The 144,179-nt window shown below is 42.4% G+C and overlaps 6 protein-coding genes across 7 annotated transcripts; 2 read left to right on the top strand and 4 right to left on the bottom strand.

Annotated features, from left to right (window-relative positions):
- Nucleotides 1-31,378: 31,378 nt before the first annotated feature.
- tmem186 (transmembrane protein 186) lies at nt 31,379-33,099 on the bottom strand. The gene is made up of 2 exons (XM_079220084.1): nt 32,987-33,099; nt 31,379-32,340 (listed from the first exon to the last, which is right to left on the bottom strand). The coding sequence occupies exons 1-2, from the start codon at nt 32,987-32,989 to the stop codon at nt 31,681-31,683; spliced, it is 663 nt and encodes a 220-aa protein (XP_079076210.1). The 5' UTR covers nt 32,990-33,099; the 3' UTR covers nt 31,379-31,680.
- A 288-nt stretch (nt 33,100-33,387) lies between these two features.
- On the top strand, nt 33,388-38,801 carry gde1 (glycerophosphodiester phosphodiesterase 1; the record flags this gene model as incomplete). Its single annotated transcript, XM_079219088.1, has 6 exons — nt 33,388-33,657; nt 34,162-34,337; nt 35,580-35,685; nt 36,092-36,184; nt 36,831-37,042; nt 37,193-38,801. The coding sequence occupies 6 exons, from the start codon at nt 33,388-33,390 to the stop codon at nt 37,338-37,340; spliced, it is 1,005 nt and encodes a 334-aa protein (XP_079075214.1). The 3' UTR covers nt 37,341-38,801.
- A 1,898-nt stretch (nt 38,802-40,699) lies between these two features.
- mcrip2 (MAPK regulated corepressor interacting protein 2) lies at nt 40,700-45,864 on the top strand. 2 transcript variants are annotated; one of them, XM_079219150.1, is made up of 5 exons: nt 40,700-40,880; nt 41,044-41,107; nt 43,276-43,409; nt 44,366-44,464; nt 45,104-45,864. In XM_079219150.1, exons 1-5 carry the CDS (start codon nt 40,826-40,828, stop codon nt 45,172-45,174), a joined length of 423 nt encoding a protein of 140 aa, XP_079075276.1. In that variant the 5' UTR covers nt 40,700-40,825; the 3' UTR covers nt 45,175-45,864. The 2 variants fall into 2 exon arrangements, with proteins under 2 accessions (XP_079075276.1, XP_079075275.1); XM_079219149.1 differs by having other exon boundaries at nt 44,366-44,491.
- Nucleotides 45,865-45,953: 89 nt separating this feature from the next.
- slx4 (SLX4 structure-specific endonuclease subunit homolog) lies at nt 45,954-55,812 on the bottom strand (the record flags this gene model as incomplete). Its single annotated transcript, XM_079219208.1, has 13 exons — nt 45,954-46,314; nt 46,729-47,058; nt 47,255-47,354; nt 48,323-50,655; nt 50,915-51,084; nt 51,740-51,886; nt 52,183-52,367; nt 52,677-52,893; nt 53,008-53,303; nt 53,785-53,999; nt 54,294-54,512; nt 54,640-54,856; nt 55,389-55,812. The coding sequence occupies 13 exons, from the start codon at nt 55,810-55,812 to the stop codon at nt 45,954-45,956; spliced, it is 5,214 nt and encodes a 1,737-aa protein (XP_079075334.1).
- A 1,365-nt stretch (nt 55,813-57,177) lies between these two features.
- crebbpa (CREB binding lysine acetyltransferase a) lies at nt 57,178-102,406 on the bottom strand (the record flags this gene model as incomplete). The annotated part of the gene is made up of 30 exons (XM_079219096.1): nt 57,178-60,720; nt 61,011-61,292; nt 61,525-61,686; nt 61,984-62,157; nt 62,480-62,645; nt 62,801-62,914; nt 63,013-63,159; nt 64,048-64,198; nt 64,614-64,681; nt 64,775-64,852; nt 65,487-65,543; nt 66,026-66,106; nt 66,890-66,978; nt 67,366-67,605; nt 67,792-67,910; nt 68,471-68,642; nt 69,560-69,739; nt 70,032-70,352; nt 70,665-70,877; nt 71,551-71,672; nt 72,066-72,128; nt 72,678-72,849; nt 72,972-73,089; nt 73,206-73,343; nt 73,532-73,628; nt 74,211-74,459; nt 77,013-77,126; nt 79,570-79,810; nt 88,100-88,809; nt 102,319-102,406. 30 exons carry the CDS (start codon nt 102,404-102,406, stop codon nt 58,438-58,440), a joined length of 7,209 nt encoding a protein of 2,402 aa, XP_079075222.1. The 3' UTR covers nt 57,178-58,437.
- Nucleotides 102,407-107,682: 5,276 nt separating this feature from the next.
- On the bottom strand, nt 107,683-138,272 carry LOC306737382 (adenylate cyclase 9; the record flags this gene model as incomplete). Its single annotated transcript, XM_079219108.1, has 11 exons — nt 107,683-108,717; nt 108,955-109,234; nt 110,696-110,725; nt 111,357-111,499; nt 113,229-113,388; nt 115,087-115,304; nt 116,218-116,320; nt 116,996-117,270; nt 117,558-117,665; nt 118,253-118,452; nt 136,400-138,272. 11 exons carry the CDS (start codon nt 138,270-138,272, stop codon nt 107,683-107,685), a joined length of 4,425 nt encoding a protein of 1,474 aa, XP_079075234.1.
- Nucleotides 138,273-144,179: the final 5,907 nt, after the last annotated feature.

Raw genomic sequence — 144,179 nt, 5'->3', positions numbered from 1 at the left:
GTGAAAGCATGACTTTCTATTTCATTTATTGTTAGAAAAGGGGAGAAGAAGATTGTAATAATTCCTCATTTGTTCAACTCAGCAAAGGGACTTAATGTAAATGTATATCTTGACTATAGAGCAATTCAACTGCAGTGTTTTCATACCAACACCTGTCCTTAGTAGGAATGAAAAGCTAATAATCTGGGGAATGTCCAATGTGGCAAAAACATTTGTGATTAGTCTTTTTATATATATTTGAGCCACTTTATTATCAGATGTGTGATTTTTAAATGTAACTGTTTTATTTTTATATTGTGTATAATCTTACTAAATGCTTTTTAATGCAATTTACAGTAGGCGGTAGCTACTAAATGAAGGCTAGCCCATAAAATGTAACAAACAGTATTAAGCTTAATTTTTAAGATGTCATGCAATACACATGTAATGCTTTGTTACTGAACACTGAAATACCTTTTTTTAATCATTTTTTAAACAATGTTGATATAAAAAAAAACTGCCAATCAAATCAAATATCGTGCTCCTTGTTTGTTGTTGTTTCTCCGTAATTGCTTCCTTCTCAATGGTGACCTGAATCAATATGTTCAGGTCAACTCACAGTGATTGAAAACAAAAGGCGCTGTCATTGTGTTGTAACATGTGGCAGGAAACTATTCGGCCCACCGGTCACCCCCATTGAACACTCGATTCGATTTTTTTTATAGTTTTACTGAGGTTGATGTATGATGTGTCAATAGAGCCTCTGTGCCAAAACCGAGCAAAACGTTTGAGTTGAGATCCCAGCGACCAACATGTGCTTTCAATCTGGACACTCCCAGCACCCCACGGGCTTTCGCTTCACTTTCCCTCAACTGTTGCCATGCCGCAACAATTTTTCCTCTAAATCTTGATCTGAGTCCTGTTGTTTGTGGTCATTTCTATATTCTATGTTTTGTTTTGTTTTGTTTTGTTTTGTTTTATCACGGTCTGTTTGCTGAGTGCCTGATCACTCGTGATATCAATTTGTAGCGAACGGTGCAATAATCCTGCAAGCGTCAGTCATTTCCCATTAAACTAATAGAAGTTAATGGACACTCATTTTATATGATTACAATCATTTGTTTCAACTCGTTGCTGATTAAGTTAAAACATTCCAGTTATCAAACGCACTGATGTGTAATGATAATGACAATTAATTCAATTTTGTTAATTGTGTAAATTCATAACAAATCCGCCATCTATTTCCAAAATACTTTCAAGAGTTACATCTAAGAAGATTATGTTGTTACTTCGCTAAACTTAAACCTTTCTCTTAAAAAACGTGATAATTATTTCAATAAAAGGAACAAATCTATTACATTACATGTGGAAAAACGTGCCACACTGTTTCATTACTGATTCGTGTTCATGAGATTAAGTAAGCAGAGGTAATTAGTTTTAGTAATCAGACTTTAAGTGCTGTTATGTTTATTGCAGATACTATTTAGTGTGACTAAAAAGTGCCAGACATTGACATTGACTCTTTTATTATTGTGCAAATGGAGCATTTACAGAATTTCTTTCTGTGTATTGTTTGGACCAAATACAAATGCAGGTTCACATTGATCGCGTATGAATAAATCAAAATGGGTGCATGTCTTCTACTTTAGAGCCCGAGACAATGTGAATTATATTTCTTTTGAGGCAGCTTCTGACACACATTCTTCATATACGTGGAATGTATATCGCTCTGTATTGTCACTCTTTATAAACCAAGAGACGTTATTTTCACAGTGATACTCAAGCCCTTTTGAAATAAAATACCATGAAATAAAGCCAGTCACGTGTCTGTATTTTATATTTGAAACACAGTGTTTATTTGTCTAGTGAGAAGGACACCCTGGATATGCGGTCGACTTGTCAGGTTGTTATGGCGGTCCTCTTAGCGAACACATATCTGCTAACGCATCCAGCAGACATGGAGCAACATGAGCATCCATGTGGCGTTGAGTCTCTGCCAACCTTCGTGCAGTATTCACTTTTCTTTTAGCTTGAAGTTGTTCTTCCGACTCCGGAGATAGATGATGTTAGACTTTCTTTACCAGTAACCGGTTTATTTTGGCTCTTAATCCAGTACATTTTATTTAACCAGCCAAATATCACTTTCGGATAAGAACTCAGACACCTCAGGAAGAGCAACGGGAGGAATCACTGTCCCATGACAGACAGAAGTGAAATAAATATCATATGTACAGAGTAACCACCGTAATACAATTACAGTATAGACAATCCAAATGACAAAACATGTACATATAATGTGAACATATATGAAGAAAATTAATTCAGGATGTCAAGCATCTTCCTGGAGCTTGAGCCACACGACTTCCTCTCTGCATTACTTTTGACTGTAAGCTGTTTTGGGCTGTTGGTCAGAGCCACACAGTCTATGTGTGCTACTTAGTCTCCTAAACGTTATGTTTATATGATATTAATCTGCAACAACAAAGGGAAACAACTTTGTCTTACTTTTCATCAAAATAACGGCCAAACATTTCACATGACAGAGAGTCATTTGGTTTAATGGTTATACCTCAAATGTCACTTGATGCAGTTCTAAAGTGGAACATACTGAGGAGAAGAAATGTCTTTCTTTCCAGGACTGTCATGAGGAGTTACGTTCTCCTTTTGATGGTAATAAAAAGTGTCTGCGCCCCACCTCAGACAGGTGGGCTAAGTTGTACTACAGACTATGAAACCTTTCTTTCCGCGGAGAGAAATAAATTACACGAGACCAGACTTCCTGCTGTGGGTTCAAAGAAATAATCCAGCTCAAAAAGAGAGTCTTCACGAGGCCAAAACCGCACGCAAACAGTCGTGTATTGCGAAGGAACAACCACTTTAAGGCATGAAAAATAATTTAACAGTCCCTATCACTCCCAGGACATTTTAGAACTGAAGCCTACTGAGCTAATCTTTTCCCAGTGAAGGAACAAAGAGGAAAGGCACATGCAATGGCCATTAACCCTGTGTGATATTCTAACACCTGAGGTTTCAGAAGTATTCATTTGTGCTGGTTCATTACTCGCCCACAGCACCAGGGAGCCATGTCGCGTTTTAGAGCTGTCAGCTCTGATAAAGTGGAACTATGTGGAGCGGATTCATTTCATGGTACAGCTCTTACATCTGACCTGCGTGTGGATGTATACAAGGAACACGAGACATGGTTTTGGACGTGGACCAAGCAGTTTAGAGGGCAAGAGTTGCATGTTTGGTCCTTTTGGGCACATTCAGGAATGATTATGGGATTTCGATACCGTGCTTACTCAGCTGAGACCCAACTTTGATAGAGTTGGCTGACATATGTACAGAATGTTTATTTATGTGTATTTTTACGGACACATTGCTCTGATCCAGTGCAGCGGAGCAATTTAGATGTTTTTACAACGAGAGCGAGGCCTCAGGTCAATGTGTGAAATATTCTGAATAAAACTAGATAAAACATAACAAGGCAGTTGTGACCAATAAAATATGTCCAGTGGGATAATTAAGAGTCTGAATCAGACGTACGTTGTCCAATGGAGAACAATAAAAGCGCAGATTGATGAAGATACATATCAACATATGAAGCAGCAGAACTTGTTGACTTAAATGGTCCAGGACCTCACACAGAGTCTAAGGAGACAGCCAAGGATATATGATGAAGTGTGTGTAAGTGTACTGCCAGTACACAATTATCATACGACTCAGTACAATAGGTAAAACTGTGTGTGCTTTCAGTCCGCATATAAAGAACAAAAGGTGACGCTGGAACTTTTTGTCTGATCGGTAACACGATGCATCATTTTCAGTCATTCATCTTTTATTAAAATCAAATTGATGGTGTTGAACGTGTGTTTGACTTTTAAGCAAAGCACGTTCTTAAGGTTCATCATTGTATTAGAGTTATCAAAACCCAGTGTCATGAAGATGACTTTTACAAAACAAGGAAACAAACACTGAACCAAACAGCCAAGTGCTCTACTGGTTCCTTATTGTCACCAGTTGTCAATTCCTGCAACAAAGTTTGCAACTGAGTGACTTCAAACTTAACATTCTATGTTTGCAATTGTTGCTCCAGACTAACGTTGCACCTGCACTGAGCGCAATGTTCAACTAAACACCCAAAATACAAGACAAAGTCGTAAAATAGTGACGAAATGAAGACAATGCTGCTTCGCTCAGCACACAGCAGCCTTCAACTTAAATCAGCTGAGACAGAGAACATAACCAGGTTGGACAACAAATTGCCCGGCTGATTTGGTGACTTGGAGGTTGCGGGTAATCCGGTGTGATTTGAGGCTCTCAACCATACATCTTTGAACAACTTAATACCAGCCAGCTGAATGGAAGTTAATAGGAAACACGTTGGCTGAACATGTGGCTAAACCACACAGAGAAGTGTGTGTGTGTGTGTGTGTGTGTGTGTGTGTGTGTGTGTGTGTGTGTGTGTGTGTGTGTGTGTGTGTGTGTGTGTGTGTGTTTGTGAGGACCAATTGATTTTTAGACCTTCAGAATGAGGACATTTATAGAAAGGGGAGACATATCTTCAAAGACCTGTTTGAGAGTTCAAACTTGGTTTTAATGTTCAGGTAAAACTTATGTTTTTTTTAGGTTACGGTTTTTTAGGTTGGAGTCAGCAAGTGATAGTACATTTTAGGGTAAGGAGCTGTAGAATGCTTCATGTCAATGAGTATCCGCACAAATATAGGAGTACAAGGTTGTATATGTGTGTGTGTGTGTGTGTGTGTGTGTGTGTGTGTGTGTGTGTGTGTGTGTGTGTGTGTGTGTGTGTGTGTGTGTGTGCGTGTGTGTGTGTGTGTGTGTTCACAATCTGTCATTTCTTTGGTTTCCTGAAAAAAGTCACAGAATGAAAAGAAAGCCAGGGGAAGGAGATGCTAACATGATGTTTCCTGCTCAGGATATGTGAACATGGACCTGAGGCTGAGAGATCAAGTGAACACACACACACACACACACACACACACACACACACACACACACACACACACACACACACACACACACATTGAACGCTGAAGAAAGACCATATTTACTTTATGCTCTAAATTAAGCACAAATGAAGTTGTGACAGTCAAGATGTGGAAATGCAAATAATTAAAAGTGCTACCCAACAAGTTTACATGGAGAAACTAAAAACTGCAAAAAGAAAAACCCTATAGGACATTTAGGCTATTAAAAAATGTCTTTATGAGCCTCTGGTTGACACTATAAACAGGCCTGTGGCAATGCTTTGCTAGTCTCATTGTACTAAACCTTATCTCCCAATCAGGATCTGTCCCACCGCAGCTTAGCGAAAGGAGGAGAGAAGGGATGTTTTCTCAACAACATAAATAGATATTAGAGATAAATTAGGACCTTTTTACAATACCTCTAAGCAGCTTATTATACATAATTAAAACTATTAATGACAAGATTTGTTTTAATCAATTCATTATTTGAGTAAACCAGAAGTAGCGCAAATACGACCAAATACAATATTTCAAGCGACCAAAATGTTCTAATTAACTTTCATGAACTGAAAACACACTGAGAAACGCTTAAATTTGCAAGACTATTTTACTGTAAATGAATTCTTAATTATCCAATTATCTAATAATCAATCTGAGCATGAGACTGCAGTAAGAGCAATACTGTGCATTCAAAGAGAGTGTAGTTTCATGTCTTTCTGAGGCCTTTCCCAAACTAAAAGCACAACAGCAAAAGTATAAGGAATGGATTAAACTAAGTTTATCTTCTTCAACGTAAACTGCACTCATTAACATGCCCGTATAAATAGCATTCTTACTTACACTTGTAACAATCACTCCTAAATCCAAGGCGCACATGTTTAGATTGTTTTATGGGGTAACAGGTTATGTTAGGACAGACACATCCAGTGTGTGAGAGCCACATCAGCTGTGAATGCTCCGGGTGTTCACACAAGTCAGTGCTGGCAGTTAATACACACTGAAGTATATGAGACACGAAAGACTGCAGCATACCTGATTAACCTCACGCAGGAGTTGACCGCTCTGTAATTCCTTCAGCAACATGTGTTTTGGTCCCCCATATCTCTGACTGTGTGGTGACCCCTATACATACATACAAGCCCTGGTTATACACCCCCCACAGACATTCAGCTCCAGGCCTAAACATGCACACCATCAACAATCTGCTTCAACAAACACAGGCTCAAAAAGACGGACGAGGTCTGAGCTGCCTACAGTGATCACTCTTTTTCAATAAAAGAGGAGAGAGCCGTTGTCGAGGGGAATAAGGATAAAAGAGTTTGTATTTCCAACCATCACAGAAACCACATATCCCACAAGACACTTCTTCTCTATCAAACCGACAGCTGTTAGCGCAGATAGCTCTGGCGGGGGAGGGGTGGAATGTGTTCGGATCCATCATGGCCGAGCGTTCAATGTGTCCCTGGCCTTACAGTGGAGAAAGGGGTCATGGGTAACGCTATTGGAAACAGGTTCATGGCTGTTTCCAAACAAATGTATCCCTGATGTTTCACCGGGAGGCGAGGCGCTGCAAAAGTGGTAGAGAAAGGGAGATGAATATCATCATTTGTCAGCGATGAATCCCAATTGTTCCACAGCAGAGAAAAGAACGCAATACATCTTTGTTTATTCGCATTTTCTTTTCTTTTTAAAAGGCGGGGGGGATGTCATCATTCACGGCACATTTGGGAAGACGTCACGTACAAAGGGCTTGCAATGATCCCCATTTAATGAGTCATTCCACTGTGAAGCAGGACCAAGCGGATTGTGTCCTTGTTGCCTGGTTATCAGACTCCTCTGCTGGCATTTAACAGACGAGCATCATTAACTTGGTGGAGAGCAGACTTCCCAGCTAGTTCCTTTTGTAAGGAAGACTCTTCCTTCTGGACCGCTCTGACCACCCTGTAAAAGGTGGCGCACAATTTCACAATGTATTCAACATCAAAATCGTTTTGAGAATATGCATATATGTTTAATAAAGTTGCTAATATTGTATGTTTTTGCTACGTTTCATAATTGACAGCCTTAGTTACGAGTTGCTTAATATTTTACATCCAATAATGAGGTTGATGAATTATTAGAATTTAAACTACCCAACAGTATAGAAAATATTATATTTAGCTGTTGCCTTGACCACCAGCAAAAAAAAAGGAACTTGCACGATAATGCATCAGTAATAACAATCAAACAAAAGTAGAACTATAAGGTATATTCATTTAAAACTCACAGGGGGCATTTTTTTTGCAGCATGAGTACTTTTGATTACTGTTTAATTCAGGACTCGTAATTAAGTTTTTCTGTATTGCAGAATTGTTCTTTTTCCTGATAAAAATAACTGAATACCCAAACCCAGTGGTTCTCCACCTTTTTCCATTGATGTGTGAGTACCCCCTAACCAGCATACACCATTTGTGGTTGAAAAAATATGTAATACAAAACGCTGTGCCATCACTGTCTGATTTAATATGGAATACATAAAATGAAGTTTAGGAACTTACACTTATATTGTATTGAATATTTATAAAATAACAATTTTCAAAGGATTTTGGAATTTGCTAATTTTAAATATATTTTCCAAAACGTTTCACGTACCCTCTGGAGTGCCTTCACGTGCCCGTATTTGAGAACCACTGCTCTAGCCCAATGTTGCTTCAATAATTGCTTTTAATTAAATTGTTCGTCATTTCATTTTGTAAAAGAATAAAAAAGCTGACCTTATTGTCAACATAATAAGACTTTGTCTGCATTTGAAACAATATGTTTTCACATTAGATGATACTTTTTCTATGGATTAATGCCTGCCTGAGTATGAGACTGAAGTTTGAATATTAGAATAAACCTGTTATGACTTTTTACAGTGTAACTCCAGGCACGAGCAATTAAGGGCCGGCCCTTTAAAATCCACATCTCTCTGAAGTCTGATGAGCCACGAAAAGCCGAGTTCAGGCACATTTCTCTGAAGCACATCGTAATTCCGCTCCCCAGGTCTGAGACCACATCCATTACGGCCGCTGCTTTCGCTCAACTTCCTCATTGTTTACCATTATTCTCAGTGTATTATTGTTTTACTGGTCTACTGTGTCATCTGTTGAATCTTTTTCACACATCTGTAACACTTTCTGGTGACGAAGGAGACAGTGTGAATTTTCTCCACGGGGCTCGAGGAAGCCCTTCATCATAGAAGTGCTGTGGCAGAACCAACATAACAATGTCCATGCTACCATTTAACCTATGCAGCAGGATGGGAGAATAAAAAGTACGTTTTTAGTATTTACAAAAAGGTTTTCACACCATATTCAAACAAGTAAAACATCTTACTTACTTACCTAAACCTATAAACAACATTAAAAGCATTCTGAATTATCTGAATTCCTGCAAAGCCGGCATGTTGAACAAGGTAACGACAAGCCTGCTTCCTCTTAAGCAAGCAGTTCCTACGGCTTTGGTCCAAAGTAGAACACAAACAACCTCCCAACATGTTTTTTTTCTCAGTGTGGTTATTGGAGCAAGACATCAGATTATATTGGACTGGACTGGCTGACTCTCGAGAGGTTAAGTTTTTCTCATACCCTGCATGCAGTCCAGATCGTGAACTTTACTTTACATGTATAAAGGGCAAAGTGAAATCCTCGTATGTGTTTCATAAGTTTCTGTGTCATGTGACCTCATTTTGTAGGTGTGATGTAAAATGCAGTGCGTGAACAAATGAGCAAGACACAAACACCAAAGGCAGCGAGCAAATGTAAGCACATGTAACTAAACTCCCATTGGAGATAAAACACAGGCAACTGCCATCCAGGTACAACAGTTATTTAATCATGTGAAGCCAAAGCTTAACACATGTGATTCAGCATCGAGCACAGTGTTTTAGGCTCAGGACTTTGGCATTTTTGTCTGTTGCAGACACTATACAGAAATTCTCATGGTTCAGACAAGAGGAAGGGTCACACAGTGTATCTGCCAAGAATGTCGACGTATCTTGACCGTTTTTTCCTGTTTTCCATTATCAAATATAAAAGCACAACCAGTGTGTGTCTCCTCTGGTGTTAATCCAAGTTACAATCCAAGCAGGGTAGCGGTGACATCAAGTTTAGAGATGCAGGATGTTGCCTGTTCAAATCCCCAGACTGAAACGCTCTGACACGTCTCCATTCCCTCATCAACGGTATGCGTAACCCGCATATACAGCAGAGCTAGTCAGAGGCCAATGTGTGTGTCAAGGGCAGCTTCCAGACGTGAACATGATGGCGAAGGCATCACAAGAAGATTTACCTCAATGGATAAATTGAAGTAGGTCTTCACAAAATAATAATCAATTGTTTTACAGTTACAAAACGCTAAGGGAAAACCATGCACTCCATGGACATGGCACCGCAGGGTACATTTTAAAGATTGTATCTGGGTTTACTCCCCAGTGCAGTCTTTGTCTATAACTGTAGCCAAGAAGTCCATATTTGGGGAGGTGGATTGAACATGCAGCATCCACCTCAATCAAGTCAATTCAAATCCCTCAAAACATTTGAGTGCTAAGTCTGTTTTCTTTTTACAGCTATATGTTTTTCTAAACTCTCTGTGGCAGACACTGAAGTGCATTTGTACTGAGATGCGTTCACTTACTGTTTCAGTGACGCTTTCATGTGCTGATGTACATACACACCCTGTGCTTTATAAAAATGATGCGACTGCGAGAAAAAAAGGAAAATTAGGGGAACAAAAACGTTATTGTCACCTCTAAACTGAGTGCAGAGTTATTTGTGATTATTTGTTATAGATAGCATACACGTGTATGTCGGTCATGCGGCAACCTCTGGGTCGGAAAAGGGAAGCCAATGCTGAAGTGCCTTAACCTTATTACTATCATTATTATACTTTGATTTCATGTAGCGCTTTTCTGAATACTCAAAGACGCTTTACATAGGAATCCTTCACCCACTGATGAAAGGAGCTACCATGCAAGGTGCCACATCAGGACTATCTAATATTCATACACCGTAGGCGCAGCTACGGGAGCAATTTAGGGTTGAGTGTCTTCAAGGACACATTGACAGCATTGTCCTAAGTTATCCTTGTTTTCCTCTTACAACTTTCCTGATGTGTTTTTGCAGTTCATGAAAGTTAATGGAAACCTTTTTGGTCTCCTATGAATGTCTTGTACGTTGCTCCACAATCTCGTGTCACAAAAAAATCAAGATGGTGACAGCTAGAATGCTCAAGGCTTTAACATGGCACACCAATGGGTGACGTCACAGTGACGACGCCCACTTCTTAGAGAACGTCTATGATGTCATAGGCCTGTTAGCGGTAGCGGTGGCGGTAGCACTAGCGGTAGCACTAGCGTAGCCTCAGCAGCAGATGATGGGTAGGTCTGTAGTGTAGGAAAGCCAAACAGTGCTGCTATCTCATCTGCATTTCACTCCAAAAGAGGATGTCCATACACAGCCGCACAATGGTCTCTCGGGCTATAGGGTCCATCCATCGAGGGCTAAAACTCAGTCTTCGGCAACAATGTTGTCTTTTGGCTTTGCAGCAACAATGCAGATGCACCTCCTTACATGGCATTCAAGAAAAGCTATAGCTATAAATAAGAACATGTGTAACAACTGATGGTTTGACATCTTTATATTTTAGACATTAAACTGACAAAATGTGAAATACATTGACGTCGGGCCCCGTTGGTCCAAATCCTTCATTTTATTTGTTGCCACAAGGACACATTCAAAAATACGCATATACAGTACATAAACAATCACATATATGTAAGCAAGCATAAACTCACAAATACACAAAAGTCTCGTTTTACAATGTAAATTTGGGGTGCAGAGATCTATCAATTTGCAGCTAGTAGACAAATAACTCAAAGTGCTCGCTATGGGTGGGAAAGTACAATAAAACGCTGCAGTGGAAAACAGCTGATCCGTGACTACCTCCTGTGGAGAGACAGGTCACATGATTTGACAGCCAGAGAGGGAGGCCACGCCGGTCAAAGGTTGTGGAACTACCTTGGGTGGCATAGTTTAGCTTTCCCCCGCAAATTCCTCCCTCAGGGAGCCATGAGGAGCCTTTTAATAGATGTGAACCGTCCTGGACAAACGCTTGCTGATCTCAGTGCCCCGCTACGACTTCACATTTACACACTATTCCCCTGCTACACATCAGGGCACACTGGGAAAGAGCTGCATAGAGATGTTAATGATAAATGTATATATTTAGAGCGGTCGGCGGCCCAGCAGGGTTTTTGTAGGCACGCGCAGTCATGGGAGACTTTCAGTGCTTGTCCATGCTAATGTGCACAACATTTCAAAACTCAACTTGTATGTCAAAATGTTTCAAACTAATAGGAATACGCTGTCCTCCTGATTTTTTTTCTTTTGCTTTTCTGGTATTTAGTTCTTTCATTTACTGTTCACACAACCATCATAATGCCTCCATCATACCTGGATGGAAACCACACTTTTAAATTGTTTAGGTATTGATATTTGAGACAGGACCGCTGGAGGCAATCTGCTGAGAAACACTTCAATGAACAAAGAAGAAATCCTTTCCATTTTTTATTTAAAAGGGTTTGTAAAAAATGTCCTATTTAAATGAATAAATACATCATAGTTCCATGATCTCTAGAACGCCAAACATTTTCTGATCATCAGGACAACATTGCCGTTTAAAAAATACCTTATTTCTGACCCTACACAGTTATGGTTATGGTTTGTTCAGGATTAGGAACAAAGGCGACTTGGTTAGGTTAAGGAACGGTCATGGTTTGGTTTAAAATGAGTTTCTATGGTAAGAAAAACATTGTGGTTTGGGGTAAAATCACTATTTCATAAAATGAAGGTCTCCTGACCGTTAGAGGACCTTCGTCATCTCGGTTACAACAATAACCACTTGTTTAGGAACAATTGTAGTCATGGTTGAAAGAAACCAATGCTATTTGTCGGTCGGTAACAGGAAACAAATAACTCCTGTGTCTGTGTCTGACTTTTTGTTAAGCTTGTTGACCCATCCATCCAACAAAAATAGTCACCCAACTTCCTCCTTTACTTACAAGACAAGGAACATAATTCCTTTGTCCTTTTAACGCAAACACATGTTGTTTTTGGCATTAGCTTTGGAGAACAGTCCTGGGTTATGTTGACTTAAATGGAGGACCCATCTCTCTGCCTCTATCTCTCTAATTCTTCCAGTTCCTTAGAAGAAAGAAATCTGGTAAAGAATAACGATAACTAGTCTGAGTTATTCCAACATGCATCACCCACAAAATCAACTGCTCACACAAGGCTGCAAATGGAAATCTGCATGTATGCATTTAATATCTGGGGTATGCAATGTATGTCTGGTTTACCTTGTCATGTATGTGGATGCGTGTGTGTGTGTGTGTGTGTGTGTGTGTGTGTGTGTGTGTGTGTGTGTGTGTGTGTGTGTGTGTGACTGATTAACCTCTGATGTATTTTTAAAGTGCTTTCAACAAAAGAGTCTAACAACAAAGTACTTTTCAGAGAACACAGGACATAAACAACTATCAGACAATCTCTAACTTATTGAGGAGACTGCAGGCGGGGTAAGGTTGGTCTAAAGGGGATGTCAGGAGGCCACAGGAGGCCACTAAACCAGAATAAAGGATTCTGGTGCTTTCCCCAACCATTCAGTCCTTGCTCAGTCTTCACAAGATGGTCTGATAGCCACTTGTAAACAGCTGGTAGATCCATAATTCTCAACCTGGCTGCCACCAGGGCCAGACACAGACAGCAATAGTCGTAGCCCACTGCCGCCACACATAAAGCACTTTGATTAATGCAAGGGAGGACCAGATTAGGTTGGGAAAAGCAAATGAAGATGTAAATCTGAATGAAAAATTTTAATTTAGAGTCACAGCTGCCATCGTCACATAAACAGTGCGTCCTTTGTTGGAGAAATGTGGCGTTTTGAAGTCGATCGAGATGCTTCGGAGTCACGAGTGGTGAGCAAAGACAGAGATCTGGAAGTGAGTCAAATAAGTAATTTCTTCCTCGATGGGGCTGTTGTCCTCAGCTGATTTTAATCATTAATCTTTCGCTTCCGTGGAATTATTCTAGATATACTACACTGCACATACTTTTCAGATGTGTTGCCAGTGGTCGACTATGGGATCTGGGAAGCATCAGAGGCTGTTTGTACTGGCCAAAGGTGGAGCGGGTGTCCTGAGAGGATTCACAGGACGTCCCAGTCATTTTGGGATTATAATGGGCGGTATTTATCAGCAATTAAAAGGACTTTTTTTTTATTTAAATAGTCAATTTAACGTAAATGTGTAAATCTCATGTCAAACGTGACGCCTTACTGTACTTACTGTAGAAAAAGGCCATGGTTGAGATGACCGAGACCGCCACACCATGTTCCTGTTTGCCTCGTTTGTGCTTGAATATCGCTGCACCAATTCCTGTTTTGTGCCTTAAAGAAATAAATACAAAACATAAGCAGGAACATAACATCACATTCCGCCAATATCATTCATGCAGAGAGTGGGATGGGTCATGGAAAAGAAAACAATCAATTTGTGCTCTCGAATTTGAAATAAATTGGACATACAATTTAGAAATCCATGCTCTCAATGTACTATCATTATATATTTTGGCCAGTAAACTCCTTTGCTGCAGAACAAACAGTAAGCCGAAAGAAGAACATAGGGCTTTTCAAAGAGCCCAACTAAATTAACTATTAACTATTAACTAAATAACTGGTTGACTAAAGTGTTTTACTCTTATATTGTAAAATACATTTGAGGGATCTCAAAGATAGAGATAGAGATTTTACAGGCAAAGTATATCAATATATAAAGGTGATAAATTATGTTAAATATAGAGGGTGAATTAATAAAATGTGTGCAAATGAATTGTTCTGCATCACTGAACAGCCACAGAACTTCAAGCTGTTGTGCTTGTTTTGGCCCACACGTCTTCCCAGGCCAATTATGTCCTCTGGTGTCCCGATCCAAAGTGAGGAGTTTTCAGGCAGTCAGTGAGTAGAGATAGGGGGTGATGTGTCTGTGAATGCATGTATGCGTGCATGTCTGTGTTAAGCATATCCCTCCCAAAATGACAGGGCATTTAGCCATTTGGTGAGTGTGTGTGTGTCTCTGTCGACAGCTCTGTCAACACAGCATGACCGTTCACACCGCATTTTATCTGTTGACTGAGGAGGGAGCCATCACCTCGGAGCAGAAAACCCGGTGTTAAAAAGTCATTAGTCTTGATTAGCTATATTCGGAATTATTCATTTTAAAATGAGCAGAACCAAATGCTGCCATCTGGCCTGGCAACTGCTGGCGCACACGTCAAGAGAGCCTAAATCACAGAGCAAACATGCAGGCGGCCGGTATTCAAGCTGCAGTATGAATGGAGGCAAAATGCCTCTGGCTGTTTAGCAGCGCTGCAGTTTAACCATCAAAGATTTGGAAATTGTTTTGAAATTCTAATGAGCGACAAATGAAAACACAGGAAAAAGCAAGTTGGTGTACTATTTGCTCAATCTTTACCCACAGCACTCATGCCATGTCGCTCCGCCAAAGTAAGTATGCACCTTTGACACAAGCCTTTCAAATAAATAGTTTAAGAAGCCAATTCAAACCTACAAGACAAGCTAACTGATTGTATTATTACTAAATACAAGCGGATACATTTGTGAACATATTCCTTTGCTTTCTTTCTGTTATTACATGTTTGTGCAGTATCAAGTATACTGTGAGTATGAAGAGAGTTTTGGGATAATTGCTGAATAAACCTTGGCTGTGACATGATGTGATGAGTTTTCTCAGGCCGACTCTATGAGTGCAGAGCTGTTTCTGGACAGTCTGTTGCCCAAAGCGAGACATCCACTGGCGCCCCTGAAGGGGCTGATGTTTTCATTACAATATTTTAAGCCAATAATAACTTCATAATTTAAAATGTAACTTCAATCAGCTTCTTGTCTGACCCATGCCATCTTTATCACATAGTCTTTACATGCACACTAGTCTCTGTTATGCCCTCTCCTCGTTTTATCGTCAGTAAATCACATCATTATTTCATTTCATATTAAGATTATGATATGAAATATCATAAGGAACCTTGTTGGGTTAAGGTGCAGGTATTGTTGGTATGATTTAATATATATGTCTGTCCTTTATTGTCATGTGTTGCTGCAGTGTGGCTAAAGCCTTGACTGTTGTATCCGGCCTAATTCATTTCTGACACACTTTTAGCAGAATAACATAAGCCAGAAACCATACTCCAACCAAACAAAAGCCATATTTACGTCCCTCTTGCTCCCATTGCCGTTCTCTTTCTACAGCCACGTCCTTTGCTCTGTCCTGTGCACGAGTATGAACTGTTGCTCATTGGCTAGACTCGTGTTGTGTGACTCGGTCCACTTTGTTTGTTTCCCATTCACAGTGCCAGGGCTGTGCGTGAACATTTTCAGCACACACTCAAAACTGACAGTTAGTGGACCGTAAGGAGTTGATCGCTGAATTGTGTATTGGATTAGAGCCGCTGACTGCACCTTTACATTGAGGTGGTGGGGAACCCTTTGAAGGCAATTGGTTATTTGTTTCAACAAAATGCATGTGCAAAATAGTTTTGCATGTTTTGCAAGCCCATTCGTATTTGTTCGCATAAATGAGAATACAGACACTCCCTTTAAAGTGGAACTATGTAACTTTTAAAGAAAGGAACTAAACATTCTTCCTCTTTCAAATAAAGATTTGAATTCATGAGAAATACAACTTTTGATTACTCAGGAGTTTTGCTGCGACCGCCTTATATGGTCTGTTTGGTTTCTCTGCTGTTTCTGGGGTTTCTCTCTCCAGGGCTGCAGACCTGACTGAGTGTAATCAGCAGCACGGGCCACACGTGGGCACCATGCATAAAAAGTCAGAGCAGCAGCAGCCCTTTGTTGGCAGATCTGCGCTCTTCTCACCCCCAAACCGTTGTTGTGGCTTTTGGTTTCATTTCCTTGTTTTTACAGGACATGCAGCATCCACTCCCTGTACACGCTACTTATTTTACAGATTCCTTCCATTCATTTGTTTGACTTACTTTTTGGTTAGTAAATCACTTTATTTCTTGAGTGGGTCTGCATTTTTTGCAACAGTGCTGTGACAAGCTTATGTTAGCTGTATGCCAATGATAGCAAACTTACCCATTCTGCTACTGTTATGTTACATGTTTAGCATTCATCATTTTCGTATAGTTGCCAAAAGTATTGGCCACAATGGATGCTGTTCAGCATAAGTTACAAATCTCCTTTAAGGCCTCTAGAAACTTCAAATGAAGCTAATTCTATTTAAACTATATTTACTTAGCTGTGTAGAACCAAGTACAACAGCATGAAAGCATTAACGAGACTTTCTGAACGTGTGAGCTGTTATCTCTTTTTGTACAATTAATTGTGTCAGTACTTTGATTATAAGCAAAACAAGGGAATAATCTGTGCATTTTGATCAGAGCTTGGGAACCATGTGAGTCATCTTTGGCTCTTTAGATGATAGTGTAGTGCCGTAACGTCAGCGGCGAAAGGTACTGCAGTTATTGAGCTGCAGCCTATAAAGACCCACTGCCGACCACTATCTCCACTTAGTCTGCAGAGCCCTCTAACCACACTGCTGCACAGAGCACTAGAGCTCGTCGAAATTTCACCAACTTTGACATTCCGCGTCCTTGGGTCACCACGAACACATCAATCAAGTGTGAAGTGGATGAGATGAACGGTTCACGAGATGTGCGAAGAACATTTTATGTCCGTACATATCCACACATACAGACAGAGATTCATTGCTTTATAGTTTTATATTGTGCCTACATTTCAAATATCATTATTATCATACTGGGGAGCAACAGAATGTGCAAATTCACTTTAAGTCCGATGAAATCCAAAAGCTCAACGGATCTCATTTGGAAATTAAAATGTGTACCAAAACCTTTTGATTTACAGTGTAATGTACAATAAAACAACACGTGGCAATTATATGAACAATCTGGGGAAGTTTCATTGTGCACCTAAAACAAGTCTAAACTACCATGAGCGCCACCTTAACTTTCCTCTCCCTGATCTGAAAACAGTCGGGTTCACAAACACAGCCTTCCTACACATCCGCCTTTGTTCCCATGCGTCCCTCTGGAGTGCTGCACCCTGCTGTTAATGCAAAACCACTTTATTCACACAAAGGCGCAAATCCACCGACAGCAGATACATCATGTTCAAGTCCCTGTCAGCCCATTCTGGATACTGGAGGAGAGATCTCAAGACTAAAGAGGGTCAAGCTGTTACAAATTAAATCAGAGCGCAATTTCCAATTTTACGGGGAAGTGGTTCTGTTGATAGTGTGAACACATGCACTGCAGAAATGTATATTTGTCTTCATGTGTAATGGTGCATCATGCAAGTGATTCATCATTATACAATCCTGTCAGTTGTATTTGTGATTTCTCCTGATTGAGCTGACTGATGTAAGGTCACCTGAGGCTCAGAGTTGAAGGGTTTAAGACCTCAATAAAAAAAGAAAGTCCTGTTCACTGTCAGCTTCAAGAGGGACAGCAAAGGGCTGCATGGCCTGCCGACTCTTCATCCCATCAACCTCAGCTCTACTCTGTCTAGTGCTAACTTAAAACATGTAGCATGCTAAAACACTAAACTAAGAGTGAACATGGTCAACATTATATCTGGGAAACATCAGCATGTTAATAATTGTGAGCATGTTGGCATGCTGCATTTTTATTTGGCTCAAAGCACCGCTGTTCAGCCTCATAGAGCTGCTCGCATGGCGTTAGACTGTTACACCAATGTCCATGGGTGTGCTTGAAATCACAAACTAATGTTAGTATATACTGCATACTGCCTCCTAAAATAATGTATAAAGTATGTCATTGTTAGAACTGTTCACACCTAAACTATTTGCTAGCATATATCGCTCACCATATCAGTTGAAAAGGTGATGATACGTCAGCTTTGTGTTCACAGCTGCACGTCAAGAGGCCAAATTACATTAAAAAAATATTTGTATTGGCCAAAGTAATAAACGCAATACATGTTCTAAACCAGGATATTGCTCCACCAATTAACCAGCGGTGTTCAGTGTTTTACTAATTCTCTAAGTAGGTGGAATCCGTTATTAAAAGTAATAAAATCAATGTGATCATATCTATGTTTCTGATTAAAGTGATACAATAGTATTTGCCTTCCACTGGCCCTTTGCGCTCGGCACTTTGTCAGCCTGGGTGGACACTATCGTGTATGACGAGGGTTGTTTATATTTCACGAATGAGGATCATCAGAATCTGTTTATATTTGATGAGGAATGATACTCACAGTAATGTCCACTGAAACCAGAGGTCCTCAAAAAAGATGACATATTGGCGCTCGTGTCTGCTTTGAAATCAACAGCAGATCGCTAATGTCATAGTAAAAACAAGCCACTTAATCATCACTACAATCTATCACTTACACCTTGCCTCTGTTTGGACAAACTCATACCCCACGAACGGTGAAATAACAAGATTTTTTACGTAAGGCTCATGGAGTGTTTCCTTTCCTCATCAGGACCAGATGGCTTCAGCCATTAGTTAAGAACTTGATCTCGGCTGCAAAATGGTGGATTTCACAGTCAAAGCCAATGCCTTAAGCGCCATAGCTACCTGAAGTCGATGACAACGCAACAGAGATGCATTTTAACCCATGAATAATAGGGATCTATTAAAAATTCGAAAAGATATTTGTGCCCTGCAGTGTTTAGATTTTCTGTCTCAGTGAGCACCTTTTGGGATGATTCTCCCTGAAGCGACCTGACTTTGCAATCTAAACTGTTTATTTAGACACGCTGAATATACACATGAAAGGACAAGTGCCATTAGGTCAGGTGAAATGAGCCAAATGTGTGTTGAAGGCGTAAAAGAAAATATGAAACATGCTTTGGTAGAGGACCAAGAAAAAAGCCTTTCAGATAACATATGAAGCCAGCGGGCACTTGTCTAGGTCTAAGTAGCTCCGAGTCCAGTCGTCTGCTGCCAGCTGAGCAAATAACACCACAGGAGCAAAGCAGAGGGTCACAGGACAGAAAGTGAAGGAGATGTGGAGGGAGATAAAGGACATTTATACTCATTGTTTGCATTAGGAGAGATGTAAAAGATAGATGCATGCAGACGATGTGGCTATAACTCCTGCAGTGCAGTGATCATTTACAGAAACTCTCATTCAAACCACTGGAACCTGAACCCCAGCCACAAGACTACTGTGGGGATAATAAGGGATTCATTAATTAATTATTAAATGATGAGTGAAATTAGTGAGGCACTGGGGCATCGTCATGTTTTAACAGGCTTTTGCTGTGGAGTGTCCACATACGTTTGGCCATCAAGTGTTTGTGTATTGAAAACAAAGCGAATAGTTTAACAGCCTGACATAGACTTAGTTGATTAATATCAATATTCTAAATTGAATGTTATTGCTTTGATTAAAAACATAATTATTCAGTGAGACGAGTATTGTTTACAATCTTTAAGCTCTTGCAGTCTCTCATGGCAACATGTGCAATGTTCAACAGTTCCTCCGCAATTATTATAAGTACTCTTGATCAATACAACAAATCCAGCTGTTCCAGCGACACCTCCCGCTCCATGGCCACCCAGCTTGTCTGCTGTCATCTTGATACAGAGCAGAGATGGATTTTGCACAAATGGGCCCTTAACACAGTTTTCGGGATGATTTCTTTACTCGTGATAAATCGTACCACTGCACTGAATTTATTTTAAGAGGATGAGGAGAGCATCGAATGCATATGCCAGAACAAACATCGTGGTAATTTGACATATAAATTACCCCAATGTACGCCCTCTGTGAGGTGAGAAGAGCGTATAAACATGCCGCTCGGAATCCTGCACAGCTGCCAGGACACAGCAGCTCAGTGGAATCTGTATTTTTTGTAATGCTCAAAGCTAATGCTTTGCCCACATACAATTCATCACACATATACATGATGATAAAACCAGAAAATAATCCTGAGCAACATCGGTTCAGGCAGTAAATGTATAACTTTTACCTTCTTTCCACTGGTTAAACAATTAATCAGACACCTCCATCTGCACTACTTGCACTATTACCACCTTTCTGCATTAATATCCCAAATGCATTGTTCATATATATTATTCAATATATATGTATACTGTACATATTAGTTAAATGTTAATGCTGATGCTTAGTTTATGTGTTCTACTCGGTTGTCCTTCATGTCTTTTTTTTAATATATTTCTCTTGTTTATTTGTATATAATGTGTACACAGGTACGAAGAGAGCAGGGCAAAGTGTAACCAGAGTCAAATTCTATGTATGTGTACACACACATGGTCAATAAAGGTGATTCTGATTCTCATATTTTGTTTTCAGTCATCTACTGTTTTAGGATATTAGTTATTAACCCAAAAACAACACCAAAGTTAATGTAATGGACTCAAGCAGTTCAGAATAATGAGTTCAGAATAGAAGAGTACAGTAGAATAAAGTCGCCCGCTTCTAATCTCTTGTGCCAGACTGAGTCTGTTTACCTGCACAGTGTTTACGGGAAAACCTGGAATCCCCCTCTTGATCAACAAAAGGTGGACGTGTGTCTGTGTGTGTGTGTGTGTGTGTGTGTGTGTGTGTGTGTGTGTGTGTGTGTGTGTGTGTGCTCAGCAGCATCTCTGATTTGTTTAGGTGTGACAGTTCTGTTTGGAGCCTGGCCTGCTGCTCTCCCTCGGCTCCCCTCCCTCTGCCGGGCCGCATGTTCGGGGGAGAGAGAGCGAGAGAGCAGCCCTGACCTCCGGCACTCGATGCGGAAACAATGGCGACATGCCTCAGGGTGACAGCAGGAGACAGGAACAGGCACAAACACAGGAACTGTCCATTCTGCCACTGAGGCAGGCCTGCAAAGGCCTGAGAATCTGGAGGAGGAACTCTCTCTCTCTCTCTCTCTCTCTCTCTCTCTCTCTCTCTGACTGCAATGCTCTCTCTCCCTTTCTCGTTATGCCCTAATATGACAAAAAAGTGAGACACTTGATTGTATGCCGTTATTAGCCAGAGGTCCCAAAGGGGGAGGCTCCGAGCGCCACAGAGTCTTAGGGAATGAGACGGGGATATTTTAGGACACAATGATGGTCTCTTTCAACTCATAGGCACCTTGAACAAGAAGTCAGATGATCTTCAATACAGCATGATGTTCATTTAGTAAATGATGTTCCCATTAGGAGTAAAGCAGATCATAAAGCAGGTTATGTTTTAGGACGTGGCTACCTTGATTGATAGGTCGCTACCACAGCATTGCTCGGTCTGGGAGTTGTCTTGGTTTTCATCTCACAACTTTAACCCTTTCACAGAGTCACCTAAAAAAAAATCTAATTTAGCGTTCAGCTGGACTTGTCTCCACCATCTCATGTCCGTTCTGGTTGCAAAAAAACAAGATGGCTATGGCCAAAATGCCAACCTCGAGGCTTCAAGACTGTAGTTCATTGCATGTCCACTGAGGCTGATGGGAATGCCGTTAGTTTGGCCCAAACCAAAGCAGTCTAAACATTAAGGATGATGAACATTAGAAATACAGTAAAACAATTACAAGGCTTTTTATCAAGAGCTTTATGAAAGAAGGAAAAGACCAAACCTGACAGAAGGTGCCCTACACTCATACAGTGTGCACGTTTGTGTGTAAGTGGGTGTAGATAGAAATACCAGGAAATACTCTGGCAGTTCATGGCAGAAATAATGAATGGCAGGCTGCAGTGTATAGCTAAAGAAGGGTGTAGTCTGTGGGCCTGGAGTTTGGACCGAAACATTGAGATTGTATCCTTGAAAATACATCAGGTATTGTAAATCAACTCCATGGTTTTCTCTTGACCTGCACAGGGGAAAACCTTCAGCCCTAAAAAGTGAATAAGAGCAAAACCACAGATTCACTGTTTATTTGGATATGTTTATTGATTATTCATGTAATTTATAATAAGAAAATTGTAAACACTCAAATTATTATTTATATAAATATGTGTGTGTGTGTGTGTGTGTGTGTGTGTGTGTGTGTGTGTGTGTGTGTATTGGGGCTGTGTGGTATGAGCAACAATTCTAATCACGGTATTTTGTAAGATTCTGGCAGTTTCACGGTATATATTTTTTTAAACAAGTAAACACATTGATACCATTAACAGCATCAGTCAACTAGACAGCAGTACTGTCAGCATGCCTCCATAGCTACAACAACAGCAGGCAGCAACATTTACTTTTTACATTTTAATACCGGGAGCAGTGGAGCTACTTACCTGTCAGTGTAACTGGGCTCAGTCATGGTTCACTTGTTATAAAATTACAGCATCGAATTGCATGCTGGGTAGAGTTCGCGCACAAAAAAACAGGAAGAGAACAGCTGTTCGCCGCCCAACTTCCCAGCATTCAATTTTGAACCATAAGTGAACCAAGTTACACTGACAGCTAAGTAGCTCCACTGCGCTCTTGTTATTAAACTATAAAAAGTAATGTTGCCACCTGCTGTTCTTGTGAGTATGCACGGCTTGTTGACGGCACCGCTGTCTAGTTGACCGCCGTAGCATAACGTGTGTAACCACCGGTTGACAGTATATGAAAAATGTATACCATCTGAATCCGGTATACTGCACAGCCCTAGTGTATATGTGTGTATATATATATATATATATATATATATATATATATATATATATATATTTAAGTCCAGATAAAACCAGACTTGATTTGAAGATGATGAATGAAAAGGTTGTATGTTTGGGTAATTACCTGATCACTTTAACCACATGAACACACACCTACTTTAAATGATCTATAGCCAGTCTTGGCCTAATTCATCTCATGTGCAGCTTCATGAAGAGGGATTAAATACATACATTAATCATTGCTGATGTTACCTTGATGTTCTTTTTCCACAGGGCCACAGTTATTTGGGGGAGATGATGTTGAAAAATGAATGTGTACCGAGCTCATTTGTCAGAACAGTAATAAAAATGTGTCTGTGGTTTAGGTGTTGTCCCAAGAAAGTAATGATGTATTAATTTGTACATGAAGCATTTTATTATTCTGTTTGGTCCTGACTGCAATCAGCTGCGCTGTCTGGTTCAAAGTGTTGCTCTGAAAAAGCCAAAATTATTTTGAGGGATTATTTAAAATTTTCAAATCAATAGCGATCTTGTATAAATGTAGAGATGTACTAACTTCTAAGGCTTTGTATCTAATGCATTGCTCACATATACTTCCATATTTATCTTATTGTGTGGAGGTATGGGGTCAACCTATATAACCTTTATAAATTTAACAGTTTTGTTACAAAAACGAGCGATACGCATCATGAATAATGTTGGCTGAGCACACACATCCATGGTTTTTCAGCTCACATGTTATGAAATGTAATGATTTGGTTTATTATAAAATAATGCAGACAATGTACACAGCTAAAGCAAAGTCATTGCCAGACTGTGTTCAAAGGTTGTTTTCCACACATGCATGTACATATGATTTGAGAAATGTTTCTAAGTTTATTGTACGAAAAGCTAAAAAAGGGATTAAAAGAAGATGTATTTCTATTGTAAGAGTTCAATTATGGAACAATGCTGAAATGGATGTAAGAATGGTCAACTCATTTTTGGTTTTCAAAAGGATTATTTATAAAACAATTTTTGAGGGTTACAAGTGTGAATGAAATGTAGGTATATGGAAGATGTATGTGTGTGTATATATATATATATATATATATATATATATATATATATATATATATATATATATATGTGTGTATATTCATTATTTGTTCTTTATTTTAAATTAATTATCTGATTTAATTGATAATAATAATTTAGAATTTTAGTCTTTTAGTCTTTTAGTCTTTCTGATTTGTATATTATATAGAATAATATTGTATTGTATTGTAATGATTGACTGAATAAAACACACAAACAAACCAACAGTAAACAGTGAGTAAAATAATTGCTGCACTAAAACTTGACCCTTGACAAACTTGACACTAAAACTTGACCACAATGAACTCGGCAAAACCAATTGAGGGCTTTATTTTATTTTATTTTCAAACAATAAAGCAAAAAATCATAACAGAAAATTAATATCACAGCGCAGGAAGAGACAAAAGGCCAACTGGGCTTATTTGAAGCCTCCACCTATATAATATTTAAAATTTTACAAAATTACAAACATAAATTGAAATATGCATAAGGGCTTCACATGTATTGCAGTGAAGGTTCTGCTAGACACCATGACATCATGGCGATCACTTACGATGCCTATAACATGGATTCACCCCCCTTGGATGTTTCACCCTTAGTTTCACTCCCACATGTATTTAAACCACATGTAGTTATATGTGTCTTTGATCTTGTTTATTTATTGCTGTTTATTTTCTCTGATATTTAATGTCTATGGTTCATTTGCAACCAGTTATATACAACATGTATATTTGTTATATTGTATTTTTCTTAAAGGGGGATTTGATTTTCTATATATATATATATTATATGCTTAAAAAAATATATATATATATAAAAAAAAAAAAAAATGTAAAAATGTTTTTTTTTTCAAATTGCCCATTATTCCTGTACTTGTACCAAGTCCAGAGGCAATTTGAACGTTTTGAGGGGACCTTTTTTTCCCCTTTGTTTTGTCGTGGGAAACCTTAGAAACCCACCTAGCACAGGGAGCTGTCTCCACACACGATGCCCACACAACCCATGGTTTGAACGTGGTACTAATGTTTACCCATGGGCGGGCCAATAGAAGTTGATCAGTACGTTATATTAGAATGTGGAATGCAAAAATAAGACAAACTGGTTGCCATGGAGTTTTCAAATTTGCATTTTTTTATAAAATAAGTAATGTTTTGCTTTATTGTCTAAGACGATGTCTAAGAAGAAGCCCAGCAAGTATCCATTGAAACTGTCAACAACCTCATATGTTCTCATATGCTGACAAAATTGTGTTTACGGTGCCAGGAGGTAATGCCAGCATGTTCAATGTGACTTGCATTACACATGCAGTAACTGATTTTTTTTTTTTTTTTTTAATTTGTGGGGCAGTAGACATGATTTATGTGAGATATACACATAAATAAAATAATAACCAATTACAGATACTTCAGATTTAAGCTCCCCTAAAATATTCTGTATTTCATTCCCTGTCCTACAGTATAGCTCTTGCTTTAGTCTCACTAAATACATAAGGACACTCATAAACTGTACTTTACACAATGGAGCTGCTGATAATGGTACGATTGAGCTATAAACCTGCCAAACGTTGATGTACACCAAAACACTGACTTCCTGACTTGGTCATTGTGCTGCACTCAAGGCAAGTACTTGAAGCCTCGAGGGGCAGCGCTGTACAATAACTGACCAGATTACATCACTCAGCACTCAGAGGGCACATACCACCTCACCTCACACGCTCACCCTCCTGCTACCTCCCTCCCTCATCCAGTGATGTGGCATTGTTCAGTATTGATGAGACTGACCTTGAGGAAATCCCCTGCAGCTTTAAGCTGGAGACTGTCAGTCTGGCCAGTAATGCCAAGGTAAACACAGTTAATCAGCGAATAAGACACCTATCTGCTGTTCTCACCAACCGGCAATCAGGAATGTAAAAGCAGATTGGGAATGGCACTGGGAACATTGGGGCCATAATGTTGGGAGCAGAGCAGTCTGCCTCCCTCCATCCTGTGATTAGGCTGTCAAGGCCGGGGTCTAGTCGCGTTCCTCTTTTCAGCAGGAACCCCCCACTGAGGGAGCCATCGCTTTCAAAGAATTAAAATGTGCAGCGTGGCCCACAAGGCTTCTCTTTATAGGTCGGGTGTGAGAACCCTATTTTAGGGAGGGAAATAATACAACAAAGATGCAGTCCAATTGGGGGTAGTGCAGCCCAAATGGGTCAAATGTTGTACATGTTAAGCCAATAACTTCACTGTGAGGGTGTACATGCAACAGGTCGACTTTAGAGCCCTCAATTAACCTTTTTATGGATAAATGGAGCGTAAGCCCATCCAGTGTTACTTGGCCATGCTGATTCCAAATAGGGAAGACTGTCTTCTGCTATGTACACATTGTCCCTTTTCCGTAATCAATTTTTAAATGTCCCCCCAGTGCTGTCTAAAAACACAAACACAAAAATAGAACATTTTTGTCGTAAATTCCCTGGTGAAAGAATGCTGTGCTGTTAAAACCCAAAAGAAAAAAGACATTTTGGGTTCAGTTCAAAGGACGGAATATTTGGGCTCCGCGAATCAAACTAGAAGACATTTCACCCGAGAACACAATGGATGTTGTGGTGCAGATTAGCCATTGTCTATTGTCAGATTCTCCCTGCCTCACCCTGTGTTACCCCACAACACGTCTCCCTCCCCTATTACTGGAAAAAACATAGGGTGAACCAGCGAATCCCTAACTCTTTTTGTTTTCCAAAACATCCCAGCAGTGAGATCTTTGTCTGGCCTTGGCCTGCGTTGCCAGGGCGGTGAGACTCCACACTCCGTTAAAAAAATTTGATGAAAAAGAAGATGGCGTGAAGCGTGTCCAAGAACATGGCTTCCCAAAGTGGAGGGGCTTACAGAGCACATCTTCCAGAACTCCTCTTTCCTTTCCTTTAAAAGACAAAAATCCTTTCATCAGCTCCAAATAATTAGCTCTGCAGACGGTAGGGAAACAAATAAAGTAACAAAGTAACAACTTCTAACTTGCAAAATAAATTGATGAGCTCAATTGTCAGACATTTTTCTTTGTGGAGAATCAGAAATGAGCAGCACAGTAGTACAGTTAAACATATATTAATATACTGTACTACTGTATGTTTTTAGTTTTGGTATGGTTTACTGTATGGTCTTCACATGTTGGCACTGTTATATACAAATATATATATATATATATATATATATATATATATATATATATATATATATATATATATATATATATATATATATATATATATATGTCAATGCCCTAAATCCAACTGTCAAAGAACAAACTGTGTTTTTCATAGTCCAATGTGTGCGGATTGAATTAGTGCATTTGTGAGTTCAACTGTAAGACAGCTGTACTTATCCAAGCGCCCTCTAAAAAAGAAACTGCATGTATTTTGTGTTAGCGGGGATCAGTTGGATTTCCTGTCTTTTGTGGCTTTGAACCAAATGGAACTGTTTTCGCTCACTGAAACAGGATTTCCCATCAATAATATATAAGGGCTCTCATCAGACTTATGGTTTGCTCCATCTCCATGTGTTTTAGATTTCCTTGGAGTCACCGTGGATAACAGATAGAAAGCGGATCAGTGATTGCCGGGGGGTGAAACAAAAGCTATACGCTACAGTGCGGAGCTCAGCAGAGTAGCATCCGCATAACTAGAATTCTCTAGAGGCACACTGTTTTAGCATCATCATGTAACTGCTAAACGGCTCTATATTCATAATTCTGTTTAGTTTTGACAAATGCTTAGTATAAATATGCACTAATTAAACAAACTAAATGGTTGTCCCATGCTTTAACAGGTGTGTTTAAATGCACAAAGAATTGTAAGTGCGTGCCACCAGTAAAATCCCATCGCTTTGTACGAGTCAACCTGCAGAGCCGTCTCTGGCGTCACCCCATAGTTCAGCGATGTTTAATTGAAACAAACAGTACAAGTATGACTATTCACTTCCCTTGCCTCATTACTTCGTCTCATAGGTTCTCTCCATCCTGCCCTCCCATCCACCTGCACATTCTAACGAGGTGATCGCAGCGCTCACATACCAGACTGTGATCACATCGCATGCCTGCCCCATATGTCCACTTTCCTCTCTTTGTTAGCCCTCAGCCTCGCACACACATGGAGGCCCGGGCGGTTTCCTGCAGGCGAACGCAGGGAGGTGTGTTTCTAATTATAACTCTGATGCAGGGTTAAGCACACTCTCTGCAGGCCACCACAGTCACCAGGATTTATGATACCACGGTCCAGGCTCCCACCCCTGAAACCCACCAGAGACGCAAAGCTGTTCACTTTCCGCGGCTATAAATCAGAACAGTATGGTCGGTAGCTGCCAGTCAATCACAAACTAATAGCGCTGTATCCTGCAGGAGGTGAGAAAACAAAACTGCTCCTTGCACTCTTGTTAGATAAATGTGGCACTTTAATGTTCTTTATTCCTTTTTTCCAATATTAAACTTTATCTTTTGTGATTAATCTCACTTATTGGTGCTTTTGGACACTCCTGTTCATGCAAAGCCAAAGTCCTGCAGAGAAAAAGACAGTTAAATGATGACAGTTTCAATCAGCAGGTGCAGAGGCAATGTCACTCTGTAGCTTCGTCATAAATGATGCGAGCTGATCAGCTGTTAATTTCTGCGGTGAGCAGTTAACAATTGGAAATGTGCTTAAAAAGGTGGACTGTACTGTAAATTAAGTGCAGTTCCCTTTATGACAAAAATTGTTGAGACAAAAAATAAATATATTACTTGAGCCCAACCTGTGTGATAATTTAACACAATTGTCCAAACAACACTTGTCCTTGACATATTTGTTCATTAAAAATAAAAATCAGTACTTATTATCAAAAGATGGGAGGAAATATTTTGACAATGACAGGTCAATAATACAAGGACTGGAGTACAGTTTTGTATTATTGGTCAAGGTCAAACACCAGTAAAAGGTCAAAGAACAAAAACAAAATCAGGCCCACACTGTTCCACACTGATCCCAAATAATAGTCTTTACAAAAAAACATGGCGACCTAAAATCTGTTGCACGGCAAAAAGAATCCAACTTTTGATTATTACAAAAAAGAGGAAATCCTTCACAGACCGGAAGGTTTCCCTTTTGTGTAATAAAATATTGTGCCAAAAACAATCTGGAATGTGGTAAACAATATTTGGGAACAAACTGCTTTCATGGAAGATGTGTGATACCGGGATCCAGCATGGCTGGACAATTGATCATTGCAGTCTTGTAAACCCCAGGGAGTAATAGCCTAAGTTAAGCACTAGGGAGTGATACAAACATGATGGTATCCAGGTTGCACTGTGATAAATCCCTCTTTGGGAAAACACAAGCGGTCAGGCATACTTAAGAGTACACATCACTTCTATAAACACGGCATGTACCTTCCTATATATTGTTAATGACAAATGAGTCAGAGAAAAGCAGCCAAAATCTTCATAAACACAGGAAATTGTATTGAATATAAAAGCAGAATCACTCCAGCAGGGATGGAGTCGAGGTCAATGCAATATTGTTGATCATAGGAAGCTCGTCTCGGTTATTAACAATGACAAAAACAAACAGAGGTGGGTCTGTAGTTGGATGTTTTGGAGCAGGACAGCAACCAGTAAGTGGGGTTTTCCTTCAGTGGAGCAGGGCTCTCCAGGGCCCTTCAGGACATGAAAGAAGCCTTCTGGGCTGCCAGAACCCCTTTCAATGCACGGAGGTTTTGCTGAGGAAAAAACTCCAATCTAGGACCTTTGTTCTTTTGTTCATGTTCTCAAGTAATCTTTTGGGAGCCCATAGGTGGACTGAGGTAGTTCTTTATGTAGGGTGTGACGGCAACCACACAACAACATCCAGTTCAAGCCCTATCTGTCGGACATTTCAGTAGTAGATGTCTTGATTAAAAGAACACAGTTATGTAAACAGCCAAAAAAACAACCATTAAAAATGTGACATGTAAAGTGTAAACCACACAGTTGTCACCTGGTGCCGGATCAGGAAGTGTGTTTATGTTTTTGCATCCATGCCATCATGCAGAAGAGCGACGGAAAAACTATGCAGCGTTATAACTTTAAGTAGAGGAGAAATAGAGTAGGTAGTAGCTGGATAATAGTCACCAGTTAATTTAATAAAATGAGCCAACAGGCCCCTGCTGCCTCTGCATCGCTGACCTGGTTCACTGACACTGCTCAGCTGCTAAATACAATTTAATGAACATAGAGTGCTGCAGAAATTAGTTTTAAAAACCCGGATATGAGTTTCCATTTTTCCCCCTTGTGTTTATGAATGGGTTTTTGGTTAAATGCCTGAAATAAATCTGTGGCTATCACAAACAAAAGAGATTTTAACATAACTTTAACTTAATAATTTTGACTCTTTTACATGTCTTAAAAAGGTTGTTTGCTAACAAGTGGCTAAATGAGACTACAGAGGTTTGTGTACAGCCAACATTAGCTTTTTACTTCTGACGATTGCTTTTGTTTATTTGTGAAGATGATCTTAAATATGTGTTATGTATCATATATTTGTGTGTGCCACAGAGCTTTTTCTGCACTAATATACAATCCAATGAAATAATCCCATTAGCTCTGTGTTGGGGGAACCAGCGCGATGCTAACTTCTGGAGTTGGCCTACAAAAATACATCATCCCTGCAGCTCGGATTTTATACATTTTTTAGGAACATTATATGGAGAATAGTGACACCTGGCGTTCTAAACACTAGATGGAAGTAAGTGGTGGGGAAATAGAGCTCTATGCAGACCATTAAATGGAGGAACCCCTCAAACTAGATATTAGTAATATTAGAATGTTTGATTACTCTGTTTTTTGCCAGCATACTATGTCTGATGTTATTACAAATGTATATAACCAAAGCTTGAAACTGCAAGGGAGCATGACAAAAGACTGCGTACCTGTGGAATCACTTTATGCATGTCTTTTCTGTAAAAAGATTTGTATATTTTCCATCCAAGGTTAGCCATCTATATTACCTGCATTAGGCCACATTTACAAAGTTGCAAAGTCAGATATTTCAATAAAATCTAAATGACATTTAAGCCACTTTCGCATAAACTCCACATATTGTATGAAGACACAACACACATGTACTGTGAGTCACATACAGTACATGAATCTGGTCCCGTTTGTTTGTCTGTTTTCTACCAAGATTTCAATGACATTTGGTGGAAAGTCAAGCCGTGAACGAGGGCACAAGAGATGTTCGATGGGATAGCACCACCATGTGGACATTTATGAAACACATATTGGCTTATAACTCCTGAAATATGAGGTTGAAAATCTAACTTTTTATATTGGGTACCACTTTTTGTATGTATACATGTTTTGTGCATTACATGACACAAACAAATGTATGGAAGTATACATACCAGTGTGTATATCATTTGAAATCTTCTGTGATGGTATTACCAAATACCCCATTTTACATGTAGAGTAGATCAGTCACTATTCATATGCGACAGTCTTTAAATAAAATGTGCTTCGTTACTTCAAAAAGTAATTTGTAAAGGATTTTTTTGTGTTTTTGTGTCATTGTTTTAAGATGCAACACAAATATTTCTCTTTGTAAAACATTAAGACAAGCACACTTTTACCAATACTTTGTCTTTATTAAATGTATTTCTCCTTCGCACATGAATACCCTGGTTACAGACAAAAGTAATCTGAGTATTCATAAAACATTACTGCCAACACTGGTCAAATAGCAAATATTTCCAACCACAAGCATCATTAAATCATTAATTACTCATTAGAACATATTTCAGTCAAAGTTCATACCAGCAACAGTCTTCCACTGAATAATTTTATTTTTCACTGAGAACAGATCCCTCTCATTATTACAAGTTATACTGTATTTTGTACATAATTAGGATAATTATTTTTTGGACTTTGACCGTCCCAGTCTGTACAATTTGAACAAATTATCATTTTTAAGTTCCAAACACCTTCTCAAAAGCCTGTTGGTCCACCACGCGTCCATAATGAGTGGAGAAATACAGCGTCTGTGGACTGCTGTATCTCTTAAGTTTCACTATTGTCTCGTTTACGGAGTCGCCTGTGTCCCCGATGGTCATAACATCGGACACAGGCAGGTAGATATCACAGCGCCGGCCCCAGAAGTTGAGGTGGGACACTTTGAGAGTGTTCTGGGACGGGTCCAGGTACATCATCCCCACAACCCTCCTGAAGAAGTGACTGGCAGTGTACAGCATGACGCCAGCAAACAGCGTGATACCCGTTGTGTAGCTGACGAGAGAGAAGGGGACAACTCCCTGGAGGTAGAAGATGCACACTGGGGGCAAGATGACCACGGTGATTGCAGTTTGGAGCAGTTTCAGCCTGGACACGGCTCTGAGGAGCTTAATGTGTGGCATGGTGTAAATCATACTATACTTGTGTGTGGAAAAGTCAGAGTACCTGCCCAAGCCTGTGATTTTAGGTATAAGGGGTCCACGGAAGCTCTGCTGGATGGGTGCTTGACCTGGTGCACGAGGCTGCGCACCACAAGTTACCCGACCTGGAAGGAGACATGATCCTCTGGAACAGGACAGGATGTTTGACGTAAACCTGCGCAGCAGCACTGAACTGATCTGTAGAAACATAACAGGTGCATTAGATGCCAAACCAATTAGCACATTAATTGATCTGCAAACATTTTGCTAAATGCAATACATCAAATGACAAATATGAACTTTTGATGGTCTGCTGAATGACCTTTGACAGTAAACTGAACACCTTTGTTGATTGGACAAAACAATGTCAGCAAGAAAATATTCAGCAGATTACTTGACTGAAAATAAGCGTTAGTTAGAACCTCTGCACTTAGTTATACAAAAATATTATTAATAATAATGATGCGATGCTAAGCAACACACACACACGAGCGGTCACAACACAATGTAAACATTTTTTAACAGGGCTATTTGATTGCATTATATTACACAGGTGTTTCACTTCCGGGTTCAGTCCTCAAGGAGAAACGCAGCCAGTTGAATGAAAGTACGAACAAATTAACACGTGCAATCACTCACCCGTGTTGTTTAACTTTATTATTAGAAGTGAGGTAGACGGAACTACATAAACAGTGAACAGATACAATCTCCCAACTAAGCTGTCGTACATTAACTAAAGCACTGGTTAGCTCATGCGGCTAATAATTCAACTTTCATATTAGTTTCCTGCTCTCTTGCAAAACAGTGAAAGCAATATAGTACTCTGAGAGAGAAAGGGACTCACCATGACCGACGAGAGGCTTAATGCGAGAAGGAAAACGTAGAAACGCGATTCTTCTTTCTAGAAATTAGAGACAAACCAAACGCAAAGTGTTGGTTATCATGATGGGAACCCTGTGACCCGGATGTACTCGACAGACGTGTTTGTGTCTCGGTTGCCCCCTCACGGTAAATCGTAAATTTAAGAGTTGATGCATTTCATTCACAACCCTGTGAATGTCGCTTTAAATGTAATTCAGATTTCAGAAGAGACGCGTAACTCGAGTTGTCATATCCGCCGTCACGTGAAAACCGTTCCTGTTTCTGGCGCGTCGTTACCAACAGACCCGCTGCAGGTTTTCTCTCGGTCACTTTCTGTCCTTTGACACGCTTAAAGTCAGAAAGACACAACAAGGGGACACACCGATGTTGCAGCTCGGAGATGAGGTCGCCCTGTACTCGGTGGTCTTCGTGCTCGTCCTGCTGGGGACCCGCAGCCCGGTGTGGACCACCGTCCTCACTGCCTCGCTCTACCTCTTTCTGGCCATGTTCCGGTTCCCCCAGGTGCCACCCAGCCGGGCCCGGCAGGTGCTGCACCCGACCAAGGGCGTGGTGGGCTCCGGCAATGTGTCGGTGGTCGCTCACCGGTGCGGTGGGCACGACGCACCGGAGAACACCATTGTTGCCATCCGGGAGGTGAGACGAGGTTTGGGGGCTTTTTCTCCCCCCTTCAAATAATCTGGTCTCTCTCACTGTCTCTCTCTCTCTCTCTCTCTCTGTGTGTGTGTGTGTGTGTGTGTGTGTGTGTGTGTGTGTGTGTGTGTGTGTGTGTGTGTGTGTGTGTGTGTGTGTGTGTCAAGACAGACAGACAGACAGACAGACAGACATAGACAAAGAGTTAAAAAGTATGTTGTGTGTGTATCTGTTTAGTCAAAATGTGTTCCCAAGATTAACAGATGGGAGTAACATTTGTACTATGAGAAAATATCAGGATCAGGGATTTATCTTTCCATCAGGATATCATGTCCCTTTTAACCACTGGTAACTGACATTGCTAACATTATTTACAGCTGCACGAATGATCCACACTACCATTATTTGTATGCCATTAGTGTGAAGTATGCGACGGTGAGAAACATACCTGTATACACCTACAATACTTGGCTTCCAACCCTTTTGTATTCCTCTGTTCTTCTCTAGTCCAGTAAGAATGGGGCCACAGGCGTGGAGTTGGACCTGGAGTTCTCAGCAGACAGTGTCCCAATACTGATGCATGACAACACTGTGGACCGGACCACCAACGGGTCGGGACCACTGAGCCAGATGAGGCTGTCCGAGTTGGGTAAACTGGACGCAGCTGCTAAACATCGACTCCGGTAAGACAACAGAAAAAAATATAGCTTAGAATTCACACAACACGCATGCAGACAGATGGGCAGACATTCAACTTTTAATGGCATTTTTTGCAGCTAATGCTTTAGATTTGAGATCTTAACATTGCTGGTGTTTGCAGGCGGCAGGTACAGTTGTCATGTCATTTAAAGAAGGAGTATGCAATCTATTAATCCTTGTTTATAAAGCCAGTGGTGGTGTGAGAAATGCAAGCTAATTGGCACAATATTTTGGGGGACATAAGAGATTAAATGAATGGACAACAGGGAACGTATAGTCATGCATGTTTTTGAGGCTAGAGGAAGTTTGTTGTTTAATATTCTGGGCGTCATTATATTTGAGTGCTTTGTGACTATGTTTGGTTGCAACTTGCTGATGTAGCCTGCCTTTAGCAGCGTGTCAGAGTATTGTCCACTGATTCGCTTGTTTTAAATGTACTTTCTGCAGAAGAATAGACAGAATATATTGTTTATGTACAGCTGCCGGGGATGTTGAATTGATAATTTTACAGTCAAAACCGTATGAATGGTTACTTTAGGGCTCCAAGACAGTTGTAAGAAAACACTAAAAGGAAGTTGAAAGCACATTTAACAACCATCTATTATCAAAACAGAAACAAGAAAGGCATTCAGGACATGAGCCAAAGTAACGAAAACAAATTTTCCCAGATATGGTTTCTGTCGTTTTAGGTCATTATCACGCTGATTATTACGCTGATGTAAGTTCAAGCATTCATCTTTCTAATAAGTTTGGTCTTAATTAATTATTTGATGCTATAAAAAAGGGTTGAGATGTCATGATTTCCAACTGTGATTGACAGCTGCTCTGTCGCTCAGTAGCATTATGGCAGCAGGCCGAGGAATTAAATGAGAGGCGTAACTTAAACTTTCCATAAGCTCCACGAGTCTGTGTATGTATATAATTTGATTATAAATGTAGTTATAGAGATATTATGGTTAGTTGTTTCTTTCTTGGCAAATACCTACTGCTAACGTAGCAGCTGGCTCACGCTTACAAGCTGTGGCCATACTCGGCTTGTGATTGGCACGGCCAGATGTGGGGGCGGGACCTAAATAACGTGGCTCCAGCCCCCTGCCAGAGGCTCATGAACATTATCAGATGCATTTTATCATAAGCAAGTTCCAGAAAAGTTAAGTGTATTGTTTCCTTTGTAAACAGTACATTTGTTCAAAAAGCCCTGACACGTGTGTGTCCTTGGTCACCAGGGAAAAGTTTGCTGGAGAGAAGATCCCAACTCTGGAGGAGGCGGTGGAGGAATGCATCAAACTGCAGCTCACCATCTACTTTGATGTCAAAGGTCATCCAGATGAGGTGCAACAAACAAGAGTTTATTGTGTGCTCTCTGTCCTTCTCTGTGATTTAATTGATATGTACCTAGTCAGCATTTAATAGTGAAGAGAACATGAGTATTATGTTCCAAAGCTAGCTGTTATTCTGCTCTACTGTAGTACACAACGATCTTAACAAACTAAGCTGAAGTAAATATTTAATCAATGTGCTTTCCTTACTCAGCACATTTTAGGTGATAGAGGAATGCAGAGCTGCCTATGTTGTTGTCGTTTCAGGCAGTGAAATTCTTGAGGTCCACACTCATCGACACACACACACAGCTGCTAGTTACCACCAAGTGGTTGCACAGAAACACACACACAATGATCTGAAGCCTTTAAACAATTGACTGTCCTACAATAACCGTGTGCTTCTCTTCCCCTCATAGGCAGCTGCAGCCCTTAAAGAATTGTATAAAAAACACCCAGTCCTCTACAACACCAGCATTGTCTGCTCCTTTGAGCCAAAAGTCATCTACAGGGTAAGAGGGGTCTGGTTTGTACTGGACCTGAACAAAGTCACATTTGCAGTGTTTGACTGTCAAACAGCTGTGGAACAAAAAGGGGACGGTTAATACATTAGATTGTGAACATTTTGATAGGATTGGGTAAGCAGCCTGCACACATTGCTGCAAACATCACCAAATAAAAAGGGTTTGTTCTAATTACCTTCCTCCCATGTCGCATACCTAAGCACTTTGGCCATAAGCTAAATTCCCATGTTTTCTATGATTGAGTATGAAGCCTGACCACTGTGGGAAAATAAAGTTGCACCTCAGGTGGTGCAATTACAAATGACTTTGCAAGTTTGCCATATTTCCAAACATATAACTTTACCTGTTTTTGACTGAACAATGGCTTTGTTCAGTGGATTACCTGACCCATAGAAGTATAACTGACAACAAAAGTCAGGCATGCTAATTGAATGTAACAATACTAATTTGATTTCTGCTAATTGAAAAAGAGAGTAAAAAACAGAAAATACTGGCTTTTTTTAACATACTTGTGCTGATTCAATAAACTAAACTATTTGCATGTTCCTGTCATTAGTTGCATTGCTGTTGTATTTATCTCTTTGCTAACATTCACCATTACCTTATATCTCTTGCTCTGTTCACTCCGGTCCAGATGAGGCAGAGCGACCCAGAAGTGATCACAGCCTTGACCCACCGGCCATGGAGCCTGAGTCGGTTGGGAGATGGTACCCCGCGTTTCTCGTCGCTATGGAAACACCATTGGATGACGCTAATGGACATCATGTTGGACTGGGCGCACCATCACGTGCTGTGGAAGCTCTGTGGCATCTCAGCCTTCCTGATGCAGAAAAACTTTGTCTCCCCGTAAGTTTCGCCAGCTGAGGTCAACCGTCATATTCACGTCATATTCTGTCATCGCAACGAGAAGATTGACACTGAACTAAGAGTATGTATGTGATTATATATACATACATACATACATACATATAATGTGTTTCTGTGTTCTGTCTGCAGGGACTATATTCAGTACTGGGCCCAGAAGGGGGTGGAAGTGGTGGCCTGGACCATCAACACACAAGTGGAGAAAGATTACTACCAGGAGTTTCTGCAAGTCAGCTACATCACAGACAGCCTTGTGGAAGACTGTGAACCCCATTATTGAAAAGAAACATAAACCCAGAGCATGATGTGACAACAACTTATTCATTGAAAACAGATCAAGTACATATGAAAGGACATTTCACGATCGATTTGTCACCCATAATGTGGCATCAGGTAAGAGAACATATGCCACGCTCGGTCCCATCATGTCTATATTGTGAGTGTGTGTTTGTTTGAGGCAACCGGACTGACCAGACTGAGGGCCGTACTCGATAACAAGAGGCATGACATACATTTCTAGACGTCTTGGCAATAAGTATCGATAACTAACCTTAATCGAACGTTCGTTATTCACCAACTCAGGACTTTGCATTCGTGTCTGTCTTTCAAGACCTGAAGTATAGCGTCATACACCGTCTGTGCTTTTTAGTCCGTAACGGCCATTAATCTGGTGGAAACTACCTAGAAATGATTTTATCACTTATAAAACAAAAAAAATATTATTTAAGAATAATATAAATAATAGTGTAATATCTTTGACAAATATGCATATGGAACTGAAATGCAGAATATAACTAGATTGGCATAAGAATGAGTTTTTGACCTAACTTGTTCTTGTTCTTTAGGCTCTGAAAATAAGTTTCTAGTTTTTCTTTTCAGTGGACACACAAAGTACAGTCCACAGCAGGTTTTTATTGTACATTCACAATATAATACAGTGGTATTGTTATACATTTGATGATGTGACCTTTGTCAGAGAAGCATGATTTGGTTTCATTGTAGCAGACCCAGACTTCTGGACTGCACTGTATCTGTCGACAGTGACTCCAGGACCGTTTTCTTCTGTCAGATCCATCTCATCTGTCCACAAGATTATATACTCCTGTTTAGCTTCGTAATGAGATGGTAGATTTGTTCTTGAGTACTATTTAGTAACAGTGATGTATGCAGAAATACAGTAGGACATTGCAGAGGAACAGTAAGGGCTGAGCGGTGAAATGGGTAGGACTAAGGAGTGAATGAGTGGAGTTTACTCTGAGACGACAGCTGGCGGTGAATATGACAAACTGAGCTCTAATGTATAAAGCAGCAGCAGCCGCTCACATACAATGCAAAGATGTAGTACGTGAATCATGACAGTCAGGTACACTGTATGAAACAGGAAATAGGCCTTTCTTACAGCAGACATGTAACTGCAGGAGAAGCACAGGTGTAAGTAACACTGTCAATGTCTAGGTGTGTAAGTAAGTCAGGGCCCTATAATTGGAAAACCTAAAGGGAATGCAGTCATTATTAATATTAACCACAACTGTTTGACGAGCTAAATTTGCCATTCAAAGTGCTCTGAAATAAATGGATAAAAAAAAGCTTTGACCCAGCTATCAACCTCATCTGCGTTTCCATTTTGATATTTTCTTAATTTAATCTAAACCGATTTGACAATTTAAGATTGATCCAAAAAAAAATGTCATATGATTGAATATGTTTTTGGTCGGTAGAGTGGAAATACGTTTAAAATGCGGAGGACGCCAAATGGGTCCCTAGAGATCTGTCGTTTCAGCCATAAATGCTTTAAAGTCTTTGTACATGCTCTGGAAAAGAGCAGGAGGAGTGTAACGGCTGCTAAATGTATTCTCTGCCACATTACAAAGTGACCATAGTTTGGCCTCTGCTGTTGGTGCTAAGCCTGCAGTGTGGACTGTTGATGATTAGCCTCTTGGTCTGGAGTCTCAAGTGATTGACCCAGATAGTAGAGATGAATGAGTGGGAGATGGAGTGTTGAATATCAACCTGGATAAGCCTGTCTGAGCCGCTGCTTGTCTCGGCCGATCTTCAGTGACTAAACACAGACAGTCAGCTCAGTGTGGTGTCGCTCCGATGATCTTCACCTGAATGACGGAGGTTACCTGTGATTACTATTAGGTCTTAGATATATGCCAAATATATAAGATCTACAGCAAAGCTGCAAGGTAATGCAGCAATATATATGCCCGTATATGAACGCTACAGTGGATGGCCTAAAACTGGAGTTTGTTACACAAAGCATATCAGTCCTTAGAAATGTGTTAAATGGTACATTCGTCAGCCTCTCTTAGTTATTAATACATAACCTAAATCTGCAAACTGCTGCAAAGGGACAGCTTTATTACAGTTAGTCTATCATGTCTATAGGTGAAAGGTAATCGCTCCCTCTCGAGGGGCGTGCAGTGACGTCACTGAGGGGGTTGCCCCGCTCCGTAGCTGTCCGACCCTAAACAGACTAAAGATGAGCGGAAATGAAGAGACTAACTTCAAAGTAAAACCCACACAAATTAGGAACTTATCATCCACTTTAACATCTGAGTGAACTACTATTGTTTTACATGGTTCAATAATAACTGCACCTTTTTATAAAGCGGTACATTTGATGCAGTTTTACTGTAGACAATGGTCTCACTGCACGTTTACCCGAAACACAAACACTATGAGAAAATACTATATATTTTCACTTGTTAGTTGTATCTTGAGGTATCTAACTACACAGATAGCAGTGGTTTTATTTGTCTAGGTTTTGGAACACACTGTAATATTGTGAAGATGAAGGGAATTGTGTATCGATGCTAAAATCAATGGAATTTGTAAAAAAAATAAAATTCACAAGCCATGTCCTGTTCACTCTGGTTAACCTCATGTTTTTGTCAACTACTTTCTAGATAAATAAAACACAGTTTTCATAGAGAACAGTAAGCAATAACATGTATAACTGAAAGTCTCTCCCTCTCTTACTCGCTGTCCATTTTAAAGAAAACACCAAACAGGATGTCAAATAGCACATTAGTTAATCCCATGTTATTGATGATGTGTTGTATCACAACTTTTGAGTATTTTTAGCACGTCTATCAATACTGAGTATTAAAAGTCCTCTAAATAATGGACATATTGAATAAACTATTCATGTTATAAGTGGTGCTTGGTGATCTGATGCAGCATTTGTAATCAACTGGCATCGCAATATGATGAATATCGGTGGGGTTTTATTTTGAAAACCCTAGCCCGGATGTCACGTTCTTCATTCTGGCTGGCTTGACGCTGGCCGAACATTGGAGCTTTCCGTCCTGATGAAAATATCCAAAGTGTGCGTTGTCCTTGTGTTCCGTCAGAGAGCCGAGGTGTCGCCGTCTGTCCCGAGCAGAGTGTCCCGCGTGGAGCGTCCCTGTCCTCGCGCGTCAGGCGCCACAAGGTCCCGCCTCTGACGGACTGATCCCCCGGCGCGTGGAGCCGCGTTCTCCTTGGATGACCTACACGCAACCTCTCGTAGTAGTTGCAGACGTCGGTCCATTACAACTCAACACCTGCTGGTTCGGAGGTGCACCGCCATCGATACACAACAGCGGGCAACACGTCAAAGCGGGTCTCGTGCAGGCTGCAGGCCGACCGTGGAGCAGCTGACCCGGGGGGGGGGGGTCACATTTATTTTTACCATCGTTGGGAGTGGATCAATGCACTTACCTGACAATTCATAGGACAGACCGGTCTTTAAACACTACAGAATATCTCGGCGTTCACATGATGTACACAATCACCAGAGGTCCCAGCAAACTTGTTACACAACGGAGGACAGGTTAGTGAATGCATCTGATGCAATGTCACATCATCGCTTTTTTTCCTCATTAAAAAGGGAAGATTTGGGGCAATTGCAATGGTGCAGTGGGTTTTCATGCAACGCGTTTACATGTAAACTGTGCATGAGCGTAAATCAATAAACTCTGAATTTTGTCTCTCAGGTCAACAAATCGAGAGCAAGTTCAGCGACTTGAAACTCAAGCCGACGTCTTGGCTCTTATCCGAGTAAGTATTGGTCGCTACTCTCCGTTTAGGAACAGTGGGTTTAAACTTTTTTGTTGTTGCAAGTTCATTTATGCCGGTTGTTTGAGCCACTCGGGGCTCTAAATACTCAGCACGTGCTCCGTCGGTGCGATGATGTAACACATCGGTGACTCTGCAGCCGTGATCGGGACGCACACGTTCCCTGTGTAGCTCACTGTCTGAGCGGTCGGTCCGTCACCTTGGACCCCCATCTGTTGCTTAGTAAACAAGGAACGGGTCTTGAGCTTCCTTCAGGTGCTGCTCGGAAATACCAACATCACCCAAAGACACGCTCACTTGCTCATTACATGTATATGCATAACCAGTGCAGCATAGCAGCGCTACCTCCTCACTTACCCAAATGGGGTGGACTCAAACACACATGAGACACAAACACACATCAGACACATGTAATGCAATACAACTCAAACGCACCACAAACTATATCCTCAAGTTGAATCCGTGTCTCTCTGAAACATAACTTACATGAATGTGTGGGATGTTTTGCAGAGCGGTATTAGAATGTCTTTAGTTTTTCTGAGGTGTACCTAATAAACTGGTAACTGAGTGTTTCCGGTACAGTACTTCAGGTGAATTTGACAGCAGTAAAAGGGTCAACAGCGTTTTTTTTTAGCACGGCAAAGCAGCGCCGCTGTGCCTGTTTTCGGACAATTTTTATTTTATTTGAACGTTTCCTTAATTATCTCCAGAACCACATCGTTGTTTCACTTCATTTGAAGTTATACAGTTCCACAACCCTTGTGAGAAGATGCATATGGTGTAAAACATAATTAAAGTAACTGTTAAGTTTAAGTATTTACGTAAACTCCGCCGACTATACTGCTGCTCCGTCAGCTTGCCGCGGAGGCCGTAAGGTTTCACTAAATCCATGATAAATACCCTTTACAAAGTCGGATTTCCCTAACAAACACATCTCAGTAATCGTACAGGCTTGTGGGAGTCTAACAAAGTAATCAAAATCCTTACGAACTCAATATTAGTATCTGTAAAGTCACAAATCGGCCGGAGGTTTCTTTCTCTTCTTCTCTGTCTCACACATCCGCTTCCTGTGACTTACGTGTACCCCCCACATTTCTAGAAACACCTCACACAGCAAGAGGGAAGGCTTATGCACATTTTAATACCCAGCAGCCTCTGGTGAGACAATGTATTGTCATAAAACAAGTAACCGTTCTATTTTTGAACCGAACGACACGTTTTTTTTTTACTAAAACACCTTCCCAATATATCAAAGCTTGGTTTTACAGTGTTTTTTTTTTTTGCATATTCTGATTATTTAGGTCCTAAGCTTTCCAAAAAGGTGTCCTATTAGTATTTTGGATGTTGGCAAGGGCCTGAACCATGGAGTTTGTAAAAGCTCAGCTACTTTTCTTGGGGGAAATCTAGCATAGATCATGCTGGACATTAATAGTTATGATCAAAATGTTAAAAAAAAGTGTTGTTTTTTTTTGAAAATATACATTTTATTCACAAATAAATTCTGAAAAAATGATATAAAATAATACAAGTAATATAACTCATTTGGGGTTCATACGACTACTTGAATAAAATAAAGACGTAAAAAAAGAACCATATACGAGCCTCAGGTTTCAAAAGGTTAATACTTACAAGTACTACAATTTAGGTTGTGGGATCAATAAGAGTAAGAGCTTGTTTTCATACTTAATCTGTATCAATATTTAATATGTAGCTTGACAGGGGGAAACCTATTCTGGAAGAAGCAAAAGCAACTGATATTTTGTTTCAGCAGCAACACTCAATCTACCAGAATGCATTGCAACTATAAGACATCTTGAGAGTTGCATGTTGGAGTTGTTGATTGACATTACAGAAGAAAGTAATATTTGGTAATTTTAGCGTAAATCAAACAAAGTGCAAACTCTAATGTCTTGTATGACTTGTAATGTCTGCAAATAAATTTCTCTGAACTACTTCCTAATGAAGACATATTTTTCAAAGCTCTGATGTTTTTTGTCATTATTCTGTCCAAGCTCAATAATGAACCTGCTCAACTCCTCTGAGCAACCAGCATCACCTTTGTTCCCCCATCACTGTGAGATGGACCTCTTGTGTTTAGTTGTGGTGCATGCTGGTCCGATTCTTTAATTATCTCCGTCCGATCTCTGCAGCTGTCCGCCCCCAAAGATTGTGTTCAACCGTCTGAACGGGAAGCGCTACCACGGTGCAGCCACACAGAAGACCGCAAGCCCGGCCGAGGGATCCACTCCTGCACATGAAGAGAACGTCAGATTTGTGCATGAAGGTGAGATTTGTGTCTGGAGGTCAAACGCTGTGAGGGTTGAAAGTGGGACATGTCAGATAAACTCTTGCTTTCTTTCTTTTTCTTCTTACTCCTTAACCTCAACTTCCTGACTGAGCAGGTGTAAATGACTGACTTGTAGAGCTGAACCTGCATGAACCAGTTAACTGTTACACTTGGAGAGCAGCCACTACAGAACGCTCTGTGGTGACTTCACCTCCAGGAAAACCTCCGGCACAGTCTATTGAGTTGTTTTGAAGTAGAGAATGTGATGGGTCTCACTTTAATTTACTATGAATGGAGAACCTAATATGGAGAGAGCAGAAATCAGTACCAGCATCTTGTGAGAAGTGCCGTTGCACGTTAAGCCGAAGAGTAACATGTATAAATTAGCACCGGCCCATTTCAAGCGCTGCATCCACACACTTGTCTTAAGTTCTCCGGGCTGCACAAACTGTACGAATATATTGTGTTACTGAAAGTTTGTGCAAGGTGAGCTGAGGAGTCATCAATTAATAAAGCCAAAACCTTGACGCTTATCAGGTTGGACGCCGGGAAACCTTCACCTTTGGCAAACAAAACACAAAACATGGACCGGTTTAGTCTTTTTGTAACTATTGATGTGGACAGAGCTCTGCAGATGTAGTCTCAAAGTCAACCGCTGCTTTACTCATTTTTTTGCACTTCAGGGCTGAGTTGAGAAATGTAGACGGAAAAAAAGAAACGTTAAAGTGTAACTTCACCTCAATGTCTGAGCCCCAGTCCACCCACTGCAAAAAAAAAAAATTAACAAGGGGTCGATAAATGAACCACTTGTGTTGAAAGCCTTCGTGCAGCGTCGACAAACACAACAGCAGCTTGGAAAACAGCTCCATGGTATGGTGCACTGAATTTGACAAGTTTTCATTGAAGTTAATTCAGCATATATCTTGTGTGTGTGTGTGTGTGTTTGCTTGCAGCATGGCAGGAGGTGGAGCAGAAGCTGGGGGATGGGGAGTCAGCTGACACCCAAGGGCCCATTCAGTACACGGAGAAGACTGCCAGTGCTGCGATGAAGAGTAAGCACCTGCATCTCCTCCACTCTGGTTAGCGTACTATTCCCATTCATTCACCTGCTAAGTCTTCAAAGAATACGACAATGACGTTTCACCCTTAAATCTAAACTCTCTACCAAGTTTTATGGCATCAACATAACTTTGTGACCTCCTATGAACTTTAGACCAATAATCCTGCAGTGTTTTTATTGTTCGGATTATTAAAAAAAACAGAGGAATGTGTTTTTGGCTCAGTTTTAGCCTTAGTCAGAAGTTATCTATTTTAAGACTGCTTTAATTTTTAACTCTGTCTATGAGAACCTGTCTGTTCCAGATAAACCAGCTCTGACTGCTGATGGTAGCGTGTCTTGAGAGACACACACGCACGAGAAATAGGAATGACACATTTCTAGTGAAATATGTGCGGTGGATGAAAAAAATATTTTTTTTTTTAGATGTGTATATATACACAATCTTTTTGGACCAGGTGAGATACACTAAATAAATCAAAAGTAATAAGTTACTCAATAACTAAATACAGTATTGGTCGCACAGATCATTTCTTGTTTATTTCACTTTTACTTTGGTGTTCATGTGACAAAATGAATTAATCATAGAATATGAATTGTACTATAAATCGTTGTCCCGTCTGTTTCTTTGCAGACTTTGTGCCCATAGACCTGGAAGAGTGGTGGGCGCAGCGCTTCCTTGCCAACATTGCCAACATGTCCTGACTGAAGCGGGACGGGACGCATGACGTTGACGCTCCATTGTGAGGGCACCTCGAGGGTGAAGAGGAGCCGAGCAAGTCTCCAGGAGCTGTGGTGCAAAAGGGGCGTTCATAATTTGGAATCTGATTTGTTGCCCTTTGCTTCACGCTGCTGTAGAGAAAACTGAGTGCACAACAAAAACCAACCCCCTTAAACCACAGAGACCTGACAGAACTCTGACGGCCCCGACTTGAAGTCGTCTCTCCACATGGAGGACGTATCGGATACAAGTTGAGAACCTTCAAGTGTGCTGTGTATGTACGTCTTGGCTGATCTTCGGATATAAATCTATTGAAGATCAAAAGAAGTAAAATGTTTTTCAAAAATCTCTTGTGTGATGGAATTTGTAATTAATTAAGCCATATTCTACTGAGTTTTTCCATGAAACCTGACTTGATAGAAACATTTATTATTGTGATGGTATCTGGCTAGATTGTCTTTTTTGTACCATCACATACATACGATGATAGAGGATGCTTAGAATCCATTTCATACAATAAGCCATTTTAAATTTCCAAAATGGGTCCATAATGCAACGTTCAAAACTGAATACTTAAATTTCAAAATCTGTCCTGAAGAAACAGGTTTTAAACATGGTAAAACCTGAAGTGAACTCTTGAGGAATCAGCCTCGTGTCAACAACTACTTCCAATTCTGTCTCAAGTTATTTTCAGAGAAATGCTCAAACCTGCCACCTCTCACGGTTTCTACTTAAATGCTTCTTGCCGCTCTAAAGTTCTAAATCAGGGTCTTTTCCTGCCCACTCCCCTGTGACCCGCTGCCTTTGCCCTCCTGCCCGTCATCTTGACCCGCCGCCGGCCGGGGGCGGCGCCCGGCTTGGCTGTGGTGAAGGTGATGCACTGGGAGTCCAGGTAGTCCACCAGCTTGGCGGCGCCCAGACGGATCCCGGCCGCTTTGAGTCGCTCCTGCAGCTGGGACAAGACGAGCGGCTGGTACTGGAGGATCTGGCCGTACAGTTTGGAGTCGGACAGGATGAAGGAGCGCACCGCCCGGAGGAGATCCTGGAGGCGGTTTGCAGTCTGGGAGGCAGAGATGCCGCCATCGCTGTCTGAGTCGGAGGAGAGACACAGCTCTGGGTTGGACCTGCTGAAAGAGAAAGAATATAATACATGCCCATATTGTAGTTATGGAGGTTTTTTTATTTACTATATTTATGTGACAATACACCGTCTTCTGAACCTAATAAAAAAACAAGATGGGAGAAGTCTCGTCTTTCTCAATTAATCTTATAAATGTACCCTCCAAAAAAAGAGATTAGAAAGAAGAGAACCCCCTACCTACTAACAAGAGGAGAAGAGTTTTAACTTTATTCGAAATACAAAATATTCCGTAAACGATCAACGCTGCAAACTGGAACTAAAACGGTCAGAAAATTGTGTCCAAAATAAAGATTGAGCCCTCTGAAAATCTGTAAAGCAACAAAACGCATGTTGGAGGCCTGAAGTGTGCCGTTACTTAACACCCGAGGTGATGCGAACACTTGAATAGACATAAGACCTTTCAGATTCTTCACTGGCAGCAGTTGAAGAGGTGTTGGAGCCCTGTGAGGCCGCCAGCGGCTCTTCCTCCTCCTCCCTGTTGGGCTTCAGAGGGGACATGGCAGCGAGCGCTCTGGGCTCTTTAAACTTCACTCTCTGGGTGCAGGAGACCGGTCTGTTGCCAGGAACGTGTGAACCGGCGGTTGGGCGCTTCGTCTGAACTGTGCTGCTCGCCGAAGGGGCCGCTTCCTCCTCCTCTTCCTCAGAGCTGACCAGCTGGTGGGTGTACTGGTGGATCTCCTTCAGTTTGAGGATCATCTGGCGCTTCGGTAAAGGCCGAACACCAAACCTGCACAGAGAAGAAAGTAAGAAAGGACAGACAGACGGGCAGATGGACGGGGGGAGCAGAGCCAGACTAAGTTGACAGGGACACTGTGGGAGGTAATCGGCTCCTCAGTTAATTGGCTTGATAAGAAAAATAAACGTGTGGCCTTTGTTCACCCTTTCTTCAACGTCAGCGTCGGGCTGAGAGGAGACCTACTGACCTGTTGAGCTTGTTCTTGAGCTCCGGTGTGTCCATGTCGGAGTAGTGGGGCAGGGGGGTGATGGGCACCAAGGTGCGACGCCGTGTATTATGGGATGCTGCTGGTGAGACAGACAGGAAGAGAGAGTTGAAGAGTCTGGTTTCTGCACCAGAACCTAACACATCAAAGATAACTGAACGCATCAAATTCAAATGTTCCTGAGGTAAATACTGAACACATAACGCCTTCTTTTAAAAAAAAAAACTGAAATTAACTAACCTGCCTCTCACATATCTTTTACGGTGTTCAAGGCATAATGGTGTTTTTTGTCAATGTTTTTTATTGTTTTAGTCTACACAAAGTTCAGCATATTCTGAATCCGGAACAGCTGATAGAGAGAACCGGCATCTACTTTGATCTATTATCTAGAGTAATCTTTGAGGGAAAATGCAAAAAAATTCACTGGCTGTGACTTTTCAAACTTCTAAGGCTGAATTGAATAATTTGGGGCTATTGGATTGTTTATTGGGTAAAACAAGACATTTGAAGATGTCAACTCAGGCTTTGGGAAATGGTAATGAACTTACGCCCAGAAATAAACAATACATCAGAAACAGTTTTAACCAATACAAGAAAAGTACAATTTAAAGTTGTAGTAATTGTCGTGCAGGTTGATTTTCTAGAGTTGTTGGACAAAAAAATATTTATATATAAAAATAAAAAAATCTTATATTGCTTTGGATTGTTACGTTTCTCTCTTGATACACCGGTGCTTTGTTCAAGGCCAACATACAGTTTGTTTCTACATCTTGAGAACACAATAACTCAACAACACCACAAGGTGCTCTGGAGCAGACGATCTGACCTTTCAGCATGAATGTGCATCTGAATAGGAAATGAGACTCCATTTCAACAGCTACCGTTTTACTCTATAATGCTTTAATATGGAAGGCCTGTTGACGTTAATAAGTCTGCATGATTTGTGAAAAAAAAAAAAAAGAATACAACTCTTGTGAAGATGGAGGTTTCAGAAAACTTCAGATGTGCATTCTGGTAAATTACAAAAAGAGTGAGAATGAGACGACTTACCTGGTGTTTTGAGCTGAGCGGAAGGGTTCACCCTGTGAGAGAGAGGAGGAGCCTCCTCTTCTTCCTCCCAGCTGTCCCATATGTTGGAGTCCAGGAGGCTGTTGATGATCTCTGGAGTGGTATGGTTGTTGGGGTCAGGTGGTGAAGGGGTAAAGGAAAGGCCCGTATGAACTCCTCCACTGGTGGATGGTGGGGAGCTGTGGGCTTTGGCTGGAGGGGAGGCAGTCACACGGCTGTTCACTAAACGGACACTGTGACTGCCTGGGGAGGGTTGGTGGTCGGTAGAGGAGGACGACTTGGGCTGCTGGCTGGATGCTCCGCTGTCCTCCAGCCTCAGACTGAAGCAGCCCGGGTTTGCCTCTAAATCCACTGCGTCGAAACCCCACGAGTCACTGAAAGCCATCGGCGGCTCGTCCATGACCAAGAAGCTCTGCTGGAAACTGGATTCAGCAACATCTGCCTCTCCAGCTGCTTCTTCCTGCTCTCCTTCATCACCTGTGTCTTTATTTCCACCCCCTCGCTCTCCTTCTCCTTTGTCATCTCTTAATCCTCTGCCCTTGATCTCAGACCCTGTGTTGTCGTGACCGCTGGACTCAACAGAGCGATGACTTTGACGAGAGGATTCACTATGCCTCTGTGAACCCTGAAGACCTCTGTCGGAGGAAGACGAGGGATGTGAGGGGTCAGACAGGGGTGACAGATGAAAGCTCCCTAACTCAGTCTTCTCCGGGCTTTCAGACGGCGCCCTATCCTTTCCTAGACTTGTCCAACTCTTATCAAGGTCGCTGTGGAACGGGGAGGTGGCAAGACGAACGGGGCCCTTGTGCTCCGTGTGCAGGGGAGTGCTGCTGTACGGTTGGGGCTGGACGTGGAGAGGTGTATCCTGCTTAGAGGACGCCGAGCTTGAGAGCTGAGGTTGGCACGGGGGAAGTGCACACGCGCCTCGATCTTTACTCGCACCACGACTACCGGGTCTTTGAGAACTAAAGTTGAGGTCTAAGCTGGAGCTACACGTCTCATCCAGCTTTAACTTGGGAACACTGCCCTCCGTTGGGCCAACGTGGGCAGAGACTCTGACTGAACTGTTGGAGGTTTGCACTCTGTTGGTAAAAGGTAAAGCAGGGGAAGAGAAAACAGAGTGTGAGGAAGTGGCGTCTTTAGGGAACAGCTGCGTCCTGCACATGCTGCTTTTAGTCTGAGTGGAGCTGCTCGTGGTGCTTCCAACGGGCTGGACCGGTGTGGACGGGATCAGCCAGGACACTTCTGGAGAACAATCTGCTGGATCCTGCTCACACCAGAGACCTAGATTACTTTGAACTGACGCTGCAGGTGGATCATCAGGACTAAACTCTAAACTACTGGATCGTTTATTCTGCAGGGTGGGTTCATTCGGCTTCGGGACTGGCTGTGGTTTTAACTGAGTGTAGCTCTGCAGTTTCTGGACGGTGCAAGAGGGATGTGGCGAAGGACTGCGGGAACTAAGAACTACCTCCATCTCCTCGCTTGAGTCGGACAAAACGATGAGGTCACAAATACTACGAGGACCGTGACTTTCTCGCTTTAAAGCCAGATCCTCTGATCCCTTGTCTCCACCGCCACCCACCTGACCGGGAGACCGACCCGGGATAGGCAGGTTGGACGCATTTGGTGGAGGGCTGAGGGAAAGGTCGTCAACCACGCTCGCTGAGGACCGAAGCAAAGAGGGTTCAGATGAGGGTTTATGAGGGGACTGGTGTTGCTGGTATTGAGGGGTGTGCGTCGAAGCACGAGCAGAAGTGGAGGGTAAGGAGGAAGGGTCCGCTTCCTCGTAGACCCCCCAGGAGTCTGAGAAGAGGTGGCTGTAGCTGAGATCCAGGCCGGGGTCCGGCTCAAGTTGAGAGTTTGGCTTCAGTTGTTTTACGCCGAGGCCCGATGGACTCCTTTTGGGTTCCATCGGTTTGGTTAACACTTCTTCTCCGTCTTCTTCCTCGTCCACCTTCTCCTCCTCCGTGCTGTCTTTCTCCTCCTCCCTCTTTCTCTGCGTGGCGGCAAACTCGTAGATCTCCTCGAGCTCTTCCTCGTTCACGATCTCCTCGCGGATCTCTCGGTCCCCTGACGCAAGGTCATCGGCTTGATGATCTTCCAATTCTCTCTCTTCGTCCCGTCCCTCTGCATCTGGGCCCTCGCCGTCTTCATCCTCTCCGTCCCACATGGAGCGGAGCAGCTCCGCGAAGGCCTGGTGCGTTTGGTCGCTGACGTTCTCCTCCTGGTTCGTGTGGTCTTCCTCATCTCTCAGAGTCGCTGGGTCTTGTTGGTGACGCTCGCAAAGCGATTGTAGCTCCTGCAAGTCAAACCTTACACACAGAAAGAGAGAAGTCGTCACAACACTGTACTCTAAATGACAATGTAATTTTTAGGAATGTTTTAACAATTTTCATAAACATCTCTTGAACTACTAAGTAATACTTGAGCGGCCCACTGGATTTTTTACAGTTATCAATACATCTTGCTGCTCAACATAAAATACTACAAATCAGAACAAAAACCTGAAGGTCAACAAATCGGAAGAGAAAGGTGTGTATAAAGGTCCTGGCTCGTATCCTTCCCACTAACCGAGACGCCAGCTCCAGTACATGAGGCCGTAGCGATGCTGGGATGGAGCAGCGGGCCGTATAGAGATACTGCAGCAAGGCCAACACCGCCTGTCCCGGGACGTCATTCATCAACACTCTTTGGACTGCAGGCCCGCCTTCCTCCTGCACCCCGAAACCACTTTCATGTACCTGTGAGAGGAGAAAAGATGATTCTTTTATATCCTCTCTTTTTATTTTACAGGTTTATAATACAACACAAACAATAGACAGAAAACACTGACAGGGCAGGATACAACACATTAAAGCCCCCACACACAAAACTAGGGCCTGGTTCTGTGAGCTCGGCACTAAGCACCTGAGAGGCTACTCAACAGCAGGTAAGGTGCTCAGGTTCCCTCCATCGGGACCAGGCTCGGGCTACTGAGCTTGAAGCCATTTGAAAGCAGGTTTACAAATAAGACATTTATTGGACACAAGTTTACCACCAGCTGTAAATAATGGGTTCTTCCTCATGGGAAAAAGGCATGGATAAATCCCTGATTTTAAGATATTTATGTAATACTTAAACAATTTTGCACAAAAACAGGATTAAAGGGCTTTTGATGCGCTTAGAATATTTACGGTGATAAAAGACTGGAGCTAGGCAAAGAAGGAGAAAAGCTGTTTAAATGTAGAACTTGTAAAACGATTTTAGTCTTATTATGGCCATATTCTGTCCTCTTCCACTTATATCATATGTATCATTTAAAAGTAAACTATGAAAACAGATTTCTACAGAATGATGCAGTCCCTGCTCTTCTATTTGAAGGGTGTGTTTAGCAGCACACACAGTGATAAAGTTTACCATTTCTGCCAGCAGGGGGCATCGAGCATACAGCATGAAGGAATGAGCGAAGTAGACCTCCCCGCTGTCCACCTGGAGCTGCAGGTCACTGAGCTGAGGGTTGTTCACCAAGCTGCTCAGGTCTGATGCCAGTCTGGATAGCGCCACCTAGAGAGGAAACGCCAGCGGGAAACACTGGGGTCAGGGCACTGCAGACTTATGTAAAAAGACACACGGGACAAGACATACTACACTGCATGCATCATCTCAGTCTGGAAAATCTCCTCGTCACATAAAACACTTTACAAAAAGGACTGTAATGAAGAGACCTGCATCTCAAAAAGACAATAGATATTCTACAGAAATACAACTGATGAGATTAGGTCAGCTACAAATGATGAAGAAGATTAGAAGTCAGGATGCAGGCTGAAAATGTCAGAATGAGTGATTGCGGGCGGGCTCACCGATTGGGGGCTGCCTCGCTCATTTGCTCCCGGCTGAGCCATCCTTGCTCGGCAGCGAGCGTCCTCTGAATGCGTGTGTGTTGGTTCTGGTAGGAAGCTGCTCACACAGAGGTCAGCCGGCTCCTCGGACTCCTCCAGGACGAAGCCGCTCAGGCGAATGTTTGTGATCTGACTGGCACTCTTGTCTGTGGGAAAAAAGACAATCAGGACTTAAAATAAGTCACTACTTAACTATTTGGGCTGGCGAGTTGCAACAATGTGGCTGTACACTAGAATCCAACAATTACAGGAATGCATTATCAAGGTTGGTTGTTTTTCATTTTCATAAAGAACTACGCAGAATAACCAGACCCGAAAGGTTAAAAGTAATTTATTTTCACAGGCAAGTAATCATCTTATGACAAGTCCAACTGTTCTTCTGGTAACAGAAACACAAATATTCACCCCTTTTTAAATTGAACCCTGATAAATTCACTATTTTGCGAGTGTGTTACCTTTGTCAGGGCCTGAAGCAGCGCGACCACACTGGGTGAGGGTCACACCATCTTCAGCCAGCTCCATCAGGTCCATGAGGAGTGCCCGGCTGGAGGAAGACATCTGGGAGGGGGATGGCAGGATGGAGGCCCTGGTCTCTGGGCCAGGAGTTCCTTCACGGACCGGTTGGACAGAAGACTGAGGCTTGTTGGTGGTGCTGGAGGAGGAAGCATCAGTCTAGAAGAGGAGGAGAACCATATACAAAAAAAACACAAGCTCAACATTTAGTCTGATTTAAATTCCCCATTCAATTCAAAGAAAGTATGCAAACACGTCTTTGGCCTCTCTCACCGTTGCCGATTCCCACGGCGTGATGAACTCCCTGAGCTCGGGAGTATAGAAGTCAGACCGACCGGTGGAGGCTCCGTCCAGCATTGTGCTCTTCTGCCAGAGGACGGCAGCACCGCTCCAGCCGGGCAGACTGCTGGGGCAGCGGGTTGGGGTTGGCGGGGACGGGGCCCGGCTGCGCAAGAGGAGAGCAGAGACGCGCTCCTGCAGCCTCGCCAGAGCCGCCTCCGCATCCTGAACGAGCAGGAGCGGAGGAGGGCGAGGGACGGCGCCCTTTTTCCTCTTCCTACGCCCCTTACCTGCACCAGGAAGCGCAGAGGAGAGAGGGAGCTTATTAGAACAATGACGAGGCAGGCCACTGCACGGTTATCTCAAAGTATACAAAAACCCTGCGGCCAATCAAAATCAGCCTTCATTTGCTTTATGTATAGTTTTTTTTTTGTATAGTTAATACACCAATTTGTTGCGTTTTGAATCATTTGAAAATGAACAAATAAATGAAACCATGGTATCAGAGTTGATACGTGACGTATACAGAAACGATTTTGCTGATGAGACACTTTGTCCCAACTCATTGTCCTTTACCAATATTTGGACGTAAAGAACAAAAAGTAATTTACTCAAAACAAACCACACCTTCTGCCTATGTATAATACAATTGATAATATTTGAATTTATAACAATTAAAAAATGTAGCACAAAAGCAGCTGCATACCTGAGTTTGTGCTACACTGTGAGCTCTAACATTCTCTGCATACATTGGTGCTCCTGCCATTGTACCTGTGTCTGGCCTCCACAATGCTGACGTCATGGCAGCGTTTGTTTGGGGTTGCGTCTCTGACTCCCTGTTGCCCCGCTGCTCCAGCAGCGAGGAGGACAAAGCCAGGGCCACCATGGTCTCTTCATCCAGGGGCACAGTCTTCTTTCTGGGCTTCTTCCGCACCGGCAGGCCCGTCTTGGAAGTCCCTTTTCTTTTAGTGCCACTAGCCTGTGTGCTGAAGAGAAGAAAACAATGGACAAAGGCTAGAAAGTGGTTTGATTCAACTTTTTTAAAGTTAGCTGATTGGCAAGCAATGAACCACGATGAGCTCCATTTCAACGTTCTCTCTCTGTTAATCAGTCTCACTGAAATCATGCAACCGCAAGTCAAAAAGCTTGGACCATGTCTGGATCAACGTTATCAGCAACAATTTGAATATCTTAGAAATGCTTGTGGAGTAGGAACTGACAGTGAGCTCAGAGGTGTATCATTGTGGAACTTTGGTGTTGCTGTACAGAGGATGACTCACAGTGTGTGATCAGTGGGGACATCTCGGGTCTCCTCAGTCTGTCTCTGCAGAGCCTGCAGCAGCACCGCCGGAGCGACACCCATGTCTGAGGAGCAGCGCTTCAGGTGGGCCGAGCGACTCTTCTGGGATTTGAACCTCTTGCCACAGATGGGACAGTCGGGGACACCGGGAGGCGGCGGAGGAGGGGCTGGAGCGCGCCCCTCACCCTCATCCAAACACCTGTAAAGAGGGGTCACTCTCACTTTGTGTGTCCACATTGCTCGTCTACCGTCTATTCATTTCAACGTTGCATATCACTCCGGGTAAAAGCATCAGTCAAAAACGCTGACAGTGGAAAAGTCCAAACCTGTTGAGATGCTGCGTTCGCCCCTCGGGTGTCATATGTGACAGATCTCGTTGGCAGATCTGACAGAAGAAGAGGCCTCTGTCCTGCAGGTCCACTGTCTGGGCCTCCGCTGCCTCCCGGTCCAGCTCCTGCTGCAGCCGCTGGGCCAGAGCCTCGTCACTGTCCGGGGGCTCCGGGTGGAGACCTGAACCGTGAGGAGCATCTGGGCACAGCGGGGCTGCGACACACACAGATACAACTTACATTGTACTGAATATTAGAACATAATGATATAGTATTGTGACTTTAATGGATTCATACTATGATATAGACCCAGTTGTGTATTGTCTCAGCCATAAGAGCTTCAATAGTCTGAAATGATTACACTATTGTATTTGAATGATTTTGTATCTGCCTGGTACATCCAGATACATCCTAATGTCTCCGAGAAGCACTGATTGGCACCATCAAAGCCCTTCTAGATGAGCACCATGAGGTTGAATATGTTGAGATTCAGCCAGCTCTACTGTTTGACATCAAGATGAATACAAACATTAATTCCCACAAACTTGCCACGTCAACTGCAGTTTCATGTCCTACATCTGGGATCAATGTGCATTAAAAGGCAGACAAATATAAGCCGAAGAGGAACAAATTACGTACAACAAGGTGTGCCAAAGCCAGCTGTATCATCTCAAATCAGGGATGATGACGACTTTGGCAACAATGCTGCATACTAACAATCTGTGCCGACAATAGCATCATGTCACCTAGTCTTCGTGTCAGAGGAAGAAGAGGAGGAGGAGGACCGTCGCCCTCTTGGTTTGTCAGCGGACCCTCGTCTCTGCGCAGCATCCTCTGCGGCCCGGCTCTCTTGAACTGCTGCATTCTGTGGAGGACTTGGTCTCTCGCCTCCGAGCCTCTCGGTCCTGCTGCTGCTGACGGCACAGCGGACGCCTCGGCATCTCCTGCATCGCGTTCAGCCCCTCCAGGGACCAGAAGCTCGTCTGCACCAGTACGGACCGTCTGCGTCCCAGCAGCACGCGCAGGCCCGGGGTCTCCGTGTCCCCCTCTTCTGTGGTTTCTCCTCCTCTTGTCTCCGTCGCTTGGCGGTCTGGACTCATCCGGTTTCTTGCGGACTCGTTTCAGCAGCTTCGAGCAGAGATCTACAAAGTCCTGGTCCGAGTCATCCATGACGGCGCACGTAGTCTCACATTAGAAGGCCACGCCAGCACGGCCCCATCTGTACCGATACAGAGATGCAAAGAGAGCCGGTTTAAGTGAGAGACATTGGTGGACAAAGTTGTGCTCCCTGACCGACACGGGTCCCTTTTGACAGTAGCGTCTTAAATCTGCTCATGTCATTAACATTAAGTAACCATGGCTGCTCGTTTACCGCACAAGGAAACAGCGGTGGACTCATTCAAGGCAAGAGCACATCCAGACAGTTATATTTGGGACAGTTGACAAAGCAGAGCTGTCGTTAGCTCGCTGCTCGAGCCCGCACGTTTCTCCTCACCCAGGTTTGATGAATCCGCTCCTCGGCTTTAGTTTCCAGCCTCATCGCTGTTCATTCATCGGTCTGCCGCGAAGAAAAGCGACTGACTTACTTTTAAAACACAAGCATGCGTTATAGACCCATTATATTGCTGATAAAACAAGCAAAACATAGAGCCGGTGGGGTTTGTTTACATTTTAAAAGCGCTCATACTCAACCGCTTCATGTTGAACTTCTGGTCACGTGACGGTGAACGAACGAATGCGTGCCTTCTACGTCACGCGACTGCAACGCATCGGTATAGACCTACGGAAGCGTTTGAAGCATTTACAATCGCCTTTAGACTTTAGCACCGTTTTTTGTTATCTTGACACTTTACCTCCAGCCAAACAACTAAATGTACATTTAAGCATAATTATGAGTGACTTGTTTGTGATTTCAAGCACCTGTCACTTATATACGTATATATTTACTCAAGACTAATTCAAATAAATCAATAAAACTACTTTTATAGAAAGCTCTTGCGCTTCTGGTCCACTTAAAAAAAACCTTGCAAAGCAGATGACTTGAATTCGAGGTTGGGACTGAATCGTGCATTGATTAAATAATTATAATTTGACATATTATCAGTGAATGCCTTCTCCTCAAATACAATTTCATTCAAAAGGCTCAACATAGTTATAATTTCAGTGTTTCCATTGGTACCAGAAATGATTTGTTCCAACTTTACTGGGTTTTCTACATGTAGTAATACTCCTTCACCTGATCATTCTTTCGTAATCTTTATCTGAAAAGTGAGCTCTAGCTGCGCCATCACGCCGACATTAAACTTAAAAACTCCTATAACTGTGATCATGCACTTTAATCTAAAATGTTGAAACACTTCAAACGTAGTATAGTAATCTCAAAATAAGTAGTTTCATTCGGAAAAAATGCTGTTTTAGGGCAAAAAGGTTTTCTGGCCACCATCACTATTTCTTAAACCCGGCAATAACGGCGACTGGAAAACCAAACACTACTGAGCTGAAACAAATGAACAAAGTAGTACACAAGAGCGATGCCTCGTTACGTAGACAACAGAGTACTGGAGTTCTTCTGCTGCACAGAGTTTATTTAACAATATGGTATAGAAGTAAGAAATGAGTCTTTTAACCGGTTTATACAGTGTTTTCATTTTTCTTCCTTATATTTATAGTATTTTGCTTAATAACTTGATTTACAAGAGGAGAAAAAGTAAATCCCCCGATGTCAAGTTTTTGTGAGGAATGAGGGTTGGTAACATTTAGTTTTCCTCAGGGTGAATCTCAAATAGGCCCTTCATCCATAGAAAGAATTTAGAGGATGAAGCGTCAGAGATGTGGCCGACAAACATCCGGGGATCATCCCACCTCAGCTTAGGAGGCTGGTCTCTTTCTCACACTCTTTACACTTTACAATATTTGTATGACAAAAAGTATGACAACATCTGTTTAATGTCAAAGCAACAATGTCCAAGACAGATTTTCCAAATTCCAGGTCACTGAGATGTGGGTTGCACTTCTTGTCGTCTGTTTGTGAAACCAGTCGGCGCTGTAGTTATTTTAGTGACTGAGTGTTTGTGTCATTGTCATCGTGTGCGCCTGTACACATGCCCGTGTATAAACAACTGCCACAGTCCATTTCCTATTTCAATACAACCGAGTGCTCTTCATACACACAAAGAGGAGGGGAGCGGTCCCTGAACGTCTTGGAGTAATGGTACAACACTAGATTACAATTGCCAGGAATGACAGCTTGAGAATAGAACAAAAACCTGGACCAATTCCCAGAAAAAGTTTTTTTTTTTTTTTTTTTTTACAGTTTCAACACAATGCTTTAAGTTTCTTTTCCAAAGGTACAAAATAAAAAGATATGAATAATATAATGCAATTGTACATTTTCTTTAAAAAAAGAAAAATAAACAAGAAAGGCATGTAACCATACCAAAAACAAACCAAAAATAAATTGAGTATTGAACACATTTGGTGTCAACCAAAAAATATATTCTTTGTGGTTTAAATTTCATTTAACAACCAACCCTTAGGAAACAATTAAATTCCCTCAAAGTGTTGACTTTTTTTCTTCTTTTTTTAGTTTATCCCCTCCCTTGACCAAATTCTTTTTTCTTTTTTACAACAGTTGAAACTTTTTACATGTCAGTACAAAAAAAAAAAACGTTCTCAATCTTAGAACAAACAAAGCCCTCTAACGGGATAAAGAGTCTGAGGGGAAACTAGGAGGAAGAGGGGAGGGAGGATGGGTCCCTGGGAGAGAGAGAGATTCTTTAGTTCGAAGCAGAAATGCTACAACCCCTCCACAAACTTCTCCAGAGTGTCCCCTGTAGCATCTCCCGCCATCCCCAAGTCACTGTTCAGTCCCACTCTGTTGGGCGTGTTAAGCTGCGGTAGCATGGCGCTTTGTTCTGGTGTCCCCAAGTGTCCCTGCTCCATGGACCCTGACAGTGGGCCCCCGAGTACCGGGTGGGGGGAACCCGGGTGTGGTGGGTGTGAATGCTGCGGCGAGGGCTGGTTCTGGACCTGCGGTGAGGGACTGGAATGTGGACGCTGCTGCTGGGGCTGCTGTTGCGAGGGCGGACAGGGGGACTGGACTGGTGCGGGGGAGCGGACCTGGTTGTTGAGGGCATTGGCTAGTGTGGGCTGGCCGGGTAGGTGGGCTCCACCCTGGGGCTGGCCAGCCAGCAGGTGGGTCTGGGGGCTCATGGGGCTGGGCTGGGCCGGGGAGCCCATCTGCTGCTTGAGGAGGGCCTGCTGCTGCTGCTGCTGCTGCTGGAGTATCCGTTGATGTATTAAGGTCTTGGTGGAGTCCATACCCATGCCGGTCTGGGCCATCTGAGCCATGGGTGGGAGCTGGCCCATAGGTACCCCAGCTGCTCCTGTACCTGCCTGCATGGCTAGCTGCTGCTGCTGCTGCTGCATACGAAGCTGGGAGTATGTAGCTGCTGTACCCTGCGCCTGAGCAGGGAACTGGCCTGGATGGCCCTGAGGCACCACTCCCTGTTGTTGTTGTTGTTGTTGTTGTTGTTGCTGCTGCTGCTGCTGCTGCTGTTGTTGTTGTTGCTGCTGCCTTAAGAGCTGCCGGCGGTACAGCTCCTGGATCTGGGGGTTGGTGTTGTGTGCTGCGTTTATTAGCTGCCCTTGAGGCCCTAATGCAGCCATGCCCTGTGCAGGAGGCTGCTGAGGCTGCTGTGGGGGCATCACCGGCCTCTGCACCGCCCCTCCTGGCATGGCCATGGCCTGCATTGTTGGCATGCCTGGTTGCTGTTGCTGACCTGCTTGCTGCGGCTGGTTGGCATGGTACTTGGCTGTTCGCTGTTTGATGAAAGCAGCCATTAGCTGAGGGTTTGATTTGAGGATGTTTAGGACTTGTTGTTGCTGCTGGGGCGAGCTGGGAGACTTGAGTGTGCGAAGAAGGTCCTGCAAGGCGTTGGGTGCAATAGCACCGGTTCTCTGGGGTGTTTGTGGCCGGACACCAGGCTGCTGTGGAATCAGCATCCTCTGGACTTGCTGAGCTTGCTGCCCTGGGACCATCAAGGCTCGCTGCATTGTCAAAGCCTGCTGTGGAGTCTGGCCCGGGACAAGGCCTGGTTGTTGAGTCTGAGCCTGCAATGGCCTTGCAGCTCCGGGCCACTGACCTGGAGGCAGGCCCGGTTGCATGACCTGTGGCCCCCTTGGCCCTGGCACCATCTGCATGGGTGACTGCATTGGTCCGGTCATACGTTGCTGTGGTTGCTGGGGGCTCATGGGTAAGCCGTTCATGTTGACCCGGTAGTTCTGCTGGTTCTGCTGGGCCTGTGCCATCATCTCGATGTGCCGTGCCATCTTGACTGCAGCAAGGGGAGGCTGCTGCTGTAGCTGCTGAGGTGGCTGGGGCGGCTGCGGGAGCGGGGACTGCTGTTGGTGTAGAGGGGAAGCCTGGGGGCCATGTTTGCCCTGGGACACTGGTGTTTGAGGCTGGCCATTGTTGGGAAAAGAAGGGGACATGACGCCTACTGCGTTGGGGGTCTGCGGCTGGTTGCAGAGTGGCTGTTGGGGTGGCTGAGGAGTGTTTGGCTGGGCATGGGACGTGGGAGTGCTGGGAGCAGCTGTGGCCGGTGGGGACGGTAGTGGCATGGTTCTGCCTTGCATGGTAGCCATTCTTCTCCTCATCAGCTGGGCCTGCTGGAGCCTGTGCTGCAGCTGTTGCTGGCGTAGCTTGTGCTTGATGTTCAGGCAGAACGGGACAGGACACTTGTTCTCCTGACAGTGCTTTGCGTGGTAACAGCATAAAGCGATAAGTTGCTTGCATACAGGGCAGCCACCGTTGGTTTTGCGCTTGCAGCCCTTCGTGTGCTGCACCACTCGCTTCATCTTCTGGCAGGACGGCAGAGAGCAGTTGGCGTTGCGACACTGACAAGCGTGGACCAGGGACTGGATGCAGCGTTGGATACTTAAGCGCCGGCTCTCCTGTGGGCTCTTGGAGGCCTCTCCACTCTGGCCGTTGCTGTCGTCGTCCAGGCCAAGGCCCCATTTCACCATCTGGTGTTCGTGACCCCTCACGTTGTAACAATTAATGCACAGATCAAAGTCCTGCAGAAAAGGGCAGACGGGAACACAGTAATTAACACAAGCTTAACTAAGTCTCAAACAGTTTTGTCAAGAGTTTCACAAATGTACTCATGCGTTTAAGAATATCCGTATTTTAAGTAGTATATAAATATCATTCCGGATTTACCCTCGTTTGTCTAGTCTGTCAACACCGTCAGATTTCAGATTATTATTTGTATATTGTGTATACAGTTTCATGCACAGGACACGGAAGTAATTCCTGAGTAAAAAAAAAACATCAGAGCATACCAACAGTCGTAGTAGGAACTCACCTCGCACACAGTGCAGTGCCAGCGTGTCTCTACATGGTGCTTGCACTCGTTGCAAGTGTAGACAAAGCGGTCCTGTCCCTGGTTGTGCAACTCAACTAGCATGCACATGGTGCTCCACTTGCACCTCCTGAGGGAGCTGAACTCCCAGTGTTTGTCCCTGGCAAGAGTCAGGAAGGCATCACGGCCATCCATCAGGTCACAAGAGAGCATGGGGTCAGGGTCAGTGATGGGCGGCAGGGTGTTAGCCATGGGAGCAGAGTGGAGGTGGATCACAAAGAACACCTTCATCAAACAGAGAAAGACACACAGAAATCTGAGTTAGAGAAGCACAAGCAAAACTGAAATGCTATTAAAAGATTTACGCTTTAAATCACTACGTCTAGACTGGAAGTATTGTTAAGTTAAACAGTAAGGACATAAACTATTGCCAATTATTCATTGTCTAATGTTTAGAAAATGCCTGTTTATCATCAAAACAGCTTAATTAAAAAATAAATAAAAAAAACATAAAAACCTCTTTGTGTTTCTCCAAGGAGCTGTAAAGCTTCTGGGACAGATCATTGGCTACATTCGGCATCCCAGGTTTCTTCTTATTGGCTCGGCTGACGCTGCTCTTATTTTTACTGGTCTTCTTGTTGTTCTTTTTTTTTGCGTTTTTGCTGTCGCTTGGCGTACCCTGCAGGAAATATACAATCATGAATATTAAAGAAAACAGCTTATTACATGTTCACACATTTTATCTACATTGACATAATTTCTCCAGCTGCTCCAAGATAGGACTCATTACGGTATGATTTTATTTATCTTCATCATAACAAGTGTTACATTGTGTGGTTTCCTTAAATCAACTTCTCATTATCAGATTTGCTGAAAACAATATTCCAAGGTTTAAGAAGGAGTTGTTTATGAAAACCAGTTGAGTTGTAAATTCGGGCTTTGATAGAACCGGATCAAACTATGACAATGTTCGCACCTCAGGGGTTTCCGAAGCAGCTGTGTTGTTCTCCTCCTCCTTCTTCCTCTCCTCCTCCTCCTGCTCCAGCTCCTTGATGCTCTCCTCCAGCACGTTGGGCCAGAAGTCGCCTTCAAAGTACGGCAGCTCATTAGCGCTGGTCAGACGGTCCTCTGTCGCCTGTTTGCAGATGTCCTGAGAGGAAGATTAAAAGAACATTGACAATTCAAGTAATTCAAGATTTATTTTATTTGTCTTCAGTAATCCAATAGGCTGAGCATTTACATACATATTTTGTTTGCCAAAATAGCAAATGTGTTTAACTGTTCACACAGAAAGCTCCCAGTAAATGTGATCAGGAACGCAAGTAAATAAAGTAACGGATAACACATGTCTCCCTTCACAAATAAATCCAAGGTTTGCATGCACACGTAAATGTGTCCTTTGTTCTAAATATTACAAGCCCATTCAGACGTCAGCTTGCTCAAGTATTTCAAACTACGTTTTTCCTCCGTACCTTGAAGTCATGCAGAATCCTCTCTGCATAGGCCTTGTCCAGCATCTTCCTGTACCACTCTTGCAGCCTCTTAGGCTTGGGGATCTTCTGGTCAGAAGGATGACAGTGGAAAATGTAGTCGTCTCCTTCACTGGGTGGACACGCCCAGATGTGACCCTGGGTATACCTGCGGGCATACACAGACCAATAATAAGCCTTCCATAAAATAATACGCATTCCTTCAAATTAAATCACGGCATAAAGTTCACTCCAGAGACTCTTCCTCATGATGTTTTTCTTTTAACTGGTTAGGCGGAAAGGAAGCATTTCAGCAAGGCTTACCCGAGTTTCTTGACATATTCTAGATAGCCGATGAGGATCTCGTGGTACACAGCTGTTCGTAGATTCCGAGGTCTGAAGAAGTGAATACTGTCAAGGTATGATATGTAGACCCGTCTGCAGAAGTAGAGAGAGGGAACATGGGACATTTCACTCATAAAAAAGGGCCCGTCCTTTATTGCCATGTGCTACACACAATATTTGGCTATACAGACCTAGTGTTGGGGAAGGAGCACTCCGAGCCATACTCCTGCACGTGCATGCCAAAGAAGCACACATCCACGCCGTCAATCTCCTCAAAGGCGAAAAGTGCTTTGGTTCTGTAGGGAAAGGTCTCGGGCATTTCACCCGTGTCCACAAACCTGTGGTAATGAAGACAAATCAAGTATTACAATATGTGAACAACAAAATGTCATCTCTAGTTAGATGGTGAAACTAGAGCATTTTGTAATATTCTGTCTTGGGTTATCGCCAGCTAAAACATCATGATGTGTACTCCTGAACGCAACACAATCGATACAAAGGTGCCGACTGTGTAAAGCTGTAGATATATGATGTTTCTGTTGTAAAGGTACGTTGCCACAAAAACATCTTAAAATCTGTATAATACACTACATAAACGTTATACAGTTTCAGGCATTGTTTTATTTTGACTATAAAGCCTCCTAGAAGGCCGCCCGAGCAGTTACCTTCTGTGTCGCTGCTTTGAGCGACACACAAGAGCATAATGGCACAATTAAAGTGAAATGACCTCGAGTCAATAAAAAAGAAAGCAGCCTTGAATCAGTCAACCTGAAGATAACAGGTTCTCGGACGAGGGCCTCCTCCCTGCGAGGATGGTACGAGCAGACTTTGATCGTGTGTGAGGATCAAACGGTGAACAACCCTCTGAAGTACTCAGAAAGGGTGTGCATGCCGTCTTGTCAAACAATCAGGTTCCACAATCAGTACAACCGCTTTACAGAGGGCATTCAGCTTTGCATAGCAGAGAAAATAAAAATACGCTCCGGACAAATACTGTAACAGTGGATCAACAAATCAGAGGGCGAGACAGGTCTTTTGGCATCCCTCTTGACTCCTCAGTTGTTTATATATTTGACAAAGGCACGTTTAGTTGCAAAACATTGATCTAGTCATAAAAGTATAAAGATTTATTTATTTATTTATTCATTTATTAAAATGCTTAAACACACCAAAGCATACATTACATACACCCAGTTATCCTGTCTTCCTGTTAGTGATGCTCTCACCTGGCTTTCATGCCTGGTTTCACTTCCACCATTTTCTCAGAGCTCGCCACCACTCGCACAAACACCTCTCCGGCCTCTGGGTGGTTCTGTCTCTTCAAGTATTTATTCACACGGTCCTCTATGTACATTCCCAACCGTGTCGACTGCAGCCCTACAGTGTACAAACATACAGGATCAATCTATGAAAAACGGCAACACTTTTAACCAGGATAGAAGAAAAAGCAGAAGATACACATTGGATACCTAAACAACGACTGCAGTAGCCTTCATTTTAATAAAACACAAGAACAGATTTATGCGAGACTACGAGAACTCAAATTGCTTAGCACCATATGCCATAAAGGTCAGTATTGTTCTTCAGGGCTACAAACACCAAAGAAAAATACCAGAGAGACCACAAGGCTAAGATTAAAAAAAATAAAAAGGCTGCAACTGCAGAAAAGCCAGAGACACATATGCAGCCCATGTGCAGGTGGTTTATATTGTCTTGTGTCTTCAGTGCTTGTAAGACAAAACTGCAATGATCTGTTGACATTTCAAACACATATGGAGAGATTTGAACTAACTTTTTGCAGAGAACTTGTTTTCCTTTCGCGTTTTTGCACTCTTCTTTAAACAATTCTCACAGATGAATCTGGAAAGAGAGAGTAGATTTGTTACAATTAACATTAATAAAATGTGCAAACATATTAGGCAAATCTACTAAAAGTTAGAGTTGACGTCTCACCCAGATGGCCAAATGACCTCGTAGTGTAAGACGCATATCTGGTGCATCTTCCGTCCACAATCTTTACATTCAACAAACCTAAAGAAAAGCAAGCATACATTCAGATAAAACTAAAAAAATCTAATAAAAAGTTCACAGATCTCCTTCCAAGGTGAATACAACATTCCACACTACCTGAATCCCCCGTTACTTCTACATGTGCACTGACAAAGACGACGGATGCACGGTTTCTTTTTGTTTGTCTTGTTATTTAATGCATATTTCAATTCTCAAAACTGTCCGAATCATGACCGTGAGGGCCATCATTTATATCACTGATGATATCTTAACTGCTGACACAGCAAGCAACCAATGCCAGTGTGCCTTAGTGAGAGGACATCTTATTCAACATAAAGTCACAATGACAGTGTGAACAATGAGAACAGCCTGCGTTCTTCTGATGGGAAAAACTCATTGGTCAGACAGAGTTTTGACACGAAGCAGCTGTCGCTGCCAAGTCGCCCCGAGGCCTCACTGAAATCTAAGTGACTGATCTGAGGGCTCCAGAGATAAAATGTGCAGATTGTTCACCAAGAGCACAAACACAAAGCCAGATGTGAAAGATGTAGGATGTGATCAGGAACATGCAAGTGGGAAAAACTAACTTCTAAATAAAAAGAACAGAAAGAACATGACATGAGCTCCTTCTCACTGAGGGTTTGCGTTTACTTACGGTTCAGAGTCGAGCACATCGTTCTTCTTCCGTTCAAACTGGTCTTTTGATATCATCCTGGAGTGTCAGAGACAAGAAGGGAAAAAGTCAGAGGAGAGGGAGTGAGAATAACAAGATGCATAGAAAAACTATTTCTATCTTCAGTCCTATGCTCTTCACGTTTCTCATTGCTGGCAGAGTCTGTGTGGGGGCAACACTTCAATAAGACTCCCATGAATACCATGTAAGCAACATGTTAAAAAATAAACAGGGAGATGCTTCTCACAGCTGGAGACAGTTTTAATCGAAACTATAGTTTTCTATAATAATAATAAACATAATAATAAAAAAGGCAAGACTTGAGTACGAGCGGCATAGTTGCCGGTTTGAAGCCGAGCTGTTAAGTCAGACCTGAACGGGTTGAGTGAGAGGGACGTTTCTTTTTGCTATTCAAAAATAACTTGACGAGGGGAAGTCTCCCCTCAAAATATGTTTCTAAACCGACACAACTGCAACTTTTCTTTTTATAGTAGGGGGCTATCACTAGCCAGTTTACTCACGTCTGTGGCTGTGCAGGATCATCTCCCAAAGTCACACTCTCCCCCTGGATCTCATTGAAGCACTTTTCACAGAAATGATACCTGCAAAATTACACATTTAAAATTCAGCACATTCCACACTCACTTAGTATTCGGCTACTTGTGTGTTCAATACAATTCTGCAAAAAATAACGCTCGTCTTTTATGTTTTATAGCAGAGAGCGGGAAACCCCTAAGCTCCCATTGAGAGTGTAAATGGATTGTGCTGCAGGAGCCCCATGTTGTCTGCCAGGCTTTGCTGTATCACGACTGCTCTGCATTAAAGTGGCCAGTTTACGTGTGAAAAACGGGCTGCAGTAACTCTGTTTATGCAGCAGGGGGTGCAAGGTATTGTGGTGCAAGCAGTCATCTGCTGGATATCAACTAAGAGGAAAAGGCACTGATGGGCAAGTTATATTTTCTTCAGTCAGTCCCACCATAGACGCTGAGCAATCAACGCACTGCTTTTTTGCTCTGTGCCTGACACTCTTTGGGGTTTAAAGTCTGCAGTGCGTTTCCCTGTATGTGCAACACTGGCACCTGGCAGTTAATAAATGTTGCTGTGAGGAAAAACATTTTGTGGTCCCATGCCGTGCCAGGACCTGGAGGCAGAGCCATTAAAGCCGAAGCTGTCACTACAGAGGAACAGATCCCAGGCTGCAGGCAGTGGCTAATACGGTTAAAATTGCTGCACTTATTGCCCATGAAAACACTTAATGAACAACTGTATATGCATATAAAAATGACCCAGTGAGATTACAATTCCAACAGATTTTATTTTATAACCAATGCATATTTAGGTTTAACAGCAGAGAAACACATGTATGCATACACAGACACATGTACCTGTTCTGGTAGCTGTAGTATGTGCCTCCAGTAGGTATGGTGCAGAGCTGCTTGCCATAGCAACAGAGGGTTTGAGGGGAGAACTCGTACTGCAAGTAACAAACAAGATGAAAAAGGTGGTGAAAAAACAAACAAGCTTTATTCATTCCATAAATCGTTTTCATTAAGATTAGAAAATAAAGTTTAATATTTTGTTTAGCTTCTAAATTTGCCTCATCTTTAGTGCTGGGCAATGTGGACAAAGCACAAAGATATTCACAATGGCACGGTGAAAAGTAAAACTCTGACTCATCCTTCTGAGTCAAGACGTTTCACCAAACAAAAAGAGAAGTAGTAAACATTGGAATTTTAGTAATTAGGCAGCAATGGAACAAAAATCCCTTTTTTTTTTTTTTTTACACAGCCATTTATGGCCAACAGACAAAAACATATCCCTACTTCCTTTATTGCATCTTTAACAGCCCCATTCATCTCACCTTCCTCCCACAGCAGTATCCCAGGCCCTGCATGACAGGGTCGATCTCTGACTCAAACACCTCGGCCAGCTTGGAGCAGAACTTGTAGACACGGGATGTCTTGCGGTTGTAGAGCCAGGCGTTGTTGAACATCACCCAGACATCCTCAACGTATTGCCAGGGCTCTTGGTATTGGCCTGTGTCAAGCTTACGCTTTATTGTGGACAGGTCTATTGGGTTCTTAACAATGTCAAAGTAGTCCTGCAGTGAGAAGAACAAATTAAACGTTCCGGTTGGGATCAATAGAACAAAAATAGTGCAGCTGAATTACGGGCATCCATCAAAACTGTACAACATTTAACAACCTCCCATGGGCAACACCTTCATCATGTCAAAGGTTTTGTTTGAAGTAACAACATTAGGTGGCAAGTGCATGTGTGTACGTACAGGGATACCCAGAAGCATGGGGTCTACTGGCTGTCTGAAGGGCAGCGACTCGGGGTCCTGCCTGTAGAGAGACTCCAGAGTCGGCATCAGAGCCTGGCGCAACTCCTCGGGCTTAAAGACTGAAAAATGAACACGGAACGTGTTAGTAATCCCAAAACGTTAGGGGGAAAGCAGAGTATAGTGGGCAGGAAAACTGTGGGGGGCACACACACACACACACAATCAAAAACACAGAGGGTACTGCTAAATTTCTTTTCTATGCTGGAACTTCACAAAGACAACGGACACTCTGAACTCTACCGAGTACAACTATTACCCATTAGCAAACAACAGCAGCATTAGGCCTAGCTGTATTTTGTCATCTGTATTACATCACCTATTTCTAATTATCAAACACTCCAACAACGGGAACAAACAGACACATCAATAACATTATAATTTGTTGGGTTTATTCTACCAGCAGGTGCACAGCCTGTTTGTTATTTGTGTAAAATGAAGCCAGGCTCAAAGAAGACTTACAAGAGTCTGGACATTGTTCAGAGTCAGTGCCAAACTCATAATAAGTCATGACCGTCTCCCAGTTGGCACAGAGGGGATGTATTAACATTACTGGCAATGACGGAAACCCTCTCCGCTTACTGAGTGGCTGATTTTATTTATTTGTTGGCATCAGACTCACTTTTCCTTCGTGACTGAGAGGGGGATGAAGAGGCTGTGCCGTTGGCTCCACCCTCTTCCTCTTCTTTGGGTTCTGTCTTCATTTCTGTTTTTTTCTCCTCCACCTCCATTGGCTCCGGTTTTTCCTCTGGCTCCTCCTTCTTGACCATCGTTGAAGCAGAGTCTTCCTCAGTCTATAGACAAAAAGGAAAATGACGCATTGAATCAGAGTCATGTTTTAAAACTAAACACAACAAAATGCCTGATGACTGCATTCGTCGCTCATATTCAAAACTTTCATGATCATCCCATGAAATTGTCCATCTTGATAATCTAAATACTAACGCTAAAGGAGTGAAATGATACACATATCACGGAGGTGTAAGTCTATTTTGAAAGCGGCGTCAATGCCACAAAATGCTTTCAATTAGGCAACATTTTGAACAAAGTTGAATCTTCAACTTTTGAACAAGGCGAACATTTGACTATTTGAATACATTTTGTGGCTTGAAATCAGTGTGCCGGTTTTAAACTTTTCTTGAAATTAAGCATGCACCGATGCAACTTTATTTTCTCTCGATACAGATTTCAGTACCTGAACTCAGGGCATCTGCCGTTACGTACGATCCAATAACTGTGTTCTCCTTTTCCCAAGTATAACATTTTAATAACTCACTGGGTGGGCCTCGTGGCAAAATAATTTATGCCAAGTAAACTGAGGCCAGCAGCATGCCAACTACAACTGGCACACGAGTCACGGGCCCACTGTGACTGAATGCAACTGATAAATATAGAACTTTAGAAAGACATTGACAAAGACATTATTTAACGTGGATCGATCACGCCATGCGTGATAGGTCTGTATCTATCGGGGACGATACCGATCTGATCTTTCTTTTTCTCACCAGAACAAAAACTGGTTAATGGATGAACAAATGTATAGATGGATCATGCAAATCTATGCCGGCTACGTAAAGCTATATTTAAACGGTATTTTAAGAGGGAAGGATGAATCGTTGGACAGAGTGCACAAATGAGTTTACAGCAGTATAAATCAACGAATGGATAGATGAATAAGTTGATGATGTTATTTAAACACGATTCAACCCACCTCCATCTTGGGCTCAGTTTTGCCGCCAGCGGTCTTAAACTCTTGTTTGTCATGGTGTGCATCTGTTTTGACCTCCTGGACAGGCAGCTCTGCTTTGACATGCTGTGAGTGCAGGTCGGCACCGGCAGCTGAGGCCGGCGTGGGCACCCGGTTTTCCAGACTGGCCCCTGGTTGAGACAGCTAAAACGGGAGGGAGGGATAGAGATTGAGATCGAGAAGAGCCATATGAGGTATTGGCAACAGCGCAGTTGCTTTTTTTGCATGCAGGGCTGAAACCACAACACAGATGAGCACCTCCATATTGGTTTCATTGCTCCCTTGTTGAAAGATGTTAACATTCCCATTGTGATGGATGCTACAAGCAGTGATGAAGATGCAGTTATCAGACAGAAAGGTGGATGGGACGGGTTGGTGCATGACAGTCAGAAGGATGGGAGTTTGCAGGGGAGGGCATGCTGAGGGTCTGTCTCACCGGCGTGGTAGGGGGCTGAGGTGGGGGCTGCGTCTGTGCTGCTGCAGGGAGTTCCACCTGGGGTTGGGGCTGGGTGGGACGGGGTGGGGTGGCAACGTGGGCAGGGCCAGGGAGGGTGGGCATGGGGGTGGGGGTGGAGCTGCGGCTAGAGGGCTGGGGGTGTGGCAGGTTAGTGACCCCCCCAGCCGTGGAGGCGGAGGAGGCAGCAGGAGGAGGCGTGGTGTGCAAGGGGGTTTGGGAGGAGACTAGCTGAGGGCCCAGCAAGGGGGCAAGTGCATTCATGGGGAGGTTAGCGCTCTGTTGTTGTTGTTGTTGTTGCTGCTGGAGAGAAGGACACAGAAAAGTGGCAGGCGGACATACGCACACACACAAGATTAGCAGACAAACAAACAGTCATAAGGTCAACCCGACAGACACAACACCACCGACAGTTTGAGGTTTAGTGAGCACCTTGTGATTGGCATGAGGACAATTTAAGAGCAATTAGTGCGTAGTATGATTGGCGATGATAGTTTGAGTTTCAGTCCACTGGAATTAGCAACACTAAAAAGGATAGCATTACTGAAAACAGCCAAACCAATCCGTTATCTGACTTTGTTCACTACAGCTCCACACCCCTTGCCATGGTCTCACCTGGGTGACGGCAGCTTGTGCAGGTGGCTGGCCTATGCCAGGCCCCACGGTGACATTCATGGCCCCCGTTGCAGCGACTGTAGTTGATCCTGGAGGGAACTGGGTCTGAGCCAGAAACTGTCCCTGGCTGGCCGTCTGTCCTACCATGTTAGCACCAACATGTCCGGCTATCAGGCCCTGGGCCTGGGGCATCCTGGAGGGAGACATGCCCATCTATAAAAGGCAGGAAAAGATGGTGTTAGTAGGAGGACAGCGACAGGAAAGCACCAAACCAGATGCAACAGAGATCTATCACATTACTGGCATTCCAGCCCCATAATTATAACGTACAATGACATTCTTCCATCTACAATAAATGTTTGTGTGTGTGTTTGTAACTAGACTCTCCCTTTAAAAGTCTTCTAAATGTCTATAGTGCTGAAGCAATTCCGAGAGTAATTGTTTTAGTTATATTTTGTTTTTAATATAAAAACAGGCTAGTGCTTTCTTGTGCCTTATTTTATTTCTAATTTAGGGTTGTCCAGAAAATCCAGACTGATGTCGTTTTATTTCATATACCAAATATTTACACATTTAATAGATTCAAATATTACATTAGTAATTAGTATTTGCTTTTAATGATAAGTACATGATTGATGAACGATTAAGGAAATATGTAGCTCATCACAGTGGCTTCAGAAAGTATTCAGACACGTTCACACTTTGTGTTGTCCATCTTACATTCAACATCTCCCGACCAGTCGACTACATTTTTAATCAGCCTGGGGTAGCGTGTGCAGACAGAGCGTGGATTTCCCAGCAACTGTGTGTTAGCTCATGTTACTTAGTGTGTGTGTGTGTGTGTGTGTGTGTGTGTGTGATTAGCGTGCCCCTCTGCCTTCTTTACCGCTGGGACGGAGCTCATGTTCATTTGCTGTGGGTGGTTCATGGGTGAGGCAGCGCGGACTCCCATCGTTGTCTGGGATATTTGGGCATTGGGAAGAGCCATGTGGTTGAACTGGTTAATTCCTGTACGGAAGAGGGGACCAAAATGTTAAGCAATGGACAAACAGAACTCAACAAGGAGTGCAGAAGCACAATACAGTCAAAGATAGTGGTGACTGTTTATACATGAATAAATAAAAACATGCATAAGATTTCAATTATTTTTGTTATGTAGTACGCATGATGCACAACCTAGGTGCAACAGATGGCATCTTTTAACACAACAAAAACATATGTCTTGATTGCCTTTCATGGCATCTTCAGTGATTGTGTTCTGCTTCCCTTTTCCTTATTTAGACTCCCTGATAATGTGGCCTAGTGTTTATCCCCTTATCATAATCATCTTTACTGCTCCTCTTCATCTTCCACATCTTTGTTTTCTTTGTATCTCAATTGAAAAATACTATGTGCAAATACCTTGTGACACCTGCATGCGATTAATGATCTGATTTGGCATGTTGGGCAGAGGAACAGGTCCATCTACAAAGACAGAAAAGAAAAACATTGAAACAAAAAACGGCTTGAGAAACAGCATAACCGGCTGTAATGAAAAAAGTAATCTCATCAACATTTCCACTGGTTTCCCATAGAAGGGTTCAATATTCAACAGTTTACAATAAAAAAAGAAAAAAAATCAAACATGATAAATGGCTAGAAATTGTCTGGAAAAACCTATGCATAATCGAAAGATAAAATACCCAGATGGGAATAATCCTTCGTCGGTGAATAAAGTATCTGACAAATCAAGAAACCGTATCACAATGATGTGCAACATTTCACACAGTGGCATAAACACAGACATTTAACGGGTAGACTATAGCAAGACCTCTTCAGGTTATCTGTATCAGAATGACCCAACCATAGCGGGGAAATATGTCAACTTGACTAGCTTTTGCAGCTGGTCAATAATGGAAACAAACTGTGTAAAATATCAGGGATATCAAGGACACAAACGGTTGTCCAAGGTTTCTAAAAAAGTGTTGAGTTTAAAATAAAGTTAAGTTAAATTCTTGTAAACACTGTACTCACTCTGTGGCCTTGGGCCAAAGGCACTGGGCTGGGGAAGGCCGGGCTGCTGGGTCCCCTGGGTGGTCAAAGGTGCCTGGTTGATGATTTGCTTCTGTAGCCTTGAGCGCCTCTTCTCCTCCAGTTCCTTTTGGATTTTATAGATTTTCTCAGCCAGGAAGTGATAGTACTCATCCTGAGGGGAGAAAAGGAGAAAGTGGAAGGAGTTGATAAAGTTGACAAAAACAAACACTGTGGATTTTGTGGACATAAGGTGAGCAAGTTATTTCCGAGTTGACATAGTTTCAGAAAACCTACCCGGCTGTTAGCGGACTCGTACATGTCCCCCTCAACTTTTCTGGCGTAGGCCACCAAGTTCTCCATTCGTCTGTCCTTCAAAGCTGCCGGGTCAGGGGTTGGGAATATGGCTTGTACTCTGCCACAGAAGTACAGGATGAATATCTCATTTCTACTGCTGTACTTAAACATCTGGGTTAGAAAGAACAGTCCAGAGACAGTGACAAACAATCTCCAGCAGGGCTATGCACTTACAGTTTGTGTACGAGGTGATTGCGCAGGTCCTGAGTGACGTGCTCATGCCACGTTTTCCTAGTCCCTGTGGCAGAGATGGGTGCTGCAGTGGGCAGGTTGCCTATTGAGCCAACAGCTGACCCGTCTGACAGAAGCTGACTGGAGGACAAACAGGATGATAGAAGTTACAGCTTATATTTCTGCATTTTAAATTATTTTTTTTCTGGCAACTGCACTCATAATTGCATCAGAACCTGTGCATTTAACGGAGCTACTTAAAGTTTCTTGCAATTAAAAAAAAACTTTTAGGAACACCAAATGCAATGTAGTTATTGGCTGGGACTGACTTAGTGTTGAGTGTGTTGGGGAGGGAGTCTGTGTGCAGGTTCGTCTGTTCTGAAGTGGTCACGGCCAGTGTCGCACCTCCAAGAGCCATCTGGTTACCTGTAATACAGAACAAAAATAAATTAAATCGAGCTCAGCATAATACGCCATTTCTACAACTAAAGTGTACTATGTAACTAGGCAACAAAAACATACATAGAATATCTTATCTGGATATTGTCAAATTAGTTTACATACATTTGACACATTTTTTACCCTTGAGGTTGGCTATGCAGTGTAGGATGCAACTAACAACTCATTCATTGTCAATGTATCTGTCAATTATTTTCCTAAATTATCGATTGGTTGTTTGGTCTTTAAAATGTCGACAACCAAAGATATTCTGTTTGCCTTCACTACTGAGAGGAGAGAGCAAAAAATAAATACATTTAGGAAGCTTGTGTAAGAGAACTTTGACTTTTTTTTCTTAAAAAAACAAATTACTCAACCCGATCGATTTAAAATATTTGCAAATAATTGAACACTTAACTAATCAATGAATATTTGCAACTCTAGTACTAAGCATTAAAGTTGATCAATACATGTATATATTTTTTGAAAGGATCCAATATTGTAAGGCTTCTAAAAGTACGTATAGAAAATATAGGGTTTTATATAACAAAAATATATGTTTGGTTTTACCAAGTGCATTGATGGATCTTATCTGCGGAAGCTGGGCCTGTGCGCCTGCCGTCTGTCCTGGGCCTCCCAGAGACCCCCGGGCCAGCCCAGTGGCCTGGCTGCTGTAGGGCAGCCCAAGTGCCTCGTAGGCTCTCTGCATGGAGCTGGGGTCTATGGGGGTTGAGGTATTGATGGTGGTTGCACTGGGCTGGCCCACACCAACTGATGACATGGGGTTCTGGAGGCCCGCATTGGGGGAGCTCAGCATGGCTGGGGAGAGAGACAGAGCAGTCAGGCCAAACACTTAAATACAATCATATTGAATGTACTGTCAGCTATTTGAAATGTTGAACATCTTGCTCGCTCTACTGCTGCACCAGCTAAAAGAACACAAGCAAAATGCAAATGTTGAGGCTGTGTGCCAAACCCAATAAATATGAGAAGAATCTGCTTTGGTGAAACCACAGCAAAAAGACTTTGCAAAGACCTCGTAGCAAACACACATGCATACTGACTTTGACCTCTGGCGAGATGAAGTCACATGGCAAACTGATACAGCGAGAACATAATGTAAGGCTAAACGAATGAAAATGCAGCGAACTGAATAAATGCGTAAATCCCTTCAGGGGACAGAGCATTAGCATATTTTTATGGGTTCAGGCTTTGGTTGGGCTAAAGAATCGCTTAAGTTTGTAAAAAGACAAAAATTGGAGGAAGCAGCATAAAAAAATACTGCATTGTGTTTGTGTTGGCAGCAGAAACACAAGCCTCTGCATCATGTTCTTTAACATGCAAGCCAAACAGGGACAGACCAACCCTGGAATGCTTTAAGTGATGAAAGATGCTGAGCAGAGTGGTGACGTAAAGAATAAAACACAAAACCGAGAAGGAACAAAAAATAAGGGCGAAAATGTAGAAGAGACTAGTGCAAGTAATCCAGAAAAGAATGCAAAAGATGGTTTGACACAAAAGAACAGTCTGTGAATCTGTGACAACAGTAAAAAAAAACTGAAAAGACAGAAAAACAGTTTTAGTACGAGGCAGAGTGTCAAATTCGGCTCTGCTCTAGAGGGGGGGAGTAGCAGTGAACAGCCCAACAGCCAATGGCTAAGCAAGACACCTCGAGCACACGCTCTCCGTTTCCTCCCTCCCTCCATCACACTCCTATCCCTCTTGTGTATCGGATTACAAGCCCAGCAGGACCATGCTCTTACTCACTGAGTGCTTTGAGGAAATGTGGGAGAGCGATGAATTGCCTCAATAGTAAAATATACAAATATTCTACACACAAACGCAGAGATGGAACAGCCGACCAAAACCGTCACGTTTTCCGCCGATGGGCTGATCACCGGTTGTGGCCAATCAGTGTCAAATTTTGCCGGTCACATTTGCACACATGTGCAGCAGGATAGTTTTACATTGGCACACAATACAATAACGTCACAGCCGCACGAACGCAACTATATACAGTTATATTGTAATTAATATTGAACACGCTGCTCAGAGTAATTACGTCCGGCTCACCCGCTGAAAGCGTCAGGTCAGACAGCTAAATTAACCGAGGATGAAGAGACTTGCATTTTGATGTGTTCAAGCACTATTTAATACAGATTTGTATTGAAATGTAATTGTCACACTATCATATCATGATGTGTTCAAATATAACCTTGTAAAAAATAAAAAATGTGTCTTGAGTAGGGTTGGGTACCGAGAACCGGTGCCATACTGGCACCGGTTCCAACACGTCCGGTACCTACCGGACCGAAAAGCAACTCAGATTTCGGTGCTTTCTTCTGGTGCCTGAGCCGATTTAAATACTTTTTTTTAACACTACTCTGTAAAGTTGCACGGGAGATAGATACTAAAAAGGTAGCCCGGTGCCCGCACGTTAAAAACAATTATTAAAATAGCGCGGATCAGAGCACACTCGCTGCTCTGCTCTCTGTCTGCCTGCATGCAGAGCGGGGCTCGAGGGGGCGGGGCTTCCAGCGCTCACACACACAGCGCGCGCACACAGAGATCGCTGGAGACATGAGCACGAGCTTTTGAACGTCCGTCCTCGGCTTTCTGGAACAAATCTCTCCAGTTGATATTAATGATGACGTGCAGTCCAGTAAAGCAGCAGTTTGTAGAATCCAACAGTTTGAGTTCTGTTGCACACGGTCCAATCAGGCCAACTGATGCTTGTGTCTGTTCTTTTTTTTTTAAATAAATAAATAAAATATATATATATATATATATATATATATATATATATAGTTTAAAGTTAAAAGGTATGAAGCTGTAGTTTGAAGTCAAGTGTTTAGTATGTACTTATTTATATCTATAGTATACTTTAAACAGTTCATAATATTGTTCAATTTGAAGAAAAAAAAATGCCTTGGCAATAAAAAAGTATCGGTTCAGGCACCGTTTAGGCACCGGTATCGTTTTAAAAGTATCGGTTTAGCACCGGTATCGGAAAAAACCCAAATGATACCCATCCCTAGTCTTGAGCCTTGCTGTCAATCCTAGTTGGAAAGAAAATGAATCGGCCAAGAACAACACAATCGGTGCATCTTTGGCTGATTTCAGGAAAGCCACAAGCAGGTGTCCTTTCTAAGGACGTCACTACGGACCACTAGAGCTCAATATACCAGCATAGTTTGGAGATAAAGACAGAGGCCTTTGTCAGACAAACACAGAGCTGGCCATGTCTAGATGTCCTGCTTGTTCAGCACAGTCAAGGGAAGTAATTCAGCCTTGCGTTTGGCATCTGTGGCGTGTTGAGCGACTTGACAATGGTCAAGCGACAGCGGGCTCCAGCCTGCTTCTTGTACTTACGTTGCTGGGTGCGCTTGTCGCTGGCGTTCTTCAGCGGCAGGCAGACGGGGCAGTCGTGTCGTGTGCAATTTTTCCAGTGGGAGATGATCTGTCTGGACGACGCACAGTGAGCCACTGCACAGGAAAAGAGACGGGAAGATGGAGATTCCAGGGTTTAGCATTTGAATGCTGACAGTTTGCTACCAAATGCTCATTGCTCTTGAAATCAGGAATGTCACAGTCATCTTGGAAATGTTAATGAGACTATAGCAGTTTTCCAACAGTTTAAAGAAACAAAGTGTGCCCACATGCAATCCCAAGATTAGTGAAGAAAGTGTTTTAAATAGTACGATTTTGGCAAAAATGCATGTATTTGGGAAGTACCGAGTATGCGACTGGAAAAGCGAGAGTTGGATTAGCCTATACTGCACGAGTTTAACAGATTTCTCATATGATTTTACTCCCATTTTTGGATTCTCCAATTATTGTGGAGGCATGCAAGAAAAACTAAGTTTGTTGAGTAAACAAATTGTCATTTTTGTCTCAAGTCTCCTGGGAAACTGAGTTTGTTTTTTCTGAACCAAGCAGAAAACTAGTATTTGTGTTGTGGTTGTGATGTGGTTTTCATGTAACCAAACATGTGTATTTAGCTCAAAAGTAGTAATAAAAAAAACATTGGACAAAATGTGTAGATAGTGAGACAGATGGCCAGTGAGAGCTAACAAGAGAAAGCTCACTGCACTAGTCCCACTCTTGGAAGGCCACTGATTTGGCCCAGTGGAAAATTAACTACAGCGTATTCCTGATGCGTGACTGAACAAACTGAGGCGCTTCATGTTAGCTGTGGTTAGGCTTGTGTGCTAGCAGCTTAATCTGATAAGAAATCACCAGCAGGCTAAAATTTGCCTTGCTAGCTGCCTGGCATGCAAAAATATGATTTAGAATTACCAAAACAATTACTGCCCAGCTCCAAGCTCCAGGAATTATGCACAAATAAACAATAACAAATGTAGTATTGCGTAAGATGGTCAATACTACTGGCGAAGACTAAAACATAGCAGGGCTATCATGCTGGTGGCTTTTTGTAGGTTACGTGTGCAGTAATGTACACACAAAAAATAGCTTGGATGCAGCACGCAAATGAACCACCCGACATCAGATAAATCTTAGAGATGAAAACTGTTTGGGAACAAAATCTCTCTCTACAGTTATTTCAGTGGCAGAGAGAAGCAGATATCCTGAGCAAGAGGAAATGAGCTGGCATGCAGGAAACAGAGACATAGACTCCTTCACACTTAAATTCTTGGCCTCCGAGTACGTTTGGCATGAAATTTAACTGAAGCATTCAAGTGCAAGGCCACAGCAAGACATTAAAACAAATATAAACGAGTCGCTTGAGGGAACCTTTTGATTACAGCAATGCTGGTGCTGACGAGGGACGGTGGACCAACAGCAGACAGAAACAAGAAAATAGTGGAGGGAGAAACATCAAACATGCAAGTGTGCAGGTAGGAGGCGAGTGTTGTTTTGAATGAATGGACATGTCCATGTCTGCATTAGGCAGATGTATGAGCAACAAGGAGTAAAGGGAAACATTTTCATGGTAATGAAGGAAAAATGTAAATCGCCATTAACCCCGTCGGTCCTTGAAATATTAGAATATTCCATGTGCATTACACTTCGTCATTTAGTTATCGAGTTTTGATCTTAACAATCTCACCAGCCAATGAACATTTATGTTGATGCAATTTTCAAGCATTTTCCCCCCCATATGATGGTTTTCATCGCTTGCTTGTTTTATCGGTTGTTTTCTGAATGTGGTCGGTGTAAAACCCATCCATTACTAAAAGAGTATATACACACCCCCATTTATTTCTCTAATCTTACTTATTTTCTTTATACATTAAGCAAATAAGGGGGCTGTCATTCAAAGTGTGTCATAGGCTCAACTGTTTGCTTTAATGCAGTGATTTCCAACCACTGTGCTGCGGCACACCAGATATCGTCAGGTGTGCTGTGGGAAAAAAAACATTATTTAGCAAATAATTTGCCCTTGTTGAGCGTCTGAGCCTGCAATATAATGGCTGGCCTAGTAATTAAACTCTTCCATGCCAGTAGGTAGCGCAATAATTACCTATCATATATGCTGTATTATGCTACAATGTGACATTTTGTAACCTTTTGGGTTGTCGGTGTGCCGCAGGATTTTTTTATTGTAGAAAATGTACTGTGGCTCAAAATAAATTGAAAAATTCTGGTTTAGTGCAAAGCTTGCTAACTAACTCCGTCTGCTTATCAACTCGAGCCTTCATCCCCGGCAAAGCTGGCGATTTAACACAAGATAAAGAGATCCCGATTTCAAATTGTTTGCAACCATAATGTATTTCTTTACTTTGTCAAGATTCCAATGAACATTGATTGACAGCTAGAAAGAACTGAGTTTATGTTGTGTTAAACCTTTAAATTATGTGACCACACAGCAGCAAAGTCTTAAACTGTTGTCTTCTAAAAAAGGTTCAACCACATGAAATTATCCATTTTATTTAATTATTCGATCGCTTCAAATGCTCCAACTCACCCTGGCAGGACTTGCCAGCCTGGCAGTGGGTCATGTGGTTGAGGACGTTCTTCATGGTGCGGCAGTGAGGCAGGGCGCAGGCTCTCACCTCCCCGTTTGCCTGCTCCCGTCGTTGGCACTTGTGTGCGTGAAGCAGCAGGACCAGCTGCTGCTGGATCAGCTTGCGCTTCTCTGGGTCGGCTGTGGGGCCGGCTGAAGACACCGCCACACCACCGCCGCCGGCCAGAGGGAGCATCGCCGCCTACAAGGAAAATGACGAATGTCAAAGGTTGTAATGGCTTGTAATTTTTTGGGGCTTGCGAGGTTGTCAATATCACAACACCGCCCGGTCTGACGGTTGAAATCACATTTAGTCATCCCCCGAATGTGTCAAAAATAATGCCCCTGTGTTTTTTCAAATGTACTGTTAATAGTTGTTTTTGTTTCGGAATTATCAGAAATGCTGCTCGAGTCTCAGCTGGCTGGAGGGGCCTGTCTGTATTTGATTGACAGCCGACAGTGTTACACCATAGACCGTAAACCCAAAAGACCGTAAACAGCAGAAGACAGACAGTAAAGTAAATACAAATATCGGAATGGAAACATTTGATTTCTCCAACTTGCCGTCTGATTTTTTTCTCAAAGGAGAACACAGACAAGTGATTGGCATAGCAGGTATACCTGCTGTAGAAGAGTAAACATTTATTTAGTTTCAGTTTGCCTTTAAATGCTTTTTACCGATCTTTCAACAAGCTTGCATCTAAAAAGAGTCAATGTGTCACCCAATTATAGTCAACTAGCAATCATGAATCAATTAAAACCAACCAAGGCAAGATTTTAAAGTTTTAGTATCACTAGTGTTTCCCCTAGGTTTACAGCTTCGGGGACACACACACATATACTACATAGTGGTACCTCACAGTACTACAAAGTAATACCTCACAGTACTACTAGTGACTCCATCTGTGCTTTTATAAATAATAGAATAAAGAACATTGCAATCCCTTTCAAGTAAACCAGATCGCTCCATCAGACAAAAAAAAAAGAAAAGTGCTATCACTGTTAGAAAAATTAAAATAAAGTTAAGCAATAAATAACTAATATTGAGTTACTAGTAAATATCTTATTGTGGAAAACAATTAGCAATTTTTTTGCCAAACAAAACAGAATGAGTGCAGATGTGAGCATCAGGTTGTATCAGTATCAGTGGCTGCAGTGAGCTGCTTTCCTCTACAACTCTTTATAAACAGGGTTGTAGATTTGATACGGCTCTCAATTAATGCTCAATGTTGATCTGAGATCTGTATTCTGATGAGACGCAACAGCAGAAAGCCAACTTCATGGAGATTTCATAAATTGGCTTTTGGCAAAATGCCACAGAATCGGCGAGTCATGCATGCGCAAGCGTAACCTATTAACGGCATACGGTGAACATTTAAAATCACAATTTCCTCTAATTTATTACAGGTAATTCCATAATTACCTGTAATAAATACCGCCCCAGTTTGATAAATACTGACTTAAAAGAAACATGGTGTTCATTTATTTTACTGACGACCACAAAGTGAGCAGGCTTTGTCATTGCAGTGTGTTTTTCGGGCTTTTGGAAGAATATTTCCAGAGCCTCGATATGTGAAGTCAGAAACGTCATTTATGGAACTCCAGGCTGTTTGTCTTGACCTGCAAATACATGAACTGTTAGGCTTTAAAAATGATAGCTTAACGCAGCAAATCCCATTGTGAAAAGCACGCAACATATTTTTCGTCGCTCTCTGTCCGCTGTGTGCTCAACTGTGTGCAGCGCATCGGGGCGCGATACAGAGAGCAGAGAAGAGTTGTAACACGACCCAGAAATGACATGCTGTCATGCAGATAAGATCAATAACATACGGCCGTTTAGTTTGTTTAATAACAGAACAATGTGTAGACCTGTTCTATTCTGGCTTTATAGAAAAAATTACCGGGGGGGGGGGGCAGCGGGTTTCTTCAGGGGGGCGCCCCGCCCCCCTATTATAACGGTATGGGAAACACTGATCACTATACCAAAATTATAATGCAGCAATTTCAGCTTGAACAGTTATTACTTGTAGAATATTGTTAGTACTGAAACACTGACTATAGGTTGTCATCAATATGTGATGGGCAGCCTTGTTCTGGAGCTGCTGCCGAGGGTTTAGCTGCTGGCCGGGCCCTGTGGCACCCTGACTGTAGGGCTTACAGTATACCTTAAATGACACAAATGAATGAGAGACAATAGTTTGATTAAAAGAATAAACATTTATATAGATGCCTGTATGTGTGTCTGCTTATATTTTGAGCGTTTTTCTTTTAAAAGCATATTAATTATTTCAAACTCAGACATGAACATATGAATACAACACATTTCCGTGACTTTTCCAAAACCTTTGGGATTTAATTTTTTTCAATGACTTTTCCAGGTTTTCCATGACTGTAAGAACCCTGTGTAGGGCCTGATTAAGAGCTTGGTCAGAGAGCTTATGAATGAAGTAATTCAAATAGTAATGTAAAGTAGGGCGGGCTTTACCCATCATGCCTTTTGGCGATGTCATGTCTTGCACACCCTGAGTCAACTCCTATCCGTGAGACGCAAGTAGCTCAGACCGCTGTTCACGTATCTGTGACTGTAAACATTAAATGTTGCTGCCGGCCGAATAATGACAATAGTCGTTATGGCCACGCATGCGCCACTAGTATCAAGGGATTCCCCTGGGTCCTAAATCCCTCCGTGTTTAGCTCCCTATGTACCAATCAAAACAGCTGCTGGCCAGTTGAGAGCGAGTGGTGACTAACGATGGCAGTGGCGGTCCTTTTCGCCGTCAATAAATTAATGTGTTTATTTGGAAAAAAAATACCGTGATATACTGTGAAACCGCCAGAATCTTACAAAATACCGTGATATGAATTTTTTAGCCATAGCGCCCAGCCCTAATGTAAAGTCAGGTGTTTGTCATTTACATTTCAAAACTCTCTAAACAGCAGCTTACATCCATCTAAAAAGTATGGGCCGCCATTAGCAAAACTGAATAAGACTCAGCATTCTTTCTCAACAACAAACAGGCACTAGGGATGGGTATCGTTTGGGTTTTTTCCGATACCGGTGCTAAACCGATATTTTTAAAACGATACCGGTGCCTAAACGGTGCCTGAACTGATACTTTGTTATTGCCAAGGCAATTTTTTTTTCTTCAAATTGAACAATATATTAACTGTTTAAAGTATACTATAAATAAATACATACAAAATACTTGTCTTCAAACAACAGCTTCAAAACTTTTAACTTCAAAAAGAACAGACACAAGCATCAGCTGCCCTGATTTGGACTGGTGCAACAGAACTCAGACACTGATGGATTCTACAAACTGCTGCTTTACTGGACTACACGCCATCATTAATATCAACTGGAGAGATTTGTTTCAGAAAGCCGAGGATGGACGTTAAAAAGCTCGTGCTCATGTCTCCAGCGATCTCTGTGTGCGCGCGCTGTGTGTGTGAGCGCTGGAAGCCCCGCCCCCTTAAGCCCCGCTCTGCATGCAGGCAGACAGAGCGCCGCAGCAAGTGCACTCTGATCCGCGCTATTTTCATAATCGTTTTTAGCGTGCGGGCACCGTGCTACCTTTTTAAAATCTATATACCGTGCAACTTTACAGAGTAGTGTAAAAAAAAAAAAAAGTATTTAAATCGGCTCAGGCACCGGAAGGAAGCACCGAAATCTGCGTTGCTTTTCGGTCCAGTAGGTACCGGACGTGTTGGCACCGGTTCTCGGTACCCAACCCTAACAGGCACAGCTATTACTTTTTTTAATAAGTCTTGATGTTAAGACAGATTATGGTTTACTTGGGGGTTATTATTCACCCACATTAGTCAAAAGAGCAGAAACCTGCCACCAAAGGTTCTGCCTTCATTTTAATGCCAATGTGTAACTACAAGACCCCCTCTGCTCATGCAGGCCCCATCATAGCGGTGCCAGAATGACTGCGCTTGGTTTGGTCGAAACCAGCCGATGCTCTGGCACCACGACAGCTCAGCGTGACACTAGCTTTTGGCAAGATGGACTTCTCCAGCCCTCCATAACAAAAACATTTACAACCTCTCCTCCTCCTCCACCCACTCCCTTCTCTTCTCAAGCTAGTCCTTGTAGAGTTTGCAACCAGTAGAAACGCCAGAAACAACAGAGTTGAAAACATTGGCAACATTGCAGTAGGTAACGAAGCCCCCAGACAAATTATGTTCCGTCTTGGCAAAGTTTTTTTTTTATTTAGCCACTTTGACGGATAATAACCATAACTTGCTAAGTTTCTCAGCTAATTAGAACTCATAAATTAACTTCCTACACGCACACGGTAATATGTACCGTGAGAGTTTACATTTATTTATTTCACATGACTTATATGGTGATGAATATTGATACCATCAATTTATTCTTATTTATATCATGAACCTGATACCAACATTTTGGGACAGTGGCAAAAAAAAAGAGTTGTGTGGAGCCTTGTCGACCAGATGCTACAACCCAACAAAACAAAAACAGGATATGTATCTACCAATATGTCTCCTCATTGATCAGCAATTAGTATTGGCTACAGAAAACGTGATCATGGATATCTAAAAGTTATATTTGCTCCCCCTTTTCATTTTTTTGCTGATCTAATCCATGACTCAGATCGGTTATCCAATCCGAACCGTGAGTTTTATGATCCGCTGCAACACGATAGTTTATACACAAAGTTTACACTTTTTTTTTTTTTTAAACAATTAACTTTAGCAGAGAGGGTAAATCTACTCACATAGCACACCCTCAACAAGAACCATGACAACATACATTAAGATGTGAGGCACCATCAAATCTGTGTTAGTGCCAAGCTATACAATCAACGTGCTGCCGCTCTCTTATCCACAAAGCTGCTGGGAGACCAGACCAGACTCTGCCATGCCAGGCTGTATCCCCTCAGGCTGTTGACACCTCTCCAACAGACCAGATAAAAAAGACCCAGCTGAGTCGACTAGACACTGGCAGCCTTTCAACACAGCTGAGTAGAGGGAGGGACACACACACACACACACACACACACACCATTCAGCCCCCTGCTCACTGACACACTCCACACATCGGCAGTCAGGACAGTTGCCAACTATCATCTCAAAGCTCTGCTGCCGAGCCAGACTATTCAGCTGAGCTGCCCTCCATCCCTCCCCTCCTCCTCCTTTTCCTCAATGCTCTCGCCCTCTGTCATTCTAACTGATGAAGTGGTTTACAAAACCAGTCCCTACGTGACTGACAGGGCAAGCAGCCATCCAATAAGCCAGAGAAAGCAAGGGGAGTGTTCATGCATTTACAATAACAAAGGAGCATGGGGCAGGAGGGAGTGACAGCAGCCTCTAACCAACACAGATGCCCAGAAAGAGATTTAACCTACGATTAAAGCACAACAGAGGAAGCCACTCACAAAGACTTGGTCTAGTGGTTTTCGTCTCTAGAGCAGTTGGTGACATGATAACCACAGGAGACGGGCTAAGCTTACAACACACAATCACACCTTCCCTGCAAATGCTGATAGTAGTGCTTCTACATCAGCTTTTATTCTTTTTTGTGGTTAAAGCATGTGCTACATACTCTATTTGAGAATGAATCTCAAAACACACATTCACTAGAACGCCAAGTGTCTCCTCTGTGTATCTGTTGTGGTTACATACCGCTTCAGTGTCTTGCTCTGACTTAGCCAGTAAAATAGATGGCTTCCTACCGATTTCCTGTGAAACCACAATGGTGGAAAGCATACGTATAAGCAGCCAATGACACACACACACACACACACACACACACGAGTAGAGCAGCCAAGTGGACATTTTATTTCTTAACAGCTCAGAAAATGAGCAGATAGGGAGAGAAGACTGTGCAGATTAACTAATATAGTAACCAGCAGAGTGTACAAATACAGATGTATACACCCCACATAAAAAAAGAGCATGTCAGTGGGCCAAGCCAATTGAAACAAAGCAAGAGTGGTGTGGTGTTATGGCCGTTCATGAAGCATCTTCATAATCAATGACCAGCCAATTAAAAGCTACATAAAGCAGAGTACGAGCACTTACATTCTCACAAATGCATTACAAAAATTAACCACTGTATGGTGAACAAGGCCCCACTTTAATTATGACTACTGCGGTAGGGTTGGCGATATGTGCTCAGGTGTGTGTGCTGGCTCCACATGCTGTTGTCCTCCACTGTCCCCGTCTGTCGCTGCTGGCTCGCTGAGCAGTCGCTCTCATTCGTTTCTTGACAGCGGACCATAAAAGAAGCTACATTTAACATTCTAAACATTAATATAGCAGCAAAAACTATTTGCAGCTATTTGCCATTTGTTATCCAAAGCTTTCCTTGCTTTAAGAAAAACAGTGTTATACAAAATCATCGTGTATGTGCAGTGCATGCGTGTACATTATGCGTGAAATAGATTGATACTTATGTCCTACAGTGAGCTGACCTGTACCAATTTCTGTAACGTATGTACTGTAAAATGCGGGTTATAAGACGCACCATTTTACAAGCTGCATCTACTAAATAAAATAAATAAAAAGTTGCGGCGGTTTATAAGCCGCTGGTGCCACTGTCCCTTCTGTCCCACTGTCCCTTCTGCCTGAGTTGGGCGTCGAGCGGGCGCTGGTCCCGCTACTGCCGGTGGTTGTCGGGGAGCTAGCTGCTGCAGCTAGCTCCCCGACAACCACCGGCAGTAGCGGGACCAGCGCCCCACCCCACCACCCCGCTTGGAGAGCCAAGCGGGGTGGTGGGGTGAGAGCCGCCGCAGGGCGAGGAGGACAGCAGGGAGTTTGGCTGCTGCGAGGACCCTGTTTTACAGTGAGATCACTCGTGAAAGGGATTTGGGAATATTTCACATTAATTTGTACCGCATGTCTCTTCAACTGCTGCTAAATTTAGAAGAAGAAAAAAATCCACAAATTAGCCACACCGATATTTAAGCCGCACAGGTTAAAGTTGAGGAAAAAAGTAGCGGCTTCTAACCCGAATTTTACAGTAGTGTAAATAGTGCTCAAGGAGATCAATTACAGTAAAAATGGCTCACATTTGCCAGATGTAAAGCATACATGTGTATGTTTTTAGTATTAGTCCCTTTTTATTTTATTTTTTTTAATTAACAGCTCAGGGATGTTCAAGGAGCAACCCGTTTGTGCTTTCTGAACATGTTTTGCACTGTCACTTCTGTTTTTGAATAAAGAGTTGGAAATTAATGCTTCTGTTTTTTTATCCGATTAATCGGAAAAATAGATCAACCGATTATTAAAATAATTGTTAGTTGCAGCCCTACAGTCAAGGCAAAAATGTTCAAAGGTACCCTGTTGAGTTTGGGACCACTAGTGGTACTGCAGAGCAATGTTTAATGAGAGGGTTACATATCGTTTTTATCTCATGCTCACACGCAGATTCATGTCACAAGTACAGAGGCGATGGAACAATACTTCTGCCCACTGCAGAGGTTATTAATTAAAAGGCAGCCAATGTGCCAATACAATTGGAGAAGAGGAGGGCGAAGGTCTATGTAGATCAGTGGTTCTCAACTGGTCTGGCTACGGGACCCACCATTCACCCTGAATGACAAGCCGAGACCCAAATCGAGGAAAAAATGTTAACTTCTCAAATTGATTTAATGAAAAGATGATGCAGTTTGAACCTGAGATAATCCATAATATCAAAGTAAGCACGAAAAAAAAATAGTTTGAAATATTCCTTTTTATACTCGATTAAAAACCAAAAAGTCCATCTTAAGGACATTGGGTAATACAACATGCATAACAATTCAGTAACTTTTTTTTTTAAAACAGACTCAACAGCTTTCATGCACAAACATGAAATAAAAAAGTCCAACAACTGAGAAATAGTAAAAAAAAAAAAGACCCAAATGATGTAACTTTAGTGGAGAATACTCACTCACTGAATCTATGACGAACGCTGCACTAAGGAACTAATTCAGTGTCTTGAGGAGCAGCTTTAACCATAAACTCAAAATAAACTGCAATTAAAACAAGTATACAAAATTAACTTTTCTTCGGATTATTTTTATCAGTGGGTAAATACTGATGAACATGAAGCAGCACTCACTTCAACCTGAGGTGTAACACTGACATAGACCCGAGTCTGGAGGAATTCATACTGGGGGATGTTTGCTCCTGACAAGAGTCTCAAAGTCTGGAATTATGCTGCGTTCACCCCAAAAGCGTTGCGAGTAGATTACATGCAGAGTCAGTGCACAAACGTGCATTTCCTCCGGGCGGCATGTATGACGCGACGTGAAAAGGTTTGCCTCATTCAATATTATGAAGCCAGACACGAGGGCGTTTGATGTTTCGGCGTTTTTGTGACTTCCACAACATGTACAATGCAAAAATAGTGGTTATTTCTTCCATGGTGGATGAACCATGAAACAATGACCCGTTTTCATGGTGATAAGCCCCTTCTCGATACATTCTCGCCTGAAAATGCACAAAACCTGTACTTAAAATACTGGTGATGGAAAACGGGTGTGTGACTCACCTTGTTCATGTTGCCTCCCTGCTGGGCTGCACCGAGGGTGGCAAGAGCTACCATCTGCTGCCCTCCCTGGGTGAGCGTTTCTGCCAACGCACTCCCTGCTCCTCCTGGTCCTGGAGCAGTTCCCTGCATTGTCGGCCCCTGGTACTGCATTCCTGCCACCCCTGCTCCCCGTCCTCTCCCAGCTTCAGGTGCAAGACCACCATTCATCTGCCCGGGTTGGGACTGCCCTCCCTGTGCCAGGAGCCCAGCATGGCCCTGGCTATTGTTAATCATGGCCTGGTTGAAGCCTGTTGTGTTCAAGCCCATTGTTGCTGTATTATTGTTGTTGTTCTGTCCTGCTACTCCAGTTGGTGTTCCTGCCTTTTGGCCCTGTGGGGACGAGTGGTTGTTGGGGGAACCCTGGCCGAGGGGGCTCTTTCTCACTGGTGTGCCCAGCTGAGGCCCCAAACCGCCTGGCTGCGGGCTAGCAGAGTTTAACCCTGCGCCGGTGATACTGGAGGTGCTACCGGCTCGAAGTAGCTCTGAGAGCTGCTTGTGCTTGGTGGCTGCGTCCGGTATGCCACCTGGCCCACCAGGTCCAGGTGCTGCTCCAATGTTTGAAGGCAGTCCACCCAACAGGCCCAGATCTCCTCCATTGGGGATCAACTCATCTGGAAGGTCATTCTCCAAATCATCCCAGGATAGTGATCCCAGATCTAGGAAAGACGGATAAGTAAAGAAATCAGATTAATTTGATCCAATCAGATTTGAAAGATGTTTAACAGTTTCAAATGTATCAATTTGAAAATGTTGCATATCATCATCATTTCAACAATGTGTGTCAGTGAGGAACAGTGACTCTCCTAAGCTACACCACTGTTATGGTCAAACAAATAATCCTGAACAAGATGTATTACGTGCCAGGTATCTCTACATGCCTCGTAAGCCTGGTTTACAGTATACTCTTGCGGCACCATGGAACAGACCTCCACAGCTACGAGGATGCACAAAGGCGTTTATAACTCATTGGGAAGACGTCAGCGAGTGTTATCAAAAGAACGCCATAGACCAAACAGAAACCTCCTCAACGCCAACAAGGAATTGTAATTAACTGTAAACTCATATTAAATATTCACGGTCATACTTTAATGCATTTTTATAATCCCCCCCCAAAAAATAATAGTCAAATATTTAGAAGAACACATGTATTGGAACAGAGGTTGAAAGCTTAAATTGGATGTGTTTGGCAAAATATTAAGTCAAGGGCAGGATGTTTTTAAACAGTACACCTTGCACAATAATATTAAAAGTTAATTAAAATACTAATCATTAATTGTCTTTATTTTTTTAATGTATTTACTTTCAGCAGTTTTTCTAGTAGTCGTGTCTGAAAGGAAGTTGAAAAGTGTTGGCAACGAATTTCATTATCGATTCATTGTGTCGCGCGATTATTACGGCAGTCATAAAGTCGGAGGAAAAAAAAGAGCGGCGCAGAGCAACTGGCCTGCCAGCGTGTCTGAGATTGGAGTGAGAGACTGAGAAACGTTTAGATCGTGATCTTAGCAAAAATAGAACATCTTGGATGTGACTGGGGGAAAAAAAGTATCGCGATAGTTTGCGTGGCGATATTGTATCAATACACGGAAGCCAAGTATCGATCTTTTTTTTATGTAATCAATTATGGGAGGCATCGGAGAAAGAAATGAGAAATGCGCCATCCGCGTGTAACGTCTGGACTTCCGGTCACTCGTAGCGGCGCTGCTGATAAAATCACAATATTCAATATATCGCAGAATCGTGATAGTATCGAATCGGGACCCAAGTATCGTGATAAAATCGAATCGTGGGACCTCTGGTGATTCCCACCCCTAGATGTGATGTGTCGAGTCTTGGCCAATCAGCGTTAAGATGTCGACAGCGGCTTCATTTCCCTCAAACTTGGTTTTAATGGAAGCTAGTCAGCTTGCTATCACGTTAGCTAACGTGTTTGGGTTGTGTATTGTCGCTAAAGTTCCGTTATGTTCCGTTACAGTTCAGTCTTGCTTGTAGAAAACCGTAACGTGGTGAAACATGTCGTAACCCCCCCGGTCTGGTTCAGTTCACGCTGTCACTCGTTAACGTTAAATCGGCACATCGGCGGATCTGGCTGCAGGTTGTTTTTTTACTCAAAGTAGACTGAATCAAATCACGTAGTTGGGCTTAGCCAACAACGTCAGTTCGTGGTCGTAAGAGGCCCAGAATGAAATAGTTTAAGGAAGAGGACTCTATATGCAGCGCAGCTTGATGCAGAGCTGAGATGAAGTGGAGCTGGGCCTGAAGGTTGAGGTCCAAACAGACGTGAGAGGAGCAGTACAGCTTCCCTCTGTCCCAGTATTTCATACATATTGATAAAGCAGGGCATGCTAAAGCAGCCTCTGCTCCAAGGAGATCAATTACAGTAAAAAAAAAAAAAAAAAAGGGCTTACATTTGGCAGATGTAAAGCATACATGTGTATGTTTTTAGTGTTAGTCCATTTTAATTTAATTTTTTTTAATTAACAGCTCAGGGATGTTCAAGGAGCAACCTGTTAGTGCTTTCTGAAAATGTTTCGCACTGTGAATTTGCACTGTCACTTCTGTTTTTGATTAAAGGGTTGAAAATGTATGCTTTTTTGCTCCGATTCATCGATTAATCGTAAAAATAATCAACCGATTAATCGATTATTAAAATAATCGTTAGTTGCAGCCCTAGTTAGTTCCTTTTTACAGTAATTTGAAAGAGCACGACTAACCTCTGTGACAATAAGATAAGCCATGGAGTGCATACTAGGGACACTACAAAAAGCATATACTTAGCTTTACTCCTCCTTCAAAGTCCAACTGTTCACAAACACACCCAAAAAAAAGGGACATTAATGAGCTAACATGCATAACTGGTGCAGCACTGTGGCCTTGTCCCTGCAACACACGACACAGAAACAAGATGCAGCGCGATAATAGCAGCATCACGACTGGCTGACAAACGTAGTGCGACGAGAGAGAATCCAGCAGCACTCGGGGTTCCTGCTGGGTGGAGGAGGAATATTGATGTCACACCATCCAGAGGTGCCTCGGGAGTTATGATTAGGAATGAAGAGACTAATACAGCGGAAAAAGATGTGTGCATTATGGCTGTCCTCTCTCTGACTAATCAATATCCATATTAAGGCTGCAACTAACGATTATTTTAAGAATCGATTAATCTGTTGATAATTTTTTCGATTAATCGGATTTTTTTTTAAAGCATTCATTTATTCTGTGATGCAGTCCGTCATACTGTTGATGTCCTCCCAATGTGGTCCACACAGCACATCCCAGTCCGTTGACTCAAAGCAGTCCTGCAGGGCGTCATTAACCTCCTCAGACCACCACCTAACAGTCCTGGTCCTGAGACCACCTCCTAACAGTCCTGGTCCTGAGACCACCTCCTAACAGTCCTGGTCCTGAGACCACCTCCTAACAGTCCTGGTCCTGAGACCACCTCCTAACAGTCTTGGTCCTCAGACCACCTCCTAACAGTCCTGGTGGTCACAGGCAGCCTCTGCACCAGAGGAACGTACCTGGGTGTCAGCAGGACCAGGTCGTGATCAGACCTGTATGCATCCTTAGCATTTGCATACAGTAGATTCAGAGTGTTATTGTTCCTTGTGGGGCAGTTGACATATTGTTGAAAAGTTGGCAGAGCTTTATCCAGTGTGGTTAAAGTCACCAGTGGTAGTCAGAAAAGCAGCAGGCTGTTGACTCAGCAGTCCGGACACAGCGGAGTGGATGGTGTCCATTGCTTCCTCAGCGTTGTAATGTAATGGTACTATTTTATTGACATACAGAGCGACGTGATCAGGTGTATGTGATATCAGAGGGGGGCGTGTTCGTGTTCAGTCCGCACTTGGAGTTGTACGAACCTGTTAGTCACAGTCTCGGTGTTATGCTAATGTTAAGCTAATAAAGTTAACCGAAGATACAAGGGTCTCTTAAACTTATTCTACACATAACACTACAAGCATCAGCTGATGGTGGAACGTAAACAGTGACAACACTGGCGGACGTGAACTCCCTCGGCAAATAAAACAGACGCATCCCCACGGCTAACAGTTCAATGTTCAGGCTACAGAAACTCATTCACACACAGTCGGGATTGCACCACCTCTCGTTCACATACACTGCTGTCCCGCCACCTCTCTTTTCACCGCTCAGTATAACGTCTCTGTCCGCTGAACAGTCCTGAAGTCGGGCACCGACGCGCTGTGGTCCGGAAAATCCGCGTGAAGCCATGCTTCCGTGAAACACATGAGGCTGCACTCAGAAGACCCTCAGTCTTTACCAGTGCGTCTTTGCCAAAGACCTCACGTTCCCCATTATGATCGCCGGTACCGGTAGCCGGGTGCTTTCCTCGCTCAAACATCTCCGCGACTTATTGAGTGGCGTAATAATCACGCAACACAACAAATCGATAATGAAATTCGTTGCCAACTCTTTTAATAATTGAATTTTATCGGTTTTATCGATTCGTTGTTGCAGCCCTAATTGATATGTCCTTGTTTGGGGATGTCACTTAGGCTTGGGTAGCATCAAATTGTTCATACCTTACCAACAGTTCACCGGGGTACACAGTATATGACGGTACGGAGTGCTGCAGGGATGATGTGTTATTGTTGGTCAACCCGAAATTTAGCGTCACATTGTTGCCCTCGACAGAAACCAATAAGCTCTGTGGCAAACAATCATACATCTATGAACAAACAAATCACTTGTGATGTTTTGTTTATGTTAAAGATCACTTTGAAGGATTTCAACTTGTGATAATGCAGAAGAAGAAAAGATTTCAATTTTGGACGGCCCACATTTATTTCGGGATGGCTTAGGTTAGTTGAGCGCCTGTGTGTACTGCAGGCAACTGTGATCACAACCTTTAAGGTAGGTGAGGCACAAGTGGTTTTCAAAAAAGCAGTCACAGTAAAGGGTGTTGCCTTCATGACAGAGGAAAGGAACCCCACACACTACTGTTAAAACTTTGTAAAATAAGAGCACCTGTCACTTCATCCAACAAGACCACCAATGGTTGGTTCTCATTGTACCACTACTCTCTTGTTATACTATAAACAAACGTTTAATGCGTGAACTTGAATAAATAAAGTTCTCTTTCGTCTGAGCGGTGGCGCCAACAGAAAGGGTTCAGCAACAAAACGCAGTGAGTCACCCGGCAAAAAAAAGTTGAACCTGGTAAATCATCCAAAAAATCATTTTTGATGGTGTTAAACAGTTTTTTTGTAAATGTTTTTAAAACAGCACATTCCTATTTTTAAATAAAGGCAAAATGAGTAGAGGGCATTATCAGCGTGCATGCGAGTGGCTAGATGCACCGTGTAGCTCAGAGCCAGCAGCAGCTGCACCGCTGAAGGTGGTGAAAGCTGAGGAATGCCACTTTCTCTAAAGTACAAACCCGAATCAAATCAAGCTCATCAGGCTTTGGCCTGAACGCGACAGGACGGGAGATAACAGAACTGAGCGGAGAGAGAAAAAAGTCAACCTCCCATCTGCTGTGTGCTGCTGCTGGATGTCTTCATTGAAATTCAGTCAGAATCCAGCCTTTAATGAGGGCACTTGGCCTACGTACTTCCCAGAGTAAACACAGCCTTCCAGATCTGTTGCGCTGGCCTGCTGTCTGTCCCTGGCATCAGGAAAGCAGGTGCTCCGTGTGGAGGAAGCTTGTTTAAGGCTTGAAGGGACCATCCATCCTTCCCTCCCTCCCTCCCTGGCTTCTCACTAACCAGCAGCAGCCACATGCATGCGCTCAGAGCAACAGCAATCAGTTTAGACACATGTGCTCAGGCCCGGCGCTGCATTCATTTCTGAATGGGGACACGGACACACACACACCCCGTGTGCAACTTTACCCCCAGGCTGCTTGGCTGGAGACCAAAAATGCAAAGCAATGTTTTGGTTAGGTAGCGCCACATGCAGTCAGGGGAGCCCCGGCCATGACGGGGATGGGAGGGGGAGGGGAGCGATGGCCATTAGAAATGGAGAACTAATCTTCTCTTCTTCCTGCCGTTGTTTTCTCCCACTTTCCAAGCTTTCATTTGTTTCTCATTACTCCCTGCTTTTAATAGTCTTCCTTCCCTAACTGACTGCTCTCTCCTTTTTTGTGTTAAATCCCCTGTGGCTCCTGTCTGGGAGCTCCAGGCTATAAATACCCACAAAAGCAGCCCCAGCGGTGGTCCAGACTGGGGTTGTCTGTCATCTCGCCAAAGGGCCTGTCTGGCTTTAGAGGGACAGGTGTAGCGTGGCCGCCAGGCCTTTCACTTTGTGTTTAGTATCACTCCAGAAAGAGCAAGACAGCCACTTAGAGCTGGGAGGGTAATCTATCATCTGCTTTTTCAAACAATACTTTAAGTAAGTTTAACATCTGAAGTTTTGAAAGGTGTGGCGCAAAGGAGATCTGATAAAATACTGTATAGATTACATTTTTTGAGAATCATAGAAGAGTTTCTGTCAATAGTCAACACAACTTGCATAATAAATGATAGCACTTCAGGTTTCAGCGAGTCATTCATGACTCACATTTTGTGGACCACTGGAACATTGCCTCCATAGATAAATGTGTCAGCTACGCAGCATGAAAACCACAACGGCTTTGTTTACATTCCAGCTAGCAAGCCCCACGCATGGACCTCACCGCTTCCCGGGGCCGCGGAGCTCATTACAGTCCACCGGTTGACAGTTGTGCTGGGAGTAAAGGGCCTCATCCTCCCGACAGTGAGAGAGGGTGCAGCGGCGATGTCTTCACACTTTGAAGGTGTGAAGTTTTTGCTGCGTCATCACCATTCATGTCTATATAATTAGTGCGCAATAATTAAATTATTTACTAAAGCACAAAGTTCTTTATACATCGTCTCCCTCTCCCTCTCTCTCTCGCTCTCTCTCTCTCGTAACAATCAGAGTGTGAAATAAAGTTTTACTGAGGATCTTTATCTGCCGATATTCAGGAAAATGTGCAATAAGAACATTTAATTTTTTATGGTTTACACAGACTTAAAATAATTTTTGGGATGGTGGTAACAAAAAAAATAGTCTGGAGACCAGGCGCTATAATAAAAAAAAAGGGCTCTGTATCTGCCAATATGGATCGTCAACGTTTGGCAGTTAGTATCGGCAGCAAAAAACGTGATCAGGGACCTCAAACAGTTATATTTACTTCCGTTTTTCCTTTTGTGTTGATCCAATCTGGGATCCGGTCTGTGCCTGATCTGTAATACGATCCAAACCGTGAGTTTTATGATTCATTACAAACAAGGTGAAACCGTAACTGGAATGATGAAAAAAATGTCATTATGTGCAATGCTACTACGAAATGCTATGAGAGTGAACAAAAACAGTAAAGTCGTGGGCTGGACAGCTTAACAATAAGCTTAAACTCACCATAAAGCTGAGGTGAGCTGCAAATTATGGGGATAATTCTGTGTAGATTCATCACTACTAGCAACTCCTTCCACATCGTCATCAGATATGAGTTTTAAGGGGTCGATCACACAGAGATGGTCTCTAGAAAGAAGTCGCTTGCAAAACCATTGTTTTCCTTTTTTTTGATTAAAAGTTAAAATATCCTAAAATCTTCAGCGCCAGGTCTGCTCGTCAATACCTAGTTAATTCTGATAAACTAGATCATCTCCACCTCCTCATTTAACAACAGTATGAGCTCAATGTATGCGCTGAATAAAGTGACGCATCACATTTGATGGAATGAGTAAGTCGGTGTCTTCTAGTCAAAATGTGAGGCGGTCCAGTTAAATGGGAATGCAGGAGATGCTTATGCAAAGCTTAATTTCAAGAAATATCCGATTTATTCAAAAAGTGTACCGTTATGAAAATCTATAATTGAAAGCCAGCTTCTTTTCTAAAATCTCCAAACACAAAAATATAAATACTGGCTAATGGAAACAGATGGTATCATAACAAGTGAAAACAAGCCTTAAAACACGCACAGAAACAAATTATCCATCCTGCAAACAAAGCCAGCTAAAAAACAAAACGATGTCATAAATGCTTCACAAGGAAAGTGTAAGTGGTGACACACACCCTCCCCCCCTTGTCTCTTTCGCTGCTCCCCCTTCTTTTTCTTCGGGTTTTTCTGGTTGCCCGTAGTCAGAGGCATAAATGGCTCCATTAGCAGCTGCGTCAAGAGCTTACCGACTGCCTGCTAGGCATTAAATGTTCCATTTGCATAGTGAAAGTGAACATTTGGGTGTTTCGCAAAAGGATTTTGCAATACTGCTGTGAAGATGATCTGCCATTAAGCCGGCTTTGCTTTTTCAGTGAACCAAACAACAGCAGCATAATGCCGACTCAGACAGCACACCTGCATCATGTGGGAGCAAAAGAGGCGTGATGTTTAACATAACTGCGTCGGCGTATAGTAGGACATATGCGTCAGGCAGCGGCTTGCACCTGTCCATCCCGTGCCTGTTATAGGCTGGTTGATCTTGTCCTTGACTCGGAGAGTAAGGAGCTCCCATCAGCGTTGTTCACCCAATTTTGCTGTCATTTTTGGTTTCTGTAGGTTAGCTGCTAACTGCTGAAAGCGTATTTTTAAATATCATGATGGTTGGGGCACACAAATAACACGTCTCAAAACGCCACACCCGTTTCGCCGAACATCTCCATTGCTGTCCCCACATTGCGCCTCCGTACCTTTCATATACAGCAGTGAGGCAGTATAACGCACCACAGCTTCACCTTGAACGGGCTGTGTGAAAGGGGCTACTGATATGGCCGTGACTGACACACAGAGTTGAAGATCTCAGAAAGGCATGTATCAAATATTTACTACTTGGTTTTAGCACACTTGCTCTTGCATACTCTTGTATGCAGAGCTGACCGTACCCATACACACGCTAACTTTGACAGAACAGAGGTATACTAGCGAAAGACCATCAGCAATGTCAGCTTCCTAACACCCTATATGTACCAACGTACAAACAGCTGCTCACCACTCGCTGGCCAGTTGCGAGCGAGTTGGCCAGCCAGCGGTGAACAACAACGGCGGCGGTCCTTTTCAGCGTCAATGAATAAATGTGTATACTCTAAATAAAATACCGTGATGCCACCAGAATCTTACAAAAATACCGTGATATGAATTTTGGGCCATACCGCCCAGCCCTAACTGACACATAGCCGACGTTAGCTGCACCGCTAACGGCTCACGAACGACGATTCTGTTGGGTTACATTGTGATGCTCTGTTCAGTGAAAATGGGTACTGAGCGAAGGTAAATTATAACATTATGATGATGTGTTCACATTAGGGCTGCAACAACGAAATCGATAAAAAAAAATCATCAAAAGAGTTGAACGAATTTCATTATCGATTTGTTGCTTGTCACGATTATTACGCCATTCAATAAGTCGCGGAGAGAAGAAAAAAAAAGAGCAGAGTAACTGGCCTGCCAGCGTTTCTGAGATTGGGGTGAGACAAAGGAGGAGAAAAGCTGAGGCTGTGATCTTCGCAATAAAACATATGACGTGTCAAGTCTTGGCCAATCAGCGTTAAGATGTCTAAAGCGTCTTCATTTCCCTCAAACTTGTTTTTATTGGAAGCTAGTCAGCTTGCTATCACATTAGCTAACGTGTTTGGTTGTGTATTATCGTTAGTTACTTTATGTTCCGTTACAGTTCAGTCTTGCTTGGAAAAAAACATAACATCACCCCCCGGTCTGATTCAGTTCACGCTGTCACTCGTTAACGATAAACCGGCAAACCGGCGGATCTGGCTGCAGGTTTTTTATTTAGTAGAATTAATCAAATCACGTAGTTGGGCTTAGCCAACAACGTGATGTTGTGGTCATAAGAGGCCCAGATATTGATCAGATGATGTGAATGAAATAGTTTAAGGAAGAGGACTCTATATGTAGCGCAGCTTGATGCAGGGCTGAAATGAAGTTGAGCTGGGCCTGACGGTGGAGGTCAAAACAGACGTGACAGGAGCAGTACAGCTTCCCACTGTCCCAGTATTTCATATTGATAAAGCAGGGCTTGCTAAATGCAGCCTCTGCTCCAAGGAGATCAATTACAGTAAAAAGGACTCACATTTGGCAGATGTGAAGCGTATGTGTATGTTTTTTGTGTTAGTCCATTTTTATTTTATTTTTTTAATTAACAGCTCAGGGATGTTCAAGGAGCAACCTGTTTGTGCTTTCTAAACATGTTTTGCACTGTCACTTCTGTTTTTGAATAAAGGGTTGTAAATTAAACCTTTTGTTTTTTTATCCGATTAATCGAAAAAAATAGATCAACCGTTAATCGATTATTAAAATAATCGTTAGTTGCAGCCCTAGTTCAAATGTAATCTTGTAAAATGTAGTTTGCGAGAAACTTGAATAAATAGATTATTATGACCCGTTTACATTACCTATAACTGCTTACAATGCATCATTAAAACAAATGACAAGATTTGTTTAAACAAAAAAAATACAATCTTTCATTATTTTAATGAAACAAAAATACTATAGATGACTATAACAAAGTAAAAGGATTATTTTTGGGGCAATCAAACAACAAATAAATCAGTCTGCCAATATAGATCAGCAATTAGTATCTGCAGCAAAAAAAAACATTACATTTGCTCCCTTTTTTCTTGTGTGCTGATCCGATCTGAACTATGAGTTTTATGATCCATTGCCCCACTAGTAGCTCTGGATCTGCATTTACATTTTTTATGCAAGTGTTCCACATGGTCTGAATAGAGACGGGAGGCACATGTTTGCTCTCTGCCACTGTAAGAAGGAACCTCCCCAAACACACACACACCTAATTATGCAAACACTCCCCATAAACATGAACTACAGCACACCCCAAAATGTGACGTGCAAATGACACCAGGGGCCACTGAAAAAGGCAAAAGGTCAAATGTCAGATACTAGTGGTGCTGCTCATAAAGCTTCAGGCATGACCGTCATCAAAGACTGAAAGCACACTCTTTATCTGCAGTAATTTACGACCAATGACAGTGTGGCCCGTGTGGCCCCGCGCTGTCCCATGGGGTTCGTTAGGTCCCAATAGTGACAGGCGAAAACAATAAAGAGTAGGCGGGCCGGGTTTAATGACTGTTCAATGCAGACATGTGGTGCCTCTGCCATGTGTGACGTAATTCATCGTTGTCTTGTCAGCTGCTTTTGTTGAAAGGCTGTCCAACTTATTTTTTTATTGCAGACCAAACTAAATTAAATCTCGATGAGGAAAACGTGCCATTTGATAGACATGATACGTTCAAGGAAAATATTCTGCTGAGCTACAAATTCAGATCTACATCCCTTCAACTTCCCCGACATATGATTACAAAACATAATGTATTTGCACAAATATAAGATTGTTTTCTCCCATGTTTGAAGAGCAATGGGTCCGACATCTGCGGAATACACTGTGAGGGACATATGTATTTGGACGGTGACACAATTCTTCTCTTTTGTCTATATACACGACTGCAATGCATTTTAAATAAAACAGTCAATATGTGAATAAGTGTAGACTTTCAGCTTTATTTCAATGGATATAACAAAATATGGCATTAACTGTTTAGGTATTACAGCCATTTTTACACAGTCCCCTACATTTTCAGAGGTTCAGAAGTAATTTGACAAACTAACATAATAGTGAATATAATGATCATGTTTAATACTTGGAGGAAAATCCTTTGCAGTCAATGATTGCCTAAAGTCTTACACCCAAAGCCCTTGAGATGCTTTGCCAGGCCTTTACGGCAGCCTCCTTCAGTTGCTGCTTGTTTGTGAGTCTTTCTCACTTTAAATCTGAAGTAAGTGCAAAGCATGCTCACTTGGGTTGAGATCAGGTGGCCGACTTGGCCATTGAAGAATATTCCATTTATTTGCCGTTTTTTACTGTATGTTTTGGGTCATTATCTAACTGTACTGAGGAGTGCCATCCAATCAGTTTTGCAGCATTTGGCTGAATCTGAGCAGATAGTGTCGCCCTAAACACCTCAAAACTCATCCTGCTACTTCTATTAGCAGTGACATCATCAATGAACACCAGTGGCCCAGTTCCATTGGCATACCAGCCAACTGCCTCCACCACGTTAACCAGATGATGTGGTTTGCTTCGGATCAGGAGCCATTGCATTCCTTCTCCACACTTTTCTCTTCCCCTCATTATGGTACAAGAATACCATATATACTTTTTGGAATGTACCAAACTTAATTTGGTCAATCCAGATAGGTTTGTGTAGTTTGTCAATTACTTTTGAGCCTCTGTAAATGTGGGGGACTGTGTAATTCCTTAACAGGCAATGCAATATTTTTTTCATATCCATTGAAATAAAGCTGAAAGTCTACACTTCAACTACATATTGACAGCATCATTTCAAATCTGTGTAAAGTTGTAAAAAGGAAATAAAACAAAGTGCCACAGTCCAAATACTTACGGCTCCGACTGTACCTTCGGGTATTCAAAACCGCAGGCCGAGTTAGTACTGGCTTGAAACCCAGCATAACGTTAAAGCTGCATTAAGCAATGTTAGCCGATTAAAGTGCATGTCATACTACTGACTACGTACACATGCAGCAGACACATTGCAATATTGTAATTTATTTAGATTTGTGTTGGCCTTTTAGCATTGTAAGTTTTCAACAAAACTTGAGAAAACTTTTACCTGACAGATGTTTGGCTTTCTTCAACAACCCCTTGGATACTTTGTCTGTTTAGCTGGACACATTGTGCACAATAGGCTTGCCAAGTTTTTTGTGGAAACATTTGCCTACAGGGTTTGATGGCACCAATTCACACTCAACCATACAGTAAATTTGCAAGCAGTAAAATGTAACCTGAGCAATGAGAGGGTAAAAGTTAAGTGCCAGTGATCTCTGTGATTTTAATATCAAAAACCTTGTTTAATGCAGGTTTAACAGATTGTTTCCATGCGTTGTTTCCATCTTTCCACCCTCAACCCGTGACTGCTATTGTTAAATTAGTCCAAGCAGTGTCTAGTAAATAGCGGTTAGCTAATGTTACACGTTTGCTGCCACTGAGGAAATAAATTCTTTACCGCAGAAGTGTATCAGAGTGATTTGTCAAGCAGCCAAAAAATAGAGCGTCACAGAACACCATATCGCCAGATCAGAAAATGATATGCCTGAAGTGTTAAAAAGTTAGAAAGATATTTTGTGGTTACTAGATTAAAAACGCAATCAGCAAGAATTTCAGCAAATTAAATAGTGACAATCACAGGTGGTCCAGTCACAACCAGTATGGCCTGTGGGTTCATAGACTTGCTGTGTGGGATTCATGTTTTTATACTTTGTTGCAGAATTGAGCTCCCGTTTCAAACATTGCCTGTCAGTCAGTTTTTTTTCTCTCGGAGGCAACAACCATCTTATCATCCCACTACACATAGACCTGAACACAAAAAATACAATTAAGTCTCTTCAGATGAATGCAAGTGTTTTAAAAAAGATCTATCTATGGAAATCTGCTTCACTACATCAGATGTATTTCAAGATGAGCAGTATGTCATGAATTGACATGGCATTTGATCTTGACATACGATTGGATTTTTTGAGATTGCAAGAGAATCAGGGTGTACGATGTCACTGACTCCATAATGCCATTATGAGAGAAATTATAACCATCGTTAAAACTTCCTACATAATGTGGTTGACTGATGTGTAGTAACAGAGTCGAGCAGATATTATAAATAATCTTGACTAACATCCATAAACTCAGTTGTCAGTGAGAAACACCCCGTTAAAACTAGTGTAGTGTAATGTAATGCATACGCGCTGCAAAACATGAAACTTTACATTCTTCAACCTTGCTTTTTCCGTTTCGGAGAGGTTTTAACTGCAAGTTAATTTTGTAAACTAGTTTGTGGTCCTGTTATATATTGCATCGCGGTTTAACGTTACCTCGTGGATGTGTGATCTATTGCAGGACTGTAATACGGACTGCATTAGCACAAGGCAAGCTTAGCTAATAAACTGGCAAGCGAGTGTCCTTGCAGCTACACGCTCACCACAAACCAAACCACAACACTGCAGTAAAACCAGTCACTAACTACCGCCAACCCACGGGACAGCACCCCGAGCTGACCTGGGGACTTCAATACGTTTAAGAAGCAAGATCTCAAGGCAAAGTTAGGTGTGTGCGTGTCTCCAATATGTTAGTGTTGTATCATTGTGCAGACAGTGTTGGGGCCTTTACCTGGTCCATCAGACGCCAACAGGGCAGGTGAATTCAGTTTCGGCCGCTTAGAGTTGGGAGGTCCGACGTCCAGCAGGTTTTCAGCCATAGTTGTTCTCTTGTCCGGATGGGTCGCTTAAGTTGATGATTCTGATTACTTTATGCCAGGCAAGTTGTTTCAAATCAACCCGAACCTTCCCGGTTAACACATTAGCAAGCTGCTAACGTGAGCTAACTGGCTACTAGCTAAGGTTAGCTAATTGCCTGCTACCAGCTAAATTAACTGTTAGCTGCTGCTCCGCCGAGTGTCTTTCAAAAGAGATGCAACAGCGCCCCGCTTCGCCACCGCCATTCACCCCATGATAATCCAACACCCAACACCCACATTATTATCGTTAAATACCCCAAAATAAAATATCCCCCATGTAAAAAAAATCGTAATTCAAAGTGAGTGTCTAATAAAAGCAGATGAGCTGCTGCATTCCGGGGGAAATGTCGTAATTTCTAGATGTTCGAAGTACCCATTTTGCGTGACGTCAAATTTCTTCATGCAAAAATCGCGCGAAGCTCCACAAAATGCACAATTGCATAAAAATGCTGTATTTTTTTGCAAATCACCTGGAAAGTCGCGACCAGGTCTCCGCTCGCCTGGCGGTAAACACTACGGCTCCTGAACGGCGTCAGGGGCTGAATCGCCGCACTCTGAAGGGGAAATCAGATATACGGAGCTTTTTTTGCCCGACGACCACCGATCCTAGTCCCGTTTTTTCACACAAAATGTCTCCGAGGCGATGTTAAGCTTTCGTTTTCTGGGGAAGGACGCTGTCATATCGCGGTTAGGACGCTCGATTTTCTACGTAAAACCCAGTGTTGGACCGAAATCCTAATTCCGAGCCACGACAAGATGGCGGCTGTTGATTCCTTCGATACAAAAAAGTTTTTTTTTTTCTTTTCCAGATCGTCTGTGGAGGGGGAGGGGCCGCGCATTCACGCCCTACGTGAAAACACCGCGCCTTTTGGCCGCTGGGGGCGCCACAGCACCGTTTAGGAGTCGGATCAAACATTTAAGTCATTTCACAAGTACATTGAAGTTATCAATATTAAAATATAAAATTCTACATTGAATAAATATATTCCAAAATCATTTTTGCGCATTCATTTTTAGGTCTGTGTTGCATGTTATTTTATGCAGGTTCTCACAGTGAATATTTAGTCAAATATACTGCCGATAACGCACTATAAACTTCTGCCTTATTGACTGTTTTTGGACCTTCTTCCCTAAACTTGGCCAACATGCAATGTGAATATAGCCTGACTGCCCACATCTCTGATTTACTCAGCAGTTTAAAAACCAAACAGAATTGCAATTCAGTCTGACTATCAGGCTATGGTTTAACATTAATTCATCTCTATCTTATACTTCACAGTGGACTCAACTGTTTTTTGCATGGAGATTTATTTCTCTCATATTGAAAAAAGAGTAATAAAGTTATATCACTCCCATTTACTCAAACAGACACACATTGAACCAATATTGATAATACGTGTCGCTTTTTCATTGTTTTCTGGCAAAATCTGACACATGCACATGTATAAAAAAAAATCATATGTGACATAAAATAACTGCATATGTACAAACACTGAGTGCTTTGTGCAAATGTGTACAGATTACGATCATGTGTTGATAAATGATACATGGGTAATGTGCACAAAAACATACATAATACATCTCATTCATGAGCATAACACAAATACACAAATCAAACAACCGTCTAATTTTCGTCCCAGTGTAATTTAATACACATACGGGTTGAATTTATAATAAAAAGATGTGGGGCTGTCACCATTTAAAGGAGTGATTAGGCGATGCCGTTTTGCAAGTGCAAATAAAACACTCACCCTTATTTTTCACAAATCAGATTTACATTTCTTAAACAAAAAGGGATGACTGAATGCCATAAACCTGTCCTCAATGCACAAGGCTGTTTTCTGCATTTTTTCAACTGGAGCGCTGAACCTTGAAATACACTTCTATCCCTCTGCCAAAACTAAAACAATTATTGTCATACCCACATCAATACACTGTCAGAGAAGGATACAATCCAAGTAACCTTAAATGAGCAAAGCATAGTGATTTGAAGAATCCCTCTTGCTGGCAGTACATGCTTATTGTTCAACATAAGTGTGGAAAGCATGATATTGAAATGAAACAAAAAGAATGATAGTATGGTGCAGAGTCAGACTGAAAGTGTTGTGCGTCTGGCAAAAAAGAAAACTGCTCATTCGTTCCCATGCAAAAAAAGATCACGCACACATCTCCCCTTCCCTCGTCTTACAGATAACAGAGCCAGCAGTGTTCACTTTAATATTTTATTCATACATGTGTACAGATGTGCGCTACTGGAGAGGTGGTGTGCGCATCAACAGATTGAGCCCCACATCTCTGTTTCCTTCAAAACTGATACCTGATATTGCCGTCTGTTTCCAGAAGTTTGCGTGGTATGGTTTATTAGGTTTGGCAAACTTGAGCGTGTTGAGAATATGCATTAAATTAGTAGTTTGTCTGTTAGAAGAATATTTTAAAATCTATGACAAGGATTTGTGCTAATAAAGCGGATTTTGTGTATAAATGTGTGTGACCTGATTTAGAGTGACGGCTTTTGGAGGAACTTCTTTGGATTTTAATGCATTTATGCTCCTAATGTTATGGTTATTTGACACACTGACTAAACATATTCCTCATTCAAAAGGCACTGGTTGTGTATGTTTGGAGTGCACAGTGGTGCAGGTAAACAGAGATACTTTGTATGCTCTAGATGGAGAAGATGGATGGTTCCTCCTCATCTCTGTATCTCTGTGTGTGACCATAGCTTCCAAAGGTAAGATTCTTAAGCCCAAATGTTGACCTGTCTCTAAAAGAGGTGGCGGTGATTTGTGTTTGCAGGATTAGATTTCCAATTTTAGAGCTTTCTCCATTTTAAAGAACGCAACTACATGTGTGACATCCCTCTACAGATCAGGTAACAACAGCAAAATAACATTTTAACAGTGGCCATGTAGTTGATTGATTTCTTTTTGCATCCGACGACAGTGATCTTTTATCGTGTTATTCACTTGGAGTAGAAATTAAATATCTTTCTTGCACACATACACCCAAAGTACAGGAAGGAAACAAGTGCTCTCAGGAGTAAAGACAAAAGCATGAAGTGAGTAAAGAGCAAAGCGAATTAGAGAGGTGCCAGCTATTTGATGAGAACACCACCACCACACTATTCCAGGCAACCGGTTATTGACAGACTGAAAGAACTGGAAAAGAGAAAGAGAAAGAAAATAAGAAAAAAGATGGAATTTGTCCCCACCAAAAAATTGCAGAAAAACCTGCACAACGGGCATCATTTCCTCAAACATACAATCATAATCTATCCTCGTTATGCAAACAGCATGATAAAAAACTTTCTGAAAACCAAGATACTCAAAAATACAGTCATACTTTTTAGGCACCACAAAACAATCAGCTAGTTTAGGTTGCACTGCACCTATAGATCACTCAATTAAAGTGGCAATTTAGGTATATTGATACAGTAGAGGGCCCCCTCCCGTATAAAGGCTGTGACTGGATGAAGTTAAAAGTCCCACCCCATCAACAGCACATCACTCAGCTAAAGGCAGACAATACTTAACTATTGAATACATCTATAGTGAGGGACTGACCAATGTCTGTTTTTTTCTTTTGGCGATGAAGGCAACGATTGGAGCTACATTTTGAGTGTGAGGTTTTAAATACAGCACTGTTGTAACTGTGGTTGTTCTGTGCTTCGACACTTTAACCAACGGCAATGTGGACCACCCTATCATCGATCAATAACTTCACAGTGATTGTCCATCACAGTCCCACTTCACGTGACACTCCACTCCAAATCTTTTGAGTATCAAACTCTCACCCCTCTGTTGGTCACCACAAGTCTGGTGTGTTTTTCTTTTGGTTAACAAATGAAGACAAAAACCAACAATGAATCGATCATAGTCACAAGTATTGTCTGATAGATCTTATTCCTGTTTCTTTGAGCTATGTTGTTGACAAAAACTAATAAAACATATCAATGAGTACTGGGTGCCATTTTATTTCATTACAACCAAAATGGGCTCTGTATTTACATTTTGAGTCACCATCCTGCTGCTGTGAAATATTCACTAGCTCACCACACTAGCTACTGAATACAGTCCCCAATAAATGAACTACTTGTTTGAGAAACATTTACTCAAAACTACAAGGCCCAGGAGCATCATGCTGGTCTCTTGGTTAGCTCAACTTTTGCATGTCAATCCCCATCTCTCTCCTCTTACTTTCATTACTTTCTGATGAAAAATACATCAAATATCCCCGAACAAATAAAAAATACTATAGTGCCCACTGTTGGGATTGTGTTTCATACTCAAAAGATGCATCTTGGGTGGAGTATCACTTTAAATATATTTAAAGTGCCTTCCTGCTTTTGTGATGATCTCACTGTTTAAAACCACCTTTTCTTCTAAATCTAAATTCCCTTTTCTGTTTGATTTTATGCTTTGGATTGTACTCGTTGCGACAGACAAGAACTCTGTTTAAATGTTCTTAAAAGCTATTTCAACACTACCATCCAAGACATTAGCAGCCATTTTAATAGCCACTTCACGGTAATAACTTTCAAAATACAAGTGGTCGAGAAAACACTGTGCAAGACCTGTGCTTAAAATGTGCATTTAGCTGCTACACAAACTAATATCTATGCAGCGTGCTTTGTAGCGTGTCTCTTTTACTGAGACGCTAGCACAAATGAATACTGTATTAAGCCCTCAAGTCAAAGCAGAATACATAAATTAACACTGCTTCATGTGATTCCCTCATTCTTCCCATAGTTCCCTGCTCAGCCCCTCACGCTGCACTGGCCCTTATATAGAATCTAAAATAATTTCCCCTTAAGTAAGGTCAAGACTGTGATCAAGTTAAAACAAGTGATATGGCACAACAATAATTATATTTTTAAAGAAATACTTGCATTGAAAACAAAAGCATGGAGTAAGAAACCACAGCATGTTCCTTATCCTAAATTTGTTAAAACTTTGTTCAGTAATTTATATTTGTTCATTCACTGTTCTAGTCCTGTAGGCACTTAATAAGAAAAAAGGAAACGAAAAAACAGCAAGAACAACATCAACAGTCTTCCTTTCCTCTGAACCCTTTTCAGCCTTCTCCCCTAATACCCTGCTGTGCTCAACACAGGTCTAGTCCACCCCAGCACTTAGGCAACATTACCATCAAAGACATCAGTCAACATTGATGTCGGAGAGTCAGGCAGCAGCTGGGGCAGCAAGGGGACAGAAGTCACAGGAAGAGGACAGCAGGGATCAGAGGCGAGCATAAAACTCCTCGTTGAGTTTTGATAGCTCGTTGGCCTCCCCCTCTTCCTCGTCCTCCTCCTCCTCTTGAAGTGCGAGAGGAGCAGGCTGCACCTGGGAGGGCTCTTGTGCGGCACTAGGCTCTGGGCCCAGTTCAGAGTGGGGAGGGAGGTGATGGTCTATGGCAGGGGACTGGTGTGGAGGGTCCCTATATCCCTCCTCCCTCACCTCTGTGGACTTTGCTTGGACAGGCTCAGGCCCTGCTCTTGAAGGCCTTACGGCACTTTGTGGTTGAGGAGTGACTGTGGAAAGATGGGGGGAGGAGGGAGGAAGAGCTGCTGCCTGGACAGATCCCAAAGTCGTATGGACTGTCGATGCCATGGAGGAGAGTCCGAGGCTGGCGCCCAGCTCCGCCCGATCTTGATACATACTTTCCCCACTTTTGGGGAACAGAAAGGTCCTCATTTGACCTTTGCCCTTAACATTAACTGTACCTCTATAGTCAAACTCCAAGCCCATGGCACTCAGCACTGCATGGCTCTCCTCGCTCACCTGCACCCGGCACTCCACCCCGGTGGAGTCCATGCGGCTGGCAATGTTCACCGTGTCACCCCAGATGTCATAGAGCAGTTTAGTGGTGCCGATCACTCCCGCTGTCAGCGGCCCGTGGTTAAACCCAATACGGAGCTTGAAACCAAAGCCCAGCATGTTCTTGTTGAAGTCGTCCAGGACGCCCATCATCTCCAGGGCAAAGTTGAAAAGGGCCCTCAGGTGAGCGTGTGGAGAGTCATCATCATTCTCAGCCAACTGCCGGACATTCAGTCCGGACGCAGCCATGTAGGTGGCACCAATTGTCTTGATCTTTTCCACGCTTTTGAATTCGGGTCTGCGAAGGAGCTCGTCAAAGTCTCCAATTAGTTCGTTGAGAACACGGTAGCACTCTTTTCCCCCCTCGTAGCTCTCTTCATAGAACTCACTGAAGTTTACGATGCTGGCAAAGATCACGCCCACACTGTCGTGGTTCTTGGAGTAGCTCTGGGTTACCTGAGGAGACAATGACATGTGTTGAAATATTTTGAACTTTAACATGTGCTTATATTTACGATGACATTGATGCTACAAGGTTTATCATTTGTATCTTTCATCTTCTTCATTTAGGAAAAGAAATACGAAGAAGAATGTCATTTTGGATTTCCTTAAAAACGTTGGGTTCTGGATTACAAAACAAGCAAAACAAATATATGAATTAGGCATTAGGTTTTTTTCAAAAACTTTAGAAACCTTGAGATGGTCAGCAACGTGGATGGGGATGATGTTGCCCAGTAACCACTCCGCCTGGTCTCGCATCGTCTGGATCTTGAACCGGTGTTTGTCAGCCTCTACATTGCCATGGTAATGGAGACGGTAGCTGACCTCGAACTCACGGTTAAGGAACCAGACCAGGAGAAGAAGCAGGAAGAAGGCCAGGACAGCCTCTGGGACCAGAAGGTCAAGAGGTCGCGGGGGAGGTTCAGGTGTGACCAATGCTGAATCACCATCCCTGGATGTGGAGATGTTCAGTCTGAGTGAGAATTCGGAGACAACAGAAGAAAAGTAAGAGTGGTTCAAGTTGAACATAGGAACCGCAAACAGGAAAACGGTTCATAGGATTGAGAAGAGAGATGAAATGGAGGCCGGAGAATTCCACGCAGATTAAAAAACAGCTTCCCATGTTCCACCTTGCTTCTCCTGCACCAGCTTGTTGTGAGGTGCTGTATGAAGATGACATGACATCATAACGACATATTTCTAATGCATCCGTGTTAAAGTACGATAACAGGATTTTTGGAGTCACTCCCTCAAAATCATTATGCGAGAGTGTATTTTAATATTTGCAATTGTACCTCAATGTTCAAATTCACCATAGTGGAGGCAGAAATACTGGTTTCTCCACTGGCCTCAATAAATCACATTGAATACTCACAACGAGCTGACTGCATAGCAACATGTTCATCCCTAATGAAAACAACATGGTTATCCTCCAGCTTCTCTGAGAATGTTGTCAAAAAGCATTGTGGGAGATGTGGAAAATCACTTATTCAAACTACGTGAGGGATAAAATTATATATTTATTATATATTCCATCCAGATTTAAAAAAAGTGTATCATCTCCTTCATTTACAAAGCAAGATGAAGTACTGAGAAGTTTAGTTTCTTATGTCAGTTTATTTGTGATCTGAAGATTTACTTTGAACAATATACACACTATAACCCAAATAGTGCCTTACACTAATTATTTAGCAATTAACACAAATGAACTGTAAGGGTCTGAGGGGCAGGGGAGTGTCTGCAATCTTTAGAGCTCTGGACTGAGCTATGTTTTCAGTTATTTTGTGTTTGTTTAATTAAAAACTGTTCAAACCTGCAGAACTGACTCTGCCTGTGATTGCTGCACTGCCCTACCTTCTGTGTCCTCCGTACCTTCCTGTCGCAGTACATACAAGGATACTGAATGCAAGACAGGTTTGAAGGGTTATGTGTCCTTAGAAACCCGCCTCAGTAACATCATGTTCCCTGCTGGTTGACAGGCTCATAAAAGCTGAAAAATACCTGAAGGCATTCTGACTGCAACATTGGCTCATACAATTATTTAGTTGGAACAGCAGTGTGCTCAAGTATGATTCAAGCCGAGTTTGTATCCTGTAAGCCTTAATACGGTAAGTAGCTGCCAATCAAAATGCTATCTGATAAAGAAAAAGAAGAGTCTTTTCCAGGCCCCCCTCTCCTTCTCTAACTTGTGGCTCTTATAAAAAAAGTCAAGCAGGCACGGGCATTATGAGACATTTCCACCACTAGTGACATTTAGCAGCCATTACTGCTGGTGCACACAGGGGGTGAGAGAGAAGGAAAGGTGAGTAGAGAGATTGAGTAAAAGCCAGACAGAGCCGCAGTTATAAAATATATGAAAAGCAAGCCGTCGCTTCTGTTGACCCTTCAAATGTCATTCATCCATCATCCCCTCTGTTTCCACGAAGACACTCACCCATGAACTGTCAAGCTGTTATTACGGGACCTGAAAGACGACAAGAGTGGTGTCAGTCAGAAGAAAGGAGCGGTCACATGCACACACCCACATGAATGAACATAATGCAGATCATGTTCAATTTAAATTACAATGTTTGAGAATTATTATTATTATGAATTAATTAATACATGAATAAAACTCATCTATCAAGGACAGACGCAGATGAAGATCGTATAATGTACTGAATATCTATTTATTTATTTAAAAGAAAATCTACATCTCAAACACAGAGCTTTCAATTTCAGTTTTCAAATTGTGTTGTTAATCCCTGGTTTCACTTACCTGCTTATCAACTGCGTGCATTGATTTATTTGACACTTGGGAATGTTGTACTACTGCACGATGATCAGTGCTTCATATTTCACTTGTATGAAGTCTTTGAATTGAATAAAATGTGAGATACCACACCTGGTGTATATAGTATAACCATGTATCTGTGTATATACAGCATCGGTTGTGTGTGTGTGTGTGTGTGTGTGTGTGTGTGTGTGTGTGTGTGTGTGTGTGTGTGTGTGTGTGTGGGTGTGTGTACACTGCATATTTACTGCACTATTTCAGTGCACTGCATTTAGTATTTGTGCACTTATGCCAATATTGTGCACTACATGCCCACCTGTACCTGTGCAAGGGGCTGTACAGCAGCAGCAGCAGGGCGACCCCTGTAGCAGTGGCCAGGACTGAGCGCATCCAAAAACTTAGCTGGCAGAAGTTACAGTACTGGATGATGGCCAGGATGGTGGCACAGCACAGGAACATGGTCACCTGGAGAAAAGAGCCTTGTCATTAAAGGGATTCAACAAAGCAAGTAAGGACTATACTGTGAAAGCAAAACAGAACGGGTCTCTACAGTTCTGTATATTATACATACAGTATATATATTACCAACAATGTGTTGGATTTTACAGTCGAATGAGGCTATTCTATTGGGAAAGGAGAGTGGTCAAAGAGAAGGCTATCAGGACAAGCTAACACATTTTGTCTCATATCGTGACCAACGAGAGACTTGACATTGGGCAACATCAACACTCATATTACTAAGAACTCCTCATCACATATTTGTATGTCAATGTGTGTATATGTCTGATCGTCCGAGGTGTCAATCAGATTCATCTATGCAGCACAACAATATTTAATTTTAAATGATATTTTGACACACATTTTGCCTTTGACAAATATTGCACCTCCTGCTATTTGAAAACTCCAGTAGGCCATTTTGTAATGATAACATTTTGAATAATTGTTCAGCCCTATTTTGCTTGTCTTTTCGTTCTAGTACATACAATCTAGATGTTAAATGCAATATGAACAGAGACCGAGCTTAAAAGGCACTAAAGTCCAGAAAACAGCATGTCTAATTAACAACCCTCTGTGAAACTACCACTTTGATCTGCAAGCCCCGAAGAGATGGGGCGAGTGGAGGGGTGAGACAGAGCAGGGTGGGAGAGAAATGGATAGAGAAATGGGGTGTTGAAAAACAAGATCTCAGAACACCACACATCTTGCAAGCAGCCGTTGGCTCAAAGCTGGAAAAAGAGGATCAAACTTATACAGATGGCCTCGAATCAAAACAGCACAAATAACGCTGTGAAGTATGGCTGCTCTCAATCTTCTCACATGCAGGACTCGGAGAAGAAGAAATGTCAACATTTCTGGTGCCAAGGTCCACAGGCGAAGCCTCCTGAAGCCTCTGAGCTGTTTTCCTTCGACAGTTCCTAAAAGAGCTAATGCCAGCTAACGGCTCTGCTGGCCTCCATGGATCTCTGGCTTCAAACCACCATGGGCAAGATTTCAAACTGCCGACTCCTCTCTGCTTATTTTGGCTTCAGTCAGTGAGGGCAAACCATTCTAGTAGTTAAATCAGCTGCAGGACTAGTACTAATGGTGATAGTGATTGCAGCCTTTGGGCGGCTGTAGTTCATGGGTCGTTCTGAAACCACAAGGTATAGTTCACATGTCGAAGTGTCCTTGAGCAAGACACTGAAGCCCCAGTTGCTCCCCAGGTGCTTCACAGCAGCACACTGCTCCTTGATTACTAGGGATGGGTTAAATGCAGAGAATCATTTCCTCAAGGGGATTAATAAAGGATCATTTCTTCTTCTTTCTTAACAGCTGGAGCGGCAATATTGTTAAATATTAGTAAGGAACAGAGAGAGATGTAGTGCAACGGCATATGTTGGATATTTTAACTTAAAATCTATAGTAATACTATAATTATTGTTAATTCTCTTAAATGTCTCACTATTATTTCACTAATTGTTTCAGGATTAAATAAGGCACAGAACTGGTCATCAAGCAAGCTGCAAACAGTGTGATATGAAGCCCATTTCTTCAGAATTCCTAAAACAGTGATGGACACACAGACTCTCTAAGTGCCCACTTACAGGACAGTGTCTACTCTTTGACTCATTCACACAGACACACACACACACACACACACACACACACACACACACACACACACACACACACACACACCAATGGGCATGTTTACCTGGAGGGGCAAGTGGACGCAGGAGGTGAGGTGGGACAAGACGGAGATGGCAGGAAGGGAGACTAACACAGCCCCAATCACGTGACGGGGGACCCAGCCAGAGACCACCAGGAGCAGGGAGCGGGTACAGTTCATCACACTCTCCAGATAGAAGGCCATACTGCAGCAGAGGAGAGGAGGACAGTGAGTTAGGAGGAGACAAACCCAAAGCATTATCAGTTCATTCTGAATGACACCAAAATAAGAATCAACAAAAACATGACTGAATTAAATAGTCAAACACAAAACAGTAGAAAAAACATATTATCTTTCCCCGTATGACTCCAACCCTTGTCCTCAACTGCAGTAGAATTTTAGCAGTCATTCATTAAGACACATTATTAAAACATAAATAGTAGTTTCAAGTAGTTCCAAGTAGTTTTTTTGGTGCCAATTTCTGAGCCAATACTGGTCCTTCAAAAAAAGCCAGTCATATCTGAAAAAGGAAGTTAATCGATTGTGGTGTGGGAGCCAACCACCACATTAATTAATTCGTTTTGATTTCAGTGGAGAGTTGTGGTGCAGTGGGATGGTCAATCACTGGTTTTTAATCCTGAGCCACTTAGGCCCAAGAGATGCCGGGGGCTTTTCAGTAAGCTTAATTATCTCCTTGACTCCTTTCTTTGCGAGGAAGAGAATCGAGAAGAGAGCAGCCGAGACAGCAGGCATTTAACAAATGAAACATCATGGCCGACAGGCCTGCATCCCAAAGCAATGTATCTATTAAATGACGTGTGGCGCCGATTCATCAGCTATCCATTGTTTTTGTTTTAGCGCTGTATTTTATGGTCAGATGAGCGTAACACTGTTCATGACAACTTATAGACTTACTTTACATTCACAACATGACATAATGTGTGAGATACAGATAAATATATAGATATATAGAGATCAATATTAGAGACCACCCACCAACCCAAAATAATAATTTCCTCCAATTTAGAGATCTGCATCGTGGACATTTCACTCCCCCTCTACCAGTCCCTGTAAGCCATGTTACTTTTACAATGATGTATTGTAGATTATTGATGTGGAGCTATGAGTATTTTCTTTCACAATTTACTTGTGAGAGGCTGTTTTCAGTAATTGTAATGTTGTCATGATAGTATGGAGACATTTAAGCAGCAAAACTGTATGAACTTGACAGAGGAAACAGAGACTAAAATAATCAATAAAGTTATGCTTCTGTTCCTCGTGCGTAAATGCACACAGTGAGTTGTCTGCTGTTGAGCAGAAGCAGACAACAGCTCTGCTCTGTTCACATTTTAGATAATGTAATCAATATTTTCCTTATTCATGATGCATTACTACAACCATCCACTGTTAATATTTATGACTCAACCCGCCCAATCTGTGGATTAACCGATGCCTATCACTAAAATAATTGTGTAAATCACTACAAATGTTTGTATGAAAAGTGCTATACAAATAAAGACAGACATTTATGATACATATGGTTGGGTGATATATATATTATAAACTACAGACATGAAAACAAAAAATAGAGCAAATTAGTGCTGAATGAAAGAGAATGAGAAAGACAGCAGAAAGTGTGATCGTCTTAAATGACGACAATTCATGAATTCACAGGGGAACAGTTCTATTTAACGAGTCATGCCATGGTTTGAGATTACTCAAGGTCGCTCTATGGGCCCTATAATGTGGATGATTGCCGGATGATCTGATATTTTAATCTGAATCCTATTTGGAAACAAACACTTCGATATCACTGGGCCCTGATGGCACAGCACTGACAACACAACAGCTTAAATTACATTTCAGATACACAAAAGCACACCCACAGGCACAGCCTCCTCACCGTATGGAGAGCACCAGGGAGGCCAGCTCCAACAGGCCAGCCAGGGGAGCCAGGGCCAAAGCAGCGGGAGCTGGAGGGCCCACAGTGTCTGGGCTCACCAGAGGTGGAAGGAAACAGGCCAGTGTCAGGGCCAGGAAGACAAAACAGCTGAGAAGAACATCCAGGAAGGAGCTAAAGGTGGAGCTCGCGAATGTCTGCACTTGCACCAGGTTCTTTACCTGGAGAGGAAGAGGGATGGGAGATCAGAAGCTACATTTTCCATAGAAATCATGCATGCAGCAAACACCGGTGTTTCACCATCATTTGAGTGTCTACTTCAGATCAAACTGCAGTTGGAATTAATTTATGCAAGAATTACATTTCAAAACATTTGTTAGGTACTGAATATGATGAGTATCCAATGCATACACAATAAATCACCAAAACATAATTCTGTTGTTTTTTAGTATTAAGTATGCAGTAGTATGTGTACAAGCTTAGAGTATATATGCATGCTTATCTTGTCTGTCGCCTCCCTTACTTACCTTTGAAAGAGCGCAAAATAAACACAGAGTTATGTATTGTGTGGTTATAAGGTTATCATAGTAAATAACTATCATGGTGACTGTGTAAAGAAAGCATGATTTCAGTGTGTGGGGAAAACAATTAAAATGTCAAATGCTTTTCAATTTAGTTTCTTTGTTTGTTTAGTTACATTTCACTAAAAGCAGTTGAAAGTTTTATTTGAGGTGTATTTTTCTTTACTATATTGAAATTTTAAACTAATGCACAAATGAGTTGCCACTTCACAGTCAAGCCACGCCCAAGTACAAAGACTGATCATCAATGAGCATCACTGTCGACGCATGAACTGAACTGAAGAGGTTGAACGTCAATGCTTTTGAGCTCTGTAGTGACGCTGGTGTAACAGCAGGGGGCTGCAAGGCTGTGAGGTCAAAGCAGGCCAAGTGGAACTGGTCCTGTGAGTGTGACAATGTGTTGCACTAATGTGGCATAACATTCACAGTCAGACGCAGGCCAAAAGCTATCTATAAACCCCTAGATGTGTGACAACACTATTGTTTGTCCAAGAAGTAGTCGAAGGTTAGTGCCACATGAGGCAATGATGAGTCTTATAATTACAGTGCGTACCTCCTCCTTGTAGCTGCTGCGATACGCCTTTTCCAGAGGCCTCTCGAGGAAGTTGAGGCTGATCTTGTTGATGGGTGGCTTGAAAAAGTAGTCCTTCATCAGACTGTGAACCACAGAGAAACAAGACAAAATAAAAAGGGAATATATTTTTCCATAGGATGTCAAATATTTCTGAAAACGAACGCTTTTTGATCTACTTTTACAGCTCCTCTACGTTGAGTGGATGTTAACATTTTGCAGATGGGATATTTCAACCTTTTCTGACATTTTCATTCAAACCTGCATTTCTTAGTCCAGTTGAATTGGACTCTGGTTAGTTTTCCCCCTGGGTACAATTCGTCTGGGCAGATCAGAACACACCAATCGTACTCTGGTGCTGCCTTTTCTATGGCCTCTCAATGTAGAGGTATCAAGTTATCCAATGACAATAAGTGTGGAACATTTGCTTTCTATTTTTATAAGCACCCTGAGGACTTTCTGTGTGGAGTTTGCATAGTTGTCTCAGTATTCATTTGCATTTCCTGACACACCCTGAAGACACGTGAAATGTGAGGGTGAATATATCTTATCTTCTGCTATTTATAACTGTTGTGGAATGAAACACACCTGGAAATGGTGAACATTATGGAGAGAAGTAAAATATATAAAGATGAGATCTTACTCGTGACCAAATGGATTCCTTCACCCTGATGCACTCTATAACCCTTATCATGAATAAAACTTCACCCTTCAGTAATATAATCAGTTCATAAATTCTACCTTCAACCTCTTTGCTTACCTGTCCTCCCTGATAACGTCCACAAAGTGGGCGTCACTCTTTTCTCGGAAGTTCTTGGTACGCAGCTGGATCAGTGCGGAGTGATCCATTCCTGTGCCAGCTGTCCCTGTGCCACCAGCCATGCCGAGACTGGTGCCGGTTCCCGTGCTAGTGCTCGTCTTCTTCTCTTTCTCCTGAAGCATGTCACACAGGGAGTTCTGGCTGGCTCGCACTGGGTCCTCCAGCGGGGGACTCAGGAGGCCGTTGGCTGCTCTGGGACTGTGACCTGGGATGAACTGGGTCAGGATGAGAAGTTGAAGAAGAAAGAAGAAGAAGAAGAGAGGGATAAGATTCCGAAATTGGAAAAGAAGCAGAAGAAGCAAAGAGAATGGTAATGTGAATGACATTGGGTAGCTTAATTAAAAAAATAGGTTATAAATTATTTTGAGGTTTTAATGTCAGAAAGCAACAATTGAAGAAATTCAAGACATTTTAATACCAATCAAGGCCTTGTTTTCAGATGAATTATTCAATGCCTTTTACTAAGATTATTTTGGGATCTGCGAGAACCCCGGTGTTGTACCTTGGCACTGCTGGTCTTGTGCTCCTCCTGGCAGCCGTTCAGCACAGCAACATCTTCACCCTGCTCTGCCCCCGACGACAAGATCACACTACGGGGCACGAAGGGAGGCTAGGGAGACAAAGGGACGGTGGTGGGAGAGGTTGACAAATGAAAACATATCAAACAGAAGCAGTTTGAGATATAACAACACTTACACGAGGGTGGGCACTGTGGCTAAAGGACTACCTGCACTTATAGATGACATAAATCAGACTGGAATTTGGTAGTCTTGCAAAATGTGCAAACAGAAGTAATGTTTTCATGCGTGCAGTAATGCCCCTCTATAGTACAGCATGGGGACATTTAAGCAGCAAAACTAACTGTATAAACTTGACAGAGAAAACAGAGACTAAAATAATCAATAAAGTTATGCTTCTGTCCCTCGCGTGAAAATGCACACAGTATCCCTCAGTTGTCTGCTGTTGAGCAGAAGGGGACAGCAGCTCTGCCTAAAAGTGAATGCTATTTTGAGTGGTATAGCTGTGTTTTCAGTATTTTGAGTGGTATAGCTGTGTTTTCAGTCACAGAGACAGTGTGAAATAGTGCAACAGCATCATTTTCTTTCTTTTAGAAACAAACACAAACCATCACAGAATAAACAGTAGAGGTATCCATCTCTATGTTCCACCCTCAACCTTGTGTTTCTTCTGACTTACCCCCATCCTGTCTGGAGGTTGGTGGGGCAGCAGGGGCTCAGCAGCCTGTGCTCCCCCCGGGATGAGGTCTGGTGTGTGGGGCTGAGAACAGGAGGACAGGCTAGCCCCAACCAACTCCCCGCCTGACAGTCCCACTTGAGAACAGCCACACTGCGCCTCAAGCTCCAACTTCCTTCCTGAGATCAGGTAGGTTTTTAGCCCTGAGGAGAAGCACAAACAAATTATTACCTGTGCTCAAAACCTATGCTCACTCATATTCAGATCATTAATATAGCATCAAACAACTATTGTTTATGTAAAGGTATAGTCGAGTAATGTTGTCTTGAGTAGAGAATGAAGTTACTCTCCCTCTGTGTGTAATCCAATCAACTCTGATTTGTCTACATAGTTGGGCCACTCATGCTTTTAGTGCCCGCCGCTCTGCACTGCGCTCATACGGTGGTCACAGAAGCTAAACACTGTTAGCTCTGTCAGCACTGTTGTCCATTAGGGGTGTTAGCATCATTAGCTGCTAGCCACTAGCTCAGCCGTTGCCATGTTGAGAGACATGTGGAGGCACTAGAAGAGCTCCGAAGTTTTTATTAAGCAGCTTTAAGTAATGGAGGGAAAAGAAAAAAACTGAAGCGCACAAAAGAGACACAGATATTCCTGAAAATAATTAAGGCTTGATGGCGACACAACCTTTCAACAACGCATTAGGCTGAACCGCCACAAAGTAATAAGCAATCTGTTTATGCCAAACATTCACTGGGCAACAAATCCTCCAATGAGAGGATTGCTGCATGTTCCATCTGTTTACTCTGATGCCGAAAGTCAGTAAAGTCAGTCTACAGGACAATTAGTGATTTTGATTATTGATTGTTGAATTCAATTCTCAGGTACACATTCCTAACCTGCTGGTTATAGCTTCAAATATGCTAAAAGTAGCTTGTGTTTCTCTGTTTGAGATCATTATGAGAGAAACACTGTTGTATGTCGATGAGACTAAATCTGGTGTGAAACCTCACGGTAACACATTAACACACTTCATTTCTGAGTGACAGGCATTCTTTGTTTTTGACCTTCTGTGAAAAGATTCTTCACTTAACAAAATAGTGGCTAGTTGCAGACACACAATCATCCGAAACTAATTTGTTGCTGACCACACACACTGAAAACAAGGTGGTAATGTAATACTGGGTGTTTCACTATGTTTGCACATCAGCCGAGCGCTCTGGTCATCTTCACACTGGTGTGGGGCCAAAAAGGAAATATACAAACAGTGAATTAGAGTCATGGCCCATAGCCAGGCGCTATCAGCCTGTCCAAACACAGTAACCTGGCTAGTTGGCCTCTCTGTTCAAACAGCTGAAAGGTGCTAACGTTGTTAGCACGTTGAGGACTGAAGGAGTAACTAGGCCATGAAGGAACCTGGTCACGGAGTCTTTGTGGGCTCCCTGCCTTGACACCGATTGTCAGAGTTTCATTTAATTGTTATGTACACTGCTTTAAAAAAGAAGAAGCCTGAAACCAATTTTCAACACTACTTCTGTGTCTTTGTAGCAATCCTACTGCAGTGCATTCCTGCATCAGTGAGCTTTTAAGTGTGTGAGAAAAGAGCTTACAGGACGAATACTGTATATACTGTATTAATGCATGCCTAGTGCCCAGTGTCTAAGATTTCTTTTTAAAGATTGTTGTCATATTTTATCACTGCAAATGCAGCTTTTTATTGCTTTCCATTTACCCTGGAGAATTCTTTTTATGTAGTTTGGAAATTATCTGGAGTGAATGAGCACATTGGCAGTGTAAAACCGTGTAAAAAAAGGGAAACGTAAAGTCGTTCTATCCTTTCAAACAGTTGATGCTGTCCCGTTCTGACACAATAACAATATATTTGAAGCATGGTGTGAAGAAAGGCTTCATAAACAAATTGAGAAAGATGGATTCAGTGAAACTCCTCATGACCTGACTGAATGTCATGTTAACCGGCATCATGTAGTTTCTTATTCAAAAGAAAGAGGGAAAGATATGCAATGATGTGTCAACCTGTGTAAGTGTGACTGATGAGCATCCGACCCATATGTGAAAGCATGTGCGTCAGTCTGATGCTGAGTGGGTGTGTTCAGAAGTCAATTTGTGTACTACAGAATGTTTGCAATTTTTTTTTGTGAATCTAACATCCACACGCACATGTGCACACACACACACACACACACACACACACAGAGAGAGAGAGAGAGAGAGAGAGAGAGAGAGAGAGGCTGTTCACTCCCCCTCATGTCTGTCTGTCTCTCCTCTGACTGGTTGCATCTGCAGTTTTAATATCTCTTCATCACTGTAGATCCTCCCTCTGCTCTCCTCATACTTTGTTACTCATTTTCTTCTCCCTACCTTTTAAAATAGTTAGTGAGTCAGTCAGTGTAATAGCAATTGAATATGTTAATAGAGTAACAACTTCTATAAAACAATAATAAATAGTACATTCTGTATCGCTACAATTGCTTCCACTCCTGGTTTTCAATTTCAGTAAATGCTACAGAGCTCATCCAACCTGTTATTCACCATAACAACCCGAGGGAATCGTTGGCCTCTTGATTTTAAAATGTAATGATGGGGAATAAGGCCTTTGAAAAGTTAATTGTTTTCACTATTGACATAATTAAAGTACATTTCTATGATTTGGTGTATGATTATTTCATGGGCTAATCTGCCATAAAATGCTAATATAAAAGGATACAGCAGAGGTTAAGTTGGCCACTGTGAACCCGATGGGCATGACTGAGTATCACCACAGCTCTCTGTTCGAGTTCCGTGTCTGCATAAATATAATTAGTTATGAATGTGTAACTAACAATGAAATCATCTTGGGAGTCTGGAGGCACTGTGTGTCTTGTTCCAAGGCCTGGGACAGACAGACATCCTCAGCCGGTAGGCCAACAACAGCCCTAACTTTGGGTTTGAGTCCCTTGCCAAGCGGGCAACAAAGGCCATTTATGAGATCTCAACCCACTCTCTCCCACTCTCTCTCACTCTCTCACACACACACACACGTACACAGGTTCACTGTTGTTCTCTGCTGTTCATTTGCTCAGAGGCAACAGTTGTGCACCCGAAATTATTGTGAAATCAAATGTCATTACATTTGATTGCAGAAGAGGTAAATAAAGCTAAAAGCTTAATGTTTGCCTTGCTGGCAACTTTAAAAATCAGTGATCCGTAAGCCTTTTTTTACAACCGACATTTTGAATTGTCAGATTAGGAAAAGCAGGTGTTAGTAATAACCATAAAGATGGCGATGTGCTATTCAAGTGTCCCCGTGATGCTTGCCAAAGTGAGGCCGGCACAAGGTGCTTGCAGCAGGAAATGGCTTGCAAGCTTTTCAGACATGACTGTTACAAATAGTTCACTGATTAAAGCACTATTGAGATGTCAGTTAACAGGATTTCACAAAGATGTTGTGCCAATTTGATTATTAAATGCTTTAGACACAGGAGGTCTTAGAAATCGTGATTTTGCAGGCCAAACATATTTTTTTGCCAGCCAAATCAAATTGTTTAAAGATATTCAATCTTTGTTTCATTATAATGCATTTATTACGTCTTTCTTTACAGGGCTGCACAAAGGTAGTAAAGTAAGAACATGAGAAATGAGTTTACAGTTAATTACAATCCCTCCTTAGCACTGTGGAGGCTGGTTTAAGGCGTTTGCCGGTTACACTCGTTGTCTTATCGTTCTTCACCGTACATTTCGTTTGTCCGCCCTCTGACGTTTCCGAGTATAGAGAACGAACTGCTGGTTGAGCATAAACGTCTTTGGCTCGTGACAGTGAGCCGGTATGAACAAAACTAGGACACTGAAACTAAAGTCGCTAAAATGGCATCCAGGCATAATACATTTTGTTATTTACACTTTTCCTTTTCCTATTGTGACATGTGAAAATGTCTTCAGTGAGACAGGCCCACTAGGCAGATAATCTAATTTAGACAAAAGTGAAAAAAAACTTTCACAGGAGCAAAGGTACAAAATGTACCAAGCCACAGCCCACTGACAACACTTTATGTAAGAAGACTTCATAGTCCTTAATGCATAAAAATCTTTGTAAATATTATACATAAATATGTTATTTTCAGTTTGCAGGTGGATGAGATTGTCTGCTCAACAGAAGAACCTCAAATGATTTACTGTATTTAATGTATTGAATTACAAATGTTATTCAGTCATTTTCTTTACTTTCATGTCAGTAAAAGACCGGAAAACTACTCTAGCTGGAGATGTAGAGGCATACGTTGACCACAGACAGATACTCTAATGTCCATGGGAGGCAAAATGCTGACGAGTTCGAGACACAGACACAGAGGAGGTAGCGAAAGCAGAGTGGCAAACAGCGAAGAGATGGCGAGGGGGAGGAAGAGCCCAGGAGTACTCTGAAAGTCCCAGAGTTTAGCGGGCCTCGCATAACCCACATTCCTTGTCTACTTTCAGTTTAGATTTCTAACTTTATCAACAGGTTGGTCTAAACTCCAAAACAGGCCTTGAATTGTGAGTGCGTTTAGAGGTTTGACATAATAGACAGTGAAAAATGTTTGTTTTCCAACCATCAAATGCACAGTAGGTTAATGTGTGTGTGTCTGAGCGCCAGCTAGATGCTAGACAATGAAGTGCCACTGTATCTTGTGTGTTTATCCAAGCTCTGGGATACAACAGAGCTAATCCTTTACTGCTGAGTTTGTGCAGCCAAAGTCATTGAAACACATTGGTCTCTTGGGTGTGTGTACAGCCGCACATTTGTGCATTTGTGTGTTGATCCTTTCCAGGCTCTGTAAAGGCAGCACTCTGGGAAAGAAACTGACACGAGCACTTTAGGGTCTCAATGCAGCTCAATGGTTTTTATTGATTTATTCAGACCAGCTGGCTGGAACACAGAGGGTTCAGCTGAGGCCAGCCACTGCTACTACAACTACAATACACCCAGACACAAACACAAAGACAAAGAAATGTCCATACAGTATGTAGATCAAGTCATATACACAATGGCAGACCTGAGGAAGTCAACACAACCCAAACTATGTGTGACAACATGAGCAAAACATGGACATTACTAACACTGTTGGGGCTACGTCATAACATTTTACTTTAAAGCTAAATAATGAGATTCGAATGAGCAAGTTAAGAGCTAATTATATTTCAAAGGCCGGATAACAGATGCTGGTTGGAAGCAGAACAATGAAGTAACTGTCGGTCACTTATTCTGAGCTTGGATCCATTCAAGTCTAATTTTGGGCTCAGGTCCAGTTGTTTTTTGGGTCAGATTAAAATGTTCAAGCTTGTTTGAACAGAAACATCTGTACCAAGTGTTGCACTGAAAATTCTGCAATAAACACTAACATACACATAAAAATAAATGTTACATTTTTGTGGAGACTAATTTAGTTGTTTGTGTGTGTGTAGGTATGCACATGCGACCCCACACCCTCCAAGAGGACATAGCGCCTCACAAGACACCCTTTCCAGGAAATATGCAGCATCTGCCTGTCGGAGACATATTGGATGGTGACATATCTGAGCGAACACACACACACACATGGCCTTCCCTGCGAGTATGACTCATCCAAGGTAGTGCACTGCAGTGTTGCCGCCTTTGCCCCACATATCCTCCTTTATTAGAAATCACAGACAACGTGCAAACACACACACACACACACACACACACACACACACACACACACACACACACACACCTACACACACACCACATGCAATCACTTCCACAAGACTAAATATAAAGGGTGCATACACGTGAATGAATGAATGAATGAACAGAAGCATCAATGGGGAGGAAGCGTAGCTGAGTCGTCACATTCCACATGTACACCACAAGACCATACACACCATAGACACACACACACATCCGAAAATGACTCTCCAATGAGCACACCAAACTCACTAACACAGCCACGCATACAGATTCAAACGCATTGCACTGGTGCTGGAACATCTGGTAAATTCATCAATCAAAAAATTATCCTTCAACAATTTTGATAATTAACTAGAGTAAACATAAAGCAGAAATGTTAAATGTTTTCTGCGAACAGCTTCTCAAAAGCAAGGATTTGGAGCTTCTTCTCAAGATCACATCATCGTAACAGAGAGAAGTCTTATGCTCAGGGAAATTGTGATGGTTCTTTTTCACTGTTTATTGACATCACACAGAATATGAAAACCCGAAAAAAGTGTAATTTATGGATTATGGAAATGATCATTCGTTGCAGACCTACAAATCTCTCTGTTACCAACATAGAGCTGCTCACTCGCACTGACATTCTGATAAATGATTGCAGTGTTTTTTGATTGCATCCCTGTACACTCTGACCATCTAACATACTGCATGCTAAAACACACACACACACGCACACACACAAATTGTGCAGGAATGGACCTACAATAACTCACACAATGTCCTTCTACAATATTATATTAAATACTTCCTCTCACACACACACACACACACACACACACACACACACACACACACACACACACACATGGCTCAGCGGTCCCGATGAGAGAGTCTGGGTGAATGTTTTAGACTCAAGCTGACATTTCAGGCAATCCCCACAGGACCTTCCCAAACCACTATGCACTATGTACTTCCCGACAAATAACTTTTGACCTTGTGGCGGTTTCCGAGCGCATGATCAAAATAATCTCCAGTTCGCTTTTGGTCCCAACAAACAGAAAAGGGAAAATGCATGTGAACATGAGAGACAAAGAGGAACAATAAAATGCAACATTTACTAAATTTACTAATTAAGCATCAAAGCTACTTAAGTCAACCTCAAAACTGAGGCCGAAAAAGACAAATTAAATTAAATGAACATCCCTTTCTCCTCGAGATTCATCTAACCTTTCTCTCATTCTTCACTTTCATCTTGCTGCTTGGAATAGTCAGAAAATAAACAACTCCAGCACTAAAAATAGACTTCAACTTGTTTTCCCTTTTCACAGACTCGGCCTTCCCACTGTCCAACTTCTACTCAACTATGGCTCAAACCTTCGCCTTGAACTTCGTCTCTTTTGTCGTGCCAAACCTTATATCTTTCGCAGCCTCTCACTACCTATTTTTATATTTCGCTACTCTGTCTTGTCTCTGCTGTCATGTTCTCTCATTTTTCCTCCATCTTCCTTTCACTTAAACCTTCTCCCATCGGTCTCGTTTCTTTTCTCCCCCCTCCCTTCCCTACCCTCCCGTTCTCTCCCTGGTCAGTGGCGGGTCTTGAGAACAGGCCTTGTGCAACAGCAGATGCCTCCATATTTGGACACGCTGATGGAACCGAGGGATGAGGCTCTCACACGATCCTCCTTCAAGTACGCTCCCATTCCTCCCTCCTATCCATCCATCTATCCATCCATCCCTCCCTCCCTCCCTCTTCTGTGGCATCATTTTAGTCAAGGGAGTTCCTCACTCGCTCCCTCTTCTTTTGTCTCTCCACCTCCTTTATCTCTTTAAAAAAATCCTACTCTGTGGATTTGATAAAGCCTCAATTGGCAGCGAAGCAGATCAGACGACTTCCTCGGTTTGGGACAAACACAAGTCCTTTGTCACGTCATCCCTGCAGGTAAAGTACGGCATCTAGAAATTGTTCAAACTGGAACCAATTCCAAAGACTACGCGTCTGAAACGCAATGAGAAATAACACCGCTAACAGAGCTACGGCTGCCTCGTCGACACAAACATCATGTGGTTCAAAAACAACAAATTGATAAGCAAATTTGGAATCAAGATACCCAAACCATCGTCGTCCCTCTATCTGTTGTTTTCCAAAAAAGCATCCGACTTTTGGTTAAATATTACATACATGATACATCCTGTTTTATTCATTCAAAATCTGCTTCTCAATGGCTCTTCTCTCAAAAGATCCTACAAGTGTATGCACGGGACACATGAATTGACAGGAACATTGACGCACTCTGACAGTCACACGCACGTACTCACACACACACACACACACACACACACACACACACACACACACACACACACACATACACACACAGCTGTTAAAAAGCATTTTAGTGTCTCACTTCACAGAGCCTCCCCTAGATTTTTCTCTGGGGGCGGCTGTCGCTCAGTGGCAGAGGACAGTCCTTGAGCAAGACATGACCAACCTTGGTCCCTCTGCGAAGGGGAAGCCAATGAGGACCGACACGTCACTTTGTTTCATGCACGAGCAAACACATATTAACTCCAAGCATGCTGGGAGGTTATGGGAGTGCATCACGGTCGTAGAACACCCATGTGCAGCGGGATTTGTTATACTTAAGAATTATTATTCTCTTAATTTAGCATAATTTCAGGGGTGCACAAACTTGAATTCTATAGTTTCATTTGAGTAATCGGGTCACTGCATGGGGCGATTCATTCTGCTGTATGCCGTACACTTGCATGTGCACATGCACACACACATACCTCCCCTGCTGCCCTAAGCTAGACTGTGGGAAATCCTTGGGAAAGGGTCATGACCAGAAAACATGCTCCATCTTCTGCCTTCTTCTTCTCCCTCGCTCTCTCCCTCTCTCTTCTGTTCTTCTATCTAATATCACACAAATCACTCTTTCCACAGACCACCAGGGAACAGCTTTACATGCTGTTTATAGCCCTTAACTGATTCAGGTTTTTGAAAGCCAGTACTTACATTTTTAGCCAGACATCTCAGAAGATTTGTCCCAAACGCTACATTCTAAAATGACACATTCACATTAACAACCATATTGTTGTTATCTCTTTTTTTTCAAAAACACAAAATACTATACATTAAGAGTTTCAGGGTTTTAAAGAGGGTGTACTTCTTGTCTCACTACTTTGCATCAATATTCAACACTTACTTATTGACAAATCCATCAGAGTAGAAGCATGCTGGTTTCTCCACTCAAGTCTTTTCAGACCTGACATTAACATGCGTCTTGGGAGATCCAATCCCAAATGGACAACTCCAAGAGTGAATGCACCCAAGACGTATTTAGAACTTATTGAGATCGAATGGCTGATACCACATTCAGATGGTGGTGCCGCATATAGCCACATCATTTTAGCAGTGTATACGCTAATGTGTCCGTGTGTGTGTGGGAGTCAAGAGGCGGTGTGCTGCCGGAGCGCACCAGAACGAAGCTCCATCACCTTTTTTGTCCTCCAAGTGACGAAATAGAATTTGCATAATCAGATTTAAATTCATGGACTGTTTTTAAGCGTGTGAAGATCCAAACGTCACTAAAAGCTTATGTAATGCAAGAGAGCTAATATTGTGGCCTATATGTTGTAAGCAGTAATGTCAGTAGTCCTCCTTAATTGGAGAAACTAGCTTTATACCTCTGACTCTTCCCTGTAGTCATTCTTCACCGACTAAACTAAACAACTTCATGTGACTTCTTTGAGACCAAAGGGCACGTTGAGAAACAGAGGAAATTATCTATTGGAGTAGGTAGGTTAAGGGAAAGAGGGCACACCTTGCAACTAAGGCACTTTGGCTAACCGATAACTGCCCTCTTGACATTCACGACAGAGTGCAACTCCCAGTGAAGTCACACACACATCATGGGGGAAGGTATGAATAAAAAGTTAAAGTGGTACGACCACACTCCACCATAAGACGGACTCTGTGCGTTTGTCTCGCTTTATTTGCTTTTACTTTGACATATTGCGTTTGTGATTCCACAGCACTGTGTCAGCGCAGAAGAAAAGTCTGGCTCCCCACATTATCATCCTGGTATTGGAGGGGGAAGAGAAAAAAGAGAAATACAAACTGCTCAGGCTTGTTTGTATTTCTTCAAACCAATCGTTTTGGGCGATGCTAAGCACAGGATGCTGTCTTTGTAACACAGATGGCGCAGCTACAGTCATGGAAGAGGAGGAGGATGCCAGCTGACATGGGCGACCAATGACAGGCCTGCACCCACAGTTTACATCCGCTGAGTCAGTCTGGTGATTGGCCAAATCTCAGCCTTACTTTTCCCCCCATTGGCCTTTAACTCTCTTTCTTTCCCTGTTAGAAGCTCTTTAGCTATATAAACCAGTGTAAAGGAAGCTCATGGATTTTTGAACAGTCTTGAGGCCGCACTCTGTATGTATTATTCAGAACAGCCGTTTAACACAGCTCCACTCCAGCATACTTGAGTTGGCACACACACGCACAAACACACAGGATGGTAGAAACAACCAGCTGCTGTTGCCACACTGGCACATACAGCTGTCGCAAAAGTGGAATTTTAGTTGTCTACTTCAGACATACACACAAAATACAGATTAACGAGCAGATAAATAGGAGATATTAATGCGGCCCAGTGTGCCAGCCTAAAATGAAGTTTACAGAGAGCCATGACCCGTCCTTGACCCACATACACACACACACACACACACACACACACACACACACACACACACACACACACACACACACACACACACATTTGATTCTTGACCCCTGCTAGTTTGACACTCAATACATTCAATGAGGTGTTCAGTTAGTGACAGTGACAGGCATGTCAGATAGGCCTTGGTCCCCAGGAAGTGAATCATCAAGACCATCCATCATTTGATGACCAGCAGTGTGCGTGACACGACAGAGGAAACATTTTCTGCTTGCCACATAACCACAATATCCGTGGTTCACATGATTAGGCCAAAGACCTTTGTTGAATGACATTCCCCCTCTTTCTCTCTCACTCTCTCACTCTCTCCTCCAACATTTATTGTGTGCCTCTATACTGTAGACTATGAATTAAAAAGGAATACTGCTCCAAAACCCAACACTGATAAAGCATTGGGTCTTTATTGTATATTGTGCATCCTCTAGCAATACATACTTAACGTTGAAATATTTGCCGGTTATTTAACTAATTTCGCTGAAAGAGCAAAACCATATTGCAAGGTGGTGCTGTTGAAGGAAATGCAAGTCACCTTGTGTGTAATAAAACAGCAAATGAGACCAGGTAGAGAGTGCATCCACCTGTAACAGGTCACATTCCAGTAATTCATTTCAAGGCTTCATTTGGTTATGAGATAATATGTTAGTGTCTGTTAAATACAAGTTGTCTCAAATATTGTAATTCTTCAATAAATGACTGCCAAACAATCATGAGCATGTGTAACCTTTGGTCTCTATCGCACACAAACAGAGACGCATGTTGGATGGACTGGACAGACCGGTCAAAAAGAATCAGATACAATACAAGCAGGTGACTCGTCTGTTTGGATTTAGTTCATCACAGAAATTAACTCAAACATCTTCTAAAAATAGCTAAATGCATTAACTGTCCGGAAAGACCAGTTCAAGATTAAGTGTATGTGTTTGCACAATACCCATCCAATCAGGCTAGGACAGGACAGGGTTGGGCGCGCTTATCAACACTGAAAACACATACACACACACACACACACACACACACACACACACACACACACACACACACACACACACACACACACACACACACACACACACATTTGACTCAACACATTGTTGAGAAATAGGAATGACACATTTCTCATGAAATATGTGCGGTGGTTGAAGAAGAAAAAAAGCCGATTAAGAAACTGTGTGAGAAGGAGAATGACTGTTTGACACCACATATCCTCTAAGATAGATATACAGTGTTATTACTAGTATATTAGGATTGATGGTGAAAGATGCAGAAGAGGAATATGAGGAAGAGAAGAAAGAAGACTAGCCGTCTTTTCTCTCTCTGGAACACAGATTGCATTAATGATAATGGGGTTAGGAAGCACCTAATATAACATTGTAGAAGGACATTATGTGAGTTATTGTAGGTCCATTCCTGCACAATGTGCGTGTGTGTGTGTGCGTGTGCGTGTGCGCGTGCGTGTGTGTGCGTGTGTGTAGCGCTGGCGAGTCCGGCAGAGCAGCACCGGTAATGATTTTCCATCTTTGAATGTCTTTTCTGTTAAACCTCCTCCTTTTTCTCAGCCGAATTATATCTTTCTTTCATAAAATGTGCGTGTTATCTTAGTCTGTTGGCTGTGTGCGCTGCCAAATGTATTTCCAAAACATTGTGAATGAAAAAACTGTAAATACAGTAAAAAAAAGAAAGGAATTCAATTAAATTGATTCATAACCCTTTACAGCGAGCAAAACACCGCTGCTGTCAAGGATATTAGAGAAGAGGAATTTGACAAGCTGGCCGGATTTCAAAACTGCTTTTTAACCGTATGTCAAGTCACAAAAAGGACAGGATTAATTCATAAAAAAAACATGAACTCTGGTCTTTTGAACGGCCTTCCACAGCAATGAAAGTGACAGTAAAACTGGTGCTAAAACAAAAAAAAAACACTACAACAATCTCAAAGAATTTTCCCACATCAAAAGTCCATTTTTATGTTTTTTTGTCACTCTCCTTCACCAGTAAATTCCTGCCTGGTCGTCGTCGCCTTTCCTCTGATTTCAAATGTTCAGCTCTCCCGTTACTGGATGGCATTTTTCTTTTCATTCTGTTATTATACACGTAGACAACCAGACGGAGACACAGTCTGCGTCTGTGCAAGACCACCTAGTTAAGCGATCACAGTTGACCTTTGAACCCTGTAGAAGCAGCGTCGCTGAAAACCAATGAGGTAGAAGCAGCAGGGCCGAAACAACACCATGTTGGGTCACAGGCCTCAGGGCAACTGTCTCCGCTCAACTTTATACAGAGCATTGCTCTCGCATAAACGCACATATAACACCGGCACGGAGGACAGGAGATATTTACTGACATACACACACACTTTGTTTGACTGGCCAATGCAGCGATGTGGTTCTCGTCGAAAGGTGAAGAAGATCCGAGGAGGAGAGGCAATTACAATGATGCAGAGAGCAAACTTACTGCTGCCTGTCTGCATGTTTCTCTTTCTCTTCTGCTCACCTCTCCTTCATGCTCTGGAATACAATTTTAATCTGCAGAAAAAGGCTGAGAAACTTTGGCTGCAGAAAGTAAATATGAGATACCCGTCTTTTTCTCTGCTACGCTTTCAACGTGCAAGGGCTGATTTCAAAAGTAACAAAGGATCTTTTCAGAGGTAGAGAAATCTGTCAGATTACTTTTTTATGATTATTTATTATTGTAGAGGAACTGGTCATTGGCATGCGTGCCTTTACATTTCATAAATGGTTATTGTTCATATAGAATATTCTGCTGATCAATCAGCTCGTCAATTAATCAACTACTCTCATAACTCTGGATTGGAATATGCTTTTTTAATAGGAGATATTTAGACTTGTCATAGATAAAGCACAGCCGTTACTAATAACATTAACAATGTCAAGAATCCCAGTAAACCATGAAAGTGAGCTAGCATACACTGGACCAGGACCCTGAAACTGAAATGGCAATATACAATTCAGCCACTACTGTGACATTTTCAAAATGTCTTTTTTTATATTGCCTTGTGTATCTTCTATATTTTGTGTCTCCTATTGCCTTGTTGATGAAAGGTGCAATACAAATAGAATTGAATAAAATAAAGTGGGGCAGTGCTTGTAACAAACAGCCAACCTTCCCTAGACAGCCTGAATAAAATGTATAAACATTTCATGACATCAATGAGCCAGGAACACTTCACGATCAGATAAGTTACTGTTTGTCTTGACCCATTCGTTTGAAAGTCCCAGTATCAACAGAATTTCACTCAAACTCATGAATGTACTTCCATAAAATGTGGCACTAAGATCAGCCTTGGGTCAATGAACTACAAACAGTGTATTATCATGATGATCTAGTTGACGCATTTCCCTGATTCCACTGGAGAAAACCAGATGAAAAAGAGGATTTTAACAGATCTCAATCTGCAGAGTAGGATTTGCCAATCAAAGAAAAACTATTAACAAGTCATTGACAAATCATAGCCTCTTATAATGGAAAGCACATTTTTCACAACAAACAATGTTGATGGAGGTGGTACAGAAGTGAGCTGCTTCTCTATAAGATGGTATAAATGTTCCCTTTACCAGAAAACAGTGGCTAAAGCCAGAGTGTAGAACGGCACAGCCCTTGACCCGCTGAGGCTGGTCTGCCATTTGCTTCTGCATGTTTAAGTGACATGTTTGATTTAGCTCAGACTAACCAGGCTGAGGCCAGGAACTTCCCAAAGCAACACACACCGCATTGGAAGAATAAGTTTGTTTGTATACATCGGTGTATATGTGCACACAAAGAAAAAGGCACGTGCAAGCAAGCACCAATTTGTGCGTGCAAACACACACTTCCAGACTCACACCGACTGAAACTGACCAGGTGCCAGTGTCAACCCACGATACCATGAGACCAGTTCAGGGTCTGAACCTTGAGTCTGCAACATACTGAACTATACTGAGCTGTGACTAAAAATGTAGACGGTCTAATGCACACACGCAAACATGCATGAAAACTCCACAACCTCATTTCCACAAGCTGCAACACTCAACAAGGGGAGCCTAAAAAGGCATTAACTCAGCAGATACAGGCAACCCAGGGCAGAAAACTGCAGTGATAGACAGGGAAGAAATCCTATGCGCAGTGGGAGAAACATACTCGTCCTAATGTGCTTGAATGAAAAGCCCTTTTAAAAACCCACCAACCCACACAAACAAACACAAACGGAGAAGATGAAGGAAGTGCAGGCAAGAGTAGATTATGACAATCACTGGGGTGGCCAAAGAGTGACCATCTATGACTGAGAATTTGACAGGCAGACACAAACTGTTGAAACTAATGTATTAGAGTTTCAACACGACCGAAAGATCACGTAAGGGATTGTGTTTTTGGTGACTTTTAAGACTCCTTTAGTGATGTTTTTCATATGAGAGAAGAGAAACATCCAACGATCCAATGGGACACATTTGAAGCCAACCAAGTTTTGCTTTAGTGACTGTAATTTTTCTTTTTACATGTTAGAGCAATTGCACTGTAATATTTTAATTTTATGAAACAGATTCACACTATTAAAGTGCATACAATACACACTCTATGTACTATACAATGTATTTGTGTACTTCAGAGGTTTGCACAACTTTATCCAATATAATCTTAGTACTTCTTATGAAGTACTGTGATGTATAAACACATTACTTATTTTGCTTAATATTCTAAATCCTCACTGCATACCTGCGTAGTTAATGCATTTGTCAACAGGGGTATGACTCATCCCTTCCTTTTTCATTAAATACATACAGCAGATGTGCGAGATTTGGCAGTTATTACAGTCTTAACTACATCTAATGTTTCATATACTGCACTTTGGTGGGACATTGATTGCCGCTGCGTCAATCCATTACATATATCATCTACCAACTCACCGCATTCATGGTCAAACAAAGCTATGCTTTCTTAGTTGTTGTTAAAGGGAAGCGTGGTGATGTGTATTCAAGGACTAACAGGAAGAGAAAGGTTGGAAGCACGCTATATGCGGCAGATCCCTCGTCCTGCTGGGGGATCTATAGCAAAGCCTTGATTAGAGAGCAACAGCAATAAAGCAGTGTTACACAAGAGACCACATGTACAGGCCCGGGTGACAGGGGAGAGACTGAGGTAATGAATGTGCGAACACAGCGAGGATGAGGAAAAGCAGTATGTGGTAGGAAAGGAGACAGAGAAAGAGGGGGAAACAAAAGACAGAAAAAACGAAAAAACGAAGAGCCAACAGACCGATAGGGGCGATGATTCAACATGATTATGTATCTTCTTTCAGTGGAAACATACTGTGATTAAATCATATATAGAGATACCGTGAGACACAATTACGTTGTCTAAACTGATACTAACAACCAATAACCAATTTGTCACGTATTTAATTCACAAAAAGGCATACAAAACCATGTGGTTATTTCACATAGACTATTTAGCGATTGAGGTACTAGAAAACATACCATGAAATGACCTAGATCATGACTGAAATACAACAAATTATTCATTTTATCACGCTAGCTAAGGAATGAAACATTTGGGAAGACCTAAGGTGTCAGCCAAGGAAAAGAGACACCGTGATTTATAATACCTAAATTCCATAACCTTTTAACATCATTTAACGTCTCATAAAACTCAAGGTATTCTGGTTGTGAGACAAACCTCGGGAAAACGGCAAATTCAAGATGATCAAACTAAGATCACGAACAACGACAACAACTAATTTGTTCATTGATTTCAACTATTCTCCGTAACTTGCTTCAACAAATATCTCCATTTCCTGCACAAAGCAGTCGTATGCGACTCTGTCTATTAATTTAGTCAACAAGAAGTGGTATGTTGATTTTTCTCCAAGTCCATTTCTCATCAGAAATAACTGTGTCAACCCCTCTTTCTCACTGCTAGAGAAGCAAACAGTTAAGGTCATCCCTCTCTCGGCGCAGGAAACTGTGCGTCTCTGTTTCAGCAGGAAACTAGATGCCATTCTCCCCTTTTCATTCCCTCAACAAAAGCTGCATGTCAATATCTCACTCTGTCACTGTTTGCCAGTCTGGAAATAGAGAGTGATGGCACCATTTAGAGCCAAGTGTCAATACACTCTGACACAAGGCCTGACAATAGAACAGACAGTCTCTATTTTGCGAGAGACCTAAGATTAGAAGGCCCACGAGGAATCCCCTTTAGTTCCATTGATGCTGCTCTCCAAAGAGAATTGAGACAGACCGAGTTTGTGTGTGCATTTAAGGGTGTGAACAAATTGCAGTCAAGTCAAATTTATTTCCATATGTTTGACACACGGTCAGGTGTCAGTCTAGTCGCTCACCACTATTCTCATCATACAATATGATAAACTCTGGTTTAATCCACTGAAATCCAGTACAATACCTGCCTCAGAACAGTAAAGCCGGTCAGCCCTCCTATTATCAGATGCAATCTCCAGCTCAAACATTCTGTCCCACCACGACAGCAAGCTTAAAAAAGTCGAGAGGTATAAACCAAAACAACGCACTGAGCGTTTGCTCAGCTAAACAAATTTTATTGCGATTAAAAACTGTAACTTTAATCCAAGAGAAGGCCTGATCTGTGTAACAAACTATTTTTAAATTATGATCTAAATTATCAAATACAACAGCCTTTAAGTCCCAGTGAAGCAGATGTTAAAGTGTCTTCATCTTCTGTACTGCAAGTTAGTTATTATTGAATCAAATAATTCTCTTTTGATTGGGCTGATAAAAGATATATTAGAATTAGAATATTTTCATCTCGACTTTATTGTGGGATCCATCTCTGCTGTATAATGCCAAATGTATACTCATACTGGCATCCCTGTGCCATAAGTATCATTATTACTGATATTATGCAAGTTGTCAACACGTGCCTGTAGCAGGGATTTAAAATCCATTTGGTGTATTTGCAGATTAAAGGTTTTAATCTCAATGACACAAGCCTCTGTCATTCAAATATAGAGCTCCAAAAGAGTACTGCTCCAAACATTCATCCAAAACCACTGATAGCAGAAGGCAGTTAAGTCATTATAGAGATATAGTATACGTCCTTGAGCAACCAAATGGCATTTAACATTTATTTACGGTATAAGTGATTAAAATTGGTTTAGTAGTTTCTGAAACCAATCCAAATTCATTCTGAATGTTCTGCAATAATAAACAATGTCTCTGTTCCTGGTGCTCAAATCTCTTAATTGTTTCGCCCGATCCCCTTCCTCTGTTGGTACAGCGTTTTAACAGGACTAACTAGTCAGATAAAATATGTTAGTGTCGTCTAGGCACGCAGTGGCCCCACTAAACCCTGATGACTGCTGCGGTGCACCCCCCTAATGGAGTATCTCCACCCATGGTTTGATGACAAAGTATCTTTGCAAAGGTGCACTATATTTCTCTCGCATGCCAATCAGAGCAGACTGGGCTTTTTTTGGGAGGTGGGCTTAAAGAGGCACGCTAAACCCGGAGCGTTTTAGACAGAGGGTGATAGGTATATTCAAACAGACAGTATGAGACAATGTTTTTTTAGTAAGTAAGTAAGTAAGTGTGAACCTGAAAATGAGCATGATATGTCCCTTTTAAAGTGATGACCATTCATTTGTGGAGCCTGTTTTCAAGATCAGGGATTCGCTATTTAGGATTACCTTGAATTTCTATCATAAATGTTTAACATCTGCACACTATCATTCAAATTATTTTCGAGAACTAATGAGGAAGTTAGAGGTGAACATCCACTTACCCTTCAGTTTCTCCACGACGCTCTGTCCGGCTCTCTCCGCCACCTGCCCGTCCTCCCTCTGGTAATGGTCATCCAGGAATCGGGCAGTAGCTTCTGACAGGTGGACTTTGCCCGCCACGCCCAGCTGCTCCATCAAGTTAGCCAGATTGACATCATTTGACCATACGTCAAACTTGAAGCGCTTTATTCCCAGGATCCCACACAGGACGGTGCCCGTATGGACGCCAACGCGCATGTTGACGGTCTCACGTGTCTCCTGGCAGAACTGCTCGATGGCCTGGATCATGCCCAAGCCCATCTCCACGCAGCAGTAGGCGTGGTCCGGCCTCGGCTCAGGGCAGCCAGCTACACAATAGTAGCAATCTCCCAGAGTGCTGATCTTCTCGCAACATGTTAGTTCACAGAGACGGTCAAAACGTCCAAACAGATCATTGAGAAGGCCCACCAAGGCTGGTGCCGACTTATTGGCCGACATTCTCGTGAAACCTACAATATCCGCAAAGAGGATGCTGACAGGCTCCATGCGTTTCATATTGAAAGGCCGAAAGATTATCTGTCCACTGTGGAGGGAGGTCTTCTTGCGTTTGTGATTGTTGTATGGGTAACTCTTGGCACTTGTGGCATTTTGGGCTTGTGAAGCTCCACTGCTTCCTCCACCCCCTACTGAGACGGCTGAGGCTGAGCAGGCACCAGAGGAATAACGCTTGCCAGAGTTCTCCCCACCACCCTCATCATCACCTTGTTTCATCAGCTCATCTGCAACTCGCCGCGGCATGACAGAGTGGATCATACGCTCTTTCAAGGCCTTCTCCACCTCCAAGTCTTTGCCATGCATGATAGCCTGGCCAACTTTAAGGAAGGTGCTGCGGGAACGCACCTCTGACATGATGAACAGGTGGATGCCAATGACGTGGGCACACAAATGGAGCAGAGCTTTGGCCGGGCCTAGCCAGCGGAGGGTGTCTCCTTCCCAATCGGGACCTGAATCCGCTAACCCTGTAGTCTCATAACTCTTTTGAAGCAATGGTAGCCATTCCAATGCCTCAAATAATATAGAATACAGGAGCCCCAGCATCACGGAGGCATACAGGCGGACATGGAGGACGCTGTATAACAACAGCAAAACTTCCATGCACAGGGAAAAGGTGCCCACAGGGGAGATGCAAGGGGTTGGAGGTGCTGCTACGTTGTCTGGTGAGGGATACGAGACATTCCCACCGCCAGCCCACTCCAGCTCAGTGAAGCCGGCAGTCTGTATCTGTGGAGCCAAGGTAATGGCGAAGGTGACCGCGATCAGGAGCAAGGAGGTTTGGTTGTACAGCCATGTGTAGGGCTTGGTTAAGGTGAACAGGAAGAGGAGCACTAAGAGGACTAAGAAGGAGGCAGTGGGTGCAAGGAAGGTCGCGGGGTTGCAGCGGTCACTATTGACCCCGAAGTACACCCCCCAGAGTACAGATGCCACTGCCAGGTAGAACAGGACATAACGGAAGCGCCGCTGTGTCTGAGGGAAGCACCTCTCTTGGCACGCATCTTCCAGGATGGGGGAGTCAAACTTAGGGTCCCAGCACTGAGCAGCCGAGCGTTCGAACAGTGGCGGTGCCTTCCTGCGAACCCTCGGAGCGGAGACCCCAGTCGGTCTCGAGTCCGCCGAGCTGCAACTGGAGGAGATACTGTATTTGTGGAGGTTAGGGTTCATTTTAGTCACAGTCCCAACGCCTCCTGCTCCACTGCTGGCAGCCCTCACTGGCTCATGTTGATGCACGTGTGGCGCGCTGTTGCTAATCCGCACGGTCACGGCGCCGTCGCCGCTGGAGTCGCAGCTCACTTCCGTGCCGTGCATGAGAAGCTGCCGGTGATGTTGCAGAGTGGCCATACTGACGAGGAAACGAGGGGTGCAGGGAGGGAGAGAGGTGTTGAATCTGGATGATATCTTCTGGTGGCCCTCAGGCAATTAGACGCGGTGCGTGGGCAAAGTGTGTGCACATGGGCACGGAGGGGAGAGAGAGAAAGAGAGAGAGAGAGAGAGAGAGAGAGAGAGAGAGAGAGAGAGAGAGAGAGAGAGAGAGAGAGAGAGAGAGAAAGAGAGAGCAAAAGGTGTTTGTTGGAATAATCACAGTGCATGAATGGTGAGCACGGCACAGACGTCTTTGCTACGCACTCGGCAGCCTGCACACTCACTCACACAAGACGCGCCGTTCCAGTTTCTTGAGCAGTTCATTATCCGACCCCGGGTTTGCGTCAGTACTCACATTACATGTATCCTTCTCCAAAGAGGCTCTGGGTCTGAGCCCGGCTTTCTCCCCAGCTGCGGTTAAAACACTGTCATCACTCTTTGTGCCTCCTGAACTGAACATCCTTCTCGGAAAGGACTGGTTAGTGATGCAACGGTTTTTTGGTATGCCTTCATCAAGTCGGTCCTGACGTTACACGACTGGAAATGACCTCTGTGTGTGCGCGTAATATCTCGATACTGCTGACTTTACAAAGTCAGACAGCGTCAGGGAAAATCCCCAGATGTTGTCTTCATTCCAAAATAACGTTGTTGCGTGGAAAGACAGCATTCAGGTCCAGGGCTTCTTTGTGAGAGCGGATACAGATCGAGGCTGTCAATAGTTGGAGTTGTGCACAGCAAGTGGCTACAAATGTTACACTGTCCCTCTTATCTCCACAACATGCGCGGCTAATGGTCCATTACGCTTCCTTTCCCCACTTAAAAATAATAATAACACCTATGACAACATTGTCGTTATGATCCGCAAATAGTGATAAAATAAAAAGGTGTGGACTGTATGAATTGTCCAGCATAAAGCATTGAATGTGTGTAAGACAAATATTTTCCAGAAAAATAAACAGTCCTCACTTAAAAAACTATTCTCGTGTCACATAAAGTCGTGTACTTTTGCTGTAACTGTTTAGCATAACACAACAATGTCGACTTGAAACAGTTGATTACGTTGGTTTTGAAAAAATAGAAAGTTGTGTGATCTGTAATTAAGGCTTTACCTTCCACTACAGCCCTTCTCATGGCTCAGTGTGCTACTTATTGGCATGTCTTGCTCCCATACACTCTCCTTTCCTCTTTATTCCGGTGGCCCATGAAAATAGTCCAGAGTGTGTTTATTCGGGAGCCCTGTCCAGTCCAAGATCCAGATCATAAGAGGCCTGACAGGCAGGCCTGTTCCCACGGATCCAGCCCCGTCCTTTCCTGAACTCCCACTCCGGATCTCCAACGTTTATTCCCCCTCCGTCTTCCAGAGAGGGGGTCGGGGTATGTGTTATTCAAAGACGCGTAATCCGAAAAGAGAAGCGCAGAAAAGACCATCCGCTGGCACAAATGAGTGTAGGTTTGCCTCTGCTGGGAGTGTCTGCAACTTGTTGCGCGCAGTTGGCAAAATATTCGGCTACGAGGAACAGCCTCGGTCGGAACAGGCTGGTCTATAAATAGTGATGATCAAAACTCGTGCAATAACAACACCAACAGCGTGTGCTTTTTCATCAACTCAATCTGCGGAATAACAGAAGCGCTTAATACAACAACCAAAAAAACGTAATAAACTACTTATAAATCACGCCGTAAAGCGCGTGCAGAACGTCAGCGATATAGGGCCCCTTTTCGTTTCCAAAAGCTCCCAAACTTTTTTTTTTTTCCCAGGCCGTATTTCCTGCGTTTGGAGAGGAGACCCAGTTATGAGTCTCTGGTTATTTGGAGCTCCCCTCGCATTTCCCCCCAGAGCAAAGACGTAGAAACTCCCCAGAGCAATGAAGGAAACCCCTCGGCTATCTCCTCCGTGGGATTATCAAAAAAACACGCCCCACAATCGGCACCATCTCCTTATCTCCACCAAGTCCTGCGGTCTGGGGAGCACTAGATTCCGCTGGCATGCATGTGTCCAACAAGCACAACACTGTGCGCTCTGGCCGCGGCGCGTCCTCTTCCGTCCGCCGCTGGTTGCCTCCCTTTCCCCCCTCCGGTATACCGCTCCCTGCTGGAGTTAGCGGCGAAATAAAAACAGACTCGACAGCGGGAGTTGTGAGGGCTTCTCTCCGTCTCTTACCGGGGCGAACGTGACATCTCCACTCTCGTAGCTGCCGCCACCATCTTCGCTGTGACTCGGTCGGAAATCCTCCGCCAGCTGTTGTGGCGGTGAGGGTTGATGTGACCAGCCTGTCAAGCGAACAACGGTTTACAAAAAAATTAAAGAAAATGGGTTTCCGGTGTTGCATTACGAGCGAGATAAATACATAAATAGCTTTAGTCAGGTAAATGTTTCTACACTGGCAGAAGATAGGAGAGCTTACCGAGGACGTACGTTGTCTTTAGTTGGTTGAAGAAGCAATAAAAATAGTCCCGACAGTTGAACGTAAGTAAATAAGTCATGTCAACGCGAGCCGCTGGGACGATGGACTAACAGAAACATGGCTGCACCTCCATGTGCGTGGAAGGTTTACACTGTTTGCTAAATTAATAAGAGCAATAATTTTGACTGGAAACCCATGAGTTATTTAAATTAACATTATCTATTAAAACCCGGCTAACAAACGGTCAACGACCCTGTATCTTCACAAACCAAGAGCTAAGTGGCCTTTAGTTTGAAGGCAGACGGGCCTCCGGTCCCCTCCCGCCCCGGTTGTCTGTCTGACTTGACGGTCGGGGAGTCAACGTCCAGACTGGAGCTTCAGGTGTAAAAACTGCCTAGAACATGAGATAAACATTATTGTCAAGATACATTCAGAGGTGCCAGTAATTACCATGTAATGCAGCATATGGCACATTACATATGGCACATTACCAATTGTGTAGCCTGTTGAGACATTAGAGACTTCAAACTAAAAGTGACTTGAATAAAATAAATAATACTATATTGTCAATGCCCGTAGGCAGTAATTCTTCTATTGATCTGTCACTTGTCACAAAATTGGCTCTAGGATCCTTAACGAGAGAAGCAAATGTGTTGTTACATACTCATGTCTTGTACTGAAGCATCAACTATAATCCGTGGGTCGTTTGAGAGGTGATCTGGAGCTTTCCCAACTCTATTTTGACTGTTGAAACTGTGCAAAAAAATCCATATCCATATGGAATGTAGTTCAGTATGATATGAAGGAAACATATAAAGTCTAATACATCATTTATTTGAATTTCTTTCCGTCTTTTAGTGTTTTTTTTTCTCCAATAAAAGCACTCTGTTGTATTTGTTGTACTTTTTAATCTCAGATAAACACAGGCAGAGGGGAACAACCCTTCCAAACAGGAAACAATATCAAGTAGCAGTTGCCTTTTTGTGAAAAACCTGTCCTTGGAAATGTGATCTATTGCGAAAAAACTAAACTGGAGTTTTTTTTTATTTTATTTTTTTACCATTCATTACTTTTTAATTTGATATTATTTTACTATCATAATATAATTCACTTTATGAAGATGGATTAATTTGTAGCACCTCTCATATTTTCTGGGGGTGGTTCTAGTATCTCCTAGGGAATATTTTTGAAGGGGGCACAAAATCACACACAGATTTCTACGATACAAAAAGATCACAGAATGTAGAAAAATAAAGAGGTATGACAGGAGCTAGTCATTTAATTTCGAAGGCCAAATATATTGAATGACATAGTATGAGGAAGAAAGGAGGCTAGTTTACTGTTCAATGGCCTAAGATACCATACGTGTTATTGTTGGCACATTGGCTATCAAATATCCAAGGTGGTATGCATGAATGGACATTATACCAGCGTTTCTATGGACCATATGTACCATGTGGACCATGCATCTATTTACTTTCAACTGGTGATATTGTCGTGATGAGATTGTGAACAGCAATGAATACAAATATATGTGTGTCCTCTGCCTTTGAAGAAGCAATACTGTTTAAACTTTGCATCCAATAAAGCAATAAGCCCCTGTGCACCATTCCAGTGTGTGTGTGTGTGTGTGTGTGTGTGCGTGTGTGTGTGTGTGTGTGTGTGTGTGTCTGTGTCCGTGTGTGTGTGGTAGGGTGGCGTGTGTGCGTGCTTATGTTCGAGTGCTTACAAGAGGTGTGTTTGAAGAGTTGATAAAGCTGCACTGATAAGTCTGTGTTAACATTGTTCCTTCAACCTGGGGGCAATGCCCGTCAACTCAGCAAACACAGATAATACACGGAATATTACCTCCATATTTACATGTTCAGCCCTGATTACATATGCACAGGCGTGTTCATGCCCGGTGTCACGTGACACAAATTAACTCCTTGCCTTGGAGCTCAGGGTCAGCAGCAGGGCAGCTGCAGATTTTCCTCCAAGTATTTAAAAGAAGCACCAGTGAGGAGGCAAGCTGCCAAAGAATATGGTGACAAATAGGCTTAACTCAGCGTATATTAAATAGTAAGTCTTTTTTCTTGAATGTGTTCTAGTTTTGAAAAGGCCCATGTGCAGTATTACCAGCAGTATATGTTTTGATGTGCTCAAACACCACTTTGGTCTAGACTGGAATCGTTCAACAGCTATGCAATGGACTTCTATGAACTTTGGTACAAACGTTTGTGGTGCCCAGAGGATGAATCCTAATGACTTTGGTGATCCTCTGACCTTTGCTCTAGCGCCACCACGAGGTTTACATTTTGGGTTAGAGTGAGATATATCTAGAGAAAATATTTCTCCAATACTTAGTTTTACAACCAATTACCTGCAAAAGCTAATGACATTCCCATCAGCCACTGCACTCAGCGTTTAGTAAACTAGCATGATAAGCATGATACCTTCTAACCATCAGCACGTTAGCATGGTCATTGTTAGCATGGTCATTGTTAGCATGCTGACCATAACATTTGATTCAAAGTCCAACTGTGACCGAGTACAACCTCAAACAGGCAAATGCAATATCGTGGCCTCTGAGTGCTCAACCACATGTCACACTCTGAACTAAGCTCTGAACTGAAACGGTACATTGGACAATGATCCATCCAGACATTATCTAGGCTTACTAAGGGAAAAGAGATGAATGAAAAGAGACAGGATGTCAGATTATTTATGAATATTTCAGAATATGTCAACACTGACAGTTATGAGAGAGCCTTCGAAGAAAAATATTTTCAGAAGAATCTCTTAAATGTAGCTGTTCTAGAATGTATTCACAATGTAGTCTATACGTATATGTGGATTATTTTGTTCAAGCAAAGTTAGTTTTAGTTAGTCGGACCCTACAGGGAAGAAAATGTTATCACATTAGGCATATGCTTAGGACCATTTCTAGTCTGAGATGCCATTGGAACGATTTGTATTCTGAAACTTTTCAACCTAAATACTTCAGACCTGTTTCCTAGGGGTAAACAGAAACACATTTAAATTAGAATTATGTTAATACCACTCATATACTTTAGGGTAATTTTATTCAAATTGCATTTGGATTCTGACAGCATTTATACTTTTCAAGTAATCAATCTTAAAACCCTTTCAGAAAATGAACAGCGGTAAAACTGACATGGTCCTAAAATAATCCAGACATTTAAATGTATCATTCTAAAAATGACTTTCAGTTGCGGCTTCAACCTAAAAATAATGGGCTTCTTTATTGCTGTGCGTCACAATCATATCTGTTTCTATTGGCCCAAAGCTATCGTGGTTGGGAGAAATTGACACAACATGCTTGTTTTATTGTATATTTGAATTGTTTAATGATACAGCACAAATGTATCATTTATTTAGATTATTTGGCCGACCCCCATGACAGTGCCACCGACCCCTGGGGTCACTTGGACCCCACTTTGAGAATCACTGCTTAGAAGTAGACTTGAAGGAGTCATCA

The sequence above is a fragment of the Taurulus bubalis genome, assembly GCF_910589615.1.
Source record: "Taurulus bubalis genome assembly, chromosome: 6".
NCBI lineage: Eukaryota > Metazoa > Chordata > Actinopteri > Perciformes > Cottidae > Taurulus > Taurulus bubalis.
This window is presented reverse-complemented; position numbering and strand designations above follow the sequence as displayed.

Excerpts from the sequence above, each read along its gene's own strand:
- mcrip2 (XM_079219149.1), top strand. The coding sequence starts at position 40,826 with ATGATGTACACAATCACCAGAGGTCCCAGCAAACTTGTTACACAACGG. Across the intron at positions 41,108-43,275 it reads ACGTCTTGGCTCTTATCCGA|CTGTCCGCCCCCAAAGATTG; the intron begins GTAAGTATTGGT and ends CGATCTCTGCAG. Across the intron at positions 44,492-45,103 it reads CCTGCATCTCCTCCACTCTG|ACTTTGTGCCCATAGACCTG; the intron begins GTTAGCGTACTA and ends GTTTCTTTGCAG.